At 38.3% G+C, this 142,473-nt stretch overlaps 11 protein-coding genes, 1 long non-coding RNA gene, 1 other non-coding gene and 1 pseudogene across 29 annotated transcripts; 4 read left to right on the top strand and 10 right to left on the bottom strand.

Moving 5' to 3' along the window:
* Nucleotides 1–13,100: 13,100 nt before the first annotated feature.
* Nucleotides 13,101–17,345, top strand: LOC147863617 (bZIP transcription factor 1-B-like). Of its 5 annotated transcripts, none has more exons than XM_087320133.1 (13): nt 13,101–13,340; nt 13,536–13,648; nt 13,804–13,881; nt 14,111–14,200; nt 14,424–14,507; nt 14,603–14,665; nt 14,902–15,065; nt 15,186–15,243; nt 15,329–15,377; nt 15,656–15,894; nt 16,368–16,445; nt 16,531–16,656; nt 16,761–17,345. In XM_087320133.1, exons 2-13 carry the CDS (start codon nt 13,580–13,582, stop codon nt 16,803–16,805), a joined length of 1,143 nt encoding a protein of 380 aa, XP_087176259.1. In that variant the 5' UTR covers nt 13,101–13,340; nt 13,536–13,579; the 3' UTR covers nt 16,806–17,345. The 5 variants fall into 5 exon arrangements, with proteins under 5 accessions (XP_087176259.1, XP_087176261.1, XP_087176257.1 ...); XM_087320135.1 differs by having other exon boundaries at nt 13,587–13,648; nt 14,899–15,065; XM_087320131.1 differs by having other exon boundaries at nt 13,102–13,340; nt 14,899–15,065.
* A 2,582-nt stretch (nt 17,346–19,927) lies between these two features.
* On the bottom strand, nt 19,928–26,969 carry LOC147863618 (glycosyltransferase BC10-like). 5 transcript variants are annotated; one of them, XR_015529772.1, is made up of 12 exons: nt 26,433–26,969; nt 24,558–24,674; nt 24,364–24,464; nt 22,826–22,897; nt 22,490–22,571; nt 21,690–21,770; nt 21,509–21,547; nt 21,352–21,417; nt 20,870–21,016; nt 20,467–20,595; nt 20,265–20,359; nt 19,928–20,161 (listed from the first exon to the last, which is right to left on the bottom strand). XR_015529772.1 is itself a non-coding variant. In XM_087319351.1 (11 exons), the coding sequence occupies exons 1-11, from the start codon at nt 26,700–26,702 to the stop codon at nt 20,330–20,332; spliced, it is 1,134 nt and encodes a 377-aa protein (XP_087175477.1). In that variant the 5' UTR covers nt 26,703–26,969; the 3' UTR covers nt 19,928–20,329. The 5 variants fall into 5 exon arrangements, 3 of the variants coding, with proteins under 3 accessions (XP_087175477.1, XP_087175479.1, XP_087175478.1); XR_015529771.1 differs by having other exon boundaries at nt 19,928–20,175; XM_087319351.1 differs by having other exon boundaries at nt 19,928–20,359.
* Nucleotides 26,970–30,047: 3,078 nt separating this feature from the next.
* On the bottom strand, nt 30,048–32,035 carry LOC147863619 (UPF0481 protein At3g47200-like). Its single transcript, XM_087319843.1, has 2 exons — nt 31,435–32,035; nt 30,048–31,032 (listed from the first exon to the last, which is right to left on the bottom strand). Exons 1-2 carry the CDS (start codon nt 31,983–31,985, stop codon nt 30,411–30,413), a joined length of 1,173 nt encoding a protein of 390 aa, XP_087175969.1. The 5' UTR covers nt 31,986–32,035; the 3' UTR covers nt 30,048–30,410.
* A 7,432-nt stretch (nt 32,036–39,467) lies between these two features.
* On the top strand, nt 39,468–54,607 carry MCCA (methylcrotonyl-CoA carboxylase alpha chain). 5 transcript variants are annotated; one of them, XM_087319349.1, is made up of 16 exons: nt 39,468–40,014; nt 40,551–40,672; nt 40,756–40,903; nt 41,007–41,144; nt 41,264–41,359; nt 41,460–41,519; nt 44,000–44,092; nt 44,216–44,327; nt 47,825–47,929; nt 48,030–48,169; nt 48,613–48,835; nt 49,029–49,174; nt 49,272–49,391; nt 50,425–50,679; nt 53,502–53,629; nt 54,404–54,607. In XM_087319349.1, exons 1-15 carry the CDS (start codon nt 39,487–39,489, stop codon nt 53,622–53,624), a joined length of 2,409 nt encoding a protein of 802 aa, XP_087175475.1. In that variant the 5' UTR covers nt 39,468–39,486; the 3' UTR covers nt 53,625–53,629; nt 54,404–54,607. The 5 variants fall into 5 exon arrangements, with proteins under 5 accessions (XP_087175475.1, XP_087175473.1, XP_087175472.1 ...); XM_087319347.1 differs by having other exon boundaries at nt 39,469–40,014; nt 49,026–49,174; nt 54,397–54,607; XM_087319346.1 differs by having other exon boundaries at nt 39,469–40,014; nt 49,026–49,174.
* A 12,853-nt stretch (nt 54,608–67,460) lies between these two features.
* On the bottom strand, nt 67,461–67,821 carry LOC147863621 (uncharacterized). The gene is made up of 2 exons (XR_015529762.1): nt 67,618–67,821; nt 67,461–67,546 (listed from the first exon to the last, which is right to left on the bottom strand). It is a non-coding gene; the product is annotated as an uncharacterized LOC147863621 (long non-coding RNA).
* A 1,152-nt stretch (nt 67,822–68,973) lies between these two features.
* LOC147863622 (kinesin-like protein KIN-7A) lies at nt 68,974–76,650 on the top strand. 2 transcript variants are annotated; one of them, XM_087319359.1, is made up of 15 exons: nt 68,977–69,779; nt 70,173–70,262; nt 70,461–70,561; nt 70,704–70,817; nt 70,977–71,058; nt 71,141–71,208; nt 71,304–71,369; nt 71,449–71,573; nt 71,768–71,972; nt 72,082–72,219; nt 72,315–72,416; nt 72,568–73,291; nt 73,550–73,641; nt 75,219–75,559; nt 76,058–76,650. In XM_087319359.1, the coding sequence occupies exons 1-15, from the start codon at nt 69,398–69,400 to the stop codon at nt 76,386–76,388; spliced, it is 2,961 nt and encodes a 986-aa protein (XP_087175485.1). In that variant the 5' UTR covers nt 68,977–69,397; the 3' UTR covers nt 76,389–76,650. The 2 variants fall into 2 exon arrangements, with proteins under 2 accessions (XP_087175486.1, XP_087175485.1); XM_087319360.1 differs by lacking the exons at nt 73,550–73,641; nt 76,058–76,650 and having other exon boundaries at nt 68,974–69,779; nt 75,219–75,380.
* A 1,298-nt stretch (nt 76,651–77,948) lies between these two features.
* LOC147863623 (uncharacterized) lies at nt 77,949–81,014 on the bottom strand. Its single transcript, XM_087319389.1, has 2 exons — nt 80,849–81,014; nt 77,949–80,489 (listed from the first exon to the last, which is right to left on the bottom strand). Exon 2 carries the CDS (start codon nt 79,955–79,957, stop codon nt 78,431–78,433), a length of 1,527 nt encoding a protein of 508 aa, XP_087175515.1. The 5' UTR covers nt 79,958–80,489; nt 80,849–81,014; the 3' UTR covers nt 77,949–78,430.
* Nucleotides 81,015–90,084: 9,070 nt separating this feature from the next.
* Nucleotides 90,085–92,909, bottom strand: LOC147863624 (uncharacterized). The gene is made up of 2 exons (XM_087319362.1): nt 92,099–92,909; nt 90,085–90,464 (listed from the first exon to the last, which is right to left on the bottom strand). The coding sequence occupies exons 1-2, from the start codon at nt 92,720–92,722 to the stop codon at nt 90,387–90,389; spliced, it is 702 nt and encodes a 233-aa protein (XP_087175488.1). The 5' UTR covers nt 92,723–92,909; the 3' UTR covers nt 90,085–90,386.
* Nucleotides 92,910–102,508: 9,599 nt separating this feature from the next.
* Nucleotides 102,509–105,365, bottom strand: LOC147863625 (integral membrane protein (Protein of unknown function DUF92, transmembrane)). 2 transcript variants are annotated; one of them, XM_087319361.1, is made up of 5 exons: nt 104,922–105,365; nt 103,928–104,181; nt 103,428–103,551; nt 103,000–103,104; nt 102,509–102,898 (listed from the first exon to the last, which is right to left on the bottom strand). In XM_087319361.1, exons 1-5 carry the CDS (start codon nt 105,348–105,350, stop codon nt 102,815–102,817), a joined length of 996 nt encoding a protein of 331 aa, XP_087175487.1. In that variant the 5' UTR covers nt 105,351–105,365; the 3' UTR covers nt 102,509–102,814. The 2 variants fall into 2 exon arrangements, 1 of the variants encoding a protein (XP_087175487.1); XR_015529774.1 differs by lacking the exon at nt 102,509–102,898 and having other exon boundaries at nt 103,428–103,810.
* Nucleotides 105,366–107,756: 2,391 nt separating this feature from the next.
* On the top strand, nt 107,757–107,845 carry LOC147863626 (small nucleolar RNA SNORD25). The gene has a single exon (XR_015529886.1). It is a non-coding gene; the product is annotated as a small nucleolar RNA SNORD25 (small nucleolar RNA).
* Nucleotides 107,846–110,571: 2,726 nt separating this feature from the next.
* Nucleotides 110,572–113,785, bottom strand: VPS25 (E2F/DP family winged-helix DNA-binding domain-containing protein). 2 transcript variants are annotated; one of them, XM_087319097.1, is made up of 6 exons: nt 113,624–113,785; nt 113,366–113,505; nt 112,757–112,810; nt 112,468–112,556; nt 111,126–111,201; nt 110,572–110,816 (listed from the first exon to the last, which is right to left on the bottom strand). In XM_087319097.1, the coding sequence occupies exons 1-6, from the start codon at nt 113,674–113,676 to the stop codon at nt 110,695–110,697; spliced, it is 534 nt and encodes a 177-aa protein (XP_087175223.1). In that variant the 5' UTR covers nt 113,677–113,785; the 3' UTR covers nt 110,572–110,694. The 2 variants fall into 2 exon arrangements, with proteins under 2 accessions (XP_087175223.1, XP_087175221.1); XM_087319095.1 differs by having other exon boundaries at nt 112,757–112,813.
* A 585-nt stretch (nt 113,786–114,370) lies between these two features.
* Nucleotides 114,371–117,234, bottom strand: LOC147863628 (DExH-box ATP-dependent RNA helicase DExH18, mitochondrial pseudogene; annotated as a pseudogene).
* An 801-nt stretch (nt 117,235–118,035) lies between these two features.
* LOC147863629 (uncharacterized) lies at nt 118,036–121,759 on the bottom strand. Its single transcript, XM_087320123.1, has 6 exons — nt 121,537–121,759; nt 120,676–120,739; nt 120,425–120,569; nt 119,445–119,775; nt 119,080–119,202; nt 118,036–118,993 (listed from the first exon to the last, which is right to left on the bottom strand). Exons 1-6 carry the CDS (start codon nt 121,670–121,672, stop codon nt 118,299–118,301), a joined length of 1,494 nt encoding a protein of 497 aa, XP_087176249.1. The 5' UTR covers nt 121,673–121,759; the 3' UTR covers nt 118,036–118,298.
* A 13,002-nt stretch (nt 121,760–134,761) lies between these two features.
* Nucleotides 134,762–138,643, bottom strand: LOC147863630 (uncharacterized). Of its 2 annotated transcripts, none has more exons than XM_087319879.1 (4): nt 138,512–138,643; nt 138,231–138,366; nt 136,191–137,516; nt 134,762–135,531 (listed from the first exon to the last, which is right to left on the bottom strand). In XM_087319879.1, exons 1-4 carry the CDS (start codon nt 138,598–138,600, stop codon nt 134,875–134,877), a joined length of 2,208 nt encoding a protein of 735 aa, XP_087176005.1. In that variant the 5' UTR covers nt 138,601–138,643; the 3' UTR covers nt 134,762–134,874. The 2 variants fall into 2 exon arrangements, with proteins under 2 accessions (XP_087176005.1, XP_087176004.1); XM_087319878.1 differs by having other exon boundaries at nt 136,191–137,522.
* Between the last annotated feature and the right edge of the window lie 3,830 nt (nt 138,644–142,473).

Below are 142,473 nucleotides of genomic sequence, written 5' to 3' on the forward strand. Positions count from 1 at the left end.
GGGCTTCAGCCACCATTCTAAGTGTTGCACAAGCCTTTATCAAAGCAGTGAATGTGAACTTAGAAGGGTATACATACTCTTCTTGCATTTTCTTGTATAAAGAGAGGGCTTCCTGAGGCTTCCCTGCTTGGATGCATCCATGTATAAGAGAGGTCCAGGAGTGTTCTTTACGTAGCGAGAGCCTTTGGAACAGAGACGTAGCCATATCCATGCTTCCACAATCGACAAACATAGGAACAAGATAGTTCCCAAGCTCACCATGGCTTTCCAACTTATGTTTACAGAGGTGAAGATAGAATTGCTTACTTTTTTCCGCGTTCTTCGATCTTCTGCATTCTTGAGCGATCCGGACGAGGTTTCGTATGGGTGGGGGCAAACCTTCTTTTCCCAGAGATGCGGAACCTCTGATACTCTGTTTCCCTCTCTGTGTATTGATGATACAAGCTCTCATAGACCCATATATGGATGTGATGGGTATAAGGCTCAAGGCTCTCTTCTTTCTCACATTGTAAATTTGTAAGTAAAAAAGTAGAGAGTAGAGGCTCAAGGCTCTCTTCTTCTTTCTCACATTGTAAATTTGTAAGTAAAAATTAGAGAGTAGAGGCTTCATAATGATCACATGGGCCATAGGAAACACCCCTTATCCGTTGAAGGCCATACGGGATCTCCTCCCCCGTCTAGCCTAACCCTAATCTCATCAAGCATAGGAAACACCCCTTATCCATAGAATCCTATAATAACGGGTATTCATTCCACTGGGTATGTAACACATGGATAATTGGCATTGGCTAGTCGTAGTCAATTTTCATGGATTTGTGTTTGTTACCTAATGGTTAAGCTCCGTTGCCTTTCTCACGAATGAATGTTTGGTTTGTCCACGTAAAAGTACATTGTCAATAGGTGTGCCATTGCGTTGGTTGTCTAATGGGGAACATGCTAATTGCGTTATAAGGTTTGTAAAGAATTGGATGGATTCTGTGCAGCGGAAGAATTGCGTGTGGTTGTGTGGAGAGAGAGAGAGAGAGAGAGAGAGAGAGAGAGAGAGAGAGAGCTCACGATTACAGAAAATCAGAAAATTTTATTATAAAGGAAGCAAGAATAACCAACCGTTACAAAGAGAGGGAGAAGGTGCTTATGTAGTCACCTTCTCTCTAACTTCTCTCACTAGTACCACCTCTTGGGAAAGAGGTCGTGTCTTAACTACTTAAAGAATATTTGTCATAGGACATTAAGTTCTATGACACACAAGTTACTATACAAGGAGGTGGGGTGTTCACACACTTCAATATCCTAGAGTTTGATTCTCAACGCGCCCCTTCAAACACAACTTTCGGTCGTTGGATGGTTGGTTCAAACTGGTCTTTGGGTCGGCAAAAGGCTGGTATACTCCTACTGCTCCTTACTCCCCCTCAAGCTCGACTGGTCGATGGTCGAAAGACCCAGGTCAATCGTGAACTGCCGCAACTTGTCGATTCCCAGGGCCTTGGTGAAGATGTTCGTTGGCTGCAGGTTTGTGTTGATGTGTTGCAGGTCGACACCCCCCCAAGAACACGATCTCGGAGGAAGTGATAGTGCACTTCGATGTGGTTAGTCCGAGCATGGAAGACTGGGTTCCGAGCGAGATGGATATTGCTCATGCTGTCGCGGTAGAGGAGAATTGGATCCTTGATGGGAATGCCCAGATCCTTCAAGATTCTCTTGAGCCAAACGACTTCACATGCGTCTACGACCGCACCCCTATATTCGGCTTTGGTGCTCGATAGTGCGACTGTCGGCTGTTTTTTACTACTCCACAATATGGTGCGACTACTGAGAGAAAAAAACAAATCCAGATGTCGATCGTTGGTCGGCTCTGTAGCCTGCCCAGTCGGCATCGGTATAACCTTCAAGTTGTATCGGTGTGGCCGATTTGTAAAGGATGCCAAAATCCATGGATCCACTCACATACCTTAGCACTCGCTTAGCACAGTCAAGATGGATGTCTCACGGAGTTTGCATGAACTGGCTAAGAAGGCCAACCGGGTAGCTCAGGTTGGGTCGGGTAATTGTGAGGTAGATGAAGCTTCCAGCTAGTTGATGATAGTGTGTCGGCTCACACTCTCTAGTGCCTGAGTCGGCATCTAGTTTTAGATTTAGATCGAGAGGAGTAGTGACAGGCTTACACTATGTCATCCCAAACTTGTAAAGAAGATTGAGGATGTGATGCTTTTGAGAAAGCATGATGTCGTTTGGAGTCCGAATTACTTCTATTCCTAGAAAGTAATGGAGCTCGTTCATATTGGTCAATTAAAATCAGCTGGAGAGGAGCTTCTTGATGTGCTCAATATCCGTTAGATGCTCTCCTCCAATGACCAAGTCATCCACATAAATGATGATAAATACATGTCCTCTAGAGTCGTGTTAGATGAACAAAGAGTTGTCGAACTTGGACATGTTGAAGCCTATTTGATGAAGATATTGCGTTATCTTCGAATGCCATGCTCTCGGTGCTTGCTTCAGGCCGTAAAGAGACTTTTTGAGTTGGCAAACATCAGTTGGATGCGCAGTCGACACAAATCCGGGTGGTTGCACCATGTACACCTCTTTGTCTAACTCGCCTTGTAGAACGGGGTCCTTCACATCCATTTGGTGGAGGTGCCACCCTTTTGCTATTGCAAGTGCAATCACGGTTTGAATTGTAATCATCTTTGTCATCGGGGCAAAGGTCTCTTCGTAGTCGACACCGTACGCCTACGTGTACCCCTCTGCCACAACTCGGGCCTTGTATCGATGTATAGTGTCATTGTTGTTGCGCTTTACCTTGAAAATCCACCAACATCCAATTGCCTTTTGGTGGTTTGAAGAAGGGACAAGATCCTATGTCTCGTTCTAGGAGAATGCTTGCATCTCCTCATTCATCGCTTCAACCCATCTAGGGTTCTTAGCGGCTTTGGAATAGTTTTTCGGTTCTCAGACACACCTTCATCATGAATGCATAATCATATGCCATGTAGTCGTTGTAGCCGAATCAGCTGACTACGTTCTTTTCCTGGGTGGATCGACGTGGTTCTCTTGGTGTCCTCATGATGGGCACATCCAATCTACCAAACTCATTGTCGGATAAGTGAGTCGATTCATTTCAAACTGAGTCTTTGTACTCAGGCATTTTGGCCTTTCCTTTGTCATGTTTCGGACTCGATTGCAACATGCTTTGGTCGCTTGGAGGCTCTTGTGGTCCACTGAACCTGGTTGAGATTGGACTTTCCTCATATGTGAACCTTGGTTGGTCATCCTCCTTGTTGAGCGACAACCTCAACCGGAGCCGGATCGGCTGAATAAGCTGGAGCCGGTAAGCGAGACGGATCGGGCGAAACGGATCGGTATGACGGTGAGCAACCGAACCGGCAAGCAGTGGAGGCCGGGTGCAATCCATAACCGGAAGTCCAATCGGAAGCCTAGTATAGGATAGACTACTAGGTAGCTATAGTCTCGTAGTAAGTGTCAGATGCTCGTGTGAGCATTGAAGTACATGGTACTTCTGTCAGTCCCAACAGGACTTGTATAAATAGTGCTACTTAGCATAGTGTGTATACAGAGTCTTAATATAATTTTGAAATTACGTTCTGCTCTCTCTGTCTCTCTCTCTCTCTCTCTGTGTGTTGTTCTCTGTTTTACGCTTCCGTAAACACTCACGTTTACATGGTATCAGAGCGCGAGGGTTGAGAACCTCTGCCGCAGACATTTACTCTTGAGAAGAAAACCCTAATAGGTCGAAAACAGACACAGTAGAAGACATGGATAGAGGCATGGCTACGTCGCTCCCGGTGGAGAAGCTCGACAGGAGCAACTACGCATCCTGGTCTTACAAGATGCACCAGTACCTGCTTGGACATGGGTACTGGAGTTATGTCGAAGGAGCGAATGATGCGGCGCCCGACTTGGCACACAAGGACTTCCCGGTATGGGAACATGCGGCAAGCAGGGTGATGTACTGCTTCGCGTCCAGTGTCGGCGATCAGCAACTCAGCCACATCCGTGACGCCAAGACACCGAAGGATGTTGGGGGAACCTGAAAAAGGTTTTCGCCGCAAGCACCACTGCCTGGAAGCTGCAATTCAAACAGGAGTTGAGCAATGTTCGACAGAAGAACATGTCCATGGCAGACTACACGGGTCGGATAAAGGAGATCTGCGACTCGTTCGCCTCTATCAATGTTACCGTAGAGGAAGACGAGATGGTGCAGGTATGTCTCGGAGGCCTGGCGTCCAAGTTCGGAGCGTTCCGGACTGCGGTGTGTACAAGGGAGAATACCCCCTCATTCTTCGACTTACAGTCGATGCTCCTTGTAGAGGAGAACCACGCCGGTGCATCTACCAGTGCATCCCCGGACAGCCGAATGTTGTACACGAGAACAGAGGTGGGTCGGCACGCAATGGAGGCGGCCGGCAAGAGTAGGAACGGAGCCACTATGAGCGTGCTGACAGCAGTTCCGGGACTTCCACAAGCAGGGGGACTCAAGGCGGTGCCGGAGGCCGACAAGACAAATCCGCTACGGAATGCTGGTACTGTGGCAAAAAAGGCCACAGGGAAAGCGAGTGCTGGAGAAAGCGTGCCGATTCGGACAAATCCGGATCCGGCAAGACCGGTAAGGATGGCCGGCAAAACTCGCACTACGCAAACGGATCAGGAGGATCCGGAACCGGAAAGGCCGGTAAGGGGCCAACCTTGGTGATGAATCACAAGGCAAACTCAATGAAGAAGACCACTTCCAAAACGGAGGAAGTGTGGTATGTTGATTCCGGCGCGTCAAACCACATGACGAGCCACAAAGAGTGGTTCTCCTTTCTGGAGAAACCGGATCAACCAGGAGTAGTCGAAACCGGAGACGACACTCCTCACCCAATCGTGCACGTCGGAGAAGTCCCTCTAAGCCACGTCGGACAGAAAGGGAAGCTGATGAACGTATTACACGTTCCGACAAGCACGAAGAACCTGGTGTCCGTCAGTCAGATTGTCGACCAGGGGATGCAGGTGCGGTTTACGCACCTCCGGTGCTTCATTGAGGATGAGGGCGAAGTCATTGCGCAAGGGCGCAGAGACGGGAGGATGTTTATCCTCAACACCAATGACTTTGGCACCGCTCTGTTCGCGAAACGACAGAAGGTCGAGTCGGACATCGACCTGTGGCACAAGCGGATAGGCCACGTCAACTACCGGAGGCTTCAAGACCTGCAAACGAAACAAGTCGTTTTCGGTTTGCCGAAGTTCAGCGGCGAGAGAGCTGAAATGTGTGAAGCCTGCCAACTTGGGAAGCAACACCGGCTTCCATTCCCCACCGAACGGAACCGGAGCCGTAACAAGCTCGATCTCATCCATTCGGATGTGTGGGGATCGGCACAAAGTGTAAGCCTTGGCAGGAGCCGATACTTCGTCTCCTTCATCGACGACTATACTCGACATACTTGGATCTACCTCATTGAGCGGAAGAGCGAAGTCTTCGACTATTTCCGGAGCCTCCAGAAGATGGTGGAACGGGAAATAGAGAGGAAGATCAAGTACCTTCGGTCGGATGGCGGAAAGGAATATTTTTCCAGCCAATTCACTAGTTATCTGCAGCAGAAGGGAATTCGGCGAGAGTTCAGCTGCAGATACACACCGGAGCAAAACAGTGTGGCCGAAAGGAAGAACCGGACACTCATCGAAGCGGCAAGGGCAATGCTAGAGGAGAAGAGCATGCCCCGGTTCTACTGGGCGGAGGCGGTCCAGACGGTCGTCTACATACAAAACCGCATTGGTGACAAGGTGTCAGCTCATGAACTGTATTTCGGGCGCAAGCCGAACTTAAGACACCTTCGGATATTCGGCAACATAGCGTATGTGCATGTGCCGGATCAGAAGCGGAGAAAGCTGGATGCAAAATCGGAAAAATGCATCCTAGTCAGCTATGCTCAAGAGCAAAAGGGGTATAAGTGCTATAACCCCCGGACGAAGGAAGTCCAAGTTAGCCGGGATGTCGAGTTCGATGAATCAGCATCCTAGTACTCCGTACCGACTCCGACTTCCGATCCCGACCCAATGTCGGAAGATCAGGCCAGTGAGCCTGAATTAGCCCTGGCAAAGGATGATGAAGCCGGGACTCAAGATGAGAGTCCAGAATCGTTACGGTTGAGTGGACCGAACGAGCGACTGAGTCGGTTGGACCAGTCGGATGAAGAAACGGCAAGTGGTGGAGACTCTGCCGTGCTCTCCCCGCGCAAGGAACCGAGGAAACGGTTCACGCGCAAAGAGAAGGGGAAGAGGAAGATGCTGGAATTCGAAACCGGCAACGATGAGTCGGATCGGTGCGTATCTGACTCCGGAAAGGAGAAAGGAGGATCTTCGGCAACGAAGACCGAACTGGCCAAGAAGGGCCTCAAATCAGGTGACGGTGCGTTGCGCCGATCAACCCGCCAGAAGGATCCCGTCATGCGGTACGGGTATAATGAATACATGGCGCATCATTATGCGTACATGACTAAGGTAACAGAAGTGCGTGAGCCGGAGAGCTACGCAGAAGCGGCAAAGGACGCAAATTGGCGTGCCGCTATGGACGAAGAAATGCGGGCACTCGATGCCAACGAAACTTGGGACCTACTTGATCCTCCCCGTCACTGTAAACCGATCGGATGCAAGTGGGTGTACAAGGTCAAGTACAACGCCGACGGTTCTATTAACCGGTACAAAGCCCGGTTAGTGGCGAAGGGATACGCACAGACCCACGGAATCGACTACGACGAGACCTTCGCTCCTGTGGCGAAGATGACGACGGTTCGTGTGGTACTGGCGGTTGCTACGGCAAGGGGGTGGCATCTTCACCAGATGGATGTGAAGAACGCCTTCCTTCAAGGAGAGCTTGAAGAAGAAGTCTTTATGACTCAGCCCCTCGGATTTCAATCGGAGATGAACAAGTCGGCGGTATGCCGACTGAAGAAGTCGCTTTACGGCTTAAAGCAAGCCCCCGAGCGTGGAACGCGAAGATCACGCACCGGTTGCGTAAGCTGGGGTTTGCTGTCTCTAAGTCGGACTCTTCGTTGTTCATCCAGCAAGGCTCTGACGGTCCGGTATGTATACTCTTGTATGTGGATGATTTAGTCATCACCGGACCGGGTCTTCCCGAAATCAATCGCGTCAAGTCCCAGTTGTCGGACGCATTCGAAATGAAGGACCTGGGGGGCCTTCATTATTTTCTTGGGATCGAAATGATCCGGACCCCCGACGGCATATTGCTCTCACAACGACATTACGTGTTGAATATGCGGTATAAGTTCGGCATGACGGATTGCCGACCTGTCTCCACACCCCTGGACCGGAACCAGAAGCTCCGTCCCAACTCCGGACCGGCCTGCAATGAGAAACGGTTCCGACAAGTTGTCGGAAGCCTAATCTACTTAACCATTACTTGACCCGACATCAGCTATCCGGTCGGCATGGTAAGTCAGTTCATGCAGAGGCCGACCGTGGAGCACCTTCAGTGCGCGCAACAAATATTACGGTATGTCAGCGGCACTAAGGACCGGGGACTGCTATACCGGTGAGGTATACCCGAAGAGCTTGTCGGTTACACAGATGCTGACTGGGCCGATGATGCATCTGATCGCCGCTCCACTTCCGAATATATGTTCTCCATAGGTAGCGCGGTCGTTGCGTGGAGCAGCAAGAAGCAGCCCACAGTGGCTTTGTCAAGCAGTGAGGCTGAGTACCGGGCCGCTACCGTTGCCACTTGTGAAGCCATCTGGCTTCGGCGACTGTTGCGAGACTTGCTGATCGAGGTATCGACCCCGATCCCGATTTACTGCGATAACATGAGCAGCCTACAACTCGCCAGGAACCCTGTTTTCCATGCTCGCACAAAGCACATCGAGGTGCACTACCACTTCGTGCGTGAACGGGTCCTGAGCAGTGAAGTTGACCTACGGTATGTTCATACGAATCGGCAAGTTGCCGACATCTTCACCAAACCGCTCGGATCGGACAAGTTGCAACACTTTACCGACATGCTTGGTATTCAGCATCTCAACGTACCGCACTTGAGGGGGAGAAGCAAGGGCAAAGTCTCTACCGAAACTGGCAAAGGCCAAAAAATTGTTGAACCCGTCGGTAAGAGGAGAACCGGAAGAAGAGGAGACAAGAAGATGAAGGAAGCCGAGTCGACAAAGGAAGTCGACACATCCGAACAGGTCGGAGCAAGCGGCTGTGAAGAAGAGTTGTGCACTTAGGAAGAGAAGTGCATGTTGTGCGGAGGTCATCACGACGGTACTGACCATGATACGGAGTTGAATGAAGAATTCGATTTCGGTTCACCGGCTGAAGAAGCCGAGGGAAGCATGGAGAAGGCCAAGACTCGGATGTGGTTCAATGTGGTGAGAGGCCTGAAGCCGGAAGTCGAATCGGAGTGTACCGATTCGGACAAGAGCTGGAACGAGTCGAAGACAGCTGACTCGGACCAACAGATGGATCCGGATGAGTCGGATCGACTGAAGGCCAAGGGGACACAGACACAGCGGAAGTCAATGCCATCGTGGGAGAACTGACGGATCGGCAAGCGCCGGAGTCACAGCAACGTGAGTGCTGAGAGGGGCCTATTGAGCAGACATGCCGACCGAGAGGGTCGAGGCGCACAGAACCAAAGGGGTCGCGGCAAACGGGACCGGACCGGACGAGGAGCGCGAGCAAGGCGGAGTGACGCCAGGAGAAGTCGGTTGGAAGAACCAACTGCCACAGAGGTCGACACTACGACCCCACCTCAGGTTGAGCTTGAGGGGGAGTGTTGAGCGGCAAGCTCAACCGGAGCCGGATCGGCTGAATAAGCCGGAGCTGGTAAGCGAGACGGATCGGGCGAAACGGATCGGTATGACGGTGAGCAACCGAACTGGCAAGCAGTGGAGGCCGGGTGCAATCCGTAACCGGAAGTCCAATTGGAAGCCTAGTATAGGATAGACTACTAGGTAGCTATAGTCTCGTAGTAAGTGTCAGATGCTCATGTGAGCATTTAAGTACATGGTACTTCTGTCAGTCCCAAGAGGACTTGTATAAATAGTGCTACTTAGCACACTGTGTATACAGAGTCTTAATATAATTTTGAAATTACGTTCTGCTCTCTCTCTCTCTCTCTCTCTCTCTCTCTCTCTCTCTCTCTCTCTCTCTCTCTCTCTCTCTCTCTCTCTCTCTCTCTCTCTCTCTCTCTCTCTCTGTTGTTCTCTGTTTTACTCTTCCGCAAACACTCACGTTTACACTCCTCTACATATGTGTCGAACTCGGTTTTGATTGTGTCGGATGAGGTTGGTTCAACTATATACCAGGATGTTGACTCATTGAATACTACATTCCTACTCACTCGTACCTTCTTGGTTGAAGGGTTGAAGCACTTATACCCTTTTTGCTCGAGGGAGTACCCTACGAGTATACATTTCTCCGACTTGAGATCGAGCTTCGACCGTAGGTTGTCGGGAATATGTACATATGCAATTGAACTGAATTATCCTAACATGAGATAGATTAGGTTTCTTCCCATAGAACTTCTCGTAGGGGGTAACTTCGTGCACTCCTAATGTTGTGCAATGATTCATTAGATAAACAGTTGCATTCGTCGGTTCAGTCCAATATGACTTTGGTAGATGTTTCTCTTTCATCATTGCCCTTAACACCTCGAGTATGTGCCGATTCTTGTGTTCAGCTACTCCGTTTTGTTGAGGTGTGTGCCGGCAAGTAAACTCCCGCCGAATTCTTTCTTGTCGAAGGTATGTTGTAAAGGCGTCGGAGAAATTCTCATTGCCATCATTGCAATTTCCTTTTCGATGAAGGTCGAGAGTCTGGTGACAACTCCTTTCGATTGCATTCCCTTGAGCTTTTGGAAATTGATGTGACCTATTCTCTTGTGCCACAATTCTATATCAGCATTGGCTCTCTGGCCCTTGGCATACATTGCCGAGTTCATCTCGTGAGAGTCAAGGATGAACATCCGACCTTCTCTAGAGTTGGCCTTCTTTTTCGATGAAGCACCCTCCATCGTTGAAGCGGACTTGCATTCCTTGTTCGACTATCTGGCCGACTGAGACCAGGTTTTGTTATTGTGGGAACATGCAGAACGTTCATGATGTGTGTTTGGTTGCCATCTTCCCCAAATGGGACATTGCCGATATGCTGAATGGGGTGAATTGTGTCATCCCCAGTTTCCACATAGTCGGGTCGTTCGGGCTTTCGTAGCTCCTTGGACCAATCCTCGTGGGATGTCATGTGGTTCGATGCGCCCGAGTCGACAAACCATACATCTTCTGGTTTGGAAGTGTTGGTCGGGTTTGAGGCTATCATCGAGTGCACTCTTTGCCTCATCACAGACATTCCGCCACAATTGTTGTAGTCAGAGTTGGAGACGTAATTTGTGAGTTGTTGGCTTGTGGAGGCCGAGTCACTCTTCTTTTTCCGACACTCTGCCTACCTCATAGTGGCCAAATTTACCACAATATCTACACAAGATGGGATTGTTTTGTCGGCTGGGTCAGGTCTGATTGCTCCCCCTTCTTTCAGACGCTCCGCCTCGCGCGTTCAAAACGTCTTGTCGGTAATAGAAATTACGTTCTCAGAGTTGCTCTTGGTTGTTTTGACCTTGGCCGAGTCAACCTCTTCTTCCCCGACCTTGTCCTCTTCCTCCATCGAAGTTCCAATAGAGCATTTGTCTTTCTTGCGCATTGCTTCTTGTTCAAACATGATTATCCTCGACCAGCAACATTGACTGGAGATCGAAGGAGGGAGGATTCTCCCTCGCAAGGAATGCCAACCGAATTTCCCCGAATCGAGGTACTAAGCCTCCGAGGCTAATTTGCACCATTTCATCGTCATCAATGCTAACATTGATCGACCTAAGGGCATCACACAACTCCTTGACTTTCAATTTGTAGCTGCCAATTGACATGTCCCTCTGTTGTATGTCGTTCAACTCTTGATGGAGTTGAAGCTTTCTTGCGGTCGTGTTGGCTACGAAAATCTTCTTGAGGTTCCCCCACGCCTCCTTCAGCGTGTTGGCCTCTCGGATGTAGCCGAGCATGTGATCATGGACGCATGATGCAAGGCAGTACAACGCACGACTCGTTGCTTGCTCCCAAGCTAGGTAATTGACATGTGTTGGGTTGGGTTGATTCTCGTTTGCCCCTTCTACATAACTCCAATAGCCTTGGCCGACAGGGTATTGGTGCATCTTGTACTCTCAAGATGCAAAGTTTTCCTGTCTAACTTTTCGGTAGGAAGAGTACTTCCCATCTGTGTATTCATGTTGAGCTTCTTCTTCTTCTTCTTGATGCGAATTGTGCAGATGGCTGCTACAACGATCAATCGGTTCTTATCGAACGCGGAATTGGGCACAACACACGCAAAGGCGATGGGCTTCGATCAAGCAACCATGCGCTCTGATACCATGTAAAGAATCGGATGGATTCTATGTAACGGAAGAATTGTGTGTGTGTGGAGAGAGAGAGAGTTGCCCAGATGGATGTAGCTCAGTTGGTAAGGTTGCCCAATGGAGACCAGGTGGTCATGGGTTCAACCCCTACATTCCACAGTGGCATCTAGTGAAATAGAGATATATATGAAGTATATAATAGAGAGGTGAGGAAATTGGGTTTCGAACCCAAGACACGGTGCTTGTAATGTTATCGACTTATCACTAGGGTAAGCTAATTACGATAAAAAAGAAAGAGAGAGCAAGCGAGCTCCTGATTACAAAAAATCAGAAAGTTGTATTACAAAGGAAGCAAGAATAACCAACAATTACAAAGAGAGGGAGAAGGGTGCTTAACCACATTGACCACCTTTGAGTGAAAGACACGATACAAACATAAAATACCATACCTTATTTTATACCTTAGATGTTCAATAACAGATTGGAAGAAGAGAATTTAGCCTCGACAATATGGTCTCAACAACATCTTAAGATGTGGCAATGAAGGGAATTGCAAGCCCTCTTTATTTAGGTTAGCACCTATGCCTTTCAAACCACCATGTGTTCCTAGTTTGTCATAGATCCATATAGGTTTGTCCCAAATCCTAGGATAATCGGTTCCTTGACTATCCTATCTCTAACCCATAAAAAATTAGTTATTGAGTTGGTCCATAAGGTTATGTGGCATGTCTATAACACATTAGCTACTCCTCATATTATATTTATGTCACCTTACGTGAGTTGCCTCAATTCCCAATATGCCCTTATAACCGTTAAAATTTTACCCTTAAACAATATATTAAGGTTGTGCAAATAACAACACACGGAGATGTGACGTGAATCTAGAAGTAGGAGTTCCCCTAAGAAGGCTTGATTTGACAAAATGAAGTCTCTACAAGAAAAGGGGACCGACATTGAGTAGACAAAGAAGAGCTTCATTTCTGGTTTTCGAGACTGCGCTCCCCTTTTTATTTGAGAAAGAATCACAAATTGGTTTAACAAAACAATCTCCCCTCAAACACTCCCCATCACTTCAATCGAAGTAATCTATGGATTATAAAAAACACAACCTTACCCTGTAGATTTGTTAGTAGATTTGTTAGTAAACAAGGAAAGATTCTATCCAAGCGAATAATAGATTAACACCTTATGGTGTTTCGAGGAGATTTGAGGCCAATGCTGATGGCACCTTAAATACACATACCCAAAAAGGTAGGTAGCTTTTAGAGTACCCAAATATTTGTAGTTAATCGAAAGTGGCTATAATCAATGCAAGCGAGATGAAACCACAAACTCAATCAACGACATCGAAGAGCTTGGTCTGTACATAGATCAAAAGATATATATCAAATGTTTAATCATGGCCATAGTAACTCTTTTTCTCGATTGTAACAACGCACCAACATGCAAGATCTCCAAAGCACCACATGATGCATAAAGTTAATGTCTATATAGACATGCCTCTTTTTTATGCAATCCATGAGATTAGAGAGAGACCTTTTCACATGAAGAGAGAGAGAGAGAGAGAGAAAGAGAGGACATCGGAAATATTAGTGTTAAGAGAGTTATGTGTGAATGAAACGAGCCACTACACTGGATCTCTCACACACAAACACACACATGTACATAATGTGCCATCTCTCTTTGGGGGCCCAGGGATCTGGGCATGACGTGGCAAGTCCGTACACACGTGGAGGCGGTTGCGTGAGCAAGGGCACGGACGCGTGGCGCTTGACGTGGCAGGACAGTTCTGTGCTTCTTCTTTTCTGGTTATGGCGAATTAGCAGCTCCTCTCTCTTTCTCTCTCCTGATATTCCTTTTATTTTGCTTCATCTTTTTCTTCGTTCTCTCTACACAGACAGATTTGCAGATCGCAGCAAATTATTATCAGGTACCTCCCCCCTCCCCCCCCTTCTCTCTCTCGTCAAATTATCGTCTAATTCTTGCTCCATTCAAGCTCTGACTTGGGCAAAATTCTGCTTATTTTTTCCATTTTTAATTCTCTCATGATATGTTAAATTCTTGAAAGAGAGAGAGAGAGAGAGAGAGAGATTTGTTTTTACGTTTAACATCATCGATGATGCAGGCCTTATCTATATATGCAAAGCTCTTTGAGAAACCCTAATTTTGATGTCAGACATGGGCACAGGAGAGATGGGGGGTGCAACAAAAACTACAAAAACCTTCTCAAACGCCCAGGTAACTAAAAAAAGTCATTTAGTGAGTAAAAGCCACTGAAATCTTTAAGATCACTAAACCCACAACCACCATCATTATCATCATGTTTAGCTTTCGAATAATGTTTTTTTGGTTTAAAATTTTACCATTATTGAAGTTTCTGTATGTGGTAATAGGAGCAACAACAACCTTCAGCAACAAGTAGTAATAGTGTTACTCCGATGACATATCCAGAATGGGCAGCTGCTATGCAAGTCTGTCTTCTCTCTCATTAAACAACATTTCAAGTAGAAACTTTATGATCAATTTTCTTTCATGAACACATAGTTGTTTTTATGTGTCTTGAGATTGAGTACAGAGATCCGTCATGGCATAGCTCTTTTTATTTGTCTTAGATAAAGTCGAAGAACTTTTGGAATATGATTTGAGGATGATATTTTTCACTCGTTATAATATAATTCCTTTGTTATGTAACTTTTGTAGGCATATTATGGATCAGCTGCTCCTTCAGGCTATTTCTCTTCAACTGTTGGATCAGGCCCTCAGCCTCACCCTTACATGTGGGGTGCTCAGGTTATATATATGTATATATACATAATGTTTTCATGCATGAAGAGTGTTATCAGCCCATTCACATGGATTTTATATACTTCATGCATGCATGCATGCATACATTCATCTATATCCAGGCATATATGCGTGGTTATATATGCTTACATGTGTGGAGAGTTCAAATTGTGTCTCATCTTTGCCTATTCACATGTCTTATGTTGATAAATCATATTTCTATGAACAGCCTATGATGCCTCCATATGGCACTCCCCCATATGCAGCTATGTACCCTCATGGCGGAATGTATGCTCATCCATCAATGGCACATGTACGTGAAGTCATTCTCATTTGGGTTGCTTTCAAACCTTTAAAGGACCAAGTAAATAACAGATTAATAATATATTCTCATTGTGTTTATTAAAGCAGGGAGCTCATCCATATGGCCCATATGTCATCCCTGCCGGAAACACAAATGATGCTCAAGGAGTATGTATAGTTCTTTACCGTTAACATTTTTTGAGAAACATTTCATCGCATTTGTCAATCCAATTCTCCTTTAATAAAGGACATGTGGAACTATGCATAATTATTTACCCTTTCATTGAAGTAAAATAACATGGTATTACACATAGCTACTTATGTTTTTTTTAAATGAAAGCACGCGATATTTAGCAATCCTGTTCTGCGTTTTATTAAATTACATGTGAAAAACTTTCTAGAAGGCAACAGCTGATGGTGGCGATGCAGAGAGGAAATCAGGGGATGGCGGAAAAGCATCAAAAAGCTCAATGAAAATTTCCAAAGGTAGTTTAGGAAGCCTCAGCATGATGACTGTCAAAGACAATAACACTAGTGGAAAAGATGGAAATACCAGATTCTCACAAAGGTACCCTTTCTTAACTTACGAGCTGGACCTCCAATGTTTTTTATGATCTCTTCTATATCGATTTTGTTAAAGATCTGTCATAATCGGGTTCAGTTACCTATGTTCATTTATTACATATAGACATGATACTAGTGGGAGTGAAGGCTCAACAGATGGGAGTGATGAGAATTCTCAATATGTATGCATCTCTAATCATTTTAAGTTCTTAATTACGTTTACTTATTAGGTTCTAACAACCTTATATGACAAAAATTACAACCCAGGTTTCTGATACGGGGTGCAAACGAAATACCGATCATGTCTCATCTGAAGGTATAGAAAAAAGATAAATTGTATCAATTCTTTTTCAACTCAACAGAACAATTATGCGCTCATGATCTTTACTTACATTTGTTTTAAGCTGGGTTACTACCCTACCTTTTTTATTAAGGACATAATATGATAAATTTGCGTTATCTTAGTGGGGGTTTGCAGCAACCAAGGGCAACTGTTAATGTACAAAACCTATAGAAAATTTGGGTTGTTTTTCCTTCCAATCGCACAGTAAAAAATTCACATAATTCTTTGTCCTTGTATTTTTGTAAATTCAGTGGCAAATTCAACATGCTATGGTAGTGGGAAAGACACAGACCAACAAGGAACCATACCCGTGCATCCAATATCAATCGGTGGGAAGCAAGGTGTGGGGGCAGGCCCTCTGACAAACCTCAATATTGGCATGGACTATTGGAGTGGAGGGGCTCCATCAATTTTAGCGAATGGGCGGGGACATCGGGTTCCATCCTCAACTATCATTCCTTCAGGTGTCAGTGGTGACTTGTGGCCACAGGTGCTCTTCAACATCCCATTGTTAAGAGATCAGTAGTTCCCCAATCCCTTCATATATACATTTCTTTAATATGTTTACCCCTAGGCAAACTAAAACTCTGTAACCCTATATCGTGTGAGAATTATTATGTATTTTACGTACTTTATTTAGTCTGAATTTATGAGTATGTGTTGATTTTCATAAAGGTGAAAGTATTGGTAGTCTCCCAACTAGTCCCTTCATATATACTGAATTTTGTATGTTTAAGTGTTAGAGTGGGGGATTCACTTTCAATGATGTAAAGTAGCTCAAATTTTGCGACTGACGTGTCCTTTCCCTCATGGGTAAGAGAGCGCAACCCATGATACATGTATCCAAAGGTGTGGAAGACATCTTGCATAGTGGGGAAGTCATTTTGAATGATTAGGTGTTGTGGATTTGTGAGTGTGTGCCCAGCTTCCCAGTAATACTTTCTCGATTTTTAAAAACTGTAGGATGAAAGGGAACTAAAGAAACAAAGGCGAAAGCAATCAAATCGTGAGTCGGCTCGACGGTCCAGATTAAGAAAACAGGTATTTTAGAAGAAAGCATCACTAAATTTGCTAGCTTTAGTAAACAACCAAATCAGTAACCCGGTATTTGTTTTGTAAATTTCAGGCTGAATGTGGGGAGCTGGCATCTAGAGTTGCAACCCTGACTGATGAGAATGTGACATTACGAGGTGAACTAGCAAGGATAACTGAACAATGCAACAAGCTTTCCGCAAACAACAGTTCATTATTGGTAAGATCCATAAGACTATATATAAGATGCCTCATTCACAGCATCGAGTGCCTAATTGTAAAGCCAGTTACCAGGAATATAATTTCATGGTTTGGTTTCTGTAGGAGCAAATGCGAAGGCGTCGTGGTATACATCGCGAACACGATTAAATTTCATGACTTGGTTTCTATATAGAAGTAAATGCAATGGCATGGTGGTATACATCATGATTATGTGAGAAAAATCAAGGCACAACAAAACCAAAGCCATTCAACAAGAGGAGTGTAAGGAGTGAGTGAAAAGAAGGTTTGCAAACTGATGGCGAATGTTTCCAAAGGGAGGCTGGAGAAGCCAATAATGGATACTCTCACAATATCAAAAAACCATGGAGGAAACCTCACAGTTTTGGTTTTGATTTCTTCTGGTTAGTTTTCACTATATGGGGGGTGGGAACTGTCACTTTTGACTGTCATATAGCCTACAAAACCAGAATAAAAAGCCATATACTAGCGCTTGCTAATTTACAAGCATCTAATGGCGCAGTCTTGCTAAGTGCATAATACTCCATGCATCATTCATTGTAAAATCCTATTAGATAAGACACCCTTATGCCATAAGTTACATGGATGTTTTCTGTATCAAAAAGTGTACATTTGTTTTTGAAAATCTCTAATATGAAACTTCTAACCAATTCTATTATTTTTATTAAACACTTGTTTCAGGGGTATTAAAAACCATAAGATTTAGTTCTCTATCTTTGATGAAACTTTTTGCTACTGAAATATGGACTTTTTCTCATTCCTTGTGTTGATAATTATTAAGGTACTGCACTTTACGGTTGCACCTTAATCCATGATGTTGACCTTGACATTTTGACCTAGCTGAGTTTAGCTTTGTACACATAAATACTTGTTTGTTTCTATCCAAATCATGGGATGAAGTAATTGCACTAATTTACTAGATGGCACTGGGAGGCTTAATTGCACTAATCTACCAAGAGAACCTTGCTGAATGTTTGTCACTGATTTATCGCATGACATTATATCGAATTTAGGATTTGAACACATGACTTTCTGGTTTTCCATTCCACAGCCTTACTGGTTCAGCTCTCTCAAGCTAGGATGATGGATATATCGAGCATCCAGCCATAAACTTAGGCTCAATCCTGGCCATGGCTTTGGAACTTCCCCATTAATCGGATGTTGGTCGTTGTGTGGATGTTTGTTGCATACAAAGATCTTGTGTGCATCCAAAGTACAAAAGTTTCTTGCCACGCTGGCGATTGTGGAATGTGTTTGTGAGGATGTGCTGTCGGCATCCAATGGAGCGAGCATGGGTGATGATTGACACGAGGCACCCAAATACTAAAGGAAAAACGAAAAGGACGACGCGTTAAAAAAGAAAAAACAAAAAGAAGAAGAGAGAGAGTCTACGTGGAGGGAGGAATGGCTTTTTGTTTTTGGGGGGCAGGGTAAAGGTGGGGACGGGGATCCACGTATCACCTTCTTGAGGGCGACCGCCTCTTGAGATGGGGGCCATCCGATTCAAAGCACTCACTCCGAATTCAGAGAACCTTCTGTCTGTAGCTGAGCTGGATATATACATCTCATATTCTCTCTCTCTCTCTCTCTCTCTCTCTCTCTCTCTCTCTCTCTCTCTCTCTCTATATATATATATATATATATATATATATATATATGTATATGTATATGTTTGAAAAAAATTCGAGTGCGCGTGTTATGTTATATACAATACAGAGATGTTGTGTACAGCTGAGCTGGATATATATATAGAGATATATGCATATATATTGCTCCCCCCGGGGCCCATCGTTTATATGATGCCTCCTTTTTTTCTCCCCCTTTTCTGTTTTCAACAAATCATAGTAATATATTTTTGTTCTACGACTTCTTTTTTCTATTTCCATTTTAAAATTAGGACAATTCTTTTACTTATTTTTACACACTTCTGTTTTTTAATTTGCATTTTTTACTTATTTTATTTCATTCGGGTTTCGGAAAAACAATATTGGGATTCCAATACACTTGAAATACGAGCCTTTTATTTTTTCAAGCCAATCTATGTTTCTTATACATATATATTATGTTGCTAATTTTTAAATATGGCTTCACTTTAAAATCATCTTTTAAAACGTGTGCCACAAACCCTTAATAATGACATTTCAACCAACACCAAATCCTTTTAGTTGATGATCATTGATAACCATCTCAACTTAGCTCTCTCCTTCATTCTTACATCATTCTACTTTCAGGGATCACGTCATCTCAATGCAGGCATATATACACCACCACCATATGAAAATTTCTTGCTGTATATGTGAGAGAGAAGACATTCATAAGAAACCCTTAGTAGCATTGCCTTTGAAAGATGTGATTTACTAGGAGCTGTTGAGAGGATGATTCCTTCATTCAGGTACAACTCTATATGTAAACCAAAGGCTTGTTCCAGCAGCCATGGTACGCTACCATGCACATACTAAGTCAATTCATACTCTGGGAGTCAGAACCCTGCTTACCTTTGATTATTTCTACACACTTCAAATAGAATTCTACCCTTCTTATGAAGTTAAAAGTTTAAGAACTCTACAACTGAATATTTACCCTCGAATTTGTTGTTCAACATAAGTAGGATTGATCTCAATGAAACCCAGCATATTTATCCTAGAAATGTCGTAGAAATGTGATCACTTGCTTTCTTTATCCTAGATAAGATCACTTGTGGAAAATGCATTTCTGCATTTTTCACAACACCTAAGAAATGCATAACTAATTATGAGAAACTACTGACTGAAGAAAAGGATGGAGTGGGAATTCTCTGCAGTGTTCCAACCTGGCCTATTATTCACTATTTATATAAATAGATCAGAAAATCAGAGATAAAAAGGGAATCCTAAAAAACCACCAAAATGTAAACTCTCACCATGAATGGAAATCAAGACTTCGTTCATTAAATTGGATATCCAAACCAAAATACAAATGATGCTTACATACAAGAGATACATCAGATAAAGATTTTGCTTCAAAGGGCACCCATACTAATAGGATGAGCATGTCATTCCTTTGAGGTTGGGATTATAAAGCAAACATAAAAAGAAACGCCCCAATCATACAAGAGAAACATAAAGTATTCAATATTCCAGAATTTCAAGTTTTTGCTTCACAACTACACGTATTTGTACAACAGATGCAATGCCCTTTCCTCTTGTCTATAAAGAGATCTAGAGTCATGAATTGGAATAACTACCTCCTGATGGAACTGGAGCACATACTAATAATGGTAATTTCTAGTTGCAAAATATTCCAACAGGTTAGCTTAATTTACATATAATATAGCAAATCATGGAAATTGCACGTCTCAGTTGAATATTATGCAAATCCATGACTTGTAGTCAATATTCACAGGCAGCTCAATTACATCGAATTTGATTTTGAATAGTTATGAGATTCATATAATAAATCAGTGAGCAAACCAATATGCACTGTTCAGCATTCAAGGAGTGCTTCAGCTCAAGGCATACTTCTATCTTAAAGGAGTAAGTAAAACTCACAGAAAGATACATACAGTAAGTAAAATAATGCAGCATATTTCTTCATTTTCAAGGTTACAACCTCAGATACAACAATGCTGTTCCACTTAAGATGGCATGTTTGATTACGTAGTGTGCAGAACTCGATTATATACTTTGCGATACATCAAAAATAGTCTGCAACCATTATATGCAAAAATAACAAATATCATCAAAACATCACTGAGACTTCTGATAAAATGAGTTACAAAACAAAAAACTTGCAGACTTATGATCTACTCTACCTGATTAAGAAGCTTTACAACTGCACCTCTTGTGAACTTCCTTGCAAACAAGAAACATGGTCGAAGAGTTTCATTGCTACTGCACCACTCTGTTCTGTATTCAGTTTCATAGTAAACTGAAACAATCCTCTATAAAAATAAAAAATAAAGGGAAGTGTTATATTTTTTAGCATCAAATGAAACTAAAATATACACCAACCATTGATAGCTTCACAATTAAACAAACACTATCAATTCAGTTTGGATCCTTTCATGCCCAATGGTAGGTAAGCATCCAATTACGTTGATATTACATATCAGTTCAAAGTAAGACAAAATGTGCACATGTACTGTTCAGTATTTTATGAAAATTTTAAGAAGTTTGGATACTTTCATGCACAACGAAAGTTACGAGAAGGCATACTTTGATACCATCAACCAGCTCTGGACTAGTATCTGAATATGTGAAGGTAACAGGATGCCATCCCTTTCTTTCCTGATCCCTGGTTGACTGATTCCATAATGTATACGTGACAGTTCTCCTTTCAATCTCACCCTCAAATCCTCTTATCTGGTCTTTTCCACAAGAAATATCATGTCAACCAGAATAATTATACCAACAATAACAAAACACTTTTCAATCACTTGGAAGCTCTATCTGTGAATGCACCATCCATCATGTACAATAGACCACGATTCCAAAGCTAATCGATCTTGCAAAAAGGTATGCTAAACAGCACAAGTTTACATGGATTGCTATACCACATACATGATTTATATTCTGGAGAAAATTCATTGCTTTACCTTCATATAAAATGTTCAAATCATTGAATCCAATTTACCAGGATACCTTCATTAAACCAATCAATAATTCGGCACGATTTAGTTAATAGGAAAGACACTTACTGCCAGCAGTGTTTGTACATAATGTTCATCAGGTATACAATTATGCTGCTTTGATGGATCCCCGACCTGCCCAACCAGTAAAAATAGATTAACATATCATATTTACACTATCTGATTAATCTTTTTAATAGTATGAATTGGAGTAGTATCCACTAACCATGTGTTGCTGCCTCCAGAATTCAGGTAACGGTCTCCTCTGTAAATAGAAACATAATTACATCAGCAAGACTCCACAAATTTTGTTCTAACACTTACCTTTTTCATCAGTCCTCACTAATAATTCAATGAAGCATTCATTCTAGCATTGACATATGCAATATAAAATCAACACCACTCACTTTACAATGCTTTTGAAACAATGGAAAGACATTGTCATCATAGGCAACAACTGCAGCATGATCACGCTTTAACGCAAACCACTGCAACCATGACAAAATGGGAATTTGGTCAGCAAACGAATAAAAACCATATGAAGAAATTTGGTAGCTACAAATGATCTTACACAATGACAAGTGTGTATGAGAATTCATAAGAGAAACTGATCGTTTTTTATTATTGAAACCAAGTTTATCAGCTTTAAGAAAAACATCTCATTTCAAAAGCTTTGAACGCAATATGACCTCCTATGCTCCCATTAGGACTCGGCAACAGCTTGGTTCAAGCCTGAACTGAGCCGTTAAACCACTTTTAAATGGTTTGGCAGTTCGGTTCAGGCTTGATCTTCCTTAACCGGTTTGAGTTCAGTTTGGGATGGCTCAAGCCAAAACGAACCATTTGGGTCCAAACCGGTTCTCAAACTGGTTAAGCTTAATCGGCTTGACTAAACCGATTTAGGAATCGGTTTGGTCCAAGTTTGAAAACTCCCAAACAGGTTAAGGCTTAACAGGTTTGGTTTGGACAAGGCCAAACTGATTAAGCCGAACCATTGCTGATTCCTAGCCTCCCATTGTCGATCATGTGCATCTCAATCATACCAGAAAAATCAATCAAGACAGCTTGACAAAGAGAGCAAGAAAAAGCCCCAAATGAATCACCATACATTCTAGCAAAGTTTCAAAACATATGCAAAATGGTGATGATTCCAGCAACAGAGTTACTGTTAAAAAAAATGTAAATGCATGCATCTGTGTAACTGCACCTGAGAACCTTTTCTCCATTTTTCTATTTGGATTGTGGGACCCATCTTAGGATTATAGCGCTTCTCCTTGGTATCTAAAAAACTGTTCACAATATAAATTTCATTTAAAACGATCTGTCAAAACATTGCACAGCGAAGCCTACGGAGGATTACATTTTTTTCCTACAGTGTGACCATTACTAATATGAAAATTAAGAGCAAAAGAAAGATTCCCGTGTTCAAAGTTAACTGTTATACAATAGCTTCTGGTATAATCGAGTAGACCTCCGCAGATCTTCTATACACAAAAATTGTTTTGCAATTGCAGTTTTCATATCAAAAGGAATACTTTCATACCTGTCCACAAAGCTCTTCGGTGAAGCCATAATATAACCGTATATGTAAGTGAAATTGTATAAAGGTGCACAACTGCAAACAATTTCAAGACTAATTAAGATTAAACGATACTTCAGCATATGCAACTTCATGTTATCGAATTTCTGAATTGAAGCTTAAAAAGAATGTAGGTTTATCAAAGTGTGACTGAAAAGCAGACTCAAGAATTAAATACTGTGCTGCTAATTGCAATTAATCAGAGTAAAGATTTAGCACATTAGCATAGCGTTGTTAACAGGCAGTATGGACAAGTGCTGCATGGAAACGTTATCAAAGTGTAGTTTTGGCGCATGACCATATCTTTGTTAGCAGGCGCAATGAGTACAGATACCTAACAAGAATGTGATCATGTTTTAATGTACCCATTGGTTGGCCCCGCATAGAAACCCAAATTTCTATTTGGAAATTGACATGTCAATATTGAAGAATGGATTGAAAGACATCTTACTGTAAGAGTATCGCACAATAGCAATTAAGATTTACCGATTAGAAATTACAGATAGAATACTTCCAAATAATTCCTTGAATAACAGAAAGGTTCCTTTTACTGTCCAACATTATATGAAGTATGTAAAAATATTCAATTAATACAATCAGAATATAGCATACTTCCTGGAAATATGCTTGTACCTTTTTTTTTTAAGACAAATCATCCTTGAATATGCAATTTTTTTCTTTGTTCTCTCTCCTATGCTCACCCTACACTAAGGGAGTGAGAATGGAGTCAACAGAAAGATGCAAGACGTCCTTACAAGACCCTCGTTCAAAAAATCTATTTAATGTCGTCAATACAATGCAGACAAATGTTGAGTTTCGCAATGAGAATATACTGATTTTATGGGGACTAAAATCTTTAGCCAAATTCAACATTCTGCATATAATGTAATAATAACATAGATGGTTTCTGCATATAATATAATCTTTAGCCAAATTAGAAAATGTATAAGCAGAATTCTGAGATCTCAAACAAATCATACGAAACAATTATGAAGGCATCTTTCCTTGTACAAAATTCAGTATGTTTCTAGAAGTCATTGACAAATCAAAAAGTTTCTACAAATTTAAGTCCTATAAATCTTCAGTATGTTTCTATAGGTAGAGTTGGACAGCCCTAAGATCTTAAGCAGACCATACCAACTAATACTCTAAGATCCTAAACAGATCATTCCAACTCTTGGATTTTAGTGTAGAAAAATCAAACGTTTCCATGATTTAAGATGCTATAAACTCTCCAGGATGTTCTTAAAAGGAGAATTGCACAAGTTATAAGCAACAAGATCAAAACCACTCATACAATCATAAATGCATGTTCCACGTACAAATACTAGATATTTATTTCTAGATAGCAAATCAAAAGGTTTCCACGTTTAAAGATCCTATGAATTCTCCAGTAGGTTATTAATTCTAAGCAATGACCAATGCTAGCATTGAGAGGAGACCGTTAAAAAAATGTTTAAACGAATCAAAATTATCAACCAAAGAATGTATCAAACATTTACCTGTCAGAGATGAGGAGGAAGCGTTCGTTTGAAGGATCTTTGAGAGCCTCAGCAAGTAACAACCGCTCTGCCTCTATCATGCTTGCTCCTCCCCAATCTACCTACAAAGTTAGCAAAGTGCTAGAGCATGCTTCACAAGTTTCATAAAATCCAAAAGTTAAATCATAATAATAATAATGATCTTGTGTTCATACCAGAATGCTATTTTGTAGCTGCCGATCATAAAAATATTTGCATACTGTAGTTTTCTTGCTGTAAACAAAGCCAGGCCTTGAATGAATATATATTGAGAAAAGATCTTTTGCAGCTTCCTATCAAAGACATGAACACACTCAAATAAATAATGTACCTTAAAATAAGTTAAGAGGAAAGGAAACAGGTTATCCAATAATTGACACATTAGAAGTTTACAAGTGATCTTTACAACTTCTATAATAAAAATCTAGCTCTAGTTCTTTCACCTTTTTATTTTTTCTGCAAAACGAGACTTAACAGCACATGACTCTCAAGTCACAACAGATGCAACTCTAGATGTAATCTTCTTGAAATCAACGCTAAAAACTGGATCAATGGATACGAGTTTTAAATTTATTGGCATATCTTAATGGATTGTGGCTAAAAGAATGCGATCTATAGTAGAAGATTGTGTAACAGTCACTAGTTTACATAGTAAGCTCCAATAGCTGTAAATAATATTATTTACCAAACTGTTGTAAAGGTTTGAGCACATATTGCTAGAGAAAATCAAGATTTCAAAAGAGGTCACTGTTGGCAGAAGATTAGGTCAAAATGTTTACAAATAGGGATCTTTAGCATTCCTGCTTTGAACTCTGCTTACTCCTTCCACATGACACCATGGGTATTTCATTATATACGGTGTGTACAGATGCATATCAATTGTACATTTGTATCTAATTACATAGGCCATATCCTAGCAAGGTTAGGAAAATAAGATTGGTACATGCTTCAGCTGAAAGTAAGATCTTTCACATTGCTGAATTCAATCACTTGAGAAATAAGTAAGAATGCATGTATTTCTAATTCATTTTGGTTGTTTCCATGGACATTTGATAGTATATTGCATGTATTTGGAATTATTTGAATACAAAAACCTTTTTCCAGGGTTACAGAAATTGAATATAATGTGCTAAGATTCAATCTCTGGCAAGATCTTTAGCATTGTTGCATTCTATCACTGAGGATGAAGCTAAAGCTAATTCCTTCAATATCGCTGTTTGCTTGCGGTTACTCGATACTATGACGCATAGACTTCTGTATTTTGAATATTGAGATGTCTTTTTGAGGTTCTTTCTTAGTAGCTGCATGGAATGTACTTACAATCAAACCTTCAGTGAGATCATTCGCCATTCTGTACACAATCACTTAACAACAAATGAGTATCTTGCAATTCCTTGGCTTGGGTATCACTGCTTCCTTGTGGAAATTTAAAACTACCAAGAAAGAACCTTAAAAGCAAATCAGATATCTTTGTTTTGGACTTTTTGTCAGTAACTCCATGGATTGCACTTACAAGCAAATCTTCAGTAAGTTCTTTAGCATTATAGATTTCTATCACCGAGAATGAGTCCATTATTTGTTTATAAACCTTTGAAAGTAAAATTTATACATTTTCAGTATTTTTATTAAAGACAAATCTTTGTAAGATATCTTGAAAACCTATATGACCTAGGGAATCTTTACGTGGAATCATTTGGAGAAGGCTACATCTATTTTTAAGATCTGAAAACTTATTCCAGATTGAAGGTTAATGATCATTTTAGGCATAAATGATCGTCCACTTATTCTTAAACTGGATCAATCTATTTCTAATCTCTCAGTTTGGTTATGGATCTTGCTAGGAACATGCATATAATTCCATATTCTAAGTACAGAGACCTTTTCTGGGAGGTTTCTTTCTCGGTATCTACATAGAATGTACTTAGAATAAAAATGGTTAACTTTTTGTTGAGTGATATACCAGCACAAATTTAAGAAAATTAAACAAGCAATTGAAAGATGATGCATAAATGAAAGCAGAGAACTTAGAGAACGAGGAAGACGAAACATACCTGAAAGAAGATGTTCCAGACAAGGTCAAGAGGCATTCTGTTGCGAGCCAGGAAAAGGAAAGCAAGTTTCGGAGGAGAAGACGGGGACTGAACCTGCAGAATGATTTGCGAAGAGAGATGCGGATGTTGATTATTATGGTCGTGATGAGAGATGAGTAAGATGTGGCCGAGCTTGAGGAAACCAAGGAGGACGATGCTGATGCAGAAAAAGAGAAGCGCGATTTTCCTTCTCCAGCGATGGTGGCCTATGATAGTCTTCATCTTTGACATATGATGGAAAGGCGCACAAAGAGAGAGAGAGAGAGAGAGAGAGAGAGAGAGAGAGAGAGAGAGAGAGAGGAGAGGAGATCTGGCCCAAACGAAGATCCAGGAGTAACTGTGGAGACGGTTGCAGCTTCTCTTTCTCTCGCACTCTTGCAGTTAAAAGCAGTGGAAACGAAGATGGCGTCTTCAAGAAGCTTCTCTGTCTGTCTCTCTCTCAGGAAGACTGGAAACCGGTGTGGACTGGTGGTAGTCTCTCGGGGGAAACTGTAGTTAGCTTCTTCGAGAATCAAGTGCTTTTGAAAAGTTTTGACAGTTACTGAGTTGTATCGCTGGTTTGTATCGCTGGTTATTTTATTTCTGTATCTTTTTAAAAAAGTATGTACAGGGAGGGAGAGCAGGTAAATACATCTTTCAGCCATATCTCCATATCCGAAGAGGATACACTATGTAACCCAATGGCATGCCTCACTTCAACCCCACCCAGGACCATGCTTCATCCAAAGTAGTGTCATCCAAAGTAGTGCACGTCTGATGTGAATGAGTCCAATCACTTTAGCAAGAGCTAAGGATTCGAGAGCATTGGAGTCAAAGTGATTTTAACTCAGCTCCCAATGGCATGGCTCGCTTCAACCCCGCCCAAGTGAATGAGTCTGATCACTTCAGCAAGAGCTAAGGATTCGAGAGCATTGGAGTCAATGTGATTTTAACTCAGCTCATTCTTATGCCCATTGTACTTGCGTATGCCCAAAATATTGTGTGCATTAGATGCAAATGAGCTCGCCCTTGAAGGTATCTCTTTGGAGAGACGAAGAACTCGAGCGTGCAAGACACCCCATGTACTTGTTGTAACTTGGGTGGGATTAATCAAGTGAGTATGTACACACATGATTTATCAACGATATAGTTCAATGGTCTCATGCCTTGATAGAATATTCATAGAAATCAAATGCTTGTACAACAAAGGGGGTGAGTGTATAATTGCTTGATGAGTTTTATATAGTATTGAGATCAAATCAAAGCTCAATATAACGTTTAAACATTACAAATTTAAATAAATATACATATGTATATATGATCTTTTTTTTTAGTTTTTGTTTATATGCATGTGTACATATGTGTGTGTGTATATATATATACCCTTTCTCTTGCTTTTTTATGTTATTTATGTCAAAGCAGAACGAGATATGCAAAAAGGATGTGGGCCAAAGGCAACCCGTTGATGGATGACCACATGATAACAATTGAATATGAAAGCATGTTGTTAGTTTGCATCGTCGAGCACAAATGGGAACTCAATTGAGATGATATGGCATTTACAAAAGCCAAGTCCAAAACAACTTTGTTATGAACCAGTTATTCACACATTGTCGATGGTAGATTATATGTGCCAATAGATACTCAACGAAGCAACAATATGTAGACTTACAATGAAGACAAAGCAACTATATCATGTTTTACTACCAACAAAGAAAAATACGAGAATATTGAAGAGGGCTCAACATAAAATGCACCCATATGTCTCACCCAACCTATATCAGAGAATATTGGAAGAGGGTCCAACAAACTTATGAGTCAATAATATGTTACGCAATGCAACCAAAGTCGATCTCTTCATCGCTCGTGTCAAATCAATGAGCAAGCTACTAACCTTAGTCAATAATGGTGCAAGTGTTATTGTGCTTTCTTCAAGAGTTGAGATGACATGGACTATCTTGAGCTTTGATATTGCCAACACAAGTTAAAATTCTTTGGCATTGCAACATTATGCATAGTATTGCTCCCATACAAGATATGAACACAAGGGAAATTTGTGGTATGCATGATGGGTCATGATCTCCTTTGTACTCCCAAAAGCATACATTTTCGGACAATATTGGTGTGGAAACACTATGTAATTGAGCCCACCGAGTAATAAAATGGTATTTTCAATACCCCTAAAGACTTTAAACAATAATTGTATGTGGATACATGGGTAAAAAAGTGATTGATATACCTTAACATCAAAATGTTGTCTCTAAACTCATTTGCTTGCAGTTTTCCTTTTCCCACAATTGTTTTCTCTACAATAATATGTTACAACCTATGCTTTATGAAAAAGCCTCATAAAGCTCACATATATGATATACTCAAATCATTATACCTAAAGTAGTAGAACAACACCATGAAAAATACACAAAAGCCTACCCGATACCGAAAGTACACAAATCACATCAACGTTGTGACATTGTTCCAAAATACTAGAACTAGAGAGATTAATGCAAAAAATGGCAACCAATGAGGTAAATAACCACGGAGTAGTGGGTGAAGGATTGTAAAAAATGTATTAAAACGACTAAGCATGTTCAAAATTTGATATGAACCTTGCTAACCACCCATATGACACAACTCATTACATTTCCATAGGTAGCCACTAACCTCCACCAAATCTAACAAACCACTCAAATATGCAAAATTTTCGTCTCCAAAGACATCTTCAGTGAACCACCAATGGATAACCCAATTGAAGAGTAGGACAACTATGGGTAAGCAAGTTGATGGTTGATATTTTCAGCATGTGGAAAAAAACAATTATCACAAATGAGTGCCTCTACCTACATCAACATGGTCCCATAGAGACAAAGGGATCTAGAAAATTAATGGTTGAATCTTCCCCATGTCCCATTCCTACTATATATAGAAATCCCTTCTTAGAGACAAAAGCGACCTATTAAAAAAAAAGTCACGATGTGACCACAAGTCCCAACCAAAGGGAAGCCTTTTAACCTTGGTAACTTAGCTTTGTTTTTGCATTGCCAAAGGGAAGATCAAACGATCCCAAGAATCCCCACAACAATAAACACGAGAAAGGATACCAAGAACACAAACGATGTTTGAAATCAACCATATGCACAAGGGGACATACACTAAAAATTGTGAAGTGACAAACTAGACATCTCTAATTGCATTTCACTAGTTTCATCATCTCTTGTCTGATTTTATAATTTTTCTTTGCGTAAAAAAATAGAATCAAGTTTCTCCAAATGGGCAAACATGTCTTCTACATTGGAGTACTGCAATTCCAAGCTTTCAATGCTTAGTGGGTTGGCATAATACCATTGAGATGGCATGGAATAAGCACTTGGAATCAAAGGCTCGAGTATATCATTATACCATGGATTTGTTTGTTCTCAAACGAAAAGTGGTGGTACCAATATGGGACACATCTTCAGGAGCATGCCAATAGACAATAGATATACCTCATATGATCACCGCGAGGGATGATGATAGTTGTATTATACGAGAAACATTTTAATGGAACAAACTTGAATTGAAAGATATTTGGATCAACTTGGAATGAATACAAAAAAAGTTGAAGGGAATTCACGAAGGATGTGAAAATATGGGTGTTATGTAGAAAGCTTGTCATGTTGAAGACAGGATGTGGTGGAGATTGAAATGCATGAGATATGAAATGACAAAGCATGCAAGCGAGAGAAACATGAATGCAGAGAGTGCAGTCTTTACTAGAGATAGACGTATTCGTGGACCGAAGGAATGATTCCATCGATGGAGAGGATAAAGTCTCGGGAAGAGATTGAGTGGGAAAGAAGTCAATAGTAAGCTACTAAGTCCATAAGAGATGCATGCTAGTTAAGTAAATGTGCATGTATGTAGATAGGGGGATAGGTAGACAATGCAATGGCCAACATTTTGTGAAAGATATTGTGGGAGAAATTAGCCCTTCACCTCCTTTTCATAGAGAGCAATGGTGTAAAGCATGATGACAAGGGTCATGATGATGAGGGAGGCTGCTGAGAGAAGGGACACAAGGAACCACGGTCGGCTAAGATAAGTTCTCTTGAACTCTGCCTTTAGGGTATTAGTCTTACGTCGTGTGTGCCTCATGAGTTGTTTTGCAACTCTCTCATATGGACGGTTACACACTCTCATAGTGTTGACACACAATTGGTTCCACATCATGGCCACTTCTTCGTTACTCCCGATGTCCTGTGCAATCACTCCTTTCTCCACGAGCAACGCGACGTCCTCGGGCGTGTCTACGAGACTATTCATAAAACGAAGGTACGAAAGCACCCCAACCTCGTCCACGTCTCCTCCTTTTTGGCTCTCGTAGGCAATCAAATTCCTAAAGAAGCCCTCTGTCTCGTCCCCTACTCTTATCTTGGGGACGTAAAGGATGGCACGCCGCTCGTCGTACTTCACGGAAACCATGCTTCTCCCGCCCTTGTGTCTACGCCGGGTCCGGCCATCCATGGGTTTGAACCGGATGCCCGCGTTATGTAGCTCCATGGCGCTCAAGAAATGGGTGGGCGACTCGACCAAATTGTTCTCATTGATCATGGTGGTCGTTCCGCCAGCACCACCTTCGAAGTATGGGAAGTCGTCGCCCATTTCTTCGTCGGCGTCGGGGGTAGGGGCGGGGACGGGGGCGGGGGCGGGGGTGGGTGGTGGGGCATGGCGGCGCCACAGGCTAGAAAACCAGCCATTTCCACGGGGCGGCGGCACGGGAGAGGATGCCATGTGCAAGCCGCTGGCTCCTCCTCCTCCCCTAACCAAAGGGCGGGTGGGGGCCGGGCCGGCCCCCGACAAGGAAGAGTTGGAAGGGGAGAAGGGGACACCCATGCCACAGGAGGAGGAATTCGTCTCGTCTCCTTTCCCCAGGCTAGAGCTGGTGCTATAGTCTCCTCCTCCGCCCCTCCCAAAGGCTGATTTGGTGGAGTAGTAATTCGACCCTTTCTCCGCCTCCTCTTCCTCGCTCGTCACAATCCCATACAAGCAATCCAGCAAGTGCTTTCTGGACTTCACGCTCCTGGCGATGGATTTCACGCTCTGCTCCCCGAGCTCCCCCCAATCGAAAGGAACAGTCTCTCTCGCCACTTCCTCCACCATAGCTCCCAGCAGCTTCTCCGCCTTCTCATCGCTCCCGCACTCCGAGCTCATCCTGATGACTTTCAGGAGCAAGAACAAGGGGATCTGGTTCTCCAGGAGCATGAAGTCTTGCAGCACAGACTTCCTGAGAGGCCTAGGGAACCTTTTACAGTAGTATGTGTGGAACCCACCCTCGTGGCCCATCCCTCCATTAGACCTCAACACCTCTACAACGAAGCAAGCATCTAGCGCCAGCATGTAGGCCAGCTTCTCGTCCACCTTGCAGGTCACCAGCTCTGTGTAATACTCTGCCCTCACCATCCCTGCCATGCCCAGGAATTCCTTCACGATGGTGGAGAAATCTTGGGTCCTCAGTGTTTTCTCCACATACTTGGACGCCATGACCTTGTGCATCTCCATCTCCTTCGCAGCTAATGCTTTGTAACGCTCCGTGTCTTCATTCCTTGGGAACGAGCTATGATGAGGGCCCAAGTCATTGTGGTAAGGGCCTAACGCTACCACCTGTGGGACAAAAGCTTCGTGTTTTAGGCCTCTGAGAGGGCTTGGCGCCATGAAAATGGATGGCCTGTGAGAGGAATCTCTGCATTCGGCCTGTCTCAGTTCCTTCTTTATGTGGGCGACCCAAGTCTCTTCTGCTTGCCTCATGTTCTCTATGGCGGCTGGGTTGGAGATGGAGAAGGACAAATTTGACCTCAGGAACAGAGGGTTTATATGTGGGTCCACTGAATCCATTGCAGCTGCTTAGGAATAAGAAGAAGACGACGACAATGAGGAGGAACGGATTAAAACAGGAAGAAGAAATGGATGGATTCAGAGAGAAATTGATTGGATTGAAAGAGGGACAATGATCATTTATCAGATGAAGGAATTCTTTGTCTGTAGCAGAGGAATTCAATTTGAAATGATTGGATAGAAAAGGATTTTTGAAGCAGAACGAGTGCAAACAATGAATGGCATGCAGTTCAGTTCAGTTTAGCTTAGCTTAGCTTTCATGGAACCTTGGAGAATATTTCCCTTCAATATTTTAATTTCACAATATAAATGAAGGATCACATGAAGGAGAAAGAACCCATCTGTCCCATGTGTTCCTTTTTTCCCTCTATTGTGACTACACAATCTCAACTAACAACTGCTTTCTCTCCTGCCCCTCTCCTCTCTCTCTCTCTCTCTATATATATATATATGTATATATATATATATTTCTCTTGTTACTACCCAAATGATTGTTTTCACATCTGGAAGGCCCATGCCTATTTATATATCCGACGTCCAAGTCTACTTTTTCGAACTCGTGCATAACATGAACCTCGCCCACGAAGGTTAACTCTAGAGTTCATTGAGATGAAAATCTTCCGCAACATCAAATCGAGCTCTGACACCACATTGTGCACATGGAAAATGGGTTCACTACTCTATGGTTAGGTATATGTTGGTTAGGTATAGTGCGAGCATGCATGTATGTGCATGGTTTCAATTCATTGTTACCGATAACATATTAAAAGTAGAATTCCAGGTCATTCGTGTTATTCCTATATGCGCTTATCCTTTTTTGTTTCAAACACAATTGCTTTGTGCTATATATTCCTAGATAAAAATATATAACTTAGTATCTAATTTCTTCTTCATTGGTTGCTACACAAGTAAAATTTGCACTTCAGGTTTTTAAGCAAACACATACTAAATTTGTGCCCAATGACATATAAACTAATACCCAACCGATCATAACCAGAGTTAGTATTTCATTTCATTTCGGAAGTGCTAGATTGACATGCACCCTCCAAGACAGTGACTTTGTTAGAAATTTATTTTGTTGTTGTATAATTGATTTTACTGCTTGCGTTTTATTTTTCAAGCCTTACCAGCATACCAATATTTATATGCATTTAAATTTAAGATTTCATAACTAGATGTTCTTAAAACACCAAAGGCTTAAATTTGTACACAATCATTCGTTAGTGATAACATAAAAATGTCTCTTATACAATTCCACAGTACTTTAACACAATTTATTGATGTTACTTGTTCACATAAATTGTTAACATTATCCCTATTAGGTTTTACGCTTGAATTATAGTTTTTCTTAATATTTAATGCTTGGTGTTTCATAGGTAATGCATAATTGAGATGGGATCAACATCCATCGTGAGCTACTATGGGTGTTCGTATGTAGTTGATGGCTAGGTGGGTTGTAGCTTTTAGTTGACTTACAAATCATTCGCAATTAACTTGTTTTCCTTGCCCATATTACAAAGGTAATGTGTAGGTTGGTTGGTTGTTTCACTTGATGACTTATGAATACTTGGTTGTTAACCTTGGAATAGTACGTTGGTTGATATATGTCCTTAGTCACAAGAGTAACATATAAGTTGTTGGCTTCAAACTCTTGAATGTTTGCATGTGGGACCATTATTCTTTGAATTTTGTTTCGACGTTTTCACTGGTGATGCTTACATTGTTGGGGTGCATGAATCACGCCTAATGTTATTAGTAGGTAATGCCTCGTTAGGCATTTGGTATCATTTGACTTTTGAACCCATTGTTTTCGTTGCTTTTAGTAGATATGGGAATCATTGTTGGTGAAGGGTAACTATGTTGTGAACTATTCTAAGTACACACAGAGGTTGGGATGTACAAATACTCAAAGCAATATATATTGTCACGTATGATAAATTAGTTTTTTCAGGTTCATTAGCAAATTTCCCCAAAAGATTTTGTTTAATGGAGATTAGTTTAGGAGCATCGTTCAAGAGTGAGGTTCCTAGTATGTGTGTTTTTGCATCATTGTGGCTCATTAACTCCATTAACCCCTTTCTTATGGTCACAAGAGCAATGATTGAATATACAAGAATAAACTTGTATTGATGGAATATAGAAACAAGAAATAGAGACCATTTTCCTCTCTTTGAAATACTCGAGATTGTATGATGATTGGGATATGCACAATGTTTTTGTATGTGGCAATTATTCTTAAAACTCTTTTTTGGGGGTGGATTGTTCCTCTTACCTATTCACAATGCAACAACGACACTAAAAAGTTGGTACCATTGTATTGTTTTCAACACACATCTATCATTGATAAATAGAAGATATATTTTTGGTGTTCACAAGAAACCAATTGCAATCTATGACACAATCATAGCACATAACAAGGATCAAACTTCGGCCCTCTCAAATTTATTACTTCAATGCAACAATGTAAACCGACAAGTAGAGAGAGAGAGAGAGAGAGAGAGAGAGATGGATGTAGCTTAGTTTGTAAGGTTGCCCAACGGAGACTTGACAGTCGTGGGTTTAACCCTTACATTCTATAGTGGCATCTAGGAAATTAAGACGATATGTATGAATGTAGCTTGGAGGGTAATGTTCTCTTATATGAATGTAGATGAGATAGTAAGGTTGAGAGAGTATGTATGCCCTTGCATCTATACATACCTAAACACTAATGTGTATCAAGGATCTATCATTTACGGAGAATTCATCATTAGCTTTGTTGCGATGGATATTCATTCTATAATCATTATAGATTATGGTTCCTTTGAAACAATCTATTCTTTTTGTACTCAAATTGAAAATCATTCACCTCTTGTACTAATTGTTGACCACCACATGTTTCTTAATGTTCAACATGACAAGTCATGGAACTATTGACTTTGTGATACATTTTTGTTCTACGGCTTTGAACAATAATATTTGTTTCTTAGACATTCTTGTATTTGTGTTGAACATCATGACTCTTGCACTACTGTAATAGTTGTACTTACCTTGACCAAACCTCCAATATCTACCGTGGCAAAAAACAATTTGCACGTTCCTTTACATAATCACAAGGGACAACATATTTTAGTTTAACGTCTTAGCCTCGAGTGACATTGAAGTGCAATTTTGCCTTTTGAAATAGTGGACAATCAATCTTTCTACCACAATATTTGAATGTTAGCAAATGAATATCGATTAAAAGTGTCATCAAACGAATGATTAAAAGAATATGAATAGTTCGGTTCTATAAAGCTTTCTCTAAGCTCTCATAGATCTTCATTGATATTAGTGATCACAAACTTGGCTAATCAACAATGATCATGTTTATTTTGATCTTTATAAGTTCTATAAATTCACCTCATAATTGAACGTTAAAAAAAACTCAATTGATGATACAAGCTGCACGGTAAGGTGTTATAGGGTTGAGGGAGTAGGCATACTTGTGATGATAATGATTTTTTGATGGAAAAAGTTTGTAAATATTATGGCAAGCAAACACAATTGAGAAATGCCAACTTCTTCACATGCCTATTGGGAAACTAATTGACATTAGCACGTAAGCAAGGTTAATGAGTCATAACCATGTTAACCAATAAAAGTCGTGGGGGTTGAGTTGTGCATGACAACATCCATGCATGCAAGTGACAATATATTGGGTAATGTGGTGGGAAAGCAACATCACGTGGGCCTTATAGTGATGCCACATGGATAAGGGCTTCGATTGGTTCTTGTGGAGGATGACCTTCTCAATTTAGTGGAGTGGAAGCTTATTAGGGTGGTTGCAAAAACATGAAAGGTATGTATTATTGATCCCTATCCTAAAAAGGTAAATCCTTTGTGGGCTATTTGGGTTTGTGGTAATAAACCCTTATTGGAGTTAGAGTGGGATCCATCGGAATAGTGGTGGAAATATGATAATGGTAAGATGGTTTCTTTCTTTCGTTACTCTGTAAAATTAGGTAGGGAATTCCATAGAATGAAGAACCTAGTTATGTTGGCTGCATCTAAGGTATGGTCAAGTAATAGTATTCCTATGCATGCAATATTGACGTTTTGGAAATGGTTGCGGGCTCTGCTGATTCCTCGCAAAATCATTACATTTAGATGGTTATGTGTCAATTATGCACTTCTAGTCTTGGAATGGATGCATAGGGATGATGAAAGCAAAACTTCCTCTTTTTGTGGGTTTCATATAGAATCAATGCATCATGCATTATGGAACTGTATGGCTGCAAGTTCAGTTTGGAAACATATGTATGGACCTAATGTGTTTTACATGGCGAAATGTCTTTTGGATTGAAGTAAGCATGGATAAGCATAATTATGAAAGAGAAAATATTATTTACACTTCAAACTAGGGGAAGGCAAGTTAAGGATGTACCATATTCAGGCTCGAATTGGATGAATGTAGATGTCACAATATGCGTTACGATATCATTAGTGATTTTGTGGAATATATGGATAACTAGATGCAAAAATGTGTTTAAGCAAATAAAGCAGAATCCTGTTCATTGTGTGAAGGAAAGTTGGTCGATGCTTATTTCAATTTTAAAAGGTCAATATGACTCCTTCACTGGTAATGAAGATACCATTTTTCTTAAACAAATGTTCTTCAAAGGCAAGTTGAAGGTTTTGTTCATCGTTGTGGAAAGAAATGACAAAATGGTTTGACAATATCTACCTCCTCAATGATTGTTTCCTCCATAGGTGGAGTTTGTTTTACCTTATGACATATTGGGGAACGTAACCTTTTTTCTCTGTTATCTTCACCTTGACTAGATTGTATGCTTTGGATATGCTTATTGGATTGGTAATAGAAACTAAGGTGTAGTTATTGCTTTTTTTTTAAGGGCTTCAATTGGTTGGTGGTATTATAGATAGTTCCCTTCACTCGCAATTTTCTCTGCACAAGAAGGCCCCTTGTAAAATATGTCTCGAAACAACTCTACGGGTGACGAAGAAACCTACTCCAGGAACGGGGATTTTAAGTAATTCAACATGAGAAAGAATATGTTGAACATATTCTACATGGCTTCATTTGTTATTCTCCATGCGGAGTCGTCATTTAAATTTGGTGATGGGATAAAGAAGTTTTGCCAGCACACCAATCAAAATGTCACAAGGTTTGGGTGCAAATAGTGATTTCTTTGAGTATCTTAGCCTTTGATGGATAAATCTAAATTCCATGCAACAATGCCACATACTCATCCATGAAAACTTGCCTCTCCCCTCCCAAATGATATTTATATATAATGAGTCGTCCCTGTTATCATCACTTCACATTCATGTTTTCTCCAAATGATCCTTTCAAATTATGTGGTAGTTGACATCATATGGAAAATATAAAAAAATGCCAAAATAAGCTTGTAACACATCGATCACAATTTGATTAAAGGTGAAAATGCATAGATAAACTTGAGCCCCTCACAATTTGATTAAAGGTGAAAATGCATAGATAACCACGAGCCCCTGCATATATAAGCAAAACATTCCAAATGCACAATAAAGACAAACCTATTCTAAATTCTAATATTTCACCCCCGTGCATATAGTTAAACAAACCAAATTATATTGTTCCATCATGCGTAGTATATGTAGTTCATGCCTCACAATCACCTCCAACATTTCATTTTATAAGGGCAACACGGGTGTCTGATTTGTATATGCATGTTTTGGAGTAAAATAATTGTGTTTCCCACACGTAGTTAGGGATTTATTTGGTCTTCCATCCAATAGAATTAATTGGTCTTCGACCATTCCTTCATTAAACCAATTTATTAATAGACATTTTTGTGACATTACTCTAAAAGTGACGAGATGTTGTGATAATTGCTATAAGCTAGACATTGGCATGGATTAACTATTTTGTTGCATCAAAAAACAACAATGCAATGTAATTGCATGGCGAATGATGTTTATGTTGAGGCATGACTATAAGAACATAGTGGATGTGAATATATACATCAAGATATTTCTTAGATGATGATCATGCGGATATGCACGTAAGCATGTGTCTATTGAGGTGTCCTAACATTATGTCAATGTGTAACTCTAGTAAGTGATGAATGGTGATGGTGGTACATGGTAAGATGCATCTCTTATATTTGGGAAGGACATATATATTTGTTGTGTTGCGGATTGGATCCCATTTTCATTTTTCATAATTTCTTCCTATGGAACTCTTCAACATGAACCAACACAGGGGGAAGGTGTGATCCCTCCCATTAATATCTTCTTTGAAAACATTATAAACCATTCCATTTTCTCTTCCACTCATCTGTCGTGCGAGAAGGAGAGTGTATCTTGTTATACTTGTCATTTTAGTTTGTGTGAATTATCCTTCAGTGAAGCGTGCGGTAGCAATTAAGAAGATAATGGAAAACGACTTACACCGCCTAGAAACTATGGTTGGGGTACCTTTTACATTGGGACAACGGGCCACACCCACATTGAAACCCTTTGACCTCCCGCTTCTTTTCGAGAGACTTGGATGGAAATAAAACCAGGCCTAGTACAAAGCCATTTTCCTTTATAGAATATGTTACTACTTACACTATAACACGTTTTGTACAATACTAGAACTCTTTTAGCTTAAGTTCAACTTTATTTTAATTTTATTTTCGATGATTGGGTAAACACCCCATTTTGTTGTAAACCAATTTCTCATAGGCCAACTTTGGTCTTAGAAGATGTTAATATATCTTTATTTTTTTTTCTCTCTCTCACAGTGTGAACGAAAAACATAGAATCTAGGTTATTGTTTTTTCTAATGTAGCTATGCATTTTCCTCAACTTTATCACGCCAATTCAGTAACTAACTAGTATGAGAAAATTTGTAGTCCATGGGTATTATCACTTAATAAGGACAGGCACATTACGTTTCATTTTGGACTTCACTATTAGAGTATACAAGAGAGAATAGTGCATTGATTTGATTGGGGTTGGGGGACCTCAATTAGTATCATTATCCATACAGCGTGGACCAGATGATGAGGTGGACAAGTGCGGCTGCTGACGCGGACGGATCTGCTGACGCGGCGGTTTGATCGAGATCGATGACGTGTCGGCCTCATCGAAACGCAATGGCACTGCAGGTTTTCTGATGATTTGCTTTCCTTCGTGCTCGTATTCACTTCAACACACGATGATGGCGATGGTGATGATGAAGCTCAGGCGCGTACACAATCGCGCCTTTCCGTCTCCGTCTCCTTCTTCTCCTTCACCTCTGTGGTCCTCCAGAATTCCCGCAAGACAAATGAACCAACTTCTCTATGGATTTCAAGCCTTTCGACCTGCACAGCTAGGGGGGATCAGATATCTCTGCAAATCAGTCCCTTCTTTTTCATCCTCCTCCTCCTCGTTTTCATCATCTCCTTCTTCATCGTCGTCTTCATCTTCATCTTCTCCATCGGGCTTCACCCCTCCTGGAAACCGTAGCAATCGTATGATCAGAAAGATTCTTGTGGCGAATAGGGGAGAGATCGCTTGCCGAATCATGAGGACTGCGCGGAAGCTAGGGCTTCGCTCTGTCGCTGTGTATAGTGATGCAGACAAGGAATCTCTCCATGTGAGGATGGCCGACGAATCTGTCTGTATCGGCCCCTCTCCTGCGACTTCTAGTTACCTCAACACGTCAGAGATCCTCCATGCTTGCAAGATCACTCTCGCAGACGTATGTCTCTTTTACTATCTAAACCTCTCTTTTTTGTCTGTGTTTCTTTCCACGTTATTTCTCAGCTTTCCATTGAACTTAATCTGGTATTGACCGTGTTTCTTTCCAATGACTCTTATTCTTAAAAAATTTCGGACCGAGTTTCTTTCCAGTAAATATATGTTTCAGCTCTACATTGAACCCTTTTCTACAGTATTTTTAAGATTTTCATCTAGGCTTTTGTTAAATGCTCTTTTTTTATCGTGTTTTCCTGTACATTTATTGCATTCTCACTTGGCTGATTTATGTTTCTATGCAGACATATTGTTAATTCTGCTGGTATTACCTTTTCCATATCAGTAATGTAGTCCACACGTCAACATATTAATTATGCACAATAGCAGATAATGCGCCACACTTTAGCAAGAAGAACTCAATTAGTTATGGGTAGTCATATTATCAATATTTTGGATAATCCTTTGCTGATGTATTTCTCCTTCTACTTTCATATTTATGTTCAAATATTTATACTGCCTCTATGGTTTTGTGTGAAAAAGGCGATTCATCCCGGGTATGGATTTTTATCAGAGAATGCAAAATTTGCAAAACTTTGCAAACGAGATAAAATCACATTCATTGGTCCGCCTGTAAGTGCCATTCGGGCGATGGGAGACAAAAGGTTTGTAACATTGTTCATTATAGAGAGACAACTCTTGAAACTTCTTGAGGTTTTTACAAAATCTTACTTTGGAGCTTCTGCAGTGAATCAAAGGCCCTAATGAGTGCAGCAGGTGTGCCGGTTGTGCCTGGATATCATGGAGTTGAACAAAATGAAGCATTTCTGAAGTTGGAGGCAGATAAAATTGGCTACCCAGTTATTATAAAGGCCACACAAGGTGGTGGAGGCAAGGTGCCTTTTAATTGTGAATGATAGGTTCTCTTTGATTTAATGTCATATGTATGAAAGAAAGGTTATAATGATCTAAGCCTATGGATTGTCTTGGTTTCTGCAGGGAATGAGAATAGTGTCAAGCTCTGCCGAATTTTTAGAGAACTTACACTCTGCCAAGCGGGAGGCATTGTCGTCCTTTGGAGATGACCGTGTTTTGGTAGAAAAGTATATCTTGAAACCTCGGCATATTGAAGTTCAGGTTTGAGTGATTCTTTGAAGTGCAAGGTTAATTGTGAGAAATAATTATGATTGTTCTTTGTCCTTGTAGATTGTAAATGAAATATATGTCTTTCCATGGCTAAGTATGACACTTTTCAGGTGTTTGGAGACCAGCATGGGAATGTGGTGCATCTGTTCGAAAGAGATTGCAGTGTGCAGAGGCGTCACCAAAAGATAATTGAAGAAGCTCCTGCAGTATGTAAATTTGTTCTACACTATACTTGAGATTTGAATCCTGTGGGAACCGTGCAGTGTTATGATTGTGATTTGAATTCTTGTCACGTTCATTTCTCAGCCTAGAATATCTGAGACATTCCGCCAGCACATTGGACAAGCAGCAATTGATGCAGCAAAGGTTTTATTTATATCTCCTTTCCTAGTTAATTTCATTTTAATTTGTGCTTTTAACCGCTCATTGTTGATCAAGGCATACTTTGATCTATGAAAACTTTCCAGATATATGCATTGAATCTATTGCCTAATCCATTTTTCTATGGTAGTTTTATGGCGAGGGCAATCAGTAAATATCAAACAATTGATATTTTATAGTTTAACTGACTCAGAACACAAATAGATTGACCCTTTTATCTTCTGAACACTGTATGAATGACAAACATCAACCTCTTTATGAGAGGGGATCCTTGTGGAATGCCACATTACATATTATATTATTTGGTGTAGAGTGACCATATTGCTGATATCTAAGGAAGCACCTGATTATCTCACCATCACTGCAGCTGCAGCTAAAACTGAAAATGCCTTGGAATCCGTATTGGCAACATCACAATCAGCTGAATAACATTTGGTGGAAAAATGCAGAATGGCTGGAGCTGTAAAGCAAAGAATGTCAATTGGGGTTTTGACATGGCTCCCACGAATTGTGGATTTATTCTAGAATGAAAGAAGAAGATAAAAGACATATTAACATCTTTTAAGAGGCCAAAATGGCCTATTACATTTTAAAATGTAGTCCATATTTGAGAACAGGAAACCAGAATAAACATAACTAAGTAAAAAGGTAAATAGAAATTGAAATAAGACGTGACTAAAGAATTTGGTCATCTATACATGTAAGATTTTCAAGTCAGATATATTGTGGGGCTGATCCATGTTAGTCTGTTTTCCAACTTGATAATATCAGTTTGGATCACTCTACTCTTTTCCACTTTGGTCATGTTTAGATGGGGACAATCCAAGCTATATTGGAGTGGGGTAGTGCATTTATGTTTATGCCATGTGACTCCAACCATGGTTGGGTTTTCGGTATATCAATAAATATCTCCTTGTTCAGCAAGTTGTTTTGATGACTAAGTGCTAAACTTGAGTACCCTCATTTAGGGAGCTCCTGAAGCCATTGGATACTGGCTACTGATTGGAATAAGACCTCAATGATCATTGGGCACAAATTCTTTGCTCCTTATCAGGTGGGAAATCATTGAGACTAAAGGTCATTAACTGTGAATACAGTGGAGAAAATCATTTTCATGCTATTGTGGGAGAGTTTGCAATTAGGATGCTGTAAATCTTGCGGTTAGGAAGACCTCTTCATTGGAAATAGCTAGGCATGTATTTTCTTGAATATTTTCACGAAATGACAAACCAATTTGATTTATCTTCTCTAAAAAGCTCTGAGATGTATGGACAAGGTGTGCAAACATCACTTGTTTCTAAGAAGTCTTTATAGAACATATATAACAGTTCTCAGATTTGTGGTCAAGACTCATATAAAACATGTTCTCAGATGTATGAGGTACTTCAACTAGGATTTGACTAAAATATGTTGCCCCATGCTATCTAGTCTTGAGAGAGTTAAGATGGCCTACTGGTCATTTTGTCGTAATCATTTCACCTCACATTATTTTCCCGTCCATAATATAATATATTATAAACAATACCTGTGCAGAGTGTGACAGTTTTTCTCGTGGTTTCTCCTCTTTGGACCCCATATTATAACTTTTCCTGCAATGGGATTAAGATTCAATTTTAGGATGAGAGTTAATGTAGCAAGGCATCATAGAATTTGATGAATTGAGCACATCATGTGGACAGGTGACCTCATGAGTGTCATAGTCAATTATAATTTTTATTGGGGTGCATCAATTAGGTTGGTGCCATAGTCACACCAGGTACAAGCTGAGTGTATCTATGAGTTCTTTAGTTTGCTTGCGTGAAGTCTAGATTTGGGACTTTATGGATGGTCCTAGAAAGTGCATGATTTTAATAATGATTACACACGGCAGACTATGAATTCAATTACATGTCCGAGTGTATTTGAGTTGCGTTATGCATCTCTTCAAGTGCTCTTATAGGCCGCTAATTAATTACAGCATTATCAGTTCATTGCAGTCATTATTGCTCTGCATCCGTGGGAATATTGTGGTTTCATACTAAAAATTAGGCCACACAGTTCTTACAGATTTATGGAACACGGTTAATAGAAGTGAAAAACACACCCCATTAATTTGATTAATGAAGATTGATAGTCAATGGAATGTCCATTGTACATGGAATTTCTCTGTACATTATTCTCCAACCCTCTACTTTTTGATTGATACCTAAACTTAAAATCTTTTACTAATTTTTCTCCTGTCAACAAAGATTAAAAACTAGAGTGAAGAATTTTCAATAGAGCGTCGTTTTTGTGTAAATAATAGAGAGCTATTGATGCATAGAACCATATATCCATTGCTGATTTTTCCTTTTATTATTAACCATTATACTTTGTCTCTTTCCAACGTAAATTGTCACTAATAATAGGTCAAATGTTGAAGTAATCATGCATTACTGTGTTATATTTGTACTTAATGATGCTTTTTTTCCCCTTGTTTTTTGAAGGCAGTAGGTTATTATAATGCTGGTACAGTTGAATTCATAGTAGATTCGATATCTGAAGAATTTTTTTTCATGGAAATGAATACGCGGCTTCAGGTGCAGATGTTTCCTTTCCTTGTTCATATAAAACGCAAGGATGTAGTTGTATGTAGTAAGTGTTAGTTTTATTGGTTGTACTTGAAAGTTTCAATTGAAAATTTTAAATTAGTTTTCTTCCAGGTTGAGCATCCAATAACGGAGATGATCACACAGCAGGATTTAGTCGAGTGGCAGATCCGAGTTGCTAGTGGAGAGTCACTTCCTTGTCAACAAAATGATCTATCTATCTCAGGTGATAGATTATTAATCCACATAGAAAAACAATGTTGTTGGGACATGTGTTATGCCTCTATTCAGAGATGATAAATATCCTCTTACATATCTTTGGAATGTCAAAAAATTCATAGGATGTCTTAGGTAACCTTGGCACCAAAGGTTTTTCTTTCATTTTCGAAGTCCTGATGTTTTATCTCCTTGTCATATTGAGTGTGTCTTATGCCTTTAGGCCATAACTTGTTGGAGAAGGATTAAAATTCTTGGGGACAAAGATTCCACTCTTGTTCACCCAACTATTATGATGATTCAATTGCATCTCTCTGGAACAAAGGTGTTCCGTAAATAATGTAAAACCACAGTCAGAAAGGTTTCTTGGAATGTTTTCAACTTTGTACTGGTGATAATGAAGCCTCGACATATCATGCACAAACTTCATATCTGTAGAAGAATCCAGAAAAAATAACTGGATTCAAGAAAGTATCAAGTGATCATAATGTCATTCCTCCTTCCTAGTATTCTTTATGGACTCAAAAGCCACATACATATATCCTCAATTTCCCTTTCAACCTGAGTTTTTGTCACCTCATGCAATGAGATTGGAGTCCGGATCCAATGATTCATGTTGAAGATGCTTGCTTGACTCTGCAAGCAACAAGGATGTGTACTTTAAATATTCCATTTATGTTGGGGGAAACAGGTGTAGAGGGCAAATATATCCGGATGGGAGTAAAAGCATCAACACAGTTTACACCACCTTGATGGCAGGAAAAAGAAAGTAGTGTGTATAGAGGGTAAAGGTGGTTATGAAGTTGAAGGGCTGTGAAGTTACCGATATTATCCCACCCAGTCCCAATCTTATAGTTTCAGAAAGTGACATGATCAGTGTTTTGTATTATATTGAGCATCCCCACATGATGGCAATCTGACTAGGAAACTTGGTTCGGATAATCGAAATAGTAATCATGATTGGTTGCTGTGAACAGGCATGTGCATTGATATCTGAGCCTGTGGTAGACATGTAATAAGCATGAGTAGTAAATCCAGGAACTCCAATACTGATCATGGGATATATTTGTAAAGTCACTGAAGACAGGTTTTCTGGAGAGAGTGGAGACGATATGACAAATGATAACAAAGTACTGGCATAATAAAACTATGAACTAGATAACCAGGGAGCTGAGAAGAATGCCAGTATAAGATAGGTCCCTTTTTTTTCCAAGCCATGACTTGTATACTCAGTAGCTTATTTGAGACATCTACTGGTTCCTCTGATGCTAAAAACCACCATGTCATTTTTTTTGAGTTTGGGAATGTTTATGAATCTTCTTTACACGACCTTTGTCATCGACAAATAAAGGTCATTTTTTCCTGCCATTGCAAGTGTTTCCCTCACGTCTTAGACCTTTCCATTCTGGATCACAACCTATGCTAGAGATATTTCAAAGACAAAAGCACAATATATCTGACTTGAAAATCTTGCATGTATGGATGACAAATTTCTTTAGTTGCATTTTAATTGTATTTCAGTTTACTTTATTTAGGTACGTTTATTTAGGTTTGCTGTTCTTGAAAATGAGACAACATTTTAAGATGTAATCTCTTGTTTGGTCTTATAGATCATTCCCTGGCCTCGTAAAAAACGCTAAATTTTCTTTCTTTCTTTCTTTCTTTACTTTTTTTTTTTGGTTTGTTGTTCTCGAAGACGAGACAACACTTAAGATGTAATCTCTTGTTTGGTCTTATAGGCCATTTTGGCCTCTTAAAAAACGTTGATATATCTTTCTTTCTTTCTTTTGTTTACACGTCATGTGGATGTTGCAGAATGGATTTATTGCCTTCCGCAGTGGCTTCTTGTACATATCCCCTAGAGACACTCATAATCTTTGTAATATTACTTATTTTATGCCATGTTGAGCACATTTGTTGTGACATATGACATATTGTATGTTTTCATCTATAATAATAGAGATTTTTCATTATAAAGAAAGAAAATTACGTGGAGACACACGTCACATGCCATTTGCATAACTATAGAGCAAATCTGAACATCGTCTCATCAACTTAGGATAGAGACTTGATGACATACATATATAGCTCTCGAGGCCTGCATTTGCCAGTCCTCCAGTTAATCTGAGGAGCATAATGTATTCCCAGTCTATTATGAGGCCATTATAGTCTTTTAGAGAAGTTAATATGTCTTTTTTACTTCTTCCTTCCTTTCTAGATTTGCTTCACAAACTTTATGCACGTAAAGATCCTGTTATGTGTGAAAGTACTTTGGCTAAATCTGAAATCTGCACATTATCATACGAAGATGCTCCATCCCATCCTTGATGATATGCAGATGTATACTTTTTAATGCCTGTCTGTTTGATTCCAGCAGCTAAAGCAGTCTCCTTAGAATGGCCATCTTTATGCTGTAATCTCACTTATTCCCCATAGAGATTATGTCCTCATACGTAATGAATGGGCCATAGACGTGATATGTTCGTAAGATTATTCAAAGTTGCAGTAGATCCACCAATGTCCTCTCACTCCTTGGTATTGGCTGAGAGGATGAAATGTGATCCAAAGTAAATCCATGTCAAAATCCTGCCTGTCCTATAGGTCTGCTCCTTGCGAATGGCTCAGAGAATGAAGATGTGATTTAAAGTAGATTGATGTTGAAATCCTGTCTGTCCCATACGTTCATCTTTTGCCCAGGTGCTGAGCTCATGTTTCAACTTTGACCCATTTGGCTTGGTACTACACAGATAGAGCTGTGCTGTAGTTTCCTAGTTTCATGGAATCTCTAATGTTTACGAAAAATGTGTAATTGTGCTGCCTAACATTGAGTTGGAATTACTCCTCAATGTTAGGGTTACATATCTGTTAGAGATTATAAAAATGTAAGCATGAAATAAGGAAATAAATGTTAGATAGTAAAGAAAAAGAGAGAGAAAGAAGGGTGCTGATCCACCCGATCATCCTGAGTGAAGGGATTGAGACGAACTTGAACCTTGATCGGTGTCCCCTACCACCGGCATGGCATCGAGTCGTACCTGATACTGGCGCACTCGCTACAAGTCTGTTCACCACAAGATCACAGTCTCAAAGTAGTCGAATGATGTGACTAATGAGGGTAGCTAGGCCTCATATTTATAGCCAGACCTAAGGCCCAGGCAAGTAGTACATGCTTGGCCCTTATGGGTTGTCTCAATTCCTAGGATTAAAAGTAATCCTCCCTTCTTTACACTCCTGATTAACCCTCATACTTATGTGTGCGTAGAACACTACGGTTCAACTTACCACGGGATAAATTAAGGTCATGGCTGTAACAATATCTGTCAAGCAATAATTCATGTTTGATAGTTTTTTTTCCTATTGCTTGTGTGAAAAATGATGAAATCTAACCAGAAGGTTCAATTTAAGTAGGCTTATATTTATTGGGTAATCCTGGATTTTCAATGTCTGGTTGAGAAATGACATAAAATTTAACTAGAGAAAAACAACAAAGATGGAGTTTTTCACCAGGACATTCTTTTGAGGCAAGAATTTATGCTGAAAATGTCCAGAGTGGTTTTCTGCCTGCTACTGGAGTTCTGCACCACTATCGGCCTCCAGAATCTTCTCCAACAAGTATGATAACCTTGATAAAATATTTGCATATTTGAAAAGGAAATGAGTTTGGAATTGTTTACCTATCATAAAGATATATATTGAGTTATTTCATTTGAAGCAGTCAGAATTGAAACTGGTGTTCAACAAGGTGACAATGTATCAATCTATTATGATCCTATGATCGCGAAGCTCGTTGTGTGGGGACATGACCGATTATCAGCACTATTGAAGTTACAAGAATCACTTTCAAAATTTCAGGTTCTCTTATAGTAAACAAATATCTGTACTGCTTTGCAATATACATTGTGATTTACATATTTAACTCATCATTCAATACATATATTTACTGATGTCTATTTATCATGGTAGCAAATCAGTTTCTTTTCATTTTCATTTACACATAAGAATTGCATTAGGACCACGTAACCATGAGTTAAACAATGCCTGGTTTATTTGGCATTTCTTGAAAGAAAGATATATCAACGTTTTTTAAGATAGCAAAGTGGCAAATGAGGCCGAACAAGAGATTCCATTTTAAGATGTTGCCTCATCTATCAGAACAAAACAATAAAAATATATCTGAATCTATCATACTTGTTTTTGCATTGTTTCAGATTATGAGTTGTTGCAACATTTCTTTTGAGCTCTCTTTTCATTCCTAAATGTTGTCTAACTGGGTGCATATATATCGTCATACAAAGATATCTGGTGTACCAACAAATATCGGCTTTCTGAAGATACTTTCACGACACCATGCTTTTTCAGCGGGAGAGGTTGAAACACATTTCATTGATAATTACAGAAGCGAACTTTTTGATTCTGAAACCTTGGAGGAGAGATCAAGAGCTTCAGATCTCAGTGCAGCTATTGCTGCTTGCTATATTTGCATCAAGGATACAGCAAGATCAACTCAAACTTATTTAAGTAATAATATAAATTTACTAATTTTTATATGTTGATCTTATTAATTATGTCAAAATGCCTTTTGCAACATGATTTTATGAATAACTATCCAAACCATATATGCAAAGGGGAGATGGGTACTTATTTTTTAACTAGCTTTGAATTTTACTTTTTTGAACTAGAATTTTAACAATTGATGTATTTGGTGTAGAAGGCAGCACATCTGGGAAAGCATGGAGCTCGTTACCAGGTTTTCGTTTGAATTATGAAAACAAGCGGAGCGTTGTGCTCAAGGATAATGAAGATGTAGTGATGGAGATGTTGGTAACATACTGCAGGAATGGCAGCTGTGAAGTGAAGGTATAAGAATTAAAAATAAAAAATAAAAAACTTGCCTGCCAAGTGAATGATATTATAAAGAAAGAAGTGAAAATAACCAATGAATATTTTCAACTAGGGTTTGCGAAATGGAAACCCAATGATCATGGTGACAATTGAACCTCAACTCATGGATTCTGAGTTTAAAGTTATTGTTGATGGAGTTACAAACCGTGTGTCTGCCTCATACTATAAAAAGGTTTGCTTTTCTCAATCAAGATCAGTACCTTTATTTCAATGTTTGGCATCATGCTAGAAATGGAAAAAAGCATGCTGAAGATCTTCTGTAGATAGTGTGAGCTTAATTGGTAATGCCTCCTGAACTTAACGTCGAGTATTTTTTTAAAGCATAAGTAGCATTGAAAATTTACTAGAAATCTCAAGGCACCGAAGATGCCAATCAAAGTTTCCCCTAAGACACAATGTGTAGAGGGTCATTTAGATGAGAATGCAAAAATTGTGAAATACGCAAATTGTAAGAATAGTTGAGAGGAGAGTGGGGAAAAAAGAGTAGATGGAACAAAAATAAGGAGGTGAAAGATGTAGTGGGTTTGAGAGTGAATAGATGAAATCTGTTGTGGATATAAAGAGGAGATGCCTGATTTTGCTGGCGTTTTAAATTATTATTTTTATCACATGATGACATGATTTCGCATGGATTTTACCAGCTATATGCTTTCTCTTATGAGAAACAATGTTTCTCAGAACTACGATGCATAGATGCAGAACTTCATTTTTTTAGTAAAATAAAGCAATTATTTGCTAGTTTTCTTCAGTGGTTTCAGTTGGCTTCTTGTCCAATGGCATAGGTGTATTCAAGGTTTCTATTCTATTTGTGGATGTGATTCTATTTGCCAAGAACTTGAACATATAAAGGAAACTATATTAAATCGTTGATGCTATTAGTGAAATCTTCTCAAGTAAATATAGACTACATTATCTTGTTAACCAGTTTCTGAATTCAGAAGGGAATATGTATTTGGGAATTGTGGTGGTATCAACACTAAATTAAATCGTTGATGCTATTAGTTATTCACATAACTGACTGCAGTATCTTTGAGAATCATATGGATGAAAAGATTATGTTTGAGAAACATGTGAATGAAAAGATTAGTACATGCAAATTCATGTGCTACAACTTAATATGAACATCTGTAAGGTGTGTATATATTTACTTGAGAAGATTTCACTCATGAAGATTCACATGCATATCCATTCTCTTTCCTTTCCAGGAATCTGCTTATCATGTGGATGTCTGGTGCGATGATAAGCATCATGAATTTACACTTGTGAATTCGTTGCTTGACATTGAAGATTTTGAATTTGAATCATCTGGGCTACACTCTGTGCATAGAAAAGAAACAAACCTTCCCTCCGGAGGCATAACTGCTCCTATGGCTGGTCGATTAGTGCGAGTGCTTGTGGATGAAGGAGCAAGGGTCAAGAAGGGGGACTCTTTAGTAATCTTAGAAGCAATGAAAATGGAGGTATGTTTTTTATATGCTTATTATTTTCTAGAATCATTCTTTAAATATGTTGTTTCTGCTTCTAACTTGTAGACTACTGGATGTGGAATTTGAAATACTGAATAGATTGGTTAGAACTTCAGGGAGCCCAGCTGACCTCAAATGTTTGTTCTCCATGGTGACTCATGTGACTTATTTGCAGCCCCGATCTTTTGAGGCTTAATACTGTTTATGCAGTTAAATTTACAGTAACTATGCCACATAGAAACCCGTACTTTGTTCCACAAAGATCCTTCACAAAGTCACCAGTGTGTTGACTGTAGTAGGGACTCCATTACTGAGTGTTTGTGTAAAGGAAGGCTTGAAAAGTTTTTTGCTTGTGTTCAAGTTGTGGTTGTACTGATGCCTTTTTAGTTGTCCCTTAACCTGTAATAAGGATAACCCCAAACACCAGTGGTCTTTATATGGCTCAAAAATCCCTCGTCGAAACGACTCTAATATCTTCCCCTTATCTGAAAGTAAATTCAATGCCATACATGTTGCTTCTTTGATTCTAAACCCTGGTGGCATAGTTATGAGGCCTAAAAAGGGGAATACATAGATAGATTATTGTCTTCGGAAGTCAAATATGAACCAATGTGACTAAAAATGTGACATTTTCACGTAATATATGTGAAGTGAGTAGCGAACTTTGATGTTCATGAACTTTACTAAAGAATGCCGCAATTAAGATTGCACTGTGATTGTGAGAAGTTTGTGCAAGGATTGGGTTTGGTTGAAGATATGTGGAAAGCATTGTCAAATGTGATCAAAGCCAGAGCATTGTATCAAAGCGTGATACTCAGGCTCCTGAACTTGTTAGGGGAAAAATGTTCATAGTTGACTAGTCTCATCACCTGTGCCCCAATATCCTGTATCACATCGAAGTGAAATGTGAACTAAGTTGTATAGAAGCAATGCTTCTAATGATAGACAATGGGATGGGCACGGTTTACCCATTCAACAAAGAATATGGTTTTGTAAGGTGCAACATATGTAATATGAGAAAGAGAAAGAAATATATGTTAACGTCTTTTAAGAGGCCAAAATGGCCTATAAGACCAAACAAGATATTGCATCTAACTGTCTTTGAGAACTACAAATCAAAGCAAATAAATGTCACCAAGTAAAAAAAATTAAATAAGATAAAAAGAGACTAAAAGTTCTTGCTGTTGGTACATGTAAGATTCTCAAGTCAGATAGCTTATAATTTTTGTCTTCAAAAGATCCTAGCATAGGCCAATCTAAAATGGAGAGGTTTCTGAAGTGAGGGAAGCACTTTTAGTGGCGGGAGATAATGGCGTTTATCTGTCAGTGACAAGGGTGATGAGATCCCGGTCAATTAGGTTAGGGCCTACGTGCACGGCAAATTTGTTTTGCCAGATCTATTGTAACCCCTTTGTTATGTCTCGATCGGAATCTTGTCGCCCTTGATTGACTTGTCGCATGAGTAGGTGTGATGCGGCTAAAGAAAGTTGTGATTGTTCTTTGTTGATGAGCTTATGTGTTTATATTGTTGTCCTAAACAAATTTCCCTGTGTCTCTTGAGTTCTAGCAAGCAAAGTCCCAAGCAGTGTTTTTCCTCATATTCCATTACCATGCATAGTGGGCCAAAGCCTTGTTTCAAGATGCAATGGTATCTCCCCCTTATTTCATAAAAAACACTACAGTGACATAGTGTTCTTCAAATTCCACTCCTTCATGACACTATTGGCAAATCCTTTCCTCTAGAGGTTGTTCGTGCGTATTTGTCTACCATAATCTCTAACTGATGTGATGAAGTTCGCAGCTGCCCTATTGGAGTGAATAGGATATAGATGTATGTCCATATAAAATGTGTGAGAGGGAGGTTAACATCTTTTAAGAGGCCAAAATGGCCTATAAGAACAAACAAGAGATTACATCTTAAAATATTGTCTCAACTTTGAGAACAGCAAACCAGAATAAATGTAACTAAGTAAAGTAAATAGAAATAGGTGTGACACTATTGGCAAATCCTTTCCTCTAGAGGTTGTTCGTGCGTATTTGCCTACCATAATCTCTAACTGATGTGATGAAGTTCGCAGCTGCCCTATTGGAGTGAATAGGATATAGATGTATGTCCGTATAAAATGTGTGAGAGGGAAATTAACATCTTTTAAGAGGCCAAAATGGCCTATAAGAACAAACAAGAGATTACATCTTAAAATATTGTCTCAACTTTGAGAACAGCAAACCAGAATAAATGTAACTAAGTAAAGTAAATAGAAATAGGTGTGACACTATTGGCAAATCCTTTCCTCTAGAGGTTGTTCGTGCGTATTTGCCTACCATAATCTCTAACTGATGTGATGAAGTTCGCAGCTGCCCTATTGGAGTGAATAGGATATAGATGTATGTCCATATAAAATGTGTGAGAGGGAGATTAACATCTTTTAAGAGGCCAAAATGGCCTATAAGAACAAACAAGAGATTACATCTTAAAATATTGTCTCAGAATAAATGTAACTAAATAAAGTAAATAGAAATAGGTGTGACTAAAGAATCTTGTCATCTATACATATAAAGATTCTCTAGTAAGATATGTCGTACTTTTTGTCTTCAAAAGATCTCTAGGATAGGTCAATCCAGAACAGCGAGGTTTGCTGTACCATTCTCTTTTAGTAAATTTGGCCTAAATGGCATACTTGTGATATGCATAAATTCGTAGAGTCCCAAGAATAAAAACTTAGTTGAAGTTTAACCTAGAAAGGAGAAAACTTAAGAAAATGGTATTTGTTGTCTTTCTTACATTGTGCTGATAATTTATCCTTGGCTGTTCACAGCATGTTGTCAGAGCACCAAAAGATGGCTACATCAAACATTTAATTTTAGAAGCTGGACAATATGTGAAAGACAATGCAATACTACTGATAATAGATGAACAAATATCGGTTACTGAAACTTAAGGCAAGTTATCTTCTTTAATAGCTGCCTCTTCCCGTCTCAGTTCTAACCTATTAAAGTTGAATTTCAGCAGGTAAATATCTAATTATCTCCCATTTTAAGAAATTGTCAATTCTTGCATGAGACGTAGCAGAGTTTGTCCATTTTCCTTAAAATTTTGATTTATTCTGTAACATTTTGTATGCAGTATTTAATGTTCACAACTCCTGTAAATTCTAATTTTTTTGAAAAAAAGGTTTCCATTCATTTCATAGTTGTGCTTGAAGAATAGCACCTTTATCCCTCCAACAATAATAGTAAATTACCTTCTATTGCTATCTATTTGTGGCCTATTTGTTGCCTGTTCCTTCTCAAACATCTCACTGTTGTGGTGTAAAGTTAACTTGCGATTAGGAACTGCCTCTGCTGCACATCTGAACAAATCATCAGTAAACCTTGGTCTGTGATTGGAATTCTTGGCAGAATTCATGAGCCAGTGAAGTTTTCACTGCTCAGAAGCTTCATGTATCTGTGTACCTGTGTTTACTATTCTGAATGAGAGTCTACTGTTAAAAGCTTTAACCCTTTCCTGTACCTTCTAATCATGGTCTAATGTTAAAATCTTATGTTTAGTATCCTTGGCGCTTGAATGCATAGTTGGTATGGACCCCTACAGATGTGTGATCGAGTTGTATCAATAAAATAAGTCTTCGAGGTTATATTCTCTTAAAATATAATATCTGTGTTCAATGTGACACATTGCTCAATGAAATACCTTGTCTTTTTTACAGGTAGACCGTAGTATATCAACTTGAAGACATCCTCCATGATCATTATGTATGATATGTATAGTATTATTGTTGAAAAGTTTCTTCTCAAAAGTGCAAATGGGAGGAACCAATCATAATGGGTGTCACATTGTATATAATATGTTCTCTCGTTGATGATGGGTCATAATGTATAGACAAATCATATCATACTAAAAAACTTGCAACTTTTCTAGACTTACTGGTGCATTCCTAAAGGACTATCATAGCCACAGAAACGCCTTATTTGAAAATACATTGGGTGTACTTGTGTTATATATGTTAGGGACAACGAGGGAAATTGTCAACGGCATATATGTGGATAATCAGTGGTATAAAGAAAATAACTGTTTTTTAACCATGGGAATTTTAGCCTCCCTATCTCCAACTGAACAAAATAAAAAAAGTGAATCTTCAATTCATAAAATGAATCTAGTTTAGATGTCAATTGCATGTGAATTTTTTATCATGTGTCTGAAGTGGTCCCATATCAGAGAGCAAGTAGGATGCCTAGATTAGGTGGAATATAATTAAAGAGACCTAGAGGGTGTGGGAATGAAGGCAAAGGGGGAAATTGGTTGAGTAATAATCTTGATACTAAACAAGTATTAATTCCCCTAACACTTGATGTATGTGTCTTCATTTCTAGTAATGAAGTTCTCTAGATTAATGCAAATTTGGTTTACACCTAAACATGGCATGACTTAATAGCAATGTGTTTGTAACCTATGGTTATGATGAATGGGTCATGTCAAACTATTGTGAAGCTTGAAACCTAATTCCTATTAAATATGAGCACAATCAATAATGTGCAACTGGTTTTCACCTAAATTTTACATGATGTAATAACAAAGTGTTTCATATGGTTATGATGAATTGATAATGCCGAACCACGGAGAACCTTGAAACCTAATTTCTTCATTAATTTTGATAGCTTAGACCATTGCACTTGGTTGGCATCTCTCTTTGTGGAAGTCGATCAATAAGGACTCTCTTGTCATTCTTTTGAGAGAAAGAAAGCATTGTGTACTGTTTTATTATTTATATGAATGGTGATATGCATAACCTTGACTATGTTGATCATTTTGGTATTGTAGCCAAAAAGAACCCACCAAGTTTCATATGGCATGGCTTAGTTTCAAATTCCATTCAGTTTGAGTGAATCTAGACAATCAACAAGAATTCTCATAACCTTGTGTGTGGTGGTATTGATAGTATGGCAACCCATTATTTTAATGAGATGGGATGTATTGGGACCATTTGATAATGATATATTATAGAGCATTAGATTTTCCATCTTCTCCTTCAATGATGACAATATTGTAAGATTAATCTTCGTCTTACATGAGCAAAAATATGCATATGTTCAATATCACATTCATACCTTAGAAAGAATATTTTAGAAACACAAAGAAATAAAGTATATGAATGGTGCATTGGTCTCATCCATGCAACCAAAACAAATTTTAAGTTCCCAACTATAACATAATTCAAGTTTGCAATCATGCATCTTTTATCATATTATTTGACTCCTAAATTTTAAATTTATCGACCCTTTGCAATTTGTGTCAACTAATGAGGAGGGATGATAGCACCACCATATATCCTAGTGTTACTAGCAAAGTTAGGGGATTTAATGTCCTAAAAGACTATTGAATCTTGATCATGTGTAAAAATATGTCTGATAACTTCAAACTAATCATTAAGAAACGCATTGGACGCATCTTCAAGGTCGCATTGTCAATGATTATTGTCATTTTGTCCATTCATATATGAATTGTATTCATTGACATTCATGTTTTGATTATCTCTTAACTTTGAATGTATGCAAAAGGATTATTTTTATGTAATATTGACGTGTTATGTTATGGCAAGCTAATAAACCCATGATCACCATCCATTTTCTAGATCACAAATATAGAATTGCTTAGCTAAATGTCTCCTTTCACTTTCATTGAGAGGTGCATTTTTACAAACTAGATGCTACAAATAAGAGCATGCATATTCATGTTTGTGATGTATCAAACAACTCTATGAAATATGGAACCCACAAAATGATAAAAAACTCACCTCTCAAGTATTTGGAAAGGTCTTATGCAAGAGAAATACCTCAAAGTGCACTAGGAGTCTGAAGAGGAGAAATCGTGAAAGTATTACTGTTAAAATCTAATATATTTCTCCTATCTTTCCTTGAAGTGTGTAAACTCCTACTCAATATAGTACCTCTTAGTTATTTGACAACTTGTGTCACTTTCAACAACAAATGCAATGTTATAAGTAAGACCATATGTAGTTATGCTATTGCAGTATCGAACAAGTTATTGACATGGAAAAGTTAAAACCTCAAAGTGATAAAGGTCTACCCTTTGAGGTTGTTAGAATGTTTAGGTAGGGATGAAGGCCTTGATATGCATTGAGGATAATAGATGGAGCAATCATATATTGTGCACCTTAGAATCTAAAGATGTCCCCATCATTAGGAAGTAGTGAGTTGCGCCCCAACCCATCCTTCATAATGCCCTCGATCATATGATTGTAGGTTATTTGCAAATGATAATTACTTTATGTCTTAATCAATAAACAAAATGAATTTAATTGATGTCTTGCAACTTCCCATATAACATGTGAACGGATGAAGACCTTGATATGCACTGAGGATAATAGATGGAGGAATAATATATAGTGCACCTTAGAATCTAAAAATATTCACCCAGTGACCCAACCCATCTTTCATAATGCCCTTTGATCATATGATTGTAGGCTATATGCAACTGATCATTACTTTATGTCTTAATTAATAAACAAAATGAATTTGATGTCTTGCAACTTCCCATATAACATGTGAATGGGTTCTCCATGTCAAGTGGGGCATATGGTAGCTTTGCCTAGGTGGTGAGGATCCCAAATTAGGCTAACAATGATTAAATACTTTATTACAAATTAATCAATAGGGAGAGAATTGAGACTATATAATCAATAGATTGTATGAAGGTTCTTTATAAAGTCTACAAAGGTTATGTTGCTCACCTTCTCATGTTACTCCTACATGATTGTTTAGACATCAAGTATTCATCCTCTAACAATTAAATGGGGATTCTAACTAAGGGTGTAAAAGAGGTCGCATATCCTAACCATCACCACCTTAAACCATGATCTTATGTTTCTCCCCATAAATCAAGGAGGGAATATCGCAACCTCTTTGGTCTCTACAATGCCTCTATTCGTTGAATTAGATCAAGAGATGCATAGGAAAGCAAACATTCAACAAATGTTGGAATTGAAAATGGGTCCTCAACTATTACAAGATTCTAGAGAACTTTGTGTTGTTATCGGACGATTTTCTTACCCTTTCTACTCAATGAGATCCTTAAAGTATGGAACACAAGTTGAAGTGAATGATCAACAATTTGGTAGAGAAAAAATATATCTCAGAGACAAGTTGTGGAACCTCTTAGTGTTTCTCCCTTTTATGCTTGGTGATATCTTAAGAAATTTCTATGACAAATTCATTATTATAATGTTCATCATTATCATTGATCTTATTTAGCATTTATAACATTATGTGCAATTACTTTTATACTATGTCTTTAGATCGATATTGTGTCCTTACAGGGTATTATCTAGTCTATTGGTTTCAATTATAATACATTTTGAGCATATCATGAGTGCGTTGATTGCTTGCTTGACAACAAAAGTAATGGTAGTCTAGATCGTAAAAATACAATTGTGGTGAATAAGTGTTTGTTTGGCATGTCAATGTGGTTCAGCTACCAATATGAAGTGAAACATTTCCAAATCTATAGACTCATGGTGAGGTTGTCAAAGGGCAACCCTTGGAGCCCATGAGCAATCAACTTGGTGTATTCTTGGACACTATCCATTGGAGCCCATGAGCAATAAACTTAGTGTATTCTTGGACAACATCCCTAATTTCCTCATAATTAATGTTGAAAAGGTTGACACTTCTCCAAAATGTATACATTAAAGTGTCACACTTGGCCCTTAGGATGAGGGGCATGGATATAAACATCTTGGGATGCCCATGAGGTTTTAAGTATGTTTCACATACTAAGAATATTTCAAGGTTTTGGTACAGCCATGTGCAGAGAGAGAGAGAGGATCGTTGATAGTGATCTATGAGATGAGGCCTACCCCGATCAAACTTGGGTTCTACAATGTAAAGAACTAAGCCAACAACTTGAGGGAGGGAGAATGAAGAAAGGAATGAAATAGGAAGAGAGAGTTTCTCTTCATATGTGTGCATGTGTGCATGTTTTGACACCAAACCTCCTCATTACTTATGGCAATACACATGACCACATAACCATATATGTAAATGGTCCTTCTATTAAGGTATTATGTATATAATCAATTCTATATAGTTGAAGTAATCTAAAAATATGCTTTTTCCTCATCAAGCCATTGCATCCTCATAAAACCACTTCCATTGTTTCCATTTCTCACAAAATCTCTATGCAATATCCATCCCTTCTGAGCAAACATGTTTAATAAGTATAACTTCCTGAATATTATAGATAGATAGATATTCTGTTGCATCCATAGAGAGGGACCCATAGAACCGCCAAGCATGTCCTCTGGTCTTGCCCATTGGTTCAACAAGTATGGAATAAGTCCTTTCATTATTCTTAATGATCAATGTCGGCTACCTATTTTCATGGGGATCAGCGATGTGGGGAGTGTTACATTCCAGCTTGATGTTGTATGAGGCAATCGATATTCAAGAGGCAATGTTCAACAACCTCGAAAGCAGGTGCGATTTGTCCAAGTTTGGAAAACAACGACTACAGTAACGTTATGGGCATTATGGAAATGTTGATGTAACCGACTTTATGTTACGACATATCTTCGTCTCTCAGATGTCCTGCTTGAGATATGGGAGAACTTGCTGGCAATCATCTGTGGCCAATATGACAATATGCATGGTTCCCCAAAGACTGTGAACAAAGAGAAGGAAAAAGTTTCTTCACTTATGCAAACAGTTGCCCATGTTTACAAAGTCAACTCAAGGGCCTCAATGGCACTATCAACTTCCATGGACCCTTTCTTGAATATCAGCAAATTCCAACACTTTGAAGCACCAATTCTCAATGTGGTCAATGAGGCATACACATATGAGCTCAATTTTCTAGGTGTTCTCTTTAGTGTGACACTCAAATCATCATCCCCTCTTAATATATCATTGTAGCTTTCATGAATTGCACTATATGTAGAGCATGTAAAAAGCAAGTGATACTCATCCTTTGCTAGCCCTTCCTTGCATACCTTGCATGCATCTATATTTGGTTTATTGTGATTCCATAATGCAACTTCAACATCTAGGTTGTATGATCAAGTGTGAAGAGGGTTAGGACTCTATGAGAGTTAATACTCATGTTAGTAATGAGTAAGGTTGAATACGATCAATAGGCCTTCTTGCCTTATGTACCTAACATTCACTATTGATGTTTGCAATGCAGTATTCTAATTTTCTCTTTTTAACATCTTTCCACTTCTTCAATGGTGGGTCCATTAACCTATATGAATGTAGGCTAGAATATATGAAAAACCTTCGAATATCTTTACAACATTCCAAGGTGTAATAAACGCAATCTAATAAATCTTGGGGTTTATGTTGTGGTGGATCTCAATGACAAATGTTTTAAGGTTCAAGAAACTTAGACTAGATTTGCAACATAGATTTGCAATGAGTTTAACCATAAAACACAAATTAGAGTATAAAAAACTATGACAAACGTTTTAAGGTTCGAGAAACTTAAACTAGATTTGCAATGTAGATTTACAATGAGTTTAGCTGTAAAACACGAATTAGATTATAAACTTCATCCAACAATGGTCGTCCTCTCCCTTTCTTGAGTCAGTGGGCATCCACATAAGATGGAACTATCGCGTCCCTACAGGGATTTGTATATAATAATCTCATTTGTAAATTTTATGACTAATGGAAGGAGTTTTTTTGGGGGAAAAAAATATTATATTATAAAAAACTAATTTTCCAATTTGTTGAACTGCATCACTAAAGTTCATGAATATAAATTTGTTTCAATTAGTGACATTTCGAAATTTTGTTGGTGTTTTATAGTGCAAACATGTTCATAGAAATGCATTATCAATCCTCATTCAAGTCATGTCTTCAAAATATAAGAGGCGTGATCTAATGCCTTAGCTTGTGCAACAACTTGAAACTTCATTAATGGTATACATGTAAGTTGCATTCACTCTTCATCGTCAAAACATTTGATTGCTTGTTAAAACATAAAGACTATCATGGATTGTACAATGTGTTTTTTTAAAGCATACTCACACAAGCTCCGTGAAATTGAAAAGTTGCACTTTAGCTTCACATGTTTATCAAATATAAAGTTCAAAAACATGTTGTATAATATAATGGTCATTTTGCAAGTAATAATGATCTTCGATAATATTTCACATAAGAAAACCTATTAAAATGTTATTTTTAGCAAGTCCTCAATTATATGTCAAGGGCTAGCCCAGAGCAACTAATACACTAACACATCCAATATGTAGAGATAGATGAACGTAATGTTGGAAAATGTATATCAAATAATGTTGTATTGGCATTTATAATATCTCATTAGTTTCTCACACTTTTGATATGTGGTCAAAACATCTCCATTATAAGACTGCTATGTTAGATATGATCAAGGAAGTTAGAGAAAAAAGTGAGACATTTTGGAAACGGATATGGGTCATGCAAATTCCAAAGAAGATTATTTTATTTAGATGGTTGATTGTTCATTATGGCGTTCTTGTTAGGGATTTGATGTATTGTAAGGATGTGGATAAGATGTGTGATTTTTGCGAATTAGAGATGGAGTTTCGTCATCACCTATTCTGGTCCTATATGGTTACTAAATTGATTTGGAAAAGGTTGTTGCGTCTCTTGAGGTATATGGCTCTAATGTATATAAATGGGGGGTCGTGATGTGGGTTGATATTAAGGGTGAGGTACAAGATTATGCAAAAGAAAAGGTTAACTTTGCATTGTATACAAGAGTCGATATGTTGAGGAAGGGTCGCCATGTATTAATTCAATACAAAATGGGGTGGTTTGGGATGATTAGTTTAATAGTCTTATGGTTTTTGTGGACTAGTAGATGTCTAAGGATATTTTAGGAAATGCACGGGAATGATGTGGATGTAGTCAAGGAGATTTGGTTGGCTTTGGTGCATACACTAAAAGGTGAATATGATGCTATCAAGAGTGATTTAGATGTAGTCTTTCGAAAGCAAGAGGTCTTTAAGAAGAGATGGAAAGGATGAATGTCTTCTACATGGTTAATGGTTGTGTACATTGGAGGTATCAACCACCTCTTTCGGTATTTCCTCCACTGACATGAGGCAGGTGGCCATGTTCAACTATTCTTGGTAATGCTTTGGGAGATATGTATGGCTGTGGTGGCCTAAGAGTAGTTGAAAAGATAAACTTCTCAGCTGAAGTATCATGTAAATTGCTTTAGACATAATATAAACCACTATTGACAAAAATAAATTTGAGAAATAAATATATGCCATTTAAAAGAAATCGTGATCTTATGAAACCTCTAATAAAGGATTGTGGAGGATATGCTAGCAAAGGTGTGAGAAACACAAGACTCCAACATTGTTACTAGGTAGTCATGCGCACAAAATTGTTCGAATATTTGACATTGTTATGTTATGTTTACATTTACAATACATGGTAAAAAGCTAGATATAGCATAAAAATAATACACATGTTTGATAATTTAATCACTGTGACATTTCATTATCACGTGATGATCATCCTTCAGAATAAATAAAGAGAAAGAGAAAGTTGCAGAATATATTGATAAATGGGTAGGTGAATCAATGTTGCCAAAAGTAGATAGATTATTCCTTGGATGCGAAAATGCTCAAGAAACTATACAGAAAACAATGTGTTATTGAGTCATGTGAATCCATACAAATGTTTTTCTATTCTAAAAGTTACTTAATAGTCAAGTTAAGATATACTATATACATGATAATGATAAAATATAATAGCTCACATATGGGAAGGAAAGCAAGCAAATATTGAATGAACACTCTTGAAAAATGGATGTGTATTGTAGATAAGGCAATAAATATTCAAACTCGCATTATGAGTGCCCATTCTTATGAACCAATAGTTGGCATTACAGTTATTGAGCCTCCTATAAATATTTTGAAGCACCAACATCACAAAAAATACAATGTAAAAGTTTGTGTTCATATTATAACCATTTTGTACGTTTGCTACTCAGTAAATGTAGCTCATGTTCATGCTTGTGGGCAACTTCAGTATCCTATGATTTCTTGTTGTATCTCGACCTCGATTAAATTATCCACATCCGGAGGATTGTTCTCATGCCACTTTTGGGAGCAAATTGTTAATTTTTATTAATGACCTAAAAAGAGCATGAAGGCCATTTGCAGTGAGTCAACCATTGCTTGAGATTTTACCTTGCAACGTAAGGTTAGATTTGTCATTACACCATCATGTTTGTAAAAATTAGAGTTGGAAACTTTAATAATGTCACCGATGAAGTCTTTCAAATAATGTTTAAAAACAATTATTTTAAAGATGATTCATTTTTTTCCAAAAAACCACTACTTCGCATTAGTTAGCAAATAGAATACAACAAAGTTTATCCAAATCCACAATGGGATCAACATATACAACTTGGAGAAACAACTCCAAAACTATCAACCAAAAACAGCAAAAAAAAACTCAACCGATCCTTAACTCAAGCAAAATTGAATTAAACCCTATTTTACCCCGACTCTACAACTCCCTGACGCACGCTTGTGTCAGCTATACATACATAATTACAACCCATGTACAATATTGGGAGCCATCGGTGGAAACAACCACCTAGGTGCTTGGTAATTCCACTTAGGCCTGGATGAAGATTTGACTAGCATGGGAGAGCTACTCCATTTCAGCATGAACTTTGACCTTGCCCTTTTTGCTTCTTATGAATCCCCTTGAATCGAATCATACCGACCGCGCAACCAAGCCACAAGATCAAACCAGATATTTAACATCATCTCCCCGCATGAGATCTTTTGTTGCTGAAAAACAACCTTACAATGCCTGATCCGGATGTGCCAGGTCGTCAAATAGGCCACCATAAGCCAAATCTCCTCAAAAATTTCAGAATTTGTGCCTTGTCTCACCCCATCACATTGGAACACGCCACCACCCTGCACTATAAATCCATGTCCTTGTGGGTTTAACCGTTCACCCCAGCTTTCCCCTTTTAAGGACAACCCTTGTATTGAGCCCCACACAACGTTCCCTTTCACACCACAAGTTGCCACGATTCGAAGGCTTCTACTCCAAATGCTAATCGCCTCTGTACAATTCCAAAAACAATGAGAGATTGATTCTAAAGCCTGTCCACATAACTTACAACTAGCCTCACCACCACGGGAGCTCAACCACTCGCCTATAGGTACCGCCTTGTGGCTAAGAAGCCACCACCAAGCCTTAATTTTTTTTGGCATATCCAATGCCCATAGTCTCCTCCAAAACGACTTCAAATCGTCGTCTGAAATGCCTTTATCCTTCCAGTTGTTGCGAATCATTCCAGCATCCACGGTTTTGGAGCCAACGATTCGTCTTCCTAGCTTGGTATTGTATTCAAAAAACTTGAAAAAGTTTTTTGTTCCTGCTGTCTGCCACCAAACCTCCAATGGGTCCCACTCCAAATCATATAACAAAACCAACAAGGAAATCTACATAATAAAATTTGAACCCATCAAGCAATTATACACTTCTATGACAAGGGGGAATATGAAGGTGTGATCGGGAGGTAGCACAAGAAATACATTTATCACAAAGATTGACGGTTATGAGAAGGTTGTATAGTGCTTGGTGTGATGAGATAGATTTTAGAGAGAGAGAGAGAGAGAGAGAGAGCCTACACAAATGTAGAGTTAACGAGCTTTCATGTTAAGACCATACAATTGTGGGCTCAACAATACATATTGTGATGGCATAAAGTAATACTCTCTCTCTCTCAAATCTATCTAACATTTAACATTTAAATACATATTAGGGACACTATTTAACATTTAAATACATACATACTAACCTTAAAGTTACTTTGTCAATTTGCTCTTTTTTTGTTTAATACCACAAAAGTCCAAATGGCATAAACTTAAAAAAGGATTCTTAATGTATACCTACTATTTGAAATCATTAGAAGTCATTGTTAACAAGTAGTTTTTACTTTTCTTTTAACTATTATGTATGTCCTAAGCAATGCAAGCCATGTTCAATTTCCATGATGTGATGATAGTTTACAAAGCTCTAAGAAGTTGGATGTGAAGATTGAAGTTGAAGCTAAACAACGAAGATCAAGTAATAATTCCATCCTTTTTAACTAAAGATTAAGTTATGTGTTTATCCCATTGAACTCAAATCAAAGTTGAAGAGCTTGATGCATTTTATGCAAGCACTTCTAAAGGTTTGTATTAATAATAAACACATCGAACTAATTGTATTGTTTTTTAATGCCTAAATGATGTTGTTGTGTTTGATATGTTGCTATATAATGGAGCTTACATGAATTTTATTGTTTACACTAGAGGTAAGATTACATGAATTCTTGAGGTAAGCGATGTTTAATCCTTCATCTTAATTGTCGTGAACTTAGAGTATATTTACCCAACATGATCAACTATTGTAAACTCATTGTAATTGCAACTACTGTAGATTGTAACTTTCTTTTAGAAAATGACATGAAGTGTTTGATGTATTGTGCATAAGGTACTTATTTTATAAGTATTTATCAAATGTAAAAATAAAATAAAAGTTAAAGTACTCTTGGTTTGGGAGGTACTTAACCTGTATTAATACGTGAAAAATGTATGGTACTTGAATCGTGTTGAAAGTAACTGACAACCACGTGTCCGAGATAAACAATGCCTCGTAGAGATCAATTTAATTATCGATGAAGGCATCTAGTAGTTGTTGTAAGGGATTCTAAAGAAGAATCCCACATGTTGCCCTCTTTTACATAATAGTTGTAAAAGCATCCTCTCATACACCTTACCTCTTCATAATAAATCTGGATCCTATAAGAAGACATCGAGACGTTGCACAATTTATACGAACCAATGGAGACATTGCCTGCCTACCTTTTGTTTACATAATAGTTGTGAGGGCATCCCCACCTACAACTCGCATGCTTGAAAGAATACGACATTTCATATTGGTAGACTATTTACAAAAATGCTTTTAGAATAGAATAGACATAATATTATTTCATGTTTATTTTTTCATTTTAAGGCTCTATAAACCCACAAGGTATTCAATTGAAGGCATGGATCTAACATATAGATAGACGAACATTCACAGGGTGTGAACATATATATGTGTTCGTGTGTGCATATTTAGATGTCTACATCATCTTGGTGTGCAAATGTAGATTATGATGCACACGATGCAATATTGACATGAAAAGGCGATATGATGTAGGAGAGCCATCCCCATCATCAATCTCATGAAACTCTCCACAGCTAGGATGTAGCGGTGGTCTTGGCTGTGTATGAAACCCCCCAACTGATCACGATTTTGCTTGAGAGCGCGACAAAAGAGAATAAGTGTTGTCAACTTTTTGAGCTACTTCCTTTTTAAAGGGCATTCACTTTATACCTAGGAAGTTTATGACACTGGTTGTGGCCTATTAGATGACTTACCTTGTCCTCCATACCTAGGAAGTTTATGACAATAACAGTTTAGGGGACAATTTACCTCGTCCTTGATTATGTCAACCTAGGAAAAAACTTTGTTGTCTTGGGGTATATAATGCACATGTTCCACCCATAATACGAGGATGTTTCCATCTATTTGAACATTTGCTTCTTTTTTAAGTAAGCTTGCATCTTGGGTAGAAAAAACCAAGTTTTAGCACAATCCAAGATGTCTTGGTTGCTCCTTTGTTGTCCCTCTTTGCCTCCTTTTGAGGCAGGGATGCTTCGTGGGCAAGAAACAACTTGGTTTTCCAATATATTTTTGGTTACCACTTTGTTGTTCCCTAACCAAAATTGTAGGTTGTGATTGGTCTTGTCCAATAATGCTTTGATGCTATGTGGCCATCATCTTATATATGCCCAACATTGTATGTGTGCACTAATGTTTTGCACCAATTCAATCATCCTACTAGTCAATCATGGATATTATATAGCAAGCTTGTTAATATTTATTTAAAGAGGTTTCCATTGCAGCCAAAATAGCATTTAAACACCAAGTCTTCGATGTCTAGACATCCCCTATCTCAAATCAATTTGGTTATGCTACCAATTGTGCAAAGCTACACATGTCTACAATTATGATAAAACTTCTAATCGATGATAGTCACAATATGAAAATGGGACTATAATTGAAATCAACTAGAGATAAAGAGGTTTGGCCATTTCAAGATTGTGTAAATACAGCCTTGGAGTGCGATATGATGAGAAACATGAATGCCCAAGCACTTATGAATGAGTACTCAGCACAGTTATTGCCATGGTGGATGTAAATAAAACCAAGGTTAGAGAATAACATTGAACATAATGATGGGATTCACTTGCAATGAAATATAAGATAAATTTGTATAAACATTTGCATGGCTCTAGATTGATGAGCATGATGGATGATGTGTCATGTTCAACGCCTTGGTAGATGCAAATGTCATAATTGATATTAGGTATGGCATCACTTCACACTAGGTCCTAGGTGGGGGAGGGGGATCTAGAACGAGAGGATGAAATTGCCAAGCAAAAATCATAAGTTTTTAATGCCAAAATGCTTATGTGGTATGGTTAGCTTCGTTTATTGGGCATCATTGAAAATATGGTGACCCTAGGGAGTTTCTTATTTGACCGACATATGATTCAACCAACGTACTTGCACACATTCTTTCCTCGATGGCCCACGAATGAGGTAGTCTACGCTATTGCCATTTGTCCATTATCCATGCAATGCATGCTAGGTTCATAATTTCGAGTTAGAATCTATTCCATACTATTATTTACAGTGTCGAAGTAATTGATAGTCAACCTCTTTCTCCCACAAAGTTTAGTCATAACTTACCCTATGATCCCCAATAACTTGGGCACCGACAAAACTTTTCCTTATCCCACAAAGTTTAGTCATAACTTACCCTATGATCCCCAATAACTTGGGCACCGACAAAACTTTTCCTTATCGATAAAGGCAAAGTTAAAGGATCCCCTTACAAATGAGTATATTTGTGATTAATACTTTCCCCATCATAAGCATTCTAAAATCAATCGAGTTTAAGCAAGTAACTTGAGGGCAAGTTTTATTGGAGCATCAGTTGTGAGGGGTTGTGCTCTTGGCATGACATCCTGAGGGGCTGGTTAGATTGACAACGCGATGATTGGAATGGCAAGCCTTTGTATGCATACAAACGATGACATAAAGAGACACAGACAAGGTGGTTTGCTCAGAATGAATTTTCGGGACTGCTTTTGTGGACGAGAGGATTTCGTCGGATCAGGTCAGGTCAGGGCGGACTGGGCTCCTTTGAGAGAATGTGAATGTGGGTGCATACCCAACCAACCACCCATATTACGGGTTGTGCATTGTGTTTGGGCCAAGCAAGTGGTCTCCATACATAATAGATACATAGATAGATTTGACTACTACTACTTCCTTCTTCTACTACCACTACTACGAGTACTAGTAGATCACAAAGAAGACCTTAGACACAAACACAAAGAGAATGGACCCATCATGGAATAGACTTAGAAGAAGGCATATATACATACATACATACAAATTACAATGCTACACGTATAAGCTATCTATCTCTATACCGTCTTTTACTTCATTTCTTTTCTCTCTCTCTCTCTCTCTCTCTCTCTCTGTCACACACACACACAGTCTCTCTCTCTCTCTCTCTGTCACACACACACACAGTCTCTCTCTCTCTCTCTCTCTCCTCACACACACACACGCAGTCTCTCTCTCTCTCTCTCTCTCTCCTCACACACACACACATACACACACACACACACACAGACACCCCTCGGCTGTCTCCGTGTTTTTTGTTCTTGTTCTTGTTGTTGCAGACAGCGAGCTTCCATGGCTACCTTCACTGGACGTAGTAAGTAGGTAGCACACACACACACACACACACACACACCGCCATTCCTCCCTTCTTCGCTGGTTCCATGCGTTTCTGCGGATCATCCTTGAGACGAAGAATCTCTAACTTTTCCCAACTATAACTACTATTACTGTTCAAGGGGAGATTAACTGTGGCGGGCTGGCCTTTTGCACCTTTAATCTGTCTACTACCTCCTTCTCCTCCTCTCCTGTTCCCGCGTCTTGATGTCTCAGCAGGAAAATGCGTGTCCGTGGCAGTGATACATTACTACTAAACTTCTTTCCTTCATTTGCCGAGTCTCCTCTTTCAAGCTTCAGCGCCGTGTCGCCGATCTCCCACTTCCATGGACCCGTGATTTAGGCGCTGACAAACGGCATCTTATTCACAATACTTGTTTACAGATTATTGCTGGCGTCTTAATCATCGCCGGGGCTTTACTTCCTTCTTCTCCAAGCATCCAGCTGGACGGCTCCTGCAGATGCTCTCTCTAGATCTGATTCAATACTGCATTTTTCAGCTCAGGTTATGAGCCGTGACGGCGGAAGCATACAGTTCTAACACTTATAGTTGCAGTACATTATCACCAGTTTCTCCTCCTTATAAGTGTCCATCTGCATCTGCATCTGCATCCCCATCCGCATCCGATCTTCAATCTTTTTCTTTTTCTTAACCGTTATCATTATCACCATCTTCTTCATCTTCTTCATCTTGCAGTTGCACTACATTATCTCTGGCTTCTTCTCCTTACCAGTCTAAATCATCTTCTCCTTCTCAGTCATCCTCTCTCTCTCTCGCGAGGTTCTGTCATCACTACCGAGTACTAAGTGTAGAAGGAATTAGGAAATGTCCAGGGAGGATTGCAGCGACAGCTCCACTTCGACCTCCAATGGCTTCTCGGGGTCTCCGTCAGCAGGCACGACGGCCTTTGCAGGCTCCATGGTGGTCACTTCTGGCTACTCCTTGGATGCTTCTGCTGACTATCCCATCGCCATGGAAGGTTGTGGGGATTCAGAAGACTCAGGAGATGTAGGATGGAGCAATCCTGACGCAGCGATGAAAGGAAACGCTATGGAGGAAAAGATATTCGTCACTGTTCGCGTAAGACCTCTCAATAGCAAAGAAATCTCTAGCTCCGACCGCATCGCATGGGAATGCTCGGATGATAAGACTGTCGTTTGCCTCTATAATCGCCCTGACAGACATTTCCCCCAATCTTACTCATTCGGTGAGACAGATTTGAACTGTTTTCTTCATTCTTTTTTTTTCCCCATCCTATGCCATGGTTACAATGGAACATCGGAAACATAGTAAACCATAGTGTACTGCAATGTTGCTTCATTAATTTAATTAAGCTTTGATTTTAAATGGAAAAAAACATTGAGATCTCACCTGATTTCCATAGCTTTAGCTCTGAAATATGATATATATATATATGCACTGTAACACACACATTCCATCACCGCAAATGGTCTACCAAGACCAATTATTGATCAGAAAGAGAAGAAGAATAAACAGAAGCATGAAGAAGAAGAAGAAGAAGAAGAAGAAGATGCTAACTAATACATCAACTGAACCATTCAAGGAGATTATTGCACTGATTTTTCTTGTTCCTTGGCAGATCAGGTATTTGGACCAGAAATTGAAACACGAGAAGTGTATGAAAGAGGCGCTAAAGATGTTGCCCTTTCAGCTTTGACAGGGAAAAATGGTGAGTAAACATCCTGTGTTGGAAAGTTTTTTCTTTCATCATCAACGAAAAAGGAAGAATACTTGGGGGAAGGGAACCTTAATTGGGATAACAAAGATGTGCTAATTACAATTCAAAACCATGTTTTACCATATGCTTAAGAGAGCTCCTCTTTTATAAGCAATTACAAGGACCTCATGATCCTCAATTTCTTGGCAGCTACCATATTTGCTTATGGGCAGACATGCAGTGGAAAGACATACACCATGAATGGCATCACAGAAAATGCCGCAGATGACATATTTAGCCATATCAAAGAGGTTTGTTTAATTACGCTTTCCTATAGTTGTTTTAAAAGCAAAAAACGAGTGAACTCTTAAGGATGCTTATGTCGATAATATGTCACCTTAATTTGAGAGAGTACCCTCACCTTGTTTGTTCATCTTGACTTTTTTCACACAGCATGATGATCAAGTCTTCCTTCTGAAGTTCTCTGCCCTTGAAATATATAATGAGGTAGCAAGTGACCTTCTCAATCCAGAAAGTGGGCCCCTTCGCATAATGGATGATCCGGAGGTAAAACTGTTCGTTTTTTAGCTTACTTCATGATTAGTTTCATACTGTCCATATGTGATAGGCCACTACACTTTTCTTCTTTGTTTTAGTTTTCGCATTTTTCGATTGTGATATGTGATAATATATATACTTTACGAACTATTCATGGTGTTGCTCCAGAGAGGAACAGTCATAGAGAAGCTAGTAGAGGAAACTGTACGAGATAAGAACCATCTTCTTAGTCTTTTGGCAGTATGCGAAGGTAAGTTTTTCTTACTCATCTGAAAAGAAATGGTAATTGCCAATTGATCAGAGCTAAGAGGATTTGTGCATATATTTTGCAGCCCACAGACAAGTGGGAGAAACAGTCTTGAATGACATAAGCTCAAGGTCTCATCAGATCATCAAGCTGGTAATACCACAATTCCTTTCATCAAGCTACATGTCCTTAACTAACTATTGTCCTGATGTCTTTCAAATTCTTGGTTTTACGTTTGTCCTATGCAGACCATTGAAAGTTCACCACTTGAGGTCACAGATGATAGGCCTGTTAAGACTTTGGTCGCAGCCTTGGTGAGTACACAATCTCTCGCAAAAATCTAGTCATCTCATCTATATAAGCACAGAAGAGAGTTTTAAAACTTCTGTACAGAACTTTGTTGATCTTGCAGGAAGTGAGCGAGCATCACTAACGCAGTCAGAAGGGACTACACTGAAGGAAGGTTGCTACATCAATCGAAGTCTCTTAACTTTGAGCACTGTAATTCGTAAGCTAAGGTAAGAGGTATTTTGTGTTGCTTTGCGAGATATGGCATAAAATTATTGTCATTTATTTTAATGTCTCAATCAGGTATCACTTTAAGGATTATTAAGAAATTTGTTGAAATCAGTTAATAAAAGCGGGTAATGTGATTGTGTTATATAGAATAGTCATGTATTTGAGCTCATGATGAAATTACTCGCAAATGCAGTGACCCAAACAGACCAAAAACAGCACATATTCCATATAGAGAGTCAAAGTTAACACGCATATTGAGTAATGCACTTGGAGGAAATGCTCGTACTGCAATAATTTGCACAATGAGTCCATCAAATCGGCATGTGGATCAGACAAGGTACACTCTGTTCTTTGCAACTTGTGCAAAGGAGGTGACAAACCGAGCTCAAGTGAATGTGGTGAGTTTTGTTTTCTCCTTGATCAATGTGCATGGAAGTTTACAATCAATCTAATAGTTGTCAAATGGACTGTGATTGAATTATTAATGGAATCGGGTCTCCTTTCTAGGTTATTTCAGAGAAGGACCTTATAAAGCAGTTGAAGAAGGAGGTAGCCATTCTTGAAGCTGAATTGCGTCGCACATCTATCTCGTCTCAAAGCTCGATCAATGAGTTATTACTGGAAAAAGATCTCCAGATTCAAAAGGTAAGGTGAATGCGTAATTGCTGTTGTGAGAAAGTTTTCTGCAGCAAAGTGTAGTTTTTAGGTTTCCATATCATAATGACACCTTTTTTTTACAGATGCAAAGAGAGATGCAAAAAGCATTGCAACAACGAGATTCTGCTCTCTCCCAACTAGATGACTACCGACAAGGACATGACACAAAGCAACCAAAAAGTCAAGTAAGAACCTTCATTATGGGACATACATGTATATAAAAGCAGAAGGCACGCATGTTTGTTTAAAAAGCTAAGAACTTTCATTAGATCCATTTAGAGAGCATAAAATAGTAAAACCATGAACTTACAAGAGTTTCTTGAATGGTGCATACAGGTTTCTAATAAAGTGGATGTTATGACCAACACATATACTCCTAATGGTAATGCCAAAGGTCTCACATTTAGTAGCACGTTATGCAATGATGCTTCAGGTGGACAGAGAAAAAGTCTCAGATGGAAGGATCAGAGCATGATAAATGGGAATTTGCAACTACCAATAGAGGATCTTAAAGCGAAATTTGGAGAAAAGCAAACATCTGTGTCGGCCATCTTGCTAGAAGAGATCTATAAACTAGAGCACCTTCAAAATGAGCTTGCCCAAGATGCAAATAGAGCCTTAGAAGTGGTTCAAAAAGAAGTAGAATGCCTATGCTTAACACAAACGGATATGAACCAAGAAGCAGCTGAGAGTGTGGCAAAGCTGCAAGCAGAAATTAGTGAAATATATGAGTCCCGTGTCATGGGAGCTAAGAATTCTACGCTTTCAAATGACGTTGATTCTGATGGAAGCAAAAGGTTTTATTCTCTTAAGGACGAAATTCAGAGAGTAGCGTCTGAAGATAAGCAAAGACCTGGTGATGGACGTGAAAGCTTTCAAGAGATGTTGACAAATATGCATATCACATTCGGAGAGTTTGGATTACCTTCATCACAAGAACAATTAGGTACGGAAGGTCAAGCTCAAGATAAATGTAGCCAAACCCTTGGAGCTCTATCAAAATCAAATGGAATGATTGAAGAGGTCAAGCAAACAAGAACGCAAACACAAGCGCAAACAGGTGAGGCTGCCATGTTTGTAAATTTTTCATTACTACCTGGCCTATTTTCTTTTTTCATGCGTAATAGAAAAATCCTTGGAAAATACCACAAGGAGTGTAGTGGAAGTTTTATATAAGTCTATGATCAATCATGATGTAATAACATGAATAACCTCATCAAATCACTCTCTTTGCTATATAACTGAATACTGAAATTAAATCTAGTAAAACAAGCTGAATATATTCACGTCATGCGTTCATTCTTTTGATGTGTTGCAGAGGAAAGCATTAGAAGTGTTTATGCATTTGTATCGGATATGAAAGAGAAGATGTCAAAATTGCAGTATCAGAAACAGCTATTACTACATCGAGTAAGAGAGATTAAATTGCAAGTGGAATTAAAACATTCAGCATGTGTATCTATCTATATAGATGTATATATATATATATATATATATATATATATATATATATATATTCACGTTCGTATCTATATGTGCACATATGTACACTTTTCTGAGCAACAGATGTCATGTTACCATGGGAAACCTTGAAGTGAGGTAAAATACAGAATATATATATCCTGCTGGGTTTGAAACATTCAAAATATAGGGATAAAACGTGCCCACATATGTTATTGGATACATAGAAAATATGAAGGCATTGTCTGAAGAAAAGCCTAGAACAACTGATATAGATCAGAAGCTGATTGCACAAATTTCGGGTATTTATGAATAGTCCAGAATTGTGGATAAAACCCAGTATCTGAATTCAGATCCATGCAAAACGGTAGTCGTTCTGTGACAAAAAGCTTTCAGAATTAATGAGCAATGAATCATACGTGTAGACATTGGGTAGCTTAATGCGAGAAATGTACGGGACAAGTGGAGTAGATAAAGTGTTCCATCTGCTCGTCCATCCCTCCTACAAGTGTCTGAAACAATTTTCCTTGCTTGTAATAATAACATATCAAGCAGGATATCCGTGTAGATGCTGGAGGAAAGACATTCCGGATGGGAGCAATGAATTCTTTCATACCCCTTTTTATTACAATATCTATCGAGATATTGTTCTGGTTCAAATCCCGTATATAAACTTTTTTGTCCATACAGTTTGTAGAGGTAAGGTAAACTAGGAGCTGAAAACAATTGCCCATCCTCAAGCTGGGTTTCATCCACTAATGGAAGCTCTTGGTTATGGTTTAAAATAAGTTGTCGAATCTAATGCCACGGGGGTCAGGTAGTTCATAGCTATGGTATCTGCTATGGTCTCTACACCTTTTCTACCTTGATTACCATCCGCCCTTGGCCAGTGAGATGCGTCTTCCTTTTTACCAGCTAGAAATCAGTTTGTAGAAAACTGACACCGAGGTAACCGCCGTCTCAATGGCCAAAAGCAATACCCCAAAAATCATGTGTTCAGGGTTATTATTCAGTCAGCAAAGTCAAGGAGTAAATTTTCTCTCCCAAGACATAGATATGAATATCCAAGATATTCAGACCCCATTGCTTGCATGACATATGTAAACATTAAAGACTCTGATTGTGTTTAGTTATTGCCTAAACTGTTTTAGGACGTCAAACATGAAGTTCTCGTGAAGCTTTCTTGGCTAAGTAATCAACAGTAACAAACACTGAATATTATGTATACGCATTGGTTGTGTACATTCATGGGACAAGTCGCTACTTTCCAATACTGTATAGAGTACAGTTATCGTTTCAACTATCCAATCTGCACAAGCTTTGGCAAATGCATACATATATCCTTATATGGATGTGTATCATGTAAATATTACCTCCATGTATAGAAATAAATACGTACACGCACATATACACACACATATGTTATCAACATTTAGACATTACACATGTTATCAACATTGAGACATGCATAATATATTTTTATAATACTAACCAATTCTGAATTACTGTTGGGTAAACCGATGAAGGTTTTGGAGCTTGAGAGGAATGGTAATACCGATGAGGATGGTGACAGCATGGCCATGGCTACATGTACATCACCTGAGAGATGGAAATCTGAGTTCAGTACAAAGCAAAGACAGATATTCGAGCTCTGGGATGTGTGCAATGTGTCAATAATCCACCGATCACAATTCTACCTCTTGTTCCGTGGAGATTACGCCGACAAAATCTACTTAGAAGTTGAGCTTCGGAGGCTGACATGGCTGAAGAGCCAACAGTGTGGTTCAGTAGTAGTAAACAACCCCCAGAGGACTCCAGGAGGCCACCTCCTACGTTCAGGTGAACAAGTAGCAAGCCCTGCCTCCAGGTAAAAGAAAATATTTCCCATCTTTCTTTACCTTATCTTATTATGTCAATGATAATGGGCTTATATAATTATAGTTTCGTCTCAATAAAGCGATAAAGCTTCTGCGTGAAGGTCATGGATTTTTAAGTAATCAGATCCCGTATGTATAGTTTGATACAGGATTTTGTTAAGTCGTGTGATTATAGGTGTACTAATGGTACATTTAATCCTTCCAAGGAACAATAATGCTAGGAAAAGAAAATCCATAACTAAATTTAGGCGCAAAATGTCATAGAGAGACCAGTACAATCTATGGGACGGGACATGATCCTACGACTAGGATTGAATTAGGGTTCTCACTGCTTTAATATAAAGCATCAACTTGAGAGACAAAATAAAGCATATTGAAGCCAAACCTAACCTACTAAAAAGCCAAGGAATTCGTTAATGTGTTTAGTGCTTTGAACAGTCACAATCTTAAATTGACTAATCATTGATTATTTTAATGTTTTCTGTCAGCATGAGAACTTTGAAGCGTGAAAGAGAATCGCTAATCAAGTACATGAACACAAGGTTGACAGGGGCTGAAAGACAAGAGCTTTACATACAATGGGGCATACCATTAGAGACAAAACAAAGAAAAGTGAAGCTAGCTTACATGGTGTGGACGAAGTGTGATGAAGAAGGCCATGTGAAAATGAGTGCAGAGTTAGTCGCAAGGTTAGTAACCCTATGGAATAAGAATGGCCCTGTTTCTAAGGAAATGTTCCAACTCAGCTTTTCAGCTCCTCAAAGCCACACTGAGAGAACCATCTGGAGTCCAATTTCTAATCTCTTTAAAGCACATTGACATTATTATCATTACTACGTTACTCAGAACATTCTAAGAAAGAATGGATTAGGATTCGAGGTATAAATCCTAATCCGCTAAAACTAACACCTACACATGCACTATATTTGCAATAGATGTGGGCAGTAAATACACGTGGAAGTGATTGTCGTTTCTTTTTGCTTGAAGGGTGGTGTGTAGCAAAGAGAAACATTTGGTTTGTACACTATATTAACAAAAAGCTCTCTTGTAATGTAATCATTTTATGAACTCGTCTCTATTATCTATTTCTCAATTTGCAACCAACAAAGGACCCAGAAATTCTTTGTTACTAATGATTACACCGAAAGCTAAAGGCGATAGCATAGATTAAAAGGCATACATATCTAAACCGATCATATCTCAGTAAAAACCTTATTGGATGCTTTTGAATGGTTTGTAAGACCATTTTTAAAACGAAAACCAGACTTTTCTGCGTGGATTCAGTTTAACTATTATTTCAGTGTGTTTGTATGTGGGAGAATCTTAGTTTCTTTCGTTGGCACTAGTTATTACATTTTGAAGTTAGTGGGGGGTTGCATCTTTTTTAATTCCTAGTCTGAACATTACTTATTATCTACTTTTGCAGTGCACTACTCTTTGTTTGGTGTTTTTTTCTGTTGAATAGTGGAATGAATGGACATCTCACTATGCACATAATGTTAATTTACATTTGTAAGCATTATCAGCATTACAAAAAGGGAGAATTTGAATAAATCCATGTCTCACAACCCATTTTCCAAAGTAATCTTATTTTTGTCCAAAACATTTTAGATGCTGCAAAATGTGATGATGCTTGCTAATAGCAGCACTTTCACAATTCCAAAGAATTAGGGGCTATTTGTTTGCAAGCATCATTGAAATGATGCAATGATAGACGAATAATTTGCAACTTGTATATTCTTAAAAGACTAGACATGGAATAGAAACATACTCTTTCGTACCTAGAGGATATGAGGTCACTACTCTATTGGATTTTGGTGTGTTGTTTATTTAGAGACACGAGAGAGTGCTGTATCTCTCTAGTTACCATTTCAGGAGTCCAAGTGATGATGATGTCTTCCACATGAAAGTGGCTAAAGAAGTGATTCCCTAGCGTGACAAAATCCTTCTCTATTGTTCTTGGACTCAAAAAAGTGCTCGTAGAATGACGCCATTGCATCTGCCTGGTGTGAAAGGCGCCTTAATTCTCTGTTTTTCTTGAGCTAGCTTCAAAGTAAAGCAGAAATAGACGACGTCTATGAATAGTTAGCGCACCATTGAACCATGAAAAGGGACACACGCACATAATAAATCAAATCAATGTAAATGTCAGAGTCAGATCTCTGGTCCCTCTCAGAACACATTATTCTCCTTGACTGGTAAAATCTCTTTGAAGCAATACGCTCTAATCGGAGTACAAAAAATATACAAAAAATTCATCTTTATTGATGGGATGTGATGGAATAATAATAACAATAGTATGAGAAACTTGCAAAAGTTTTGGATTGGAGCTTACGCTTAGAAAGGTTGGCTATCAAAATAATTAATAGGGGTAAAATAGAACCCAAGGAAGAATCAATTAATTTCGTTCTTCTATAATTTTATATAATAGATAGGTGAGAGAGGAATCCCTCCCTTTACCCACTCATCATCAGCATCTGTGGGCATATTTACATAAATGTAATTCATTACCCACAATTGCATAAGTGTAATGGAAACACCATAAATGGTTATGAACGAAAATGTGAATAATAATAGAAGGTTCTGAGGCTTTATTAAAAATAATGAAGGTCTAGATTGTGCTATAGAAGATGATTAAGATTAAATAAGGGGCTTTAACACTAACCCAACAGTTGATGGAGAGAAAATGAGCATGGATATGGTATAAGATGATCAAGCTTGCCACCATTTTGATGAACAAAACATTCTTTTGATTGTGAGTATTCCAAACCAAGAGATGAGCTATATATATATAGCTTCCCATCATTGATGAGGAAAATACTAGCTCAGCACCAGAAAGACAGAGATGTTCTAGCCTTGCGTTACCACCATTGATGAACAAGTACTCCTTTGCTTCTCAGTGTTTCGAACAAGGAGAGACATTCTCCATAGGTCTTCTGATACTTGGAAGTTCTCATAGGACTAGTCCTTTGCCATCTGTTGTAGTGGCATTCCAAGAAAAGCTCATCCACAAGGCAAATAGCTCCTGTTTCAATCATTCTTGGCAGGAGCTCAAACTCGGTTCCTTCTATATCCATCTTCATTACAACAAAATCTTCTTCTGTGACAGTATTCATTAACCAATCGGCGAAATCAATACCTTGCACTGTCTTGAAATTCTTTTCTGTTTTCTGAAGAGAAGATATGCTCTGAATTCTTCCCATTCCTATCTCTCCTTCTGCTGCTCTATTCTCTGGGTTAGCGCCAAATACTAAGCTTTCATTCCGTAACCAAGCTGCATATGGCATTAACTTCACGTTCTTTCTCCCGACATAATCCTTGGCAAAAGAATCATCTGCTTCCACAGCATAAACATGGAAATCTTGTTCTTGCTTTGGATACCTCTTTTTAAACCAACTTCCAATGCTCGAAACATAGCTTCGTGCTCCGACATCGATGTAGACGTAATGATTTCTCCCACGAATATCAGAAACTGTGGGCAAATACATTATCTTTTTGGCATTCTCTTTCAATACGATCCATGGTTTAAGTGGTTCTTCCAAAATAAGGGGCTCCGCTTTATCAATAATACTAGGATGTAACTTCTTTTTACTGCACATCTCCACTTGGTGGCGTTTCCTTAGAACAATCTCATAAACCATATCATAATCTCCAATATTTTTCACATAGATGACATCTGAATTCTTGAACTGATCAGTGTACCTTTCTACGCTAGGCAGCTTTTCATCATCCATCGAAGTCTCTGCAAGCTTCTGCTTGGAGAGATGGATAACTGCAAAGCCACCTGGTTTTAGAGTGCGTTCCATCTCTGAGAACACATCATCCGAGATAACTGAACTTTCTAATGGATTGGAAAACGCAAAATCGAAAGTATTTGCAGGAAATGGCAGCCTATGCAAGTTTCCTTGCAAGACGAGAGGAAGGGAAGGAACGAGATCAACTCCAAGGGAATCCACGCCTATTTCTTTAAGGGCTAAGACACCTTGGCCACCACCAGCAGCAACTAATAGAGCTTTATCTCCGCTATGGAGAACCTTTGCCTTCATTAGATTAGAAAAAACCAGAGAAAATTTGTCTACCTTGTTTCGCCAGTCTTTGGAGGTCCATAGCTTCTTGATTCCTGGAGTGAGTGTCTTTCTGACCTGAATTTGCAGGCTTTCTTCATAAGCAGAGAATTTCTGACTACCTCTCTCACCAAGACTGAAGATTCCATGGTAAACTTTATGAGTGAAGCAAATCGTTCCATCAGCACATTTTCTTGATCCATCAAGCAGAACGAAGAGGAAGTGAAGAAGAGTGAACAAAAGAAGGAGGAGAAAGCAGCGTATGATCATTTTGCGGGCAAATGCAGACCTATGTTCATATGGCGATCCTTGTCTGAGACTCATTGTTTATAAGCAGAAGAAAACAATCAATAGGTATGATCACAAAGCTTTGGTTTTCTCTATTTTCAGAAAGATGTCACAGGAATGACCAACACAGCTTTGATCAACTCGCTTCCGCAGGAAAAGGCGGCACAAACAGCCAACTAGCACAGAGATGGTGACAATTTTTTGCTATCTTGGAAAGAATCGCATATGACGGGCACGAAACTTCCTCCGCTTGTTATTATACCATGTCTCTCTCTGTCGCAATGTTTCTGTCTGAAGAGAATAAAGTAGAAATACGAATTACAGAAAAAGCTTCTCTTTCTTTATCGAGAGCAGAAACGAGCAGCAGTGTGGTTCCCACCTAGGAGGGCTACGCGGTGGTGTTTACAAGAGCTTTTAAAAGCAAGACGATGCAGAGAAAGAAGCCCGTGAAATTTGACACTATAGCGATGGCGTAATGAAGTCATAGCTGCTGATTCGAGGTTAAGGAAAGGAAACCCTCGCCATGGGAAAATATCTCCTTAATTAGGGGAAACTGTCTCCTTGATTACTGTTAAAAGGGAAAAAAACAAGAAAACAGAAGAAAGCGCGTTATAAAATTGGAAGACAAAGAGTTGGAAGAAGCATAAGTAAACACAGACAGACAGATGATGTGCAGAAAAATAGGAACGGAAAAGGCAGCAAAGCTGGGGAACCTACGGGGAGAGAGAGAGAGAGAGAGACCATGGGCGAGATGACAGATGATGTAAGTCGTGCACTAGGCAACGCAGCGCTGAGAAGAAAGAAAGAAAGAAAGAAAGAAAGAAAAAGAATGGCCGAAGGAGGAGGAGTAGGAGAAGAAGAAGATCAAGAAGAATGGAAGAAGGCCGAGAAGAATGGAGGAAGAAGACAGGAAATTGGAGTACTTACTGATCGATCGATGGATCCACTCTTCCTTCTGAAGCAGGGTTCAATGGAAGCAGAAGCAAAAGCAGAGTTCAACGGAAGCAGAAGCAGAAGGAGAAGGAGAAGCCTCCAAAAAAAATAAAAGCAGTGTAGGCCGTATCGATCTGTTCAGTGTTGGGGGAAGGAAGCTTGAGATGAACGCAAAGCGCGTCCGTCGTTAACAGAAAGAAGAAGAAGAAGAAGATAGACACAGTGAGACAGAAGAAAAACAGACACAGACAGACAGTGATAAAAAAAGGAAGGAAGGAAGGAAGGAAGGAAGGAGAGTGAAGAAGTGTGAGAGACTGTAGTGGCGTTTTGTTTGTTACTGCGTGAACTGATGAGCTGGATGGATGGAAAGGCTTTTGTTGGCCTGGCTGACGTGGCTGGCCAGCTGCTGACCTGTAAACGCGCAGTCCCTACGTGGCACCGTAACTCCCGCTGACGAGTAGTTGCTGGCTGCCTCTCATCACCTCTCTCTCTCTCTCTCTCTTACGCTACCGTCCTCGTCTTGCATGCAAGTGGCTGGACCGACCTGCCTCTCTCTCTCTCTCTCTCTGCCTTACGTGGATCCCGCGTGTCGAACGCCCCGCCACCTGGCACGCTGACGTGTCCTCGCCCCCCTTCGCCGAGCTGGGAAGGTGTGCGAGGGATCACACCGGCCAGCTGTTCGCGGGGTCCCACGCTGACGTGGAGGCTTGTGGCACTTTATTGGCGGTAGGTAGAGCAAAGACCAAACAAACATAAAAAACCTCAATCATGCAAATCCATTTGATCTGTCTAGCTTTGCAAATATTGAAACTCCTCTCTCTCTCTCTCTCTCTCTCTCTCTCTGCTTTCTGCTTTCTGCTTTTCGTCTTTTGCTTTTTGCCAATCACACGCGAGGCTGCCAGCCACTCTCTTGTAGAATGTTCCATTCCCCCCCTTTCCTTTGAGCGCTTAGAAAACGTTCGCCTTGTGTGTGTTACATATGTATATGTAGTTACTTATATATATATATATATATATATATATATATATATATATATATATATATATCTTCAACCACCCACACCGGCCAAAAGTCCACTCTTCTCCTCCCCCACCACCCTTCATCGCCAATTGCTTTATCCCACAATCCTTTTTTTGTTGCATGTCTACGTAACAATATGGATTGAGTTACTTTGCCTCAATCACCTCCTTGGCCTCACTGTACAGAGAGAAGTTGAACAATTTGTATCGTGCCACCACTGCCACAATGGCGACATTTTATGCCCATTGCACCACCAACACATGGGGGTGATCCTTGAATTCTTTTTGGGACACTAAAACACCAAGCCTACGACTTTGAGTGTAATAGTCACATTCTCTCTCTATCCATTTACTCTCTATAATAAATACAATTGCAATATTGCTGCATTGGAAGCCCCTACTCAATGTTAAGAGAGAAAGAGAGAGAGCCCATATGGATGTAGCTCTGTTGGTAAGGTTGCCCAATGGAGACCAGTTGGTCATGGGTTCAACCCCTACATTCCACAATGGCATCTAGTGAATTAAGAGATAAGAAAGAGAGATTATTATGTTGAATTTCTATGTTGGATGTTAGAGCAAGTGGGGATCATTTCCTCAAGTGCATATTTTGGTTTTCTAATGGCACGTCCCTCTCCAAACATAGGATAGGTAGGTAGAGGAGACGAAGAAGTGTTGTAACAAGTGGATTTTACATACAATTAGTATAATTGCGTCCTTTTACAGAAAAAAACGAAAGAGAGAGAGAGAGAGAGAGAGTAATAATTAACCACAAATAATTCAACAAAGACAAACGATTGTTTCCTTTTCGAGGGAGCCACACAATAAAGAGAGAAACTACAATTCGCTTTTGACCAAGCATATTGAAAAATTTAAGGGAAGATGGAACATATATCTCAATATGTATGAGGAAGGAACCATATTCTCAATGATTTGTCTATTCCTCATGGATATATACACATATTAGAGTAGAGTGGTGTCACATGAGATGAACCTCTTATCTTTGTCAAGCATTGGGGAGCATTAACTTTCGGATACGTTTGATGGATGATCAAAACTAATCAATATATGCCATTGCAAAGTTTGGTTGACTCCAAGTTGCTCTAGCATTTCCTATCGCATTGTACCATTGCAAACGTTGTATGCTTTTTGCCCTTTTGTCCTATGCAAATATAGAGATTTCTTGTATTTTTTGACCTTTTGAGGGGCTTGGGTATCACTATGCTCAAACCATAAAGAGAAACTGCCAACAACATGGTTATTTCATGCCTCCTTTCTAGGTTATTAGATTGGTTTACAACCAATCTGATAGTTATTAAATGGATTGTGATTGAATTACTTCCCCTTTTGGACACTTTTTCCTTATAAAGATTACCACTACATGACTGGTCATTACTTTCTTATCTTGAATTGGTTTGTCACATGGGTTCATGAGTCTACTCCTTATTTAAAGTACATTTTTGGTTGAAGTTCATGTCACATGCACGTTTATCGTTTGATCCAAAGAAAAAGGGTTTCCTACATTTTTCACAACCCAAGGTTGGAAAGTAATTATAATATTTCCTTTCATGATTGTACCCAAAATTGAATCTAATAATTACAATCATGGATTCCACATTCATCTCGACGGGTTGCAAACATTATTTTGTGTAAACAAATACAATAGGTTTTTTATTTTGAGTAGCCACACCAATCTGACTTTGAGGAAATCCATAACATTCTTCTGCCCTTTTGCAACTACTAATTTTGAGTGTGTACTGAGTTGTTTAATGCATGAACCACCAACTAGTTTAATGCGTGAACCTTCCATTATCATTGATGGAGCATCCAACTAACTAGGGTTTATAAATCACCATTTTGTGTTTAAAAAGGGAGTGATGCAAACATTTATTATAGGGTAGCAAGTCATTGCTTGTTAGTTAGATCGGATGCACGTGGTTATGGCCCATTCAAAAGGTGAGATATATGTATATGATAGAAACAACAATAATCATATGTGACAATCCAAAAGCAAATAGAAAATGCACATAAAACTTCAAAATTAGGGAAGCTCAACAATTAAGATTTCAGAAACGTGGGCCACAATGGGACTACTTCATCAACTATGATTCCATTTAAGTTCAATCCCATTATATCTACATTAATGCAACCATAAAAAGATATTAACTAACATGAAGTGAGACATGGGTCAAAATGAGTATTAAGAATAGCCCTTATGTGGGTCATCTTTAATGAAAGGAGGGGGCAATTCACATGCATGTTCATGGTTTAGACATTGATTCCCATACATATAAATTATTGTACTTGTTATTCAAACATTGCATTGGAGTTCTCCTAAGTTCTAACATTGCTAAATGTGAACGACTATAAGTAATATGTAAAGGCCTTATGTTTCCCAACTGTGGCGAAACACAAGTAAATGAATGACAAACACAAAATGTTCTAATAATCTTTAGTATGATCGAGATGTGACCTTGACAAAGTGCATGAGCCCTAATACAATGAGCAATCGATTCAAGTTGAAATGTCACTTTCAATCAATAATGTGATGCATATATATATATATATATATATAACAAAAGGCACCTACCTAAATCGTTTTAATTAATGTGAGGACTAGTTTGGGACAATTTACATTATAAGGAATGGGTAACACACACTCTATTGTTGGATCAAAGAGACGTTTTAGTATTGACAACATTTAATGAAGATTATTCAAAGAAGGAATATGTAGACATTGTGGGCCTTTTTCATGCAAGGGGTGAAGACAAAGGGGTAAAACAATGTTCCATAGAATACATGTAAGATTTCTACAAATATTCCTCTACAGTTATGTTGTTGTATCAGTAATCTGATCATAATATCGTACCACATCACGCATGAAGATGGAACTCGGATCAATCAGTGAATACTCATTTACTCTCTCTCTCTCTCTCTCTCTAATCTATCTATCTATCTATCTATATATATATATATATTTGGGCATCAGTAATTCTTTCCTCAAATCTGTATGTAAGACACAAGATTGTGCTAAACTGAAAGGAGACCATCAAACCAATTTTATATTGGTCTAGAACAACCGCATGGCCCTAAATTTGGATGTCATTCGAGAGCATAATTGAAGGATAAGTTTGTTCTCCCCATATTGGGCCTTCTTTCACCGTCAATATCCTTCATTTGTCTCCCACTCCGTTATTTATGCACAATATATGTGACCGAATCATATATAAGCCCAATATTTTCATCTAACAGGGTAAACTGGTCGCATATTTGCACCAGTGACATTCTTTAAGCAGCCAAGAATGAACACATACTAGATCTGATGAAGGAAGATGATCTCCATATGTATGCCAATCTTTATGGGCAATCCACCTTTGGGTATCCTATGGAAGTGCCTTCTGTATAGTTGCTCGGAATCTGTAAACCCTAAACCCTAAACCTCTTAACAAAATTTTGTTATGGAAGCACCAGTTTTGCTTGTTTAGTTTTGGATGGCAAGGATTATGCTACTAAAATAGCCAATGTGATTAATCAAGACTAGTGATCACTTGAAAGTTGTGCCAATTGATGATGCGATCATTTTGTGCGAGAACAGTTTCCTCAAGAAGTTAATGAGATTATTATAGAGTTTTTGAGCTCCATTTCTCCATAATTGTTGAGTAGCAACATGTGAGTAATGTCGAACTACTATTTGATGGTTGTAATCTACTCCACAGTAGTTGCGATATCTCCAACGTATGAATAAATTGTCAGTGTACTGTTTACAATGCTTATGGACATATTAATGGCCTTTGCATAATGTGTAGGTAGATTAAGATAATCACAAGCAACATGATGAAACACAGACTTTCCCAATAGTATGTACATGAAATAGAAATTTTGTTAGATGAATTTCTTGTGTAATGCCTAATTAGTCACAATATGGATAATGTGCATAGTGATTTCTTAATATGGTTATTTTCCCACTAGAGACCATGTGTGGAAGTATGCTATTTTATCCATGGCATTGAATGATTATATGAAGATTAAGGTGTAATCAAGAAAACATCAATGTAGTCTTGCCGATACTCAAATAATATAGCTTTATTCCCATGAATTTTCATTCTTTGTATTGTGGAGCTCTTTCCTTCAAATCATATTATTGAGAATGAAAATGTTGTGGGCGATGGCGGTAAGGACAAACCTTTTGATCAATCAAATGTTTGTAAGGAAATGTATGTATACACAATCCAGTGTAAGATATGTCCTCATAGCTGCTCATTTACATTGGATGTTGGCGCTTCCTAGAAGTAAAATTGGGGAATCATATTAGGTCGCTCTCAAATTTGTGGGCCCCCTCGACCCCAACACATGTTTGGCAAATTCTTTTCTTTATGAATGGACCAATTTCTTATTCATGGATGTAAGAATAGGAAAATTATGAGGAGGCACCATATATTGTGAGGAATTTAATAAAGATTTAACATATTTAATTTGGTTTTTATCAACATGGGCCGAAGATTTTGTAAACAATGCACCAAACTAAGGTGTCAAGAAGGTTTCAATATTATGCACAATACAAGTATCTAAGTACATTATGTATTCATTGATCTATCACACCAATCTCATCGAAAATGTGTGGGTTCATTGAGTCAACATAAACAAAAAGCTATAATTCTTAAAGAAACATTCGATAACATCTAAAGTTTGGTTGGCATTTCATGTCGTAAAACGTAGTCAATTTCGAATTCGCTCTAAAGGTTTCCTTGTGAATCTTACACGTGATATATTTCCAACCAACATGGCTAAATCTTATATTAACACCACACAACAATAACCTCAAATATACATAACACACGAGTTCTAAATTTGATTTTCTATCATGAAATTCCATGTGGGTAAGTTGTGGCTAGATTTGAGGCTGGATGCAAATTTTGTGGTCACCCTTTGGAATCAATTCCTCATTGTTTTTGGAATTGTAACGAGGCTATTAACATTTGGCGTAGAAGTCTCCGGATAGTGGCAGCATGCGGCGTGAATGGGAGAGTTGTATGGGTGTCCGTACAGGGGCTGAAGTTAACAGGGGAAGGTTGGGCTGAATAGTTAAACCCTCACGGACATGGATTTATAGTGCAGGGTGGCAAGGTGTTTCAACGGGCTAGAGTTCGACCTGACACTAACTCAGAACTTTTTGAAGAGATATGGAGGATGGTGGCTTGTTTATCGGTATGGCACATTTGGACCAACCGCTGTAAGTTTGTTTTTCAACAACAAAAGATCCCTAGTGGTGAGGTATTAATAAATATCTGGTTTGAGTTGGTCTCTTGGCTGCGGGAACGATACAACTCGATTACGGGGGAATCTGATGCAGCTGAAAGATCTCGATCAAAGTTCTTGCTGAAATGGGGTAATTCTCCTATGGTCGGCAGGTCATCATCAGGGCCTCAATGGCACTACCAAGCACCCCGATGGTTGTTTCCCCCAATAGTTTCCAACAGTGTCTAGGTGCTGTAAATTTGTATAGTTATGGTACAAATAACTAGGTTATTGGAGTTGTTTGGATACGTTTGTTGAAAATGAGGTGGGGACTATGTCCGCTTTGGTGGGAAGGCCAGAGTGAGGACTGTTGAGAGGAATTTTGAGAGTTCTATGATGTAATTTTGTTTGCTAACTAATGCGAAGTAGTGATTTTTTGGAAAAAAAATAAAAAATAAAAAAATTAAGCATGCCCATATATAATTAGACCCATTTCCACATATGTTTCCAGAATAATATGTGAGGACACATACACCTAACCACCTCAATGCCACATTTTTTGTTATGCTTCATAGATGATATTTTCATTTCTAGGCAAGTGAAATTGTTTTCATGTATTCTATTATTTTGTATGACGTTAACACAACTATTATGTGTTCAATAGTGTCGTAGTCCACATTGTTGTACACATGACACACATGGCTTTACTGTTCATACGTCGCCAACGCAAAGTGCATGTTGGAACTAATATTTTTCATCATATGACGTTTTCAATTGTCGATACCTTAAACTTAATAAGGACACATCAATGCATATGTGTATTAGGTATATAATTCTATAAAACTTTACTATTTCCAAGTATTCAATATATAAAAATTTACTATTTCAAGGTATTCATCATTCCTTGATTCATTTTGCACATATTGTCAAAGTTTCTACATTATCAATGTGGAGTACTTGTCATCCAACAACCTTGAGATTAGCATTGGCGCACACGAGATAAGTGTACATGTAAACAAAAGAGGACAAGAAAGAGAAAAACATAGAATATGTACAATATAGCATTCTGGCTATCCTAGTATGCGTAGGCATAAACTATTGTAAAAAACAATATAAGTATATAAGTCAGTTTTGTGCCTTTTGATACTTCTTTTTCTATATTTTCTCAACACTTAGATTAGAGCCCTTCTTTCTCTTTCTCTCATTAATTTGAAAAGCTCACTACTTTAATTAATGTGATGTATCCAAAAATAAGTTAGATCATATATTCAAAGTAAAACATAAGCCTATGTATAAACACCACTCTTTAACGTAAGGCTTTTCTTAAATAGGGCCAAAGCATAAAAAGAGTACATAAGTGACGCATGGGTCAAACAACAATAAGGGAAGCAAATGAGATGAGATACCCTCACAAATAGTTCTTATGGATATGATCTAATATTAATGATATTTATCATCGAGATTGAATCTATGGTCTAAAACTCAAGGACATAACAAATATCAAAATCTAGAACATTTCTCAAGGCCCATTTGTCTCACTGTTTTACATTTTTGCGAAATGATAGTTACCATTGTGACTCGCAAAAAGTCTTGGGGCAATACATACCTTGATGCCCAATCAATTATAACATGCTTAATAGTAGAGAATCGAGATGCCTTATCGTCTTTGACTTATGGATAATTGGAAGTAGCACATTAGAGTATCAAATGGTCACATATTATGTTCACTCGTGCGATCACACTATCAAATGTGTATATAGCACGATGGTAGATGTTAATATTATTGTATTCTAAAACATTGAATTAGGTAACATTAACTTGAACTTGGCAAAAGAAAATCTAAAAGACCACCCCCATACTATGATGGTTTTACTAAATAAAAGGGCAAACATTAAGCTCTATATCTTTGTCACATATTTTTTTCTCACAAACATGAGTCATGGCAGAATTGTTTTTTTTTTTTAAAGAATATATTTCATTAGTTAAAATGTCATTCAGTACACCAACTTTAGTCCCTTTATCGGGTAGTCATTGCCTACTTCCATATGGGCGACATCACTTATTTATCTTACACATCACCTGCATTCAATAGCCCACATGTTTGTTCTCTATGTATCTAATGTCATTCACGCTCCACTTTCATCTAATGGGAGGGGGGAACAACCATCTGGGTACTATGTACTGCCATCGAATATCCATTCCAGTTTCTGCTGCCATTAGTGTAGTACACCAACATTTTCGGAAATTCAGTCTCATTAGTTATGAAGCATCATGTGTTCCATCAATCTACTCGTATTGTGCCCTCAATGTAGTTATTAAGGTGTGCCATATTAGCTTAATAGATTCAATTGGAGGCCGTTTGTTTGCTGAAAATACCTTGGTACATCTTGCCGTCCATATGCTCCATATGATAATGGGTGCAAGCAACATCCATAGATCTCCTATTTTCTACTTCTGTGCACTAACTGTAGGTGCCTTGTTATCAATTGTCAATCAAATACTTCCATTATCCCCTTTGTACATTGCTTTGCATGTGCTATCAAATTTATCCACATCATCATCAAGACAGCTCCAACAAGCATGACCCATTTGAGGGTAAATGAGCTAGAGGCATGGCATAACAATCGTAATGCCTTTCCCCATACAACTGCTGCCTCGCGACATTCCCATAGACAATGGGAAATGGTTTCTAGTTGTCCACATGCACTATATCTAGGGTCTATATTGGGGCCTTTAGCCCATGTCCCTACCAGCAAGGCTCTATGCACAATAAGCCATAAGCACATCATTATCTTGCGGTCACCACTGTCATGCCATATCATTTTCCAGAATTTACATATAGATAGTACCAATGCACATGGATTTTGATAACAATTTTATGGCCGAATCTAGATAAATGGATTGTTTTTAAAACCAATTAAACCACAAAATGGTGAAAAGAACAACTACTATCCTATATATATATTTACTCAATGCCATGGAAAAATATGAAATAATAATAGTAAATGTAAACTCATCAAGGACGTTATATGATTGTTTTGATACCGAGACTTTTTATAAAAAAAGCAATGTACATGGAAATTTTGGATCATTGTGAACTTTGTTGCTTTAATCAAACGTGTTGTTTTGTAGTAATAATACAAAAGTGCTAAAATAAATTAAGGATTGCACCATTTTTCTATTGTTTGGCTTAGGGGTAAGATGTTTTGGTTCATGCGTCTCTATCATTTTCTATGTCCAATAAGAAAAAAAGGAGGATGACTCTAAAACGAGGTAGTTATTATTTCCCTGTTGTGCATTGCTTACTTTCAATGTCCCTCTCTTGTGGATGCACAACTAGTCGACAATTCAAATAGACCTGTGAAAACCCAAACTTGTTATTGTAACAAAGCTCCAATGAATCACTATTAAAAACAAACATTCCAATTTTAGAAAATATTTCAACATAAGTATAGGTCTATACATACATTTGATTTTAAGATGGGGAGGGGAGTTAGAGATATGGAAATTATTAGTTCATTCTATAATAACATGAAACCTATACACCAAATGTACAAATCTAAGTTCAAAATTCTAAAATGATCAAAGAAAGAAAGAAAGAAAGAAAGATATATTAACGTCTTCTAAGGCCAAAATTGGCCCATGAGACAGTTGGTTTACAATAAAAATGAGTGTTTGTCCAATCATCAAAATGAAAATAAAAGAAAATAGCTTAAGCTAAAAGAGTTCAAAGAGAGATGCATTAGATTCATCAATGGTCAAATATGAATTGTAGAATTGAGTGATAGAAAAATATTACATTGGGTTTGGGTTCACCCATCGTTCTATGTGTGATCATTTTGGCTAAGAAATTGGATACAAGGGTGGAGCCTAACATATGTCAAATAATGTCAACGTTGAGTTTTTTCAGTTCAAACCGTGAACCTACCTAGAAAAGAGAAATCGAAATCCATCCCCTTCCTATAGATAGTAGTCATACATTGTTATGTATTGGCTTGTCGCTTGATATTAAGTACTTAGTCAGATGCTACCAACATTAGCCCAAGGTAATAATAGGGAAGAGATTCATAAACCTTACGAAGAAGCCCTAAGACACAACCATAAATACTAAAATGTAAAAGAAATATTAAAAAAACCGAAGTGTATAAGTCTTTTTAATCGTCTTCCCTTTCCACTTTTGAGACTGAACCAAACATTGTCTCATAATATTCACCTGAGTAAAATATGAATTGTTACATCAAAACTAATAACGCACTCTCAATGGTCAAAATTTGGATTAATGTACATATAGTGAATGAGAGTGCATTTTGTGTCTTACAAAGAATGGTGTGTAGAGAGAATTAAAATGTCGTGGCAAAAATTTAAATGAGCTCAAATGGTTTGGTCTAGAGAGAGAGAGAGGGAGGGAGGGAGAATGAATGCAATCTATGGGATACAAGCAAGTCGGCCATGGCAAAAGAGAAGTTGTAGTACTACAATATAAAGGACTATTCATTTTATTCAATTACAGTAAAAACGCTTTAAATATTCATGAAGAAAATAGTAAAGTAGGGTTCATACAAAATGAGCATTCAAGTTGTTCACATTATTGACGAAATGAGGTGAGCATCACAATTCATACCAAATGCATCACACTATGAATGGAATGTTGGCTTATGTATTGCCAAAGTGTGGGGGACAATCCATATTAAACCTAGAGGGAAATTGTGTGATTCATATGAGAATTCATGTTCATCCATGGGTAGTAAATGCAAAACATATCATTTTCTCATTAACCCTCTACTATGTAATTCATCATACACACACACAAATGCAAATACATGGTTGGTTATTTTCTCACTATACATTGATGTGATGTAATTTCCATCGTTTGTGATTATATCCTGATTAACATAAAATATAGATACACATTCACATACATGCATACATCAGATATATAACTAGGGAACAAACCATGTATTGTATTGCTTGTGAGAAAGAGAGATGTCATACCTTGACCTTGGGAGAATTAATTCCAATCACCTTGACTCTAGCCTCCACAAGTCCAATGATGTTGAGGGCCAAAGTATCATTTGCGATATCATTGATGAGGTCAATAGATGAGGGTTGGAGCACATTGAGGTGATTCGCAACAACGATGATTGTGAGTGCGTTGCTACCACGAGGAGCTTGGTGAAAGAAAGGCACTTGAGCTTCCCCAAGGAGGGTGTTCCTATAGACACATGTAAGGTTAGTTGGGATATAATCAATGGCGACTTTGTTGGGGTTAGTGGCAAGAAAGACAAGGGTGATATTTGCAGAGACAATGGCTTCATTGGAATCAATGTTGGTACTAGGTCCTTGCATGCGCTTCTCCGCATCAAAATTATGTAGGTTTGCAGATTCAAGGTGGAATTGGGGCTTAGCAGGGCGCAATGCGAGTATAAAGAAAAGGGCAATGCCAATGCCAACAATCATGAGCAAGAGGAAGGAGAGTGAAAGACAACAACAACATCCACATAAACCATGTGCCGGAGAATCCTCGCGATATGTAGAAGTGTTTGCTCTCTGATAAGCCATCTCTATCTCTCCTCTTCCTCTTCCTTCCTTTATATTGCTAATTGAAGCAACTTTCATATGCTTTGTTATTATTCTCTCCCTCAACAATTTGGATGTCCATTAGTGCTTGAAAGCTCGTCTTTGGCTTGTCAAATATTTCATCACATCTTTTTTAGCAAGTCAAACTTCTTAATCTAAAGACTATACTCATGATTAGCTTTGGAGAGCTCATCAAATAGTTATGACTAATTTTGGGGAACCTCTCTCTCTCATGTGATCATGCAAAGCTCCTCTTTCTACACAAAAATTGATATGTTCAATCTATGTTAGAAAAGGTGTTACAATTTATGTTGATATATGATTATTTTAACTGGTAAAGCTTTGAGTTGGGGAGAAGTGTAAAGTGAAAGAGAAAGTAATATTCCTTCGCAATGTGGCACACAACACAACACATACGACAAAACAAAATTGTGTGTGGAAATTTTGTTGGGCCATTTACACACATATTACTTGGAGGGAAGGTTTCAAATAAAAGAAACATGTGCATATGCTCTTCAATAAAATGGTGATTATATCAAAGTTGGTCCTATGTCAAACTATGTTGGTATAATTGAAATTTTGTTCTCTATTTGTGTGTTCCCATTTTTGACCTCGTCAAATTGTAAAATGTTCCCTATTATCCAAAATTTTGTTTGCAATCTTTAGACAATAATGTCTTTGCCTCATCAACCTCTATAACTTGGGTATCACCAATCACAAAGTGGTTCACCCACTAAGTCTTTATGTATCGCGAAACATACAAATTTACATTGAATTGTGTGCCCTAGTACATTAAAATGTTATGATCTCCTTCTAAAGCGTCATGAGGCAAGGTTATTTTGAACTGGATATGTGCATAGAATTAGTATAGGTACGATGCTTCACGTAAAGGGAGGATCTTGAAGTATATTGTTTCTTGTAAATACGAGGTTCAATACATTTGTAGGTCATAAACTCAACAACTTCACATGTTGGTCACAATGACTTTGGCCCGCTGCAATGTGCATGCTTATACTCTTGAATACATTTCTCTTGTTAAAGAATGAATGGTATCTTTTTGGATCGTGTTTACATTATACATAAAGAATGAAATGTGTGTTATTGTATGTTTGTTCCAAGTTCAATTTGAGCATAAAATGCCTTAAGCGGCCCACCCATTTAGTAAAAATCATCTTCGTAGTTAGTATATTCATAAACATTTACTTTACATACACTGTATCTCCACTAAGAACCTACATTGCCATTATATTTATTTACCATTATCTCCTTCTCTTAAAGTAGAATTATGTTGGAAATGCAATACAAGCATCTCCTTATTAGTTGATTATAAAAAAGTGACACGTGGCCTTATTATCTTTCAAACATTAGGGTAAGGATTTCGTAAAAGTGTTTTCACTTTAAGACAAGGTATTTCTTTGAGTTTTGAAATCAATTTAGGCGAATCATCAAATAGTTCTAGATTGCATCCCATGCTTAGATTTCCGTTGTACATTTCCAATTACAAACTGACACTAGGTTTATATAATTCCCCAAATTGTTTGTGTGTGATATTCAAACATTCCTGCATGTTATAACTTTAGCACAATTGGATTCTTGTAAATGTCACCTATACAATCCTTGATTATGCCGAAAGAAGAAGATATTTTAAAGTAAATTTGTTAACATCCATCACCACTTGATATTGATATGTCTAATGAGGAGCTCACATATTTCGTATTGACCATTTCACATTCCTTTGTGGATTTTACTCTTTCTTATGTCACGACACATTTGGGGTAGCTTTTATCTAAACGTGGCAAACCACCCCCCTTTTGCCATCTTTTTCTCTTTGGTCTGATCTTATTGGCATGTAGATGTAAGCAACTATAAACAAATAATTTCTCTTTAGATAAGAATAAATGCTCCATTTGGATGTATTATGATGCCATAACAATCTAGACCAAGGCAATAGGCATCCAACAAGTGGTGAACGTATGTTTGTGATGTACATTGATTCAACTATGCTTGTGTAAGTATATATTCTTCTTTACTATGACCCTTACATTCTCTAGGATTCATGGCACTAACAATAGGGAACGTCGAAGCCAAATCTAGTGCTTGTTTGAGGAACTATAATTATTATTAACTACGATTGTTACATAGTCCCAAACAAAGGATGGTAAGCAGTTTAAAATAGCATGATGTGTGTTTGTTACGTTGCCTTTGACATTTGTTCCTTGTGGATAATCTTCCGATAGTTTTGAATGAGACAATGGCATCACACATATTCAAAGGGTGTTTAAGTGATGATGGATTTATCATCTTATCATACACACCTCAATTCTAGTAATTGAGGTTTAGGAGTTAGATTGTAAGAAGCATTTTAAGTGCATGTGAACTTCAATAACTAAAGAATAAGTTGTTTTTATTTTATTTATTTCTAAAAAAAAAAAACTACTTCCATTAGTTAAGGCAATGTACAAGGGATAATTTACAACTCATATCTTACAAGCCATCTTGCATGTCAAATAATAATAATATTTGTAGATGAAACAACAAAAGAACAACTCCAAAACACCACATCATTCGATGCGCATAGCATTACCCGAACGCATACTCTACAAATAGAATTCAGCATAGATGTCCTCCATTCACTTCTCATGGCAGCACCCATCTAGATGTTAGGTACACTCGGGGGAAACAGCCACTGTGGTGGTTGATAATTCCACTTCGCTTTACCATCCACCATCTGCATCATCGACGAACCGCTTATTAGAAAAACAATATAGCAAACTAATGTGCCTTTATTCAAATTCACAAAATCAAAATAAAAAATATCATTCCGAAACATATCAAACATCCACAATACTCTCTCTCCGTGGTGAAAAACTACAACCCTATTAATAACTATTAATAACATCGTGGAGTGTTGCGGCATGGCTTGATCACTCCGTTGATAGGTGGACAGACGCCTTCAATGCGGATAGTTGGTGCTACGTATGCATGAGAGGCAAAATCACCAAGATTCGATTTGAGAGAGGCTTGCAATCTACATCCCCTAGGTTCCCGGACATTTGGATGTTGATCGCAGGCTTCACCCTGTGGTATGTATGGAAAGCGCATTGCCTAAAGGTCTTTCAGGATCTAGTGCGGCCCCAGAGGAAGTGATCCTGGACATATGGTTTGCGCTTATCAGCTGCCTACAAGGGCAATTGGACGAGGTTTGCAGCCATTCCACTTACGTGGTTACTGCCCGTTTGCGCTTTTGGTAGAAATGACGGAACACGCCTATGGTGACACAAGGAGAAAGTGGCCACGTTGGTTGTTTCCGTCTCACTTACCACCCTCCCTTCGCAGTCGACCCCAGGAGTTGTCTCGTACTAGCCATCACTGAAGGGCACCGTTTTTAGCTATAGGTACTTACATTAAGTAATCAGTCCGAAAGGCAATGTAACTAGTCTCATTTTCTTGAACTTGATCGGAGGGAGATTCCCCGATCTATGTTTAAGCCTCCTTGTACAGTCTCTTTGTAATAATCCTTCCTAACTAATGGGAAAGTAGCTTCATTTTGAAAAAAAAGAAAAGAAACTATGTATGGAAAACATTACAATGAGGCAACAATTTCAACTTTCTCCAATAAACAAAAATTGCTACATCAATACGTCAACTTTTGTCGTTATGCTATAACTCCATGCCTACCATCAAATACAAATGTATTGCACATATCCCAATTATGACTCAATCTTCAATATCTCAAAAATAGGAAACGATCTTCATGTTTGATCTTGGGTCTATTTGTGTGAATATTGGAAACATCGAATGTCTTGGAGTCAAATAATAATGTAATCTCTCTCTCTCTCTCTCTCTCTCTCTCTCTCTCTCTCTCTCTCTCTCTCTCTCTCTCTCTCTCTCTCTCTCTCTCTCTCTCTCTTGTGTGTGTGTGTGTGTAATAATGTATGTATGTATGTATGTGTACACACACAAACATCTCACTTTCAACACTTACTTTCAAATTTTTGAATATCGGGGTCAACTAGTCATCTCTTTCCAGGAATTGTCGTGGCTACCCATTATATAAAGGGAATTGACTTAGTGATGCACCCAATGATGCAAACATCGTCCCCTTGTGGATACATGGGAACATGATATTCAAAGTTTTTTTTGTTTTTTAACACAATTATTACTAGTGGAAAACCCACCAAGAATAAAGAGACTTGCCATGTATAAATGAAATAATAGTCACAACTCACAACTAGTCTCAATTGATATTAAGATGATATTCAAAGACTTGCCATATATAAATGAAATAAGTAGTCACATTATGACCCTTCCAAGTGATATTGAGATGAAGGTGATGGGCAACATGCAAGATCTCTACATCACACATTGATACATTTGGCACGACCTATCCATCCTATACAAAATATAAGAGCTAAATGGAATGACTTTTGCCCAACCTATTTGAACGTAATATAATCACTTTTGGGTACAATGGAAGGCCAGTTATGACGTTAGAGTATGATGTAAGGTCAAACGACATGGGGTTGTATCTCCACAATAGAAAACTCGAGCCTATTGAACTATGCCAAAACATCATATGGAGCCCAACTAACACAACCATCTCCCCTATTTGGAAGAAGTTTGAGGAAAGGATGCCATATTAAAACAAACAACCATTGTTTTTTTTAAAGGATTTTCTTCAATAATATTAAGAAAAAACGCCCGAAGGCTACAACTTGAACCTAGTTGGCAAGAATGTTACAACTTTTCTTATACAATAATGTAAAATAATCCTAGAACCAAATATCGAACTTTGTAGAAGATGTTTACATTTGTTGATATTCAAGAAAGAATCCATGGAAGTCGATATTGCCATTGAGGCTCTTGAGTTGACATTGTAAACAAGGGCAACGATTTCCATAAGTGAAGAAGCTTTTTCCTTTTCTTGTTCACATTATCTGGGGAACCCTGCATATTATCATACTGGCCACGGACTATTGCCAACAAGTTCTCCAATATCTCAAACAACACATTTGAGAGATGAATGTCTACCGCATCATAAAGTAGATTACATCGATATTTCCATAATGCCCATAATGTTATTGTGGTCATTGTTTTCTAAATCTGGACAGATTGCACCTACTTTCGAGGTTGTTTGAAGAGACTAACTAATATCAATCTTCTATTATGTATTATCATTGCCTCATTAACATCGTTTGCCTCATACAATATCAAGCTAGAATGTAATACTCCCCACATCGTTGATCCCCATGAGAATAAGCAACCTACATTGATTGTTAGGAATAAAGAAATAACTTTCTTCCATACTTGTTGAGCAAAGGGACAAGACCATAGGACATGCTTGGTAGTCTTCTGAGGTTCATGGCAAAAGCCACATTGCCACAAATTGGGTGCTACATTCCCTTTCAATGAGTGACCAACTAGTAGTGCCATATGCACTAATAACCATTGAAAGAGAATAAATTTAGTTGGCCCCTTGAATGACTAGATCCATTTCCAGTAGGTTCTCAAATGCAAAGTTGAGACACCCCAATTAGTCCAATGTTTCTGAGCTACTGGTATCATTACATTCCGAGAGAGCAGTAATGATCTTCCAAGTTTTACTGAGTACTGAAAGAAGGGAACCTTTACGATCTTTTCCCCCAAAGAGTGTGACCAAAACCAACCCCCCGAATCCCATGTTAATCTTGCAACATGATCTTTTGCGTATAACCACAGGATATCACACATATGAGCAATTGACGGATAAGGATCAAGGATCCATTTCTTTCCAGTTTTAGAAACCACTTTGACTAGTGCACTTTGCAAGTCCTGTAGATAATTGCAATCAAAGGTATGAGATTGCAATCTATTGTTGTCTAGGATCTCAAAATAAGAGACGCGCCCAATAAGTGAAACACCCTTAATATCCATCGATGTATCATTTGTGAAGCATCCAAACCATAGATGTTCTTGCCTGGGTTGGAAGGTTGTAAAAAACGAAGAATATGTTGTTGATATGGTAGTCATCATTATATTGGCACCATGAATTGATTGTAGATTTGCAAGTCGATCTTCTTGTGACATTTACTGAAATTGAGTCCATGTTCTTACAGATGTAGCTGACCCATTATCCAATTTACCCCAAGCAAGGTGAGTTCGCAGGTCCAATACTTTTCTTGCATTATCCAGAAATAGAGAATTGGCAAGCATAGGCTGATTAAGTAATGCATCCCATGTAGAAGGTTTGTCCTTAAGCAAAAATGATTTAATCGCGTCCCACGCTCTTATGATTCGTAGAAAAAATCTATTGGATGCAAGATTCCACCTTGGTGTTTTCATGTCATTCAAGAACAACCACTTTAGAGAGGGTGACCATGCTCCTCCTATCTTAGGAGTAAACGGCATTAACTGATTCAGAAACATTCCTTCCAAGCTTCTAATCCTGGCAACAATGCTCTAATCACAAGCTTAGTCAAGAGAGCTCTTGACTGCATCAAAGGATCTATCAAACCCAACCCTCCATTGATTTTAAGCTAAATCAACACATTCCAGGCAACTTTGGCTATTGTAGGAGAGCCATGCCTCCCCCCCCTCCCAAGGAAATTACGGATCAAACAACCATTGTTTTCCTAATCATGACTATGTAAATGCACTTGGCCTCAACCAAAGATTAAAGTCTCATTGGTTATGAATAATAAATCAATAACACGGTGCAAATGTTCAAATCTGTCCATTTTTGGAACCGCATAGGCACAAACCACACACCCAATCTACCACCATTATGTCGCTTCATAGAGACCCTCAAGACGCAAAGTGCTGACATGGAGAAATTTTGGCGACTCTCACCAAGAAAAACTTTTACATGTTTTTCTACCCTGTGTACAATATTATCATTTTACCTTATTACATTTTGGCTTTTTCTCACACACTAAAGGTGGCACTCTAAACTTTACATATATACGTGTGAGTGTGTATGATCCAAGTCCAATCTACATTGGATGACTTGCATTACAAGGATGAGGTTGGTTGCATAACACTAGTATTTTTTTGGTTTCTCTTTTGTAATTTAGATATTACCATTACATATGAAAGTAAATCCCTCACTTTCCTAGCAATTCACACATGTGTCCAAGTCATCCTTTGGATCACATGTAAATTTAGATTAAGCATTTGCGTTCTACCCAACTATTCATGCAGAATTCGTATGGATTATTTAAGTCACTGTGTTATAAAAAAATGAGCTTTCTTTTTGTGAAGTACGAGATTTGATTTCCTATTATACTCTCTAACCCGAAATTGAAAAGCTTAGTTTTTTTTCCAAAATATTTACTACTTCCATTAGTTAAGTCAATGTAAATAGGATAATGTACAACAACTCATATCTTACAAGACAACTTGCATGGCTACAAAGAGACCAACGTGTACAAAGGAATCAACAAAAAATAAGCTTATAATCACCTCATCAAGAGGGACGAACAGACGAGGATGAACAACCTTCCCTTGGACAATCTTGATTATAACAACATGCATCCGATGAGCACAATATTACCGATTGCATACCCTCGACGTGAGCCTCATACGACCCTAATTCAGCATAGACATCCTCCATCTCCTCACATGGCAACACCCACCTTTTTGCGATGTTTGGTACCCTCGGAGGGAACAACCACCATGGTGGCTAATAAATCCAATTTGCATTGCCATCCACCATTTGCAACATCAGAGAACCTCTCCATTTAAGGAGGAAATGGCCTCTAGCTTCTTCACTCGCGTCCGAGGTCCGATTAATGCTTTCAAACTCTCCTTGTAACATAGAAAATAAGATTAAACCAAATCATCATTAAACTCTCGCCATGTGGGGTTCGCGTACCCGTGAAAGACTCCTTGCATCTAGATACCCACACTTGCCAAATTGTAAGGCCAACCACTAATAACCAAATGTCCACATATCGTTCTTGTATGTAGGATGAACCCCCCTGTGCTGAAGGTTGAACAGTTCCATGCACCACCTTTAAAGAATGATTATTTCCATTCCACGCAACCGATTCAATAGAAAGCTTAGTTACGATTCTAAGTGAGAATATGAAAATATCATAACTAAGTGAATAATAATACATTTCCAACTTTGCTCCATCATAGAACCCTACTTTGTTCAACAGAGGCTTCAATTTACATGCTACATAATCGCACTACTTGTAATTTTAAAATGATGTGTTTCATCTTAATTTTGCATATGGTTAGCGACCTTCACTTTTATCAAGCATATATAGATCATTTTGGGAACAATCATGCACAGTTTACTGTTTTTCCAATAACATAAAGCATATATTTGTTGTTCTTTTTCTTTGTGCAAGCCACTTCTTTACATCATTTGGTACACAAGGAAAGCCTTTTGATGCCTCGAAGTTGCCTAGACAAATATAGAGATTAATGAAATGCATACACTGAGGCATCATAACACGAACTTAAACCTCATACGATCAAGTTGTCTAGTCCAACAAAACAATCATGGAATTAACATATTCTAGCAAATTTTTAGAACAAGGTGACAAACACCAACCTACTCGTGCAACATTACAACAATATCCCTTGCTTTAAAGCCTAACCAAAATATCTCATAGTTTTTTTATCAACCCAATACCCATCAAATTTCAATTAGACGGTATCAACTTTCTTCATATTAGTCATTGTTTGAAGATTTGTAGGTTGGTTTACTAGTCAACATGTTGATCACTACCTAATCAATCAACGTGCTAACCACTAATAAATTAATAGGAATTTTGAGCTAATTAGACTAATTACATTGCTAATTATGTCTACATAAACCCTGATTAAGCCTAATTACAATTCCAAGGTATCCTAATAGTTTTAGAATGTTTATCCTAGTATACATGCAAAAGTTAGGCATAATGTTGGTGTCTTTCCCTTCGGACATTGGATGCTAAATTGGATGTTATTGTAGAGAACACATGAATATGCTTGTTCATATACATGCAAAAAAGAGAATCTCTTATGGACTCATCTTTGAAGACAACATAACATGGTTGATGACTTTCCACATTTGAACATCTTGCAACCACCCTTGTATTTCACCTTGAAATCACTATAACAATTGTAATCCCGTAAACATAACTCTAGAATTGTTACAACTGAAGCCATATTATTCTTGTCCTCCAACCTATCACTGCCAAACTCTACAAAGAAAAGACAATGTCTTAATTGAAAACACAAAGCCTATTCCTTGTTTCATTTTTGTCATTAATACGCAAGGTTATTTGGGTATTTGGAATGTAATCAACTAATATATAGATTGATTAAGAACTGCAACTTTACACCTTTTATATATTGGAGGACAAAGATAATAGAGCGCTGATTTTCTCCGAGGAGCATCTAATACCAAGCACACTTCCCTACGATTTCTCACCTGAAAAATGTAGAACAAAAACTATTACATTAGATAATCCAGTTTTTCCTGGATTTCACAATTTGAATAATGTCATCTACTAAATCTCGTCATAACAGACAAAGGAACCCTAACAACCACGAAATGAGCTCTCCCACAACAGCAAACTAAGTAGCTATTACTGATGGGAGGTTCTCCAAACTTTACTCCCATGTTTGCCTGTAGAAAAATAAGCTTACCATCCCCTGGCAATGCCAATGTAACCACATGAATTTTATAAAAAACCGCAATCACAACAAAACACTTACATATTTGATAACTCAGATCCCATTTTTACTCTGAGCTCCTTATTCATTAGATTATCAACAACCTCAACCCACTTATAAGCATGTTAGATTATTTACATGAATAAAGTTGATTATGGTAAAACACGAAGCGTCTGGTCACAATTGTGGGATTAAATCTATTAAGACGTGGAAACGAAAACCAAGTTCATATTGGAGAGTAGACGGATCTCTCACTTCAACCATCAGTGTGAGGATGTTGAATTCATGATAGGAAATATTGGCCATAACACCTAAAGATGATGTTGAATATTTGACAATTGATATACGACTTTGTGGCGAGAAATGGGTATGTCGAAGATATAGATTTTTTCTTTTCTCATTGAGCTAAACTCAAATACAAAACTTGAGGCTTGGAATTGCCTTAAGAACATTTTCTTTTCAAAGCAACGGTACATTCTATCATGGATTGACAATAGCCGATGTTACAACCGCAATAATTGCTCCAACAGAAATATTTAGCACGTTGACCACATCATTGTTAAGCTGCAATAAAAGGAAAAATAGAACTCGTTAGAATCCTTGATCCAGGTTGAAGTTCTATAGATTACATGTATAAAAACAAAAGAGTAGCAAAGGAACTCAACCCATTCAAAGCCTTTTTTATCCTGTACAGTGGCACCAACATAGCTCTCCAAAAGGTTTGCTATTTGTGAAGAAACCAAACAAATGAGACCATCATAGGCAGTGATCTGTTGTAATACAAAAATAATGAAAAATCAAAAAATAATTATATGAAATTGCTTGATTTGTGTGCATGTAGCTTTATTAGTTTCCTTGCATTGATTTCTAATCAAGCAGCATGCCATTTTTATCGAGGCTAGTATTATCATGGTGATACTTTATAATAGGGGTGGTTGAAAAAAGGTAAAACATTCATTGATTTTAACAAGGGTAACATTGATGCTCCCGAAAATAACAAGGATTTAAGCTATACTTCTTATATTAACCTTGAGTGATACTATCGAGAGCATGCAAATAAATCATTATGGCTATTTGATAAACCAGAAGTTACCTGATCAATAGAACAAGCAAGAGCACAAAACAACAAAGATGCAGATAATCCAGCCAATGTTCCTTCCATGCTTATAGCTCCCTCAGTGCCTCTTGGCACAGGTTTCAGTGTTGTCACCAAATAACTGAAAGGCCAGAAGAATAGGGAAGGACTCCAAAAAACCCCTCAGTTTTTCATTATTTCCCCAAATGCTCCTGGTTTTCTGTTTTGTCCCAAAAAACCCTTGGTCAACCCCCGATAGCAGAGAAACAGGTGATGAATCTGACCACATAATTGCTCTATTTAGCAGATATAGCCGCCCATTCCAGGACTGACCAAGGGCCTTACAGGAAATGACAAAAAAATTCAGGGCATTCAAGGAAATAAAGAAAAACTGGAGGGTCCTTCGGAATTAGTTTTCCCCAAAATAAATATTCATGTTAGCATTCTACAACACCACTATTTTGATCGATGACAATCACAATATTTTCTAGGAGCAAGTAAGACTAGAAAAATCTCACGTGCTTTTTCCATAAGCTTTGCCAATCTCACTGGAGACTGTATCACTGAGTTTAGTTGCAAAGCTTGCAACATAACCAAGTTTCCAAAGGCTATAAAATGATGAGCCACCTAAACCAAAAAGCGAAGCAATTGCACAAGCGATTCCTGCAGCACTGGAACCCCAGACACTTGAAGGTCCTCTTTTTCCTCTCCTCTTCTCTGCAATACCTTCTTTCTCTTTCTGGTTGATCTTTATTTTGGTCACAGCCGTCCCCTGTACCACACATTATCTGTAATATCTCAGACACGGGAACATATATTTGCCTAAAAAGTCAGCTCTTGAACCTGAGAAATCTTTATTCTTATACACAAACATATTCTGAGAGCTCAAACCATGTCTGTCAAAACACATATATTTTTCAAGAACTAAATGGCTGGCAATTTCTTTATATTTTTCCATGTATTTAAAAGCTCCCAATTCCTGTTCATCGATCCATACATAGCATTTGGTAGAACCAAGGAGCACACCAAACTAAAGATTTGCGTAGATGGGAAAGAAACTCTCTACCAAATGTTGCCAATCTTTGCAGACAGCAGACAAATTCTTAGGTTCTTAAATTCAGCATCTTTGGCATTGGTAGTTGACGATTTCATCCAGGATTGTTCAGCTAGACTACATTTGTAATCTCTGTTGGATAGAGGCATATATAACTGGAGGTCTGATCACAGCTTTTCGACTATTTTACAATGATCATCGCAGAATACGTTAGCAACACTTTCATATCAAAAAATTCTGCTTATTTACATATCTTACTTTTCTTTTGTAATGTGAAAATCCACCGTAGATTGATATGAGCCACCTAAACCCATGTTTGATCCTAACCATGCGTTCATATGGATCTATGGTGGACATTCACATTATATATATCAATCAATATCACTCTCTCCAACCGTCAGATTTTACCTCTGAGAACGCTAGTCAAATCTATCTGCCTAACTCTATCCATAACTCACCAGGAGAAAATAGAAGACCACGAGAAGAAATGCTCGCGGACCGAAAGCTTTCCATGTTATGGTACCAAGAAGAAAAGCACTGGCGATGCCGGGAAAGGTGAGACCTGACTTAAGCAGAGGGAATCCAAGAACAAAGATCAAAGCATTGGAAGCGATGGATGATTGCCAGGAAGGAGGGAACTGATATAGAACCTGTTTGAATGCATGGAAAAGCTCAGAGGCGCCTCCCGAAGCAGCAGCGCTGTTGCTAGCGACTGTGGAGAGATCCATGTAGAGTCGTCCGCGATGGTGTAATTTCTTAATCTTTTTATTCTTGTGTTGAGGGGAGAGGAGGGGGAGGGGGGGAGGGGGAAGGAGAGAGCGATGGCGATGGCGATGGTGAATAGAGAGGGGGGAACAGGCGAGAGTCAGAGCCGTGGCGATCGCCATGGACGGTGACGATGACGGTGACGGTGATGGTGATAGTGACGGTGACGGTGACGGTGACGGTGACGGTGACGGTGACGACGGCGATGGGGATGAGAATAGCTTCTTCTTACACACGCTCGCTCCGTCGGTCAGTTCAGTCAGTCAGACAGTGAGGGCAGGCAGAGAGGGGCAGGAAATCTTCAAAAGAAGCCATTTCTCTCTTTCTCTCTTTCTTTCTTTCCATCATGGAAGATGACTTATGTACACATAGCCATTTACACAAAGAAAGAAAGAGAGAGAGAGAGAGAGAGAGAGTGCCTAGATGGGAAGGTTGCCCAATGGAGCCCAAGAGGTCATGGGTTCAACCCCTACATTCCACAGTGGTGTCTAGTAAATTTAAGAGATATATATATAGACTGAAGTAATAAAGAGGTGAGAGATTGGGTTACGAACGATAACAATACAAACCTTCCCAATGGAGCCCAAGAGGTCATGGGTTCAACCCCTACATTCCACAGTGGTGTCTAGTAAATTTAAGAGATATATATATAGACTGAAGTAATAAAGAGGTGAGAGATTGGGTTACGAACGATAACAATACATAATGTTAATAGGGTAATGTGTGTGTGTGTGTGTCTCCCTCCCCATATGGATGTAGTTCAGTCGGTATGGTTGCCCAATGGAGACCAAGTGGTCATGGGTTCAACCCCTACTCTATGTGAAATGAGAGATATTTATGGAGTAATAGAGAGGTGAGAAAATTGAACCCAAGATTTTACCACTCGTGTAAGCTAATTACGATGAAAATAGAGAGAGAGAGAGAGAGTGTGTGTGTGTGTGTGTGTGTGTGTGTGTGAGGATAATTTATGTGGAGATATCTCCAAGAGAAACTATGTTGACACCACCCATTAGGAAGAGGGATGTCGAATGATTGTTTAGGAAAAAACTTGAGAAAAGGGAGAGGTAGAGAAGACCATGAATTGTTGTGGTGACGAGGAGAATGTTGTAGTATGGGATATGGTCGGGCTCTTGTCTCTATCTCGATGTTTGCGAGAGTCACCATTGGACTATAGGCATTTGAACCACATCTATCTATATATTAGCTTTAGATTCTTGTAGTTCTCCCCAAAGTGGGAACACTTATTAGTTGTGGAAATATAGCTCAGGGGATCAATGGTCATAAAAAGTTAGAGGTAGTGTCTAAGGCATACAACAATCAGACTTGCTAGGGGTGACAAAAACATATAATGCACTTGGTGGTTTCATAATTATCACTAGATATGCTATATACCCTCAGTAGTCTAATAATTATCATTCTATACCCTTGGATGCAGTTCACAGAGGTTGGCCGCATACGGTCTCTTCGATGAATCTTGACATTGCATGAAGTAGGTACACTGGCTTTCGATGAACCATCTTTTAATAGTGAGTAGTAGGCGAACTTCAAGCGGCAAAAGTACTTGACCCTAACCATGGTGGACAAGCTTCCAAAAGCTTATTGTGTTTCTATTCTCCATTTCCCCATCCTTGACACTACATGTCCCGTCATTTGGTCCACATCCATGAACCCATCCATCCCATCAATGATAAACGATGACATGCGTATTGATGACAACATATTTTCGGAAGTGCAACTTTTGGGTTTCCCTTTGTTAGAGTCTAACTAATTAATTAAGCAAAACATAAGGAATTATAAACCAAAGGAAGGAAAGAGGGGTGCCAAACCACCCATCCACCCCTTAGCAATGACATGAGATGGACCTGTACCTCCTTGATGTCCCATACCATTGAGGGTTGATGCAAGTTATTCCTTGGGTCCTGCGAGGAACACACATGCTTAGCTAACAAATAGCCATAGCCATGTTGTCATAGTCTCAACATAAGTAAAGCATCTTTGAAAGAGAAGTTATCTACCCTCTTCATATAGGCAGAAACCCTATGCCATAATTGAATGCTTTATTTGAAGTGGTTTAGTGATAACATACTTAAAAGTTATCCGACACCGAATATTACAATTCATACCCTCAGAATTAACCCACACGTACTCACCATGAGATTACGAAAAACCTATCTCATGATTACTTATGGTTATGCGCATAACACCCTTACACCTTGGTACACGAGACAAATGTGTTCGATTTCATGAGTGTATACATTACATGCATATAAATAAATATATGTAGATGCATTAGGGATTGAGAGAGAAGAGACAACACTTCTTTCCTTCGATGTATGTGGGGGGGGGGGCACAAATGAGACACTCAGAACATTCAATTTAGAACCAAGTGAGAGAGAGAAAGAAAGACATAAGGAAACATTTACAGTGTGAAAAGACAAATTTAGGGTTCCGATTCTGTATATTTATAGTAACGAGACCTCCGCATTGTCTACACAGGGTTCCCTGCTTGAATTTCTCGAAAATGTATGCAGCACGATGATGATGACCTAATATCATCAAATTCATGAATGCGGATATGATCGCAAACCTTACAGAACATCTAAGGGGCTGAGTGCTGATACTTCTTCCTTCCTGTCTTCCCCTTCTTCTTTCCTCTTTCTGGCAATCTCCTCTGTATTTGATGGTTGTCTTCTCTGGTATGTCTCTTCTGTGATGACAAACAATTAGAGCTCCATGATTCTCAAGAGGACGTGATTGTTGTAGCTGTAGTATTCGTACTGTCTGAGAAGAATCCTTAGATTGCTTAGTTATGTAGGTCCAATTGATAGAGCACGGGGTTTTCAGGTCGGTTCTATCCATGTGTCGGTAACAGTACGGTTTTAAGATAGTTTTAAGTTTTTTGTGGCTGTAAAATTGGTTGTTATACAGAAAATAGAATACCCGTCGACAATTGTTAATGCATAAGGGCTGAAATGTTCTCTGTAAAGAGGAAGTAGTCATATGAAGTGAGAGTAATGTCTAAGAGGTCTAGTTGGTGAATATATAGCCGTCCGTGGTCGTCTGGTTGTGTGTAGCATATTATATCGGCTGCAGTTAGGTTGGGATTCAGGGTTACATGCATTATTCTGTAATACTATCTATTATTTGTGGCGAATAATGACATGGTAATTCTTACGTTATATTATTTTCATATTCCATAGTTCGATAATGGTTATCTTTTTAGGGTAATTCAATGAATCCGAACCTTGGTACGATAGCAGATTTTGCATAAAATTCCAAAGTGGTAGAGTGTTCCAAATATCTAATAAGGGTATGTAATCTTTTGTTTCGTGTGGCTTCGTCATGTCCAGTCGGCACTGTCGAGAAAGCAATGTTAACAAGCTAATATCAGATCCCTACATAAAACAGTTTGGACGATTGGAAATGAGATAATTTGGAAACATTACTAGCGAAAAATCTCTATTATTAATCGTTTGTTTTTATTTGTCCAGTCGACAATGGTAGAAAGATAGTTCATTTCGTAGACAGTAATGGCGGATTGAAAAATACATTTCTTTGGAGACATTTAAGACCAAACAATACAAATCTCTGTTATTAACTGTTAAGTTGGACAAACGTAAATAATGACAGTAAAAAATGTACAGTGTGAGGTATTAATACCTTATCGACGTTTAGGATTATTTTATATTATTGGTTCTGGGTTTTGTGTTGTATAATGGCAATCAATATAAACATCTACTTACAACAAATCTTTGTATGTTGGTAGCGGTAATTCTCTGCCGTCACAATTATTTCATGGATTTCAAACGACATTTATACGATCTCAATAGTAATATCTGCTATGAATTGCTTGGCTGATGAAACATGGAATTAGTCGCAAATACAGCATGTTCGGTCTTGATATGTGTTTTTTCCCGTTAGGATCTTATAGTACGTACCAGTTAATACCAGCATTCACTCAACAAATTGTTGACCCTTTACCTGATTAGTCGTAATCCAAACCTAATATTTTCAGGATTCGAAGTGACATTTGATTTGAACAAATACAGATCGGAGGTAATCCCTATATATTCTCACGATTTCAAATGCAATTTGATATAAACATCATGAATATCCAATCTTTTATGACTGGATTGGTTGCACCAAAATTAGAATTTGGAACAGTGGCAGAGTTAGCAAAATAAAGAAGTTAGGAAAACGCTGCGTTGTAATCATTACGAATGCTGATGTTGTTGGTGGCAGTGCCTAAATATGATGGATTAGTGTATGTGTCATATGAATAAGAGTGTAAAAACTCAACACGTCACTTACGAACAAGTTTTAAAATGGGAAGGCTCGATATCATGGAATATCCTATAAAAGGTACCTGAACATAGATAAATTAGCATAATTATGTCATAAAGCTAATGAAATTCATAGATACATATCATGTTAATGTTTGTAAGGAAAAGCACCAACAATATATGTATCTAGTGTAAAATTACATATTTAAGTTTACACCGTGGTAATTACTGTCCACATTTTTTTATTAACCTATATTTTTTACTGAAATAAACCAATAAGTATTGGAATAGAACAGGTTTAATAGTTAAAACTAAAAGGATTAAAATTAAACCTGAACTTTAGAGTCGTAGAATATTCAATAAAGGTTTTTCTATAAATTAATTTTAATTTTTTTTTTCCAAAAGTAATTTCTAACTAGCAGTTTTAGTAAAGAAAAACGATTTAAGAACATATAGCATTATTATGCGATATTATTTTTTGTGTTGTATAAAAAAATATATAATATATTATTATACACACTTCATAGTTCATATATACATACATTTGTATGCGGGATGTATATATATATATATATGAGTCATGACATGGAAAATAGAACTCTAGCATGTCATTTGACATATATAAAATTTAGGGACCCTGTACATGAAAATGGAAATTTAAACTTTGTCACTCGACAGACATTTTCATTGGGTGTATGTTTTTGACGGACAAAATGGCCTTTGACGGGCATGACACCCATCAAATATTTGCTCTGGTTGGTGCTACAAGCCCAAGTTATTCACTTTGCAAAGACTAAATTCAAGGTCTGTTCGATGATGGTCCCACTGTTACAGCAGTTAGAAAATTGTAATTTTCGAATGGATATATTAAAAATGAAAACCAACGAAAAAATAGAAAATTTAATTTTCGATTGGATTTATTAGAATAGATAAAGGAAATATAAAAGAAAATTCATTATCTTATTTCAAGTTTAACGTGGTATTAAAACCCTCTCTTATCCAAATATCTCACACAAGCTAACGTAAAAAAATCATAATTCTGTTACCCAAAATTTTAAACTAATGCTACCATAAGTAATCAATATGTTAAATGTTGGTTCGTTGAAACAATATTTTACAATCGCTCTCTGTTTTGCAGTATTTCCAATGGAAATGGAAATGATATTCTGTGAGCGGTTGATAACTAAGCTGAAAATTTTATCCCTTCATCATCCTCAGATGTGCCTTTGAAAATAGTGGCCTTCCCTCGCTGCTCGAGAATCTTTAGAGCTTGAAATAGCACCGATCGATCAATTCCAGCCAAATCTGCGATTAAAACCACACTTGTCATCTATACATGAGTTTCCTGCCAAATCTTGTTTTTGTTTTAATGGTGCACTAGAGATATTCTTGGATAATGAAGCATCTCTTTGTGGATTCACTGACACTCAGATTGAAGGCTTACAAAGATGAGGCAATAACCATATCATAAACCTATCAATTGTTTGTTACAGAAGACGAATTAATCATTAATCTATTGAATTTATGCAATTAAATGGTAAACCTAAATCTATGCTAATTTTTCTTGTTCAATGGGTCAACTGTACACAATAGTAGAACTGAGCTCAGGAGTACCTGTTCCTCGAGTGTCATCACCGAATCGAATTTCTTCAATGGTCATCACACCATCCTCCATTCCATGTTCTCGTACCTGGTGGTGATAAGTGATGCTTATAAGTCACAATTATTTATCTCCTAACTAATGACAAATTTAAAAAAATCTAAATATAATATATGCATATACATGTAGTTAATAGGTATATAATTTATCCTTGCAAAAAACCTATCTAAAACGAGGGTAATGTATCTGAAACTTTGTGCTTATGAATAGAATTCAGAAACAGCTCGGTTCAAACCTAAAACGAGCCGTTAAACCATTTTTTAATGGTTTGGCAGTTCGGGTTAGGCTTGAGCTTGTAGACCAGTTTGAGCTCGGTTTTTTCAATGCTTGAGCTGAACCGAACCGGATAGGGTCAAACCAGTTTAGGAAGCAGTTTGGTTCAAGTTTGAAATTGTCCAAACCAGTTAAGCTTAAACGGTTTGGGATGGACAAGGACAAACGGGTTAAGCCGAAACTGAGATTTTGGCCATAAAGCAAGTTCTTGAAGATGGGAACAGATGTTGTCGCCATGTGGTGGGATGTGATAAAATTGGATTTAGTTTTTTCTTCATAAAATTGATGACAGGGAGATTTTAGAGGACCTTATGAAGTTTGGGAAAGGTCTTGCATACAAAAAAGTAGACACAGTACTAATGGCCATCGGTGAAACTTCCTTTGATATGGTCAATTTATCCACCTTTTTTCAGTTATATGGGCTATTTCAGCATTGATTGTCGACCAAGCTTGTGAGGGAGAATAACAAAAACAAAGGAATTTGACAAACAACAAAAAGCTTGGGGGTATATTAGGAAATGTCCTCCACAAAACCATGATATGTGAGCACTTCATAGATTATTGGTTTTCAATGCCATCACTCCATGTACCTTATTTGCAATGATAACGTAGACACAAGAGGGTATAAATGGCTACGCGGCTGAGTAACCAATTCTATACTATATGCTTTGATAACATACAAGTCACTGACATAAAAGAAGTTAGAGAAATTGACAGATATATTTATGCTACAGAAAGATGCAATCTAGGCTGTCATTCCAACCCATTGTATTAGTGGTTTCCTGTATTTGTTAGCAGTTAGATCATGCTCATAGTTCTAAAAAGTAAAATCCCTATGTATGCTGCCCCCAAATACCCCTATGTATGCATTATATCCTGTAATGCCATTCATCAACCCCATCTGGAGATCAACTCTATGGTCACTTCATCCTCTTGCGTATCTGGGGGGGGGTTGTCCTGGGCATTTGGAGAAATAACAAAAATCTAAGGGTATTTCAGAGCTTTCCCATATGATCAACTTACAAATTTAAGGATTAGATCGGCCCAATCTTGAATTTTCCGCCAATGGATCATGCATTTTGTGCGTCCTTTATCTAGCCATTCAGCTCGCCCTTCAAAAAACACCAACTCTAAAATCACATACTAGAAACAGTGGAATATGAGACTTCAAGTGGTAAAGGTATTTAAACAGAAACATGCGGATAGGTCTAGTAGGAAGCATCTATACCGTGTTCATATCAATACAAGGAAATATACACATAAAAAGCATACAATCATGCCCATTTAGATGTTTGCAAGTAAAGTTAAATACCTTCCTTTACCAGGGCACCCAGAAAAAGCTCTCTCGCTTCATGGCTTAATTTCCCTGCTTATGAATAATGTACAAGGAGAATTGGAATTAAAGAAAGATTTCAAAGAGTTAAAGGACCAAAGAATGAAACGTTACTATCAATGGAAGAATTTATTGTAAAGGCAAGATCAAAAGAATAGTTGAACAACATGAAGCGTGGCAAGACAACTTGTTTACCGTCAATGAAAGAACTGGAAAAGAATACAAAAGAGTATAGAGAGGATTTTAAGCAAAACAAAAATCAAAGTGAGATTTTTAAACAGAACACATAGCAAATTGAAAATTTTAAGAAAAACACATAGCGAATTAAGAAATTTAAATAAAACAAAGAGTAAAGAGTGTAGAAGCCTTAGTTTATTTCAATAAAACTTCAAAGAGAGATAATTAAATAAGAAGAAAGAGAAAAGACACCAACAGAACTTTATATCAAATGCAAGGGCACAGAGAGAATTACAGAAAACATGATAAGAAGATATGAAACGAAGATAGACAAGAAATACCTTTACTGTCAATGGCAGATCAAGGGAAGAATTAAATAGGAGGGAGAGAGAGACATATAAAGAAGCTTACTATCAATGGAAGTGTTGACAAAGAGGGGAATGTCATCTTCAAGATCGATGCGGAAGACCTTGTGATGTTTGCAGTACTTTAGAATGAGCTCCTTCCATAGCTCTATTTGTTTCTCTCTCGTATCCTTGACAGGTTGAAGCCTGGACAAAATAATTATATAATATAACTACGATCGATCTGAATTTACATGTAATTACGAGACGCAAACCTTTGAAACAGGAGAGATAGATGTGTAAGAAAACGATGATGATGACTTACGTGAAATAGGGTGGATACGTGAAGAAATAAGGCCACTTGAAGTCCTCCTCCATAGCTTTACAGATGCATCCTAGAGGTTTCTCAGATTCGAACTCCTGGCTTAGAAAACTATATGTCTGCAAAAACACAGCGAGAGAGAGAGAGAGAGAGAAAGAAAGAAAGATATATTAACGTCTTTTAAGAGGCCAAAATGGCCTATAAGACAAAATAAGAGAGAGAGATGCATAAAAGAGCTCCTTCCTATAGAAAGAATAAGAAGAAGAAAGACATTTTCACTAAATTCACAAAATACCCCTCCGTTCTCCCAATCCTCAACACACCCACACACACCCGGCATTGAGCACATTTTATCGCATGTGAAGAAACAATTGATATGAGTAAAATTACTCAAATACTTATTTGTTTCACGTTATAGGAATGTACAATTGCTTATTTGCAAATTTATCAATACATGTTTGGGGTTCATAACTTAAGATTACTGATTTACTTGCATATTTTATTCATCTAACATGTACGTATTTATGTTACCTAAGGTTAAGAATTCAAACAACATGATGAACAGAACTCAAAACACCACATAGTTCAGTTTATAGCCTTTGTAAGCTTTATACAAGCTATTGCTCATTGGGAGTGCAAGAAACAACTTTATGTTTGACAAGATTCATGTGTGGAATTAGCTAAATTGTTAGCATGCCTTCCTTGTCTACCCACATTTAATGTGATAGAAAAGCAACAAAGCAGCTGAAATCATGCAGAAATTTCAGCTATATTAGAGACAAGTATTCCAAAAGAGATATTACATTACATTAAATCATGCATAGCATAATGATATGTAAACTTAAGTGCTTGCATGGAAAAGAACCATATGCAACCCCTGCAAAGGAATTTACATGTTTGTATCTTCTTTTACATGAATGGAAATGCATTTGGAACATGGTGCTCATCTTCGTACACGAAGGGCATTTCTACTTTGGCAAATAGTCACAATCTTATCTTCTGCTATACGAACCATTTGATTGGGCTTGGTAGTTGAATTCTATCAACCAGTATTCTTATGTAGGCCTGTTAATGATTGTCCAAGTGTTTGTGCAATGGCCATCGACATATTTTCTCCTTCCTTCTTATGAGGGAACAACTCGGGAGGAAAATGCTGGCTCAGCCATAAATACAATGAAATCAATTTATACTTATCTTCGAGATCCATAAGTTGAAAATCGATCTCTGAAGAACTTGACGGTCTCCCTATCAATAGTTGAAGTGGGATCCTCTTACTATATGATCTAGCATACTGAAGAAGAGCTCCTACAGATTTTGGGTCTCTTGCACTCACTGGCGAGAAGCAAAAAGTGAACCTTTCTTCTAATGTTAAGTTCTCCACTGTATCGATTACAGATGCTATTTTCATTAGTTCTTTATTTTTGCAAAGAAAATAGAATGCGTCTACCCGACTAGTTTCTATAAATTTTTCTAATAACTCTGAGAATTTCGCATTCGGCATATGATTAGCAAAAATCTGGAGTTGTTCACATGAAGGAAAAAGACCAGCATTACATGCATCAATAAAGGGTTGCGCTAAGCACAATTGTAGATGAGGTAGATCTGAAAGATGAAATGTGGTCACAAGTCCTTCTGGATAAAGGCTTCCTCGCCGCCCTGCTCTTCCAGCAATTTGCTTAATCAACAATGTAGGTATATTATTCATCAACTCTCCATTGAATTTCTCGAGAGTATGAAATACTACTCTCCGGATGTTCAAATTAAGACCCATTCCGATTGCATCACTTGCAACCAATATATCATAACCACTTCCGGGTTCATTGAATAGTTTGGCTTGTTGTGCTCTTGTCTCTGGTGGTAAGGCTCCATAAACTACACAACATGGCTTTTGCGTGGCTCTTTCCACCGCTCTTTTGATCTCAAAAATGTCTCTTCGAGAAAAGGCAACGATGCAATCACCTGGCTCAACATTATTAAAGCTGCCATTCAAAGTATTTGTATCCACCCCTAACGGTTTAAATCGCTCATATGAACACTCACTCAATTCATCTCCTGTGGCTAAACAAATGTTTCTTACTACACCCAATGCACTAGGATCGCCACACAAGTGTATTTCCTCAGCTTGTAAGCCTAATAATGCTCGGGTCCATGCCCACCCTCTATTTTCATCATTCAATAGTTGCACTTCATCGATCACCGCAACTTTCCAAACATTTTGTATTGATGCCATTTCTACTGTACATGAAACATGGTTTGCAGAGGGCATTTCTTTCCTCTCTTGCCCTGTAATAAGACTACAAAGAACTCCTTTACTATTCGCATAATCATATACCTCCATAGCTAGAAGCCTTAGAGGGCTACAATAGATACCACTTGGCTCACATAGAAACCTTTGCAAGGCATTATAGGTCTTCCCACTATTTGTTGGTCCATAATGATAGATAATCTTGCGCTTGATTGACCGAGCATATGGAAACACTGAATGTGGCTTAGTCATATTGGCTGATTCTAAAAGATCTGTAAATCTTCTTATTTCCTCGGGAAACTTCTCCTCACAGAATGCAACAAACATAGGAAATATGACTTTCTGTCTTATTTCTGAAGTATCCATACCTTGCAACTCTTTCTGCATTTCTAACGAAAATTTCTCAAGGAAATACATCTGAAAGGCAGGGGTGGCAAATGGAAAGAACTTTTCATTCACCAAAATTTCATCCTCCAAATCCTCATTAGACTCAAAACATCCCTTTAGAAATGACATAATGTCATCTTTCTCAGAGCTCTGCTTTGGTGAATAGTGCATTGCTGACGCATTCACTGAGGAATCTTTATTATTACCATTACATGAGAAAAATCCAATCTTCTCTGCCATTCCAACTTCATTTTCCCTTTCCCTTTCCCTTTCCTTGCCATTTCCATTAAGAAGCCATGGTGAGGCGCTGTCTTCCTTAGCATTTTCATTAAAAAACGGTGGTGGATTACATGAAAAGGAACCACTTTCATTACCATTTTCGTTACTATCTGATAATGGCTTACATGAGGTGACATTCTTTCCCATACCATTATTTCCACTTGGAATACATGGTTTATCCCATGGAAAGCCATCATCTTTTTTACCTTTACTTTCATGAAGCGTCAATGGAGGTTCACAGGACAATACATCATTTTCCTTACCACTGGTTCCACGAAGATTCCACGGCTTCTCACGTGAAAAGGAAACACTTCCACCATTAGCTGAGGCATTGTTTCGCTCTAAAACTCTCCTGTTCAGAAGGCTTCTCAGAGTTTTACCGCTTATACTGATTGCCAGAGAGGAAGCATGAACAGTGGCATCTTCATCTTCAATCCATGACGATGAATTAAAACTGGAATAAAAGCATAAGGTACGAACTTGTAAATAAGCTTGATAGATACTGCGAAAACCATGGCTTGAGCTGTGGCAAGAACCTAAATCAATCAGAGAATATACCGGGCTTTGATTTCTGTATTGTTTTACTATATGTAAGGTCTTGGAAACCCTAAATTTGAGCATGATGCAGAGCTACTGACGTCTGCGCCATGTCTTGCCAGAGCTTTTCATAATCTCTCTGGATGCCCCTACAATTTTCATGATTTACACATTGCTCCAATTAGAGAAAACAAACACGGTGAATCGTTAAAAGGTATTCTGGAGATTTTTATGACTTGTTGTTCATGTCTTGGTTTTTTCAAAGTTGATGTAGTGTAAAACTCATTGGTACATCAGAAGATGCGGGCCACTTCTTCTCTAGACAAAGGGGTTGTTGGCACAAATATAAAAAATCCATGCCCTTTGATAGACATTACTCTGCCATGAAAATTTGGGGAAATTCCCTAATGACATAGAATTTGGGCATGGAAGTCCATAATAGAGTGGCACGAATCGATTGGCTTGCAGGATATATATTGAGATGAAAATCCATGGTAATGTAGGAGAAAATAAGTTGTTACAAAAAATAAATCCAATCTGCCTCATTAGTGCAAGTTACATAAGACATAATGCATGTTATCCTAGCACCCATCCTCAAATCACTTCAGTTATTTGTAACTAAGGACAGCCGTACTTGCCTTGACCAGCATTCATAAACATCTTCATGTTCTTTCATCTTGTTTTGAGTTGTTTTCAATTCTCAATCACAGGTAAAAATCTCTATGGTTTTGCGTGGGTAAAGCATTTTGCCATAATGGTTGGTAATCACCACATTTTTTGTCTTGGTTTGTAAGTGTTGTAGTCATACGCTATTTTGTTGTTATATGAGTGGTTTTCTTCATCTAACGCTCTTATTGTGTGATACCACTTTCTTCAAAAACCATACAAATAATTAACATTGCCAGAAATACCATATTGAAATAACACTGATGATGAAACTGCATCTTGCACAACAAAAAGGCAATCATTAACGAACCCATATGAGATATATTGTAATCAAGGCAAAAACCTCATCAACACTCTCCTATACATCGCTGGCAAGCTTGATGCAGAGATTACCAAATACTCCCAGCCCAACTAGGCCACATAAAACAAGATAAATTTGTTTTTTCTTTCTAAATGAGTATTTAGATGTACCCTGCTTAAGGTCAAAATTGAATACAACAAAACAAAATAACAACTTGAAGCATACAACATCATAGCAGTGGATGGAATTGAGGAAACCATATATTAGTCATCCTCATCAACAAACATTGAAGCCATCCTTAAAGCTAAGCTTGCTGCCATTTCTCTCCTCTGAAGATCTGACATCATGCGCCCCGTATCCCGCATTCGAGCCATTTCCGACATTAACCCTTCAAAGTCATTGAAAGAATGGTCTTGGTTTCTCCGCCCATGTTCATACACCCTTTCACGGCCTTCCAAATCTCTATTACGATTCTCACTTACTTGACCTCCGGAATACATTTCGGGAACAGATTCATTATCCATTTGAAGATTGTTAATAACTACTGTGTCTTCATACACTCTTTCATGGCCTTCCAAATCTCTATTATGATTATCACTTACTTGGCCTCCGGAATACCTTTCGAGAACAGATTCATTATCCATTTGAAGATTGTTAATAACTACCGTGCCTTCCGATGCTGTCATCAAGTCTTCTTCTTTGACATGTAGAACTGCACCCGACACGTCAGGCCGTGTAACATTAGAAGATTCAAGACTCGTCGAAGTAGTAGTAGCATCGTTATCTATTTCATTCGATCTTTCATTTGATAGATTGTTGCTCACTACTTGCTCTTGAATCTCCACAGACGCACTTTCATAGAAGCTCCAAGGGCCCTCATCATTGTCCCAAAGGTCTATTGAGCCATTTGAGAGGCGCTCATATTCAATAACAATGGAACCTTCTTCACTACTTTCTTCTGTAAATGTAGATATTAAAATAAATAGATTAGGAATGTGTTGGAGGGAGACGCACAATTTGAAAACTTGAGTGAAAGAGAGGAACCTTCAGCATTAGGTGGAGATAGTGTGCCTTCCTCGGATTTTAGAATCATTCCTGGCCACATGTGCACTGAAAGGGCACCCCAAATTCGGCTCAATCCTTGGGAATCTCCATCAAGTGACATACCTGCCATCACTCATAATAGAAATTGAAGTAAGATACCCTCCATGATATCTGGACTTTCACATAATTGAACTAGCAAAGTGCTAAAACAAATAAGCAAAAATTGAAGCACAATAAGTCCTAAATCTATTTTGGACTTCAAGAAGCTTCTGTGTTATAAATGAATGATTAATATATTTTCAGACGTTGCCAAAATGAATTGAAAATAAGGTGCAAAATCTCCAACAAAATATAGAGCTACATACATTGATCAAAGAGGAGATCAACAGCACAAGCCTCCAGATACTCGATGCCATGTTCCATGCACCATTCTACACGCTGGCTTCTCATATCATCCACAGGGTCTCCATCATCTTGTAGCAAACTGCTTCCATCGCTTTGTTGGATACCAAAATCCGAGAATTCAGGATGTGGGTCACTCGATGATTCTCCTCGTTTTCGAAGCCTCCGTCGGTACTCCGAATGCCCAAAATGTCCGGGTAACCTATCCGCCTTATTTCCCACACAAAGTAATACCTCAGGTTGCGTGAGATCCATCTTCAACACCCACTCTTGTATTTTCTTAAATGTTGAAGCCTGATACACCATTTATAATTTTTCAAAAGTGGAATGTCGATCATTGAACTCCTTGAATCAAATATGTACACAAACATTATTTTTTTTGAGTTTAGTGTATCAACGATAGGGAATGTATGGTTGCCAAAAGTACTCCTAAGTTGTTTCTATAAAACAAATAAAATTAGCCAGAAAATATCCCAAGTTCTTTGAGATTTTACTGGAATGGCTGCAACTTTCCCAAACACACCAAAATATTGTAAACACGTTATGGGTATTTTGGTATTTCGCCCTAAAATATATTTTGTTCATGCAACCTTAACTAATAAAAAAGAGCTCCAAATGACCAAATATAGTGTGCACTAAATGTTTGGACAATATAACACTTTTAGGATCAAAAGAAGAAATAAAACTAAGCCTCTGGTATGTTCTGACATTATACATGTAGGAATGCTTTTTCAAAATTATATTTCCAGCAATGTCAGATTTTTCTATCAAGATTTCCTTAAATCCATCCAGTATTGCGCAATGACATTATAATAACAATATGTACCAGGTACAATATTTATCAAAGAATGGTATTTTGAAAATTGTTTCAGATATACCATTACTTGAATGAAATAGGAATTTCCCAAATAAGATATGAATGAACATTAAGTAGAATACTTACATCACTAAGGTCGAAAATGAGAAGGAGCGCTTGGCAATTAGCAGATTGAATATATTCTTTGACATTTTCATTTGATTCATCATCAGTAAAACTAGCGGTGGATATGCACACATCCACTGTGTAATACTTTGTATCAATGGTCCAACTGCCAAAATGAAGAGGTTAGTAAGAAATTCAAATGTTTTCAATAATCACAGATCAAGCAAACAAAACAAATAGTTTACATGGACATCAAATGAATGATTTAATACCCATGACATAATAGTCCAGAATTAGAGAATGGCAATCCTCTTGACTTTCCCATTGCAAGTAATCCTGTCAGAAACAGTTGCAAAACCTTCATGGATTTAACGTAAGGAACTTCCAAATGAAATAACGCAACTACTACCTAATCAAACAGAAAGAATGGGACAAATTTTCAGAAGTCAGAAAGAAATTATTGTACCACACTTTCAAATGAAAAGAAATCACAACATCTTTCACATCATATAGACAATTTACAAATAAGTAAACAATCAACCAGCAACAATGATTGCAGAAGAAAAAAAAAACCTTCTCCAAAAGAGCAAAATTGAAAGACTTCGGAACAAATTTCAATTCATATCAAACATATACGAATAAGAACTCAATTAACCAACCACATGCACATATAAAACTAATACTTCTTCTAAACATTAAAATCAAAAGACTTAGGAACGACATTCACATCATATAGAAAATGTATGATATTAGAAAACACACATAAAAACTAACTCTTCTACTATAGCAAAAAATCAAAACGCCTTACATAAAAACTAAGAGCTATCTTGAGATTAAAAAAATTAAGTGAAAGAGTTTAATTAAATAGACCTAGCATAATAGGATGAAAGAAATGAATGTTTTTTTCTTCCAAAAATTTATTTGCAAATGAAAACCATTAAGACGAGAAAAAAAGAGATAAAAAAACAAACATCTCTTAAGGTATAGGGTAAAGGAGAAAGAACATGAACAAATAATGTCTAATGTTGGTGAAACATGATAAAAGAAAGAAAGACTTGATAAAAGCATCACGAACACATTTGATATATCCAAAACAGCGTTGAAATTTGAGGAATAAGAAGAAGAATGATTACTTTGAAGAATAGTCCGTTTTCCAACATTAGGGGGACCGATCAGAAGAATTCTCGACCAATTCTGGCTAAGAGGCGTCAAATCCTCTGCTTCTGCTTCTGCGTCTGCATCTGCATCCACCGGAATTTGAATACCCATCCTCGCTTATAATAGCGAATAGAATAGAACCGAACAGAGAGATCTACCAGAGAAGATGAAGGGGGGAGAGAGAGAGAGAGAGAGAGAGAGAGAGAGAGAGAGAGGGTTTTCGTCTTCAGTCGTGTGTGTAAGTAAGTAAGTTGTGGCATTATTATTGTTGGCTTCTAAGTTCTGAGGTTTGAGTGTACATACATACATACATACATACATACACTATTTTGGACCATGGCCCTGGCCTTAATACAAAGACCAGAAAACACTTAACATTCGCAAGGTTCCCAATCTATGTACATTTGGGCATGATATTGTTCTTCCAATCTTACACTAATCACACACGATTCATGGAAAGATTAAGGGAAAGAATGGATTAAGGGTGCCGCACTTCACCATACTGACCGACCGCCCCTGAGCCATGACCAGGACACGAAAATAAACGAATCCCATTAGTGTCTCCTACCACCAATCATGTTATACCTCAAGAGTCAACCGATTACAACATCTTTAGATGTCGTCATTATATGACTAAACTCCTTTGGCACTCCGACCATCACATGTCCTAGATCTCGATAGGGTTGTTCCAAGTCCAAGGAAAACCAATTTTCTACTTATCCTTAGCAATGGGCCCGGTTCGGTTTCGGTTCGGTTCGGTTTCTTGGCCTTGAAACCAAACCATTTATTAATAAAACAAACCGAACCAAACTGTTTTAAAATTTATGAAGCCATTTAAACCAAACCGTTTAAAGCATAGGAGAAACCAAACCGTTTACGAAAAATTTAAAACCAAACCAAACCAAACCATTTTTTATTGATATTAATCATTATACTTATTATAAATTTGTGTGAGAAAATCATCATAAATTTTGTCATCATACTTATTATAAATTTTGTCATCATACTTATTATAAAATTTGTCATCATACTTATCATAATTTTGGTCATCATACTAATCATAAATTTGATCATCATACTAATCATAAATTTGATCATCATACTTATCATAATTGATCATCGTAAATGAAAAAGAGACTCTACATATAATACATATAAAATTTAATAAGTTAAAACAAGAGTTTAAAATTAAAAGTTGAAAGTTATAGCTTATAGAAAATATTTATGAGTATTTTTTAACCTATAAACCTTTAAACCGAACCACATAAACAAAAACCAATAAGCCGCTAAGCCAGTCAATTCAAAACCGAACTGAAACCGATTAGTAACATTCGAAACCAAACCAAACTGTTTAGTTATCTTTGAACCTACATTGCACTCTTGTTGTAACAAATCAAATTTAGGGAAATTACATTACTCTAATAAAGGGAGGTATTGTAAACATTTTGTAGGCTTCTTTTTTACATAAGTCGAAGCATATGCTTAATTATTTTAATTGACTCATTTAGTTCTATAATCGTATCATGTATTATTTAAGGAATTGACCCTTAAGTAGTTTCCTCTTTTTTAAGACCTGTGCCAAAATTTCACTGGTCAACTTCAAAAGGTTATCACTAATTATTACATCCATCAGTAAACTTGGAAACACTCGTTGTTGTCATGGTTGAAGCCTAGAAATAATGATGAATCGGAAAATAAGAAGATAATGAGAAAATAAGAAACATCTAAGATTGACATTGAATCAAAATGGTGTCACCTCACAGTAATGCATATGCATGCATGCCTTTTGGCGATCATGCATCCGACTATGCGAGGTGACAACATCTTGCAATATTTGTAGTGTATGGCCTAGACAATCTATGAAAAGTTTAAACTTATCATTGAATTTAATTTGTTGAAATCCGGCTAATTCTATTAACTAATCAATAAGAACCCATGTAGAGTCATCATCTTTGTATCACAATAGAGGTGAGATGAAATGTCTTCTCCTGTTTCCTCTATGTACATTTCTCAAGTAATATACTAAGGTGTATCTTTCTTTTAAAAAAGAAAAAAGAAAAAAGAAAAAAAAGAACCCATGTAGAGTCATCATCTCTTTGTGTTTGAGGTAGATCGACAATAAAATTTAGAGATACTTTTTTTTTTTTTTTCCAAAAGAGAATATACTCCATTAGTTAAAATATACATGAACACGATCCCTTTCTCAGGTAGGCCGTGCCAAGATTATCCTAGCCTACATACGAGATCTCACTTATTTATCTTACACTTTTACATATGACTCAAGCCATCCTTTCAGATACATCACCTACCTTCACTATCCCACTTGCCATGTCTTTCACGCCCCTCGTTCAACTAATGGGAGGGGGAAACAACCATCTGGGTACATCATACTTCCATAGTATATCCATTCCATTTGCTGCGGCCATCGGTGTCGTACACCATCTTTTCCGAAAATTCAACCTCATTAGGTCTGCAGCATCATTAGTACCATTAATCCGCTCATATTGAGCTCTTAGTGTAGTTATGAGTGTGTGCCAAATTAGCTTAATCAATTCAGCTGGAGGGCGTTTGTGTGCGGAAAATACCCTGGTACACCTTGCTGTCCATATATGCCATATAGTAATGGGGGCAAGCAACATCCAAAGATCTTCAAGTTTTTGATTCTGTACACAAGTTGTAGGTACCCCGTTGTCAGTGATCAGCCGAACAATGCCATTCTCCCCTCTGTACTTAGCCTTGCATGTGCTATCGTATGTCGCCACATCAACGTCAAGACACATCCAACAAGCATGTCCCCAGTTGAGGGTGAACGAACTAGAGGCATGGCAAAGCAAACGAAGTGCCCTTCCCCATACAGCCATTGCATTGCGACATTCCCATAGACAATGGGAGATGCTTTCTATCTGTCCACATGCAGTACATCTAGGGTCTACATTGGGGCCTTTAGCCCACGTCCCTACCAGCAAGGCTCTATGTGCAATAAGCCATAAACACATCATTATCTTGCGGTCATATTTGTCATGCCATATCATTTTCCAGAATTTATCTAGTCTCCTTTCACTTATGCCCTCCTGCATCCAAAATTTCCTTGTCGCAACCTTGTCATGTTTTTGTTCTAGAAGAATTTGCCTCCCAATCTTCGTGTTATACCTGAAAAATTGAACCAGCTTTTCCCCATCAGTTTGTCCTTGAGTTCTCCAAAAATACCTGGTTGGGTCCCATGATAATTGATCCAAATGCCCTTCTATAGGCCAACACACTGTCGCCGGTGTGATCTCCCTTGGCTTAGGGTCAATAATCATATTCTTGCCAGTTTTTACGATCAGCCTAATCGGCTTTTCTCTTTGAAAGACTGGTTGCTTACCTCTTGCCCTTCCGTGCTCTAGTTTGTAGTAGCATACCTCGTTCGATTCTACTTTCATTCCCTTAATGCCAATTAAACAGTTTTCAGCATCTATAAGACCTGTCCACGCAATTTCAGAGGTTGTTACTTCTTCCTCTTCCAAGGTATTCTTGTAGCATGCAATGGCATCTATAATTCTCTTGAGCATGCCTTTACCCCTGCTTATTCTCCATATTCTAGCCTTTTGAGTGCCCACCTCATTGGACAAAAACCTCTCCCATTCCACTAATGCATTCCCTTGGGCATTGATTAACTCAGCCCATTTGAAACCTGTTTTTTGGCCTATCATCAGCCCATCCACATCTCTAATCGATGGGTTCCACACAATTGGCATGTATATCCGCGCATATGCATCATTTCTCCACCTACATATGATCCCCTTTCTGATTTCTTGCCATGCTTTCATAATTCCGATAGCACAAAGACTCTGCATACTTCCCCAATATTTGGGCCTCATTTCTGGCACAAAGCCCCAAAATGGGCTGCTAGGCCAACATCCACCTTGTCTTGGCAGCCACATCTTCCATCTACGCCGCCATAGAACTTTCCAAGGTGCCTCAGGAGGTTGTAGGCTCCGGACCACTAGTTTGCCTAGCAAGGCCTTCGTTTGCATCACGGGATCTATCAATCCCACCCCCCCTTCACTTTTCCTTTTTATAAGTGTGGTCCAAGCAATCTTTGCAACGGCTTGTTTTTCCTTTGTGCCCCCCCATAAGAAATTTCTAATGATCTTTTTTAACAATTTCATCGACTTGGGCACGATTATCCAGCATGCAGCAGTGTGCCATATAGTGGCCATTAGAATCTGATTTGCAATCACAATCTTTCTCGCAAAGGATAGTTTTCTTGCATTCCACCATATTAGCTTCATTTTTATTTTATCCACTAGTAGATTGTAGTGTTCTGCCCGATCAATGTCCATACCAATTTTGAAGCCCAAGTATCTAGTAGCTTCTCCTTTCCTCAACCATCTAAAATTGGGGTCGGGGACCCAGTTTAACATGGGTTTATTGCTGATCCAAATGCCCACAGATTTATTCCAATTTATTTTAGCATCGGATCCCCTACAAAACTCATCAATTGCATTTTGCAATCTGCCCAAGTTGTGTGCATCACCTTTGACATAGGTCATTGTGTCATTAGCATATGTCGTATCAAGCACCATAACTTCAACATCGGGTAAGGTAAGGCATTGTATTTGCCAAGATCTATCAGCCATTTGATAATGCAAAGCTTCTGCTGCAATTATGTATAAATACGGGGCTAATGGGCATCCTTGGCGTACCGAACGTAGCATCTTAAAGCTCTTCCCCATACTTCCAGCCATTAACACTTGGCTGGATGCACCTCTGTAGAAGGCACCCATTCCACGGATCCATTGTTGTTCAAAACCTAGGGCTGCCATCACTACTTCTAGGAAGTCCCATGAAATCCTGTCATATGCTTTTTCGAAGTCAAGTAGCATTACTGCTAGGTCCACTTCTTGCTCCTCAGCCCATGCTGAGTATTCCCAGAATGTTATCACATTGTCCACAATACTCCGGTTTTCCAAGAAACCAGTTTGCGTTGTATGTATAATGTCCCCAAGTACCATTTTCAATCTCTTACTTACGACTTTGGCCATTATCTTATATGCATTGGTGAGGATCGTCAGTGGTCGCCAATTATCAAGCGTTGCTAGGTCTTTACCAGCCTTGGGTATTAAATAAATCATGCCTCTACACATTGTTGTGGGCATTAGTCCTTCTACCATAATGTGTTGCATCCCTGCCAGCATGTCATCCTTAATTAGATCCCAATACTGGATGTAAAAGTATAGAGGAAGTCCATCAATTCCTGCACAGCTTTGTTTGTTCATATCCCCAATAGCATCCCACAATTCATGCATACCTATAGGGGTATTTAGTTGGTCCATCATTTGAGCCGTAACTTTCCTTGGTATCCTCTTTATTATATTTCTAAAGGCAACCTGATGAATCAGATCCTTATTGCATACATTTAGTAGTTGAGTATAATAGCTTGTGGCTATTTCAAGCATTTCCTCTTTGCACGATGTCATTGTGCCATCTGTCTTTTTTAAGCATGAAGGTTGAAACCTAGATCCTTTGCATTTAACACCTTTAAAAAAACCTTTAGTAACCCGATCTCCTACCCTCATCCAGCTTGCTACCCTACTTCGATAGGCATAGGTACTCCTAAGTTTTTGGTACCTCTCTAATTTGCTTTTGGCCTCCTCAAGTTGCGCCTCAATCCATACATTATGTGGGTATAATTCTCTTAGTCGTTGCATAGAAGCAAGTGACCATTGCATTCTCTGCATTTTCTCTCTTATCTCTTTTCTAATTTCAATCGCTTTTTGTTGAAAAAACCCTGCACATGCCTCAAGTTTCCCAGCCAGCCTATGAGCAGGGTCAAGGTACCTCCATCTGATATTATACCATATTTTCCGTATATCATCGGTCCATTTAGTATCCATAACCAATTCCTTACACACCTTCACATTATGTGGCTTGCAGCGATTGTTTTCTTGTATGTGTAACAGAACTGGGGCATGATCAGAGAACATTGTACCCGGGCAAATAATGCATCTACCTTTCCTATCCATGAGACGAGGGTCCAAATACCATCTGTCCAGCCTAGACATCGTCCTCCCGTGCACACTTCCTCCTACTCTAGAGTAGCGAAGAGATTTTTCTTTTTGCATTTGAAAGTTAGGGGCATTCCAACAATCTATCACATTATATGCTAAACAAAACTTATCCCATGCATTCTTCTCTGCCCCCTGTACCATTCCATTTGCATTGCCTCTTCTATCTTCAGGATGCTCCACCATATTAAAGTCTCCTCCAATGATCCACAACTCAGCATCTTGTTTCTTGGCCACTAGTTGCAACCAGAATTCTTGTCTTTCAGCAGCTGAATTTGGGGCATAAATGTTCAGTATGCCCAAGTGCCCACAACTGTGTTTTATCCTTATGTAGACCGCACGACCCTCTATTAAACTACCCCTGCCTGTACAGTCAGTAGTAAACTTAGCTTTCATAGCTATAAGTACTCCCCCCTGAATCTGCCTATCTCCCGTAGCTGCTGACCATGTATTGGTCCAGTTTCCGGGGCAAATGCTTCCTATTTTATCGATCTTGTCCCCATCTAGATGGTGCTCCTGCACCAAGATAATATCAGGCAACACTGCCTCATTGCATCGCTGAATTTCAGCAGCCAACACATTCTTTTTCATCTGGAATTGGGTGCCACCAATTCCTTGTATATTCCAAGTTAGCAAACTGAGATTCATATAAGTTGCACCTTCTGAGGCCCAGCCAATGCATTTTCCGCTTCCAATATGGTAGCTAATATCCGATCTTGGAGATTTTCCTCTTCCAACTGTGTCAGCATTTCAGGGACGTATACCATGAACTCCGTTATCAGATTAGGAAGCTTCCTAAATTTCACATTTATGAAGCATATGCCTTGTTCATTCGCCTTGCCCGGACTCCAAATCAAGGCATCTTTCCATTGTCTTTTCATTTTCATCCCTATTGCGGTACCATATGATGCGTCTACATAAACATCCATTTGTTGTTCCAAACGCCCAAGGGCTTCTTCTCTACTATGTGGCTCCTTAGTTCCCAAGGCCAAAATATAGGACAGACCAGCAACCCCTCCATCACTACATTTGCCATATATATTGACTCTACATATGATGTCCTTCTTCATCTCACTTCCACATAGTTCCTTGAACCACTTTTTGCCCGTCAAATTCACTTTGATCTGTTGTCCAGTATTCGAGAGGGGGCCCGCCTTGTATTGAAGATTCCAGTTCACTCTTGACCATTTACGCATCCCTTTATTTTTTTCCATCCCCTTCATCTCCTCTTTTTTAGCACGCATGTGCCTTTTCATTTTTGCTATCCCCTTAATATCTAGGGTTGTCACCAATGACTTAGACTGCTCTTTCAATGGGCTTACGACCTTTCCTATGTTTAATTCTCCTACCTCGCCTATACTTTCATGAAGCATCTGGCCAATAACATCCCCTACCAAGTTGTCCTCTTGGTGTAGTTTCGTCATATCATTAATTACTTCCACATAATTACTCTCATGAGTTGCCTTCGTTCTTTCTTCCCTTTCATTAGGTTTGTATTCATTGTCCTCTAAGGTTAAGAGCGCATACTTATTTCTAAGTGGGAGCCATTCTTGTCCGACCATGACTTTTTGTTTGCCTTTATAGGTGTTATGTTTCCATCCATCTTCATTCTTACTCAATGCATGGTTCATTCGTTGATTTTTCTGTTGCATTAGACTTGTTTTACATTTCTGTCCTTGCTTCCCATTTCCATGATGCATGTTCTCCTTTCCTCTAGGGCATTCTCGGGCCATGTGCCCCATCTGTCTACATGCAAAGCATTGCCTTGGGAGTCCCACATACTCAACAGTTTGTACATGGTCAGCCATTTGTTTACTGCTCAACAACATTGATTGCGGTAAGGTCTTTACATCTGAAACAATTAGTTTGATCCTCGGTGTTTCACTTATTCTCTCCGCAAGAGTCTTTTCCAGGCATTGACCTCCCATACTTTTGCCAATGGCCGGGAGAAAGGATTCCCATTGCTTAGGTAAACCAAGAAAAAATGCCGTTACCACTGTAGGATTGCCTATATAAGCATCAACTTTACACATGTCAAAGTCTGCATCCCAATTGAATACATAGGCCCTCGCATTGTGCCAAATCAGTGGGCTGCTCTCAACAATTTTGCATACATTCGTTTCCGGCATCACTACAACATGGTAGAAGCCCTTTCCCATAAATGCAATGTCCTTCAATCTACCAAGGTCTTCTTGTAGACAACTTTGCAGCCAATCACGCAATATTGCTCTATTGGGCCGACTACCCACCACTTTTACCACAAAGGATTCCCGTTTAAGACGTGTTAATTCACTCTCCATTAGGCATTCTTCCTCCGGGGAGAGAACAAAGGCTCCCATTGCATGCATTGAGGGACCATTTTGATTGTCCACCCCTTGTGTTTCCTGTTCGGTTTCAGCATCAATGCGATTAAATAGATGTTCGTGACATACCTGTGTCCCATTGATGTCCAGAAGGTTTGGGGCTGATGTTTGTGCAGGCTCTGAAGCAGCCGAGTCGTTTTTCGAAGATCCTTCTGCTGCCATCGCTCCTCATGGCTGAGTCGTAGGTCGATGTCGTTGACAATGTCGTTTGATCCTCCCTCTGCTGTCGGCGCCTCTGTTACTCTGCTATCCCGTCCCTTCTGCTCGCTATCCCGTTCCCTCTGCTGCTATCCCATCCCCTAAAATTTAGAGATACTTGCAATTATTAGTAGGAATATTGAGTGATGTAAAAGACTTGCATTTTAAATTTGTTACACCTTATTGACTAGACACTGCAAACATTTGGTTACACAATTTTGCAAGTCATGAAGTAATTCAAATCATAATTGTTTTTTGAGATTAGCATGAGTAAATGTATTCCTCATACCCCAACTACACGTGTATCATGTCATTGAAAAATAGTTTTCCTTTTGATCTCAAGAAAATCTAGAACACAAATCTTCCCATTTAAAAAAGTAAACCTTAGGAATGTGAAAGCTCAACTTTGAGGTCATAGTTATTTTAATTATATCTAAACTAGATTAAGCTTTCATATGTATCTTTGAAAAGAATTTTCATCAAGTTTTTTCCTCAACATTGATAAAAAAAAGAGAGAATTCCTTAGCTCAATGAAGGTAAGCATGTGAACTATGTGTATCAACAAACATTGGATTAAGGGAATTAATGATGTCCTATTCCTTAGTTTTAAGAAGCCTATACGACTTAATACTTCCAATCTAGAATATTGTTCATAGGCCAAATGTAGATAAGAAACATAACCATACTACAATTTGTGAAGAACTACACTTTATTAGATAGGAATGACTAATGGCCAATGGACTTGTAATGCAAAAAGGGATTATTTAGGGTTCCGACTTGTATAAAAGGGTAAGAACTTTCACTTATAAAAGGGCCTTTGAATGCCCCAACTTTGGGGCTATTTTCCACTAACAACAACTTTCCAACATGTAGCTTTTCCATACAAAATAATCAAGATGTACATGTTTTTTTACTTAGCAATTATCTATTTAATTGAAAACTTCATATGTTTCTTACTCAATGATTATCTATTTAATTAAGACTAAAATATTTCTTAATTGTTGTGGTGATTGGGTGCATGTTAATTTTAGATTGACTTAAGAAGCCTTCAAGGATTCAATGGTTACATGAAGTAGAGAATTTGAAATATATTGGACTTGTTAACTTCTCAAGATCTTCCAAGGACTTCATATTTTTGTATTGCATACACATTCCATTTTAAACCACCAAATGGAGTTTTGGATGACCTTATACTGAAAGGCATTCTTGTCATGCACAATATTTTGTATGGTTTCTTGTTAATAAACATCGACAAACTATAGACGATGTAAAGCATGAGAGCTACATGTCCTCGCACAATAAAAGCAACATGGAAGAAAGAGAAGGTTGAGTAACTTATTAAACAACTAAATGCTTCCAAGATGAGCAATGATTGGCAAACATTTCAAGAAGATGGCTTCTTTAATGGTTAATGAGGAGTTTTCGAAGCCAAATCAATTTCTACTTGATGGAATGAGTCATTTCACCTCCAACCCATACTTTTATGGAGAACTATTAGTGCATTGGAGTGCACGTCACTAGTCACTATGCTAGATGTTTCTTCTTTTTTCCAAAAAAAAAACTACTTCCATTAGTTAAGCAATGTACAAAGGATAATTTACAACTCATATCTTACAAGACATCTTGCATGTCGAAGGAAAACAATGTGTAGATGAAACAACAAAAAAAAACAACTCCAAAGCACCACATCATTCGATGTGTATAACATTACTCGAACGCATATTCTCCACGTGAGCCTCATACAAACAGAATTCAGCCTAGATGTCCTCCATTCACTCCTCATGGCAGCACCCATCTAGATGTTAGGTACACTTGGAGGGAACAGCCACCGTGGTGCTAGATGTTTCTTCTATCTAGCCCTTTTCTAGTATGTGCTATACTCAACTGTAATTGATAATTGAGGTTACACATTCAAGGATGGGTTATCACATTTATTACAAATAATAAATTCCATTATTGTAATGCTATCATGAATGTCTAAACAAAATCCCCATTCTACAAGGTTTAAGCATCATTCATGAATGTAACTAGTTTTTTGAATATCGTTAATTTCTATTATTATTTATGTAATTAGACTATATAAATTAGTTGGAATAAAGGTTGAATCTTTGCCATTTCCCTTTGCATGTGTGTATGGATACATGCTCATGAAGATGAATCAAGAGGTACATGCACATGCTCATGCATATGCATCAAGAGGGTCCAATAAATGTTTTGATGTTATTCGATATTGCCAATGACCATATTTTACTTTGTTGTATTAATGGTTTATGTTTGACATTTGGTGATGGGTGGGATTGCTTGTTTGTCTTACTAAGTGTATATGTGTTGGGATGATAGATCATGAGACCTAAATATGTCATAGTGCACATAATAATAAAAATAATGATATCTTGTTACTTCCATTATTATATCAATATTATGTACAATGATAACTTATGAGTGTATTTACAAAAAGAACCATGCTCTATTTGTTGGGACCGTATTCAACACTATCCACTTTTGCTTTCTTACTTTTCACATGAACAAAATATATAAATGTGCTTATGGCAAGAGAGGCTCTCTATTCAGAGTATAACACTTGTCATATTGGTTCCAAAACTGTATGAAAGTATCAACAACCCTTTTTATTTAGAGTTTTTCGATCAATATAAATTGTCCAATGAGTATCGTGGCAACTCATGCATCCATAGAAATGAGATGAACGATGTTCAAAACAAGGTAGCTCCAAGCTTTCCCAATTGAAATGCGTGTTGGCATGGTGCTTTGCCAATCATGGCACCCAATATCTATCATTCATTTTCTAATGTAATTTTGTAGATCATGCTAAAAGGGAACCAAAAAACAAGGTAGAAACAAGCCCCCACCCTTTAACTTTCTTGTATCGAAAAGATTGTCAAAGATTCACTAGAAAAATGATGTTTGTAGATTTACAAGGTAGATGCTAAATGTTTAATAATAAACACCCATAGAATGGGCATGAAGTTACAAAGAGGTAAGTTAGCTTTCCCTAAAAAGCTAAGTCTCATAACATCATCTTGCATGTGCCTTCCTTTTTCTTTAATATATAACTGATTTGCAACCAATTGACAATCTAGGTAGTTTATTAACGTAGCATTCAAACAACAATTTCTCTCCCAACTCTTGTTGAGATCATTATGATAAAAACAATTGACAAAGTTACAAATTCAACTTACAATAATAATGGCCTTCCATGAACCCAAATTTCATAATAGGAAAGTGAGAAGACACTAATTATTGAAACACTTTTCCTTGCTAAATAGCTTCACTAGATGGAACTAGGAACTACTACCAAGAAATCCTAACAAAATGACATCTTAGTTTGATTAGTCATCATCTAAATGTCATATCATTAGACTTTAGATTGTAGCAACCGTAAAATGAATGTCTACAAAAATACAATGAAATGACTATTGCCATGTCATATGAACATATTTGATGATAGACCATGTATAATGACGCCTTTATCACAACTTTATTCATAAAAACATTACTGCAAACACTTGACTTTTTAATCTTATTCCAACACATTCCCATGTGTACAGTCATTGTCTTAGATCATACTGCCCAAGTTGTTATTATTTTTGTGTGTACATGGGTTTGTCTTCACATAAGGAATCACAACAAAATTCCAACAACATCGAGATAGTGCAATGTGAAAGCATAAATTCATTACAGATTGCCAAAAACTTTGATACAATGATTGATTACCACCAAACACATGGTTTTCAACAAGTATATGAAATCATTGTAGTGTGCACATAATTGTGGTTTTTATTATAGATGAATGCTTGTCTTTAAGAGTTGGAAAAAAGGAAAAAAAAGTGCTTCTAATAGAGCAATTGCAGTTCTCAATGAAATTGGCAACATCACGACATTTAATTCTGTCCAATGAAGTGTAGATTCACGAGGTTGTATTAGCAAACTTTTAGGATGTAAATGAACACATGTGATAGTGTACTTGTGAATCAAGTTCACTACAACTTTAAGACAAAAATGCTTGAAGTTGGCATTTAGTAGAGATAACCTTCAAATTTTGTCATGATATTTGAAACAATGTTGTCCTTAAATTGGTTTCTTTACAAAATCACTTGCAGCAACACAAAGATAAAAAAAAACACCATCATTAGTCTTTAAGACAAAACCAATACCAACACATTGAATTGCATTCATAAGTCTCGTACCAGTCTTGTCAACACACACACCCATAGCCTATGTACGTTTTCAGCATAACTACAATTGATATACTCAAATTTGCCCATAAAAACCCATTACATCTCAACAAAGGGCCATACAATTGAGAATCTGAGATAATAATGATATCCAAAAATATGGAAGAAAAACACAATTAAGTCAAATCAGCTGGTCGAAGTACACCCAAGTGAATGGGAAAAAAACTCAATTCATTGAGAAACGCATGTCACCGCATTACATCATCGTGATCCACCCCAATTTCTTGCCCATAGTGATCTTATAGAACAAGTATTTCTGATACTATGTATGCAGTATCTTGTCTGAATGCATACATGTGTTTTCAGCAAATGTACATAAAAAAACATGGAACCATCTGTAAGTGATCACATACATTGCAGTTCAAATAGCATAACAGTACAATATCATGATATATTCTCTCATGTGTGTGTGTTTGTGTAGGTAGGAACGACATCACGTAACACGTTCTCTAGTTTTGCCTAGCTGAAAGAGTACCATTGCTTAAGCTAGTCTTCCACGAGTAGTCATTTGAAGCCTGGAAGCTAGCTGCCAAGCTAGCCTTACACTTCTCATTCAATCTTTGCAACCTTAACTTCACCATGCAAAGGTCACAACTTGAAGCCACGCTTCCGTGTCGGCAGACAATGGGTGGTGATTCAATAGCATCGGTGACCATTTCAGGTTCATTATGGGCAGTTATCTCAGCTTTATTATGAACTGGTTTTTCAATATTAGCCTCAGGAATCTCGTCCCTATACATTTCAGGGCTTCCAAGCCAATTATTCACCCGAGAATCTTTCACCAGAGAAGAGAATGAATCGCCTTGGCTCGCTGGCGATGCAGATAATTTACTGCTCATACTTCCAAATTCGCCCATTATAAATTCTTCACCCAAATCACTACTTAGTTCTAGATCATGAGCTATATTTTTGTTGTTAATCATGCCATATTGCTCAAGACTCGGGTCATGAGTGGTGGGGCTATCGAGCTTAGTAGAGGTCACATAATTAGGTTGCGATGCAACCACCCGGGTCCCAGGATAATGTGGTCGGATACTATAAAGGGATGAGGCTGGCACATTTGAGACAAGAGAATGCAACCCATTGGATGCACTTTGTCGAATATCCTGTCATATCAAAGCCAAAAACCAACAATTAGGCAGCTAATTAGTTGCCAATGCTTAATAATTCGGCAACTTAATTGGTGTGCCAAAGCTTTTTATGATTAGGACACTTATTTAGTAATTAGGACATGTTATCTGTTCACTGAAAAGTATTAAACAACCTCCCATGTGGGAAATTAGGTCGAACTTTCATTTTACCTGTGGGAAATAAGAGCCTACTTTCCTCATGTTTCCCTACAAGATTTCAACATTGCTAGCTTCTGCAGGCAAGGCTTCCCATACCTGGCTAGTTGGGGCATATGTGGGAAATTATATCCCGTCATCAATGACCAAGTGGTAAATGAGGGCCCGTTTGCCATAGCAATGTGTGGATGATCGAAGTGGGAAAATGTGTATAACTTCTTGTGATAGATATACTTTAAATATGATAATGACTACTGCTATAAATTACACTATATTAACCCCGTTCCACATAAAATCTGCTCCACATGTTTCCATACAAGAGTTAAACATTGGGCTTCTGCAGGCAAGGATTTACATACATAGCTAGGTGCAATAGGGGAATTTTCCCATGTTGGAAACTAGAGCTCATAAATTCTCGTGATGCCTTCAATAAGATGATGATCATGATCATGACTACAACTATAAACTACACTACTAACCTTGTTCCAAGTAAAATCGATGGGTTTCCGCGGTGAGCTTCTCATGAATCCAGCTGCATCTCGGCTACTGGCTGTCGGAGAAGCAGGCTTTCCCCCACCACTAGAAGCTTTCATTTGAGACATTGACCCAGCACGTGGCATTGTTTCAGGATAATTAAAGGACGAGGTTGAAGATATAGGTCTTCTAGATTGTATCATCTTGTCGACTGTCTTTGAGGTAGCATTCGGGCTTCTTTCAATCTTAAGACCACTAGCTCTACTCGTGAACAAAGAAGCGCTACCAGAGCTCGGCCTGTCTAGTATAGTAGAACCTGGCAGTACGGTACTAATGGATCGGATGCGTGCAGGGCTTGCAGAGGCGCGTCGAGATATGGGGTCGGGCCCATCTGACGTGCGCCGGGATGTCAGATCATGACTGTCGGAGGTGCGTTGGGATGTGAGCTCATGGCCATCAGAGGTGCGTCTAGATATCAAATCATGGCCATCAGTTGACCGTCGAGCCATCATATCATGGCCGTCGGATGCACGACGGGGTGTGATGTGATGATTTTGACCATCAGGTACGCTACTTGTAGCTGCAATATGTATAGGGTGGTTTTCTATGGGTGATGAATAAGAGCTTCTCATGTTGGAGGAGGGGCGAGCGGCTGCAGTGGTTCGAAGGTTAGGCGGTGGCTCAAGTGCAAAACCAGGAATGGCAGAGAGTTGCTGCCAGGTGGCCATCGAATTCTGAGCTGGCACCTTACTATTGGGCGACGTACTACGAGAAGAAGGCGTGCTGCGCGATGGCAATGGCCTCCCCTTGGTCACTGAAGACGATCGGATCATCTGGACTGTCGATTGTGGTGTGGATGGACGCTTGGATGGTGTTGATGAGCGGCTCGATGTATTAGTCATCGAAAAACTACCACTGATACTACTACTGTTTCCATTGGTAGTTCTGACTAGAGATGAATCCATTGTTCTAGTTCTCATAGTGGGGGTTGTGGAGCGGGACGATATGATTGTTGCAGAGGGTGGTTGTTTCAAACTAGATCTACTTGTGGGCGTTGTCGGGCGAGATGGTAGTATAACCGTGTTAGGGTTAGGGTTTCTCTTAATCGGAGTTGAAGAGCGAGATGAAGGTCTAGTTCCTGATACTGAAGCTGAAGCCAATGTTGATGCTGAGGAAGAGGAAGAGGAGGAAGGTTTTTTGCTACTAATTGTAGAGAAATTAGCTCCATTACTGATAGATCTCGCTGCTGTATTCCATCCATTATTTCTTTGTGAAAATAGGGTTGAATCTTTGATTTTGCTAGTGATGAGGTCTGGTTTTGAGCCCACCACCTGTTGCTGCAAAATCTCGACCTTAGCATCCCACATATGGCTATGAAGAAATGGCTTGCATATCAAATTTTTTGGATTAAGTAAAAGATGAAGACGGGAACAAAAACATAATCCTTTTAAACACACATAATGCACATTTGGCTGATTTAGAGGAAGGTTAAAAGGGAAAACTAACCTTTTTAAAAACACACACACATTTGGCCACGGTGAATGAATTAACAGATTTATGGAAAGATTAAGAAGGAAAAAGAACCCTTTAGAAACACACATTTGGCTATCGTGAACCTAACTTTAGGGTAAACACACCACTTACCAGATTTTAAGCCCGATTAAATGGAAAAAATAGTTATTTAGGGGAACTTTAAGCTATACGGAATTAACAAATTTTGAACAGGATTAAGAGGGGGAAAGGCATTAGAAAAAGCATAAATTTAGCTATGGATGTAACTTTAGGATGAGATTAACGACAGGGGAAACCCCTTTAAAGAGACACATTATGGTGAAATAATAGTTTCATGAGGGAAATACCCTTAAAAAAGGATTTGGCTATGGTGAATTAGCAGATTTTGGGGGCCGAACACCCTTGCAAAATATGCATTTGGCTGCTATGTTGAAGTGTAATAGGTTGAAAGTAAGATTATCAGTGAGAAAAACACCCGAGAAAAACGCACAGGTTTTATATCTTTTTCTGCCTATTTCAGAATTATAACTTACTCGAGAGGTCTTGATTGTGGCAAGAGACCGAACCAAATTCGGCAAAGATGTGGGATCAGATAAGAAATTCTCTGCATTTTCTGATGAGTTATAATGGTAAATTTGCGCAGGAGGAGATCCTGGAGGTGTCAAAAGCCTGCAAATACAGAATAAAAGAAGAAGACGCGGTGAGAGAAACAGTAAAAAGACGAAGAAGATAACTGATCGGTTCTCTTATGAGACCAACAATATAAATACGATTTAAGAAGAAAGTAACCTAGACGATATTTGTTTGGTTATACCAGTCATAGTCATTTTTTCCTAGATCTCCTGTGAGAAGGTCATCCCCTCCAGTGCTGTTGCTCTCTGCTACAGCAGAAGAAGACGCCATAGCTGTGAAGCTTCACTAACAGCAATATCTTCGATCTTCTTCTCTCCCAGATCAATAAAAAATTACCACCCAAGAAGAGCTTCTTTTTAAGGCTAAATCCAGAAGGCAAAGCTAAACGTAGCGCAGAAGAGAGAGATGCTTTTTACACAGCGTTTCTGCGGACCCCTGAGCGAGCTTCAGAGAATCTGACGATGGCAGTCACGACCAAAGTAACTAATCGAAGACCCAACACAGGAAATGAGGTCTGACGATAAAAGATAAACAATTAGGAAAGGTCAGCAACGGCGATAAAGAAGAAGAAGAAGAAGAAGAAGAAGAAAGTTTAAGAAAATGCGGTCAGAGTAAGAGCAAAATCTGAGGAAAGGTCGCTTCGGCGATATAGAAGGAGAAGAAACAGGAGAAAAGCGTAAGGTTATGGCGAAATGTAAGAGAGGAAGAAAGAAAAAGGAAATGTTCAGATCTTTGAGAAAAGTTGAAGCAAAGGTCGGCTATGGCGGATGAAGAAGGTTTGCTCTAAATTAATAAATACACTTAATATGTATTTATATTTGTAAATAACGCGGATCACGTTCTGTTTTCTCAATTAAATTTTAAATAACCCCCCCCCCCCCCCCCCCACTTTAGAAACTTTTTTTTAGACCTTTGGTTGATTGATTTAGTTGAGATTAGTTAATATCTTGGAAAAAGCACTCTGGTGAAGTAATTAACGTCTTGATTATAACCATCTTAAAACTCAAGGGGCTTAATTTGTGGAGATTAAGGGCATATTTGTCGTGAAGGAAGAGATTAAGATGATGGGTTCTCGTGTTTCGGCTATTACTGACGTGTGTTTTTTATGAGGTTATGTCAAATCGGAGTCCTTTTCTGGTGGCCATACCCTATACATGTATTTTGACGTGTTTCCTAATAGGCATAGATGTATGTTCATGTCCATGCTACTTAGGCACATTGTCAGTGATGATCAAATGCCATTTCTCTCTACTTCACAAAACTTTACAAGAAGCCTGATAACATATTAGCTCAGTATTTCTATACGACTTACTTACTCGGGTAGTTCGATTATTATTATAAACCCAAGAGAGAGTGATTGGGGGGTGGTTAAGCGCGTGTTTAGATTTGAATGAATTAAGATTAAGATGATGAATGCAACTTAACTTTTTAGCGACATAATGATGTGATTAAAAAACCAAAGAGAGGAAAAATGAAGCATAAGGAGCTAATCATTAACCAAGTGAGGTTGTTATGAACCGTTGGATTCAATCCAACAACGAAGTTTCATGGTCTTCATCTAGTCGATTAAAGGACCATGAATAGAGAATCCCTTAAGTGCACAAGGTTGAGTGATAAAAGTGTCACCCTTTCGAATTTGATGGCTTTTTCTAGGGTGTGAGAGTTGGAACACCCACTTTGGGTGTTTAATCCAACTAATGAGTTTCATTGCCTTCATCCACTCAATTAAAGGACCATTAATAGAGAATCGCATTAAGTGCACAAGGTTGAGTGATAAAAGTGTCACCCTTTCGAATTTGATGGCTTTTTCTAGGGTGTGAGAGTTGGAACACCCACTTTGGGTGTTTAATCGAACAAATGAGTTTCATTGCCCTCATCCACTCAATTAAAGGACCATTAATAGATAATCGCATAAGTGCACAAGTTGAGCGATAAGTGTCACCCTTTCGGATTTGATGGCTTTTTCCAGGGTGTGAGAGTTGCAACACCCACTTTGGGTTCGGTCTACGTAGAGTAGACAAATGTCGTTATACACCAACTCAAAAAACAACTTGCACAACTATAAGGGTTCGTAAAACTATCAAAAGGTGAAGGTGCTCATACAATCTATATATACACACACATGCAATTCATAAATGTAGACACATACACCTAGAGAGAGAGAGAGAGAGAGAGAGAGAGAGAGAGATCTACATTGTGTTTTCCATTTGCTCACATTTCCAAGTCGGTTCTCTCAATGACGCCTTTTTTTTTATAGTGGAAAGGCATCCATAGAGTCTACAACAATGTGCATATAGGTAAGAAACATGTCATGAGGATGCAAGTATGCAATCCATCATGTGGAATGGGTTTGACTCCCATTCTACCACTCAAAAGAAAGTGTATTAGGACAATAGACAACTCACTACCTACTTGATCATATTTACACTATTGAACCTTGTAGTTACTAGGAGTCGGCAACAACTCGGCTAAAGCCTAAACCGAGTTAGTAAACCGTTTTTAAACAGTTTGGCAGTTCGGCTCGGCTCGGTTCAAGCATAAGCTTTGTAAACCGGTTTGAGTTCCATTTGGCAAGCCTTCAGCCAAACCAAACTTGTTAAGGCTAAATGGTTTGTCCAAACCGGTTTGGTTCACGTTTGAAAACTTATAAACTAGTTAAGGCTTAACTGGTTTGGTTTGGACAAGGCCAAACCGGTTAAGCTTAAACCAAACCGTTGACAATTCCTAGGAGTTATTGTATATGTTCTTATTCATCCATCGTCAATCTTGACACTCCATGATCTTTCACAAAAAACTTTCGTATATTTGCAAGGATAGACCCAGAATTTGTGCTCATTGCCTTGGAACCATGAAATGTTGGGGATAACTTGTCTCCCAAAACTAATGTTCCATCCATTACAATTGGGATTATCTTAAAATTGTGAAATGGTCGGGATATTTTGAGCATTACCATATATCTTACCATTTCAATACCCTAATATAATCAGTGATCATTATGGATGCAACCTAAACTTTAGGGATTAATAAGATATTGCAACTATGTTAGGCACAAGGTACAATCAAGTGGGGAAATGTATGTTGGTTATCATAACAAGCCCCAGTAGACAAGTACAAACATCAGAAGGAGGGGATGACGTTGGTGATAAAGGCAGAAGAGATCTTGTTTTCCGCCATCAACAATATCCACTCAACTCTTATTAATGCCAAAGCTCAAGTTGTGTTTGAATTGGTCAGCTCGATAACCTTTTGGGTCTCTAGAAACAATGGTGTAGATGGGTCTTTTTCAATGAAACCTTGCATCAACCAACATTAATGCAGGAGATATGGAGTGAAGTTGTAGCCACTCTAAAGAGCCAATACGATGGCCTCAGGGCGGATCCGATGGAGTTGAAAGACAACAATTAGCCTTCATCCAACAATGGTCGTCCTCTCCCATTCTTGAGTCAATGGGCCTCCACATAAGATGGAACTATCGCGTTCCTGTTGGGATTTGTATATAACATTCTCATCTCTAAAATTTTATAACTAATGGAAGGGATTAATTTCTTTTGTGTCTTCTAGAACACATGACAGGAAATGTTTTTAAAGTTGAATGTCATCCACATGAACCAACAGAAAAAAATATGTGACGAACACATCAATTTTCTAGCTCCTCAAATTTCAAGTAGTGTCTTAAGTAAACACCAACCCAAAGTTTGTGGTTCTCTTGATCTATTGTAAGGTTCTTTTGGCTTTCAATAGATGATATTTGCATGTGGCTATGGGCCTTGATTTGGCTCAAATTAAATTGATCGATAAGCCATGATTTGATGGCTCAATGGTTTGAATTTAATTAAATGGTTCGCTTTGGTTTTCAAATATAATCAAAGCCATGATTTGATGGCTTAAAGGTTCGAATATAATTAAATAGGTTGATTTGGTTTCGAATCTCATTAAACAGTTCGGTCTCAATTTGATATGGTTCTAAAACGAAGGTTTATCGGTTTAAGCCCAATCTAGCTATTTATTATAGAACTAAACTTCCATCATTAAATGGATGTGTAGGTGGTTCTTCCATCAAATATGAAAATGTTCACATAAGCACATGTGCCACTTATTCTTGGAAGCCATCATTATGTGATTAGGACTTTAGTTATGCAAAAT

This window comes from Azolla caroliniana, unplaced genomic scaffold (genome assembly GCF_043228905.1).
Source record: "Azolla caroliniana isolate FFs.n. ecotype wild unplaced genomic scaffold, voAzoCaro1.0.p SCAF_5, whole genome shotgun sequence".
NCBI lineage: Eukaryota > Viridiplantae > Streptophyta > Polypodiopsida > Salviniales > Salviniaceae > Azolla > Azolla caroliniana.

What these genes read in the sequence shown, in the direction of transcription:
- LOC147863624 (XM_087319362.1), bottom strand. Translation starts at nt 92,722, where the DNA reads ATGAAAGTTGCTTCAATTAGCAATATAAAGGAAGGAAGAGGAAGAGGA. An exon ending in TTAATTCTCCCAAGGTCAAG is followed by an intron (nt 90,465 to 92,098) that starts GTATGACATCTC and finishes GGGTTTTCACAG; the next exon opens with GTCTATTTGAATTGTCGACT.
- LOC147863630 (XM_087319878.1), bottom strand. Translation starts at nt 138,600, where the DNA reads ATGGCGTCTTCTTCTGCTGTAGCAGAGAGCAACAGCACTGGAGGGGAT. An exon ending in CCACAATCAAGACCTCTCGA is followed by an intron (nt 137,523 to 138,230) that starts GTAAGTTATAAT and finishes GAGATTTTGCAG; the next exon opens with CAACAGGTGGTGGGCTCAAA. An exon ending in TCGATTTTACTTGGAACAAG is followed by an intron (nt 135,532 to 136,190) that starts GTTAGTAGTGTA and finishes TTGATATGACAG; the next exon opens with GATATTCGACAAAGTGCATC.
- LOC147863629 (XM_087320123.1), bottom strand. Translation starts at nt 121,672, where the DNA reads ATGGGTATTCAAATTCCGGTGGATGCAGATGCAGACGCAGAAGCAGAA. An exon ending in AAAACGGACTATTCTTCAAA is followed by an intron (nt 120,740 to 121,536) that starts GTAATCATTCTT and finishes TGTTTCTGACAG; the next exon opens with GATTACTTGCAATGGGAAAG. An exon ending in TCATTTTCGACCTTAGTGAT is followed by an intron (nt 119,776 to 120,424) that starts GTAAGTATTCTA and finishes ATGGTGTATCAG; the next exon opens with GCTTCAACATTTAAGAAAAT.
- LOC147863622 (XM_087319359.1), top strand. Translation starts at nt 69,398, where the DNA reads ATGTCCAGGGAGGATTGCAGCGACAGCTCCACTTCGACCTCCAATGGC. An exon ending in AAGATCTCCAGATTCAAAAG is followed by an intron (nt 72,220 to 72,314) that starts GTAAGGTGAATG and finishes TTTTTTTTACAG; the next exon opens with ATGCAAAGAGAGATGCAAAA. An exon ending in CAAAGCAACCAAAAAGTCAA is followed by an intron (nt 72,417 to 72,567) that starts GTAAGAACCTTC and finishes TGGTGCATACAG; the next exon opens with GTTTCTAATAAAGTGGATGT.
- LOC147863618 (XM_087319351.1), bottom strand. Translation starts at nt 26,702, where the DNA reads ATGTCAAAGATGAAGACTATCATAGGCCACCATCGCTGGAGAAGGAAA. An exon ending in TTCCTCCTCATCTCTGACAG is followed by an intron (nt 22,898 to 24,363) that starts GTAAATGTTTGA and finishes AATTGTTTGCAG; the next exon opens with TTGTGCACCTTTATACAATT. An exon ending in TTGTAAAGCTTCTTAATCAG is followed by an intron (nt 20,360 to 20,466) that starts GTAGAGTAGATC and finishes TAATGGTTGCAG; the next exon opens with ACTATTTTTGATGTATCGCA.
- VPS25 (XM_087319095.1), bottom strand. Translation starts at nt 113,676, where the DNA reads ATGGAGGAGGACTTCAAGTGGCCTTATTTCTTCACGTATCCACCCTAT. An exon ending in TGTCAACACTTCCATTGATA is followed by an intron (nt 112,814 to 113,365) that starts GTAAGCTTCTTT and finishes ATTATTCATAAG; the next exon opens with CAGGGAAATTAAGCCATGAA. An exon ending in TGATGACACTCGAGGAACAG is followed by an intron (nt 110,817 to 111,125) that starts GTACTCCTGAGC and finishes TTTTAATCGCAG; the next exon opens with ATTTGGCTGGAATTGATCGA.
- LOC147863619 (XM_087319843.1), bottom strand. Translation starts at nt 31,985, where the DNA reads ATGGAGATGCACAAGGTCATGGCGTCCAAGTATGTGGAGAAAACACTG. An exon ending in AGCGAGGAAGAGGAGGCGGA is followed by an intron (nt 31,033 to 31,434) that starts GAAAGGGTCGAA and finishes GACCACCATGAT; the next exon opens with CAATGAGAACAATTTGGTCG.
- LOC147863617 (XM_087320131.1), top strand. Translation starts at nt 13,580, where the DNA reads ATGTCAGACATGGGCACAGGAGAGATGGGGGGTGCAACAAAAACTACA. An exon ending in AAACCTTCTCAAACGCCCAG is followed by an intron (nt 13,649 to 13,803) that starts GTAACTAAAAAA and finishes ATGTGGTAATAG; the next exon opens with GAGCAACAACAACCTTCAGC. An exon ending in AATGGGCAGCTGCTATGCAA is followed by an intron (nt 13,882 to 14,110) that starts GTCTGTCTTCTC and finishes TAACTTTTGTAG; the next exon opens with GCATATTATGGATCAGCTGC.
- LOC147863625 (XM_087319361.1), bottom strand. Translation starts at nt 105,350, where the DNA reads ATGGCGATCGCCACGGCTCTGACTCTCGCCTGTTCCCCCCTCTCTATT. An exon ending in TGGTCTTCTATTTTCTCCTG is followed by an intron (nt 104,182 to 104,921) that starts GTGAGTTATGGA and finishes TGTGTGGTACAG; the next exon opens with GGGACGGCTGTGACCAAAAT. An exon ending in TTGCTTGTTCTATTGATCAG is followed by an intron (nt 103,105 to 103,427) that starts GTAACTTCTGGT and finishes GTATTACAACAG; the next exon opens with ATCACTGCCTATGATGGTCT.
- MCCA (XM_087319347.1), top strand. Translation starts at nt 39,487, where the DNA reads ATGATGGCGATGGTGATGATGAAGCTCAGGCGCGTACACAATCGCGCC. An exon ending in AAATGAATACGCGGCTTCAG is followed by an intron (nt 44,093 to 44,215) that starts GTGCAGATGTTT and finishes GTTTTCTTCCAG; the next exon opens with GTTGAGCATCCAATAACGGA. An exon ending in TCCAGAATCTTCTCCAACAA is followed by an intron (nt 47,930 to 48,029) that starts GTATGATAACCT and finishes TTTCATTTGAAG; the next exon opens with CAGTCAGAATTGAAACTGGT.
- LOC147863623 (XM_087319389.1), bottom strand. Translation starts at nt 79,957, where the DNA reads ATGAGTCTCAGACAAGGATCGCCATATGAACATAGGTCTGCATTTGCC.